The sequence below is a fragment of the Notolepis coatsorum genome (genome assembly GCF_963971535.1).
Source record: "Notolepis coatsorum genome assembly, chromosome: 6".
Lineage (NCBI taxonomy): Eukaryota > Metazoa > Chordata > Actinopteri > Aulopiformes > Paralepididae > Notolepis > Notolepis coatsorum.
Genome location: NC_140170.1, coordinates 86,266,997 through 86,389,391, shown reverse-complemented (window position 1 = coordinate 86,389,391; position 122,395 = coordinate 86,266,997). Strand labels below are relative to the sequence as shown.

Here is a 122,395-nt window from a genome sequence, read left to right as displayed (position 1 = left end):
TTTTCACCCAAGTATGGTAATAAGGTAACTATTAGGATATATATCATATGGATTACTTACTCTTATAACTTATTACTATCTGTGGTAGCTCTAGTCTCCACCTACACAAATTGTTTTTGTGCTGTCCATTGAGCATGTACCTTTACGTGGTAGGCACATTAACTGTAGGTCAAACTCCCCAGACAAACAAGCACACCATTGATTTAATTGCCATATAAATCACATACAAAGCTCTAACATGAATATAAAACAAAAAGGTGATCTATTAACTGTGTAAACCTTATGCAAAATTGATATTTGAATACTTGAAATCTGTATGAACTGAGTAGTTAGTATCAAATGAAATAAGATGGAACATGCATTAATTGAATAAACAACTATTTGCTCATTACCAGTATGGTATTGTTTAAATTGTACAGCTTTTTGCACATCTTTGTCAGGGAATTCCAACAATTCTGGACCTGAATGTACCAGTTAATTGTAATCATCTCTCTCCTTATGTCTAGTCAAGCCAGGTTGTGGAGGAGAGAGACAGGGATGAACAGGCTATAGACTACTTTTCCCATCCTGAGCCTGCTATGATGCAGATGTTTTTACATCACCACCCAAAACAAGATTCAGCCAAGAGCGAGTGAGTACACTGCACTCTTAAAAGAAAATTTATTTTTACGGGACTTTCAATGTATTATTTTACAGATTACTTTTGTTTTTCTACTTTAAGTGTAAATCCCATAAAAATACAGGAAATTCCATAAAAATACAGTAAATAACCTTTAATACAAATATTAACCATTAAATAAAGGTTGTAATCTGTAGATTGATTTAATAAGAAATTATCTTTTTTTTACAGGATTATTCCATTGCTTAATTGTCTTGAATGTTAAATTACATGTAAAACACCTAGAATATACATCATTTTACTGTATGTGAAAATAAGGCAACTTTCTGTTTTTTTGCTGTTAAACTTTAAATGTAATGTTAAATAATGTTAAAAAAGAGAATAATATAATTAAAAAACAGTAAAAACCTTCAGTTATTCTACAGGTAATTCTTTTTAAATACATGTATTTGCTTAATTGTGTTGAATGTTAAATTACATTGAATTGTATGTAAAACACATAAGATACTCATCATTTTACTGAATGTGAAAATAAGGCAACTTTCAGTATTTAAAAAAAATACGATCAAACTCCTTCAATAAAGTGACAGAACTTAAAGTTCAGCAGTGAAACACTGTTATTTCACAGGTTTTTCCTACATTTATGATGAAACACCTTCAATTAAGTGACATAACTAAAAGTTCAGCAGTGAAATACTGTCATTTGACAGTATTTTCCTAAATTATTACGATCAAACTCCTTCAATAAAGTGACAGAACTTAAAGTTCAGCAGTGAAACACTGTTATTTCACAGGTTTTTCCTACATTTATGATGAAACACCTTCAATTAAGTGACATAACTAAAAGTTCAGCAGTGAAATACTGTCATTTGACAGTATTTTCCTAAATTATTACGATCAAACTCCTTCAATTAAGTGACAGAACTTAAAGTTCAGCAGTGAAACACTGTTATTTCACAGGTTTTTCCTACATTTACGATGAAACACCATCAATTAAGTGACATAACTTAAGTTCAGCAGTGAAACACTGTTATTTTACAGGTTTCCCCATAATTATTACAATCAAACTCCTTCAATTAAGTGACAGAACTTCGTTCAGCAGTGAAACGCTGTTATTTGGCAGGTTTTTCCTACATTTATGATAAAACACCTTCAATTAAGTGACATAACTAAAAGTTCAGCAGTGAAATACTGTCATTTGACAGTATTTTCCTAAATTATTACGATCAAACTCCTTCAATTAAGTGACAGAACTTAAAGTTCAGCAGTGAAACACTGTTATTTCACAGGTTTTTCCTACATTTACGATGAAACACCTTCAATTAAGTGACATAACTTAAGTTCAGCAGTGAAACACTGTTATTTTACAGGTTTCCCCATAATTATTACAATCAAACTCCTTCAATTAAGTGACAGAACTTCGTTCAGCAGTGAAACGCTGTTATTTGGCAGGTTTTTCCTACATTTATGATGAAACACCTTCAATTAAGTGACAGAACTTAAAGTTCAGCAGTGAAATACTGTCATTTGACAGTATTTTCCTAAATTATTACGATCAAACTCCTTCAATTAAGTGACAGAACTTAAAGTTCAGCAGTGAAACACTGTTATTTCACAGGTTTTTCCTACATTTACGATGAAACACCTTCAATTAAGTGACATAACTTAAGTTCAGCAGTGAAACACTGTTATTTTACAGGTTTCCCCATAATTATTACAATCAAACTCCTTCAATTAAGTGACAGAACTTCGTTCAGCAGTGAAACGCTGTTATTTGGCAGGTTTTTCCTACATTTATGATGAAACACCTTCAATTAAGTGACAGAACTTAAAGTTCAGCAGTGAAATACTGTCATTTGACAGTATTTTCCTAAATTATTACGATCAAACTCCTTCAATTAAGTGACAGAACTTAAAGTTCAGCAGTGAAACACTGTTATTTCACAGGTTTTTCCTACATTTACGATGAAACACCTTCAATTAAGTGACATAACTTAAGTTCAGCAGTGAAACACTGTTATTTTACAGGTTTCCCCATAATTATTACAATCAAACTCCTTCAATTAAGTGACAGAACTTCGTTCAGCAGTGAAACGCTGTTATTTGGCAGGTTTTTCCTACATTTATGATGAAACACCTTCAATTAAGTGACAGAACTTAAAGTTCAGCAGTGAAATACTGTCATTTGACAGTATTTTCCTAAATTATTACGATCAAACTCCTTCAATTAAGTGACAGAACTTAAAGTTCAGCAGTGAAACACTGTTATTTCACAGGTTTTTCCTACATTTACGATGAAACACCTTCAATTAAGTGACATAACTTAAGTTCAGCAATGAAACACTGTTATTTTACAGGTTTCCCCATAATTATTACAATCAAACTCATTCAATTAAGTGACAGAACTTCGTTCAGCAGTGAAACGCTGTTATTTGGCAGGTTTTTCCTACATTTATGATGAAACACCTTCAATTAAGTGACAGAACTTAAAGTTCAGCAGTGAAATACTGTCATTTGACAGTATTTTCCTAAATTATTACGATCAAACTCCTTCAATTAAGTGACAGAACTTAAAGTTCAGCAGTGAAACACTGTTATTTCACAGGTTTTTCCTACATTTACGATGAAACACCTTCAATTAAGTGACATAACTTAAGTTCAGCAGTGAAACACTGTTATTTTACAGGTTTCCCCATAATTATTACAATCAAACTCATTCAATTAAGTGACAGAACTTCGTTCAGCAGTGAAACACTGTTATTCTACAGGTTTTTCCAAAATGATTACAATCAAACTCCTTCAATTAAGTGACAGAACTTAAAGTTCAGCAGTGAAACACTGTTATTTCACAGGTTTTTCCTACATTTACGATGAAACACCTTCAATTAAGTGACATAACTTAAGTTCAGCAGTGAAACACTGTTATTTTACAGGTTTCCCTATAATTATTACAATCAAACTCATTCAATTAAGTGACAGAACTTCGTTCAGCAGTGAAACACTGTTATTCTACAGGTTTTTCCAAAATGATTACAATCAAACTCCTTCAATTAAGTGACAGAACACAAAGTTCAGCAGTGAATTTTTTTTACAGATATTTGCTATATATTCTCTGTATTTTTACAGCCCAACTGCTGTATACAAATTCAAAATTACATTCAAATTACCTATTATTTGAAATCCCTTTAAAAGTATCTGGACAAGACATTTTTCTTTTTTAAATGTCAATGCACATTAGGGAAAATGAATGATGTTCAAATAAAAGCCCAAGTTCTAATCTATCGGTTTTCATTTCATGTTTCAATCTGCTCCAGAGGCTGATATAAAAGGTTTTATTAACTGACAATTCTGAAAATCTTTCCAAAAAACCCTAATTGCATAGGTTTTAATAGGAGTTTTTAGCAGGCGTTTTATGTCTAAATGGGTTAAGTATTCATTTTGCATGGTCTCAGCTGCACTCCAGTTCAACAACCCACAAGCAAGCACTCTTCTCAGTATATTTGGAGTACATACAGTTGATATATACAGTTGATATACCTTGTAAAAGTCAGTACAGTTAATGTGTCAAAAGTAGAAATAAGCATTTAAAAGCTCTATTCTCCAATGTGGATGATAATCTGCCAATGGTGAAAAGGAAACGACTATATCTAGCATAATATTGTATAGTGCTGAGAGATGAGTCGGCGGTGGTGTCTCGAAGGAGAGCGGTATTTATTAGCACAACATTTTATATGGAAATCACAACATTTATATGGAATGTCACTGTAAACCAGTGTTCATTTTGGCAGCTATTTTCATTTTAGTTTTAGTCTTAGTAATGTGTCAAGTGCTCCTTTTTCGTTTATCATATTTAGTCATTTTCATTTATTTTTTTCGTTTAGTCAGTTTTAGTCAACTAAAATATCTGAGCATTTTAGTAAACGGATGACATTTTTGTCTATTTTTAGTCAATGGAAAAAAACTTGGCAGAAGTCAGAAATAGTCAACATGGAACATATTCTGATTTAAATTGCGTATTTATTTTTTAACCTAGGGGAATCTGAGTCGGCGGCACAAGTAATAAACAGGAAGGGTGCAGCACTCACTGTCGATCTGTGAATGGAGAAATAACTTAATAAGACAGTCACATTATGTCTGGCCTTGCTCACCTGGCAGCGATTTATTTGAAAATATTAAATAACAGTAACAGCAGCCAGTGTAACAGTGTCAACAACACTAACAGGATACTGTGTTTTGTAAACAAACAAACAAACACAGTAGTAGTTGAACTTGAGTAGATAATAGTACAGTACAATAGTGTATAGTACACACAGTAGCAATCTGATTGCAATCTGCTTGCATAAACATAAAATGATAAATCACATTTTGAGGTTGTTGTGGTGATGGAAGGTCTGGTTAGGGGTTAGATTTAGAGGTGGTCTAGGTTTGGTTAGGGGTTAGAGTTAGAGATGGTCTAGAGGTCTGGTTATGGCCTCTATTAACCAGACCTAGACCACCTCTGACTCTAACCCCTAACCAGACCAAGACCACCTCTCTGACTCTAACCCCTAACCAGACCTAGACCACCTATCCACTTGCACTGGTACACTTGTCCATGGCACTTACTACCCAGCTTTGTAGTGGTTTGGGGGAATAGTAGGTACGCATATTTAAGGCAAGGATGGTGTACTGGTGGGTGGTGTCCGACCAATTATGGTGGGCCGGTCTGGGCCAAAAATGCCAGGGCCGATGTTTGGTCCCAGTCCATCCCTGCTCGCATACACATACGCATTCCCAGAATGAGTAGAGGGCATTGTGTTCTGTATTCATAGTGTATTCTGTGAGCAAACAATCTATTCAAACTATTAGTTTGTTCGTTGTTTATACATTATATTGTTTATACATGCATTGTTTAACCTGCATTACCTCTTGTTGGAGCATTATGTTGCTCACTGGACTGAAATGACTGTAAGCCTACACTGCCATCTAGCTTCATGTGGCTGTGTTGCAAAACTGAGTAGCCTACTAGAAAAGGGACTCCCTATTTTCACTCCATTTCGCCCCCGGTTGGCATGGGTTTGCCAGTAGCACAAACCTCTAGTTTGAGGTTAGGATGAGGCATGAGGTCTCCAGCTAGAGGTTAGGATGCGGCATGAGGTCTCCAGCTAGAGGTTAGGATGAGGCATGAGGTCTCCAGCTAGCTTAATAAATAATAAGAAATCTCACTCTGGGTCACTCGGTCTCTCTTGTATTTGTAGAAAAAGGTGTTTTGCTACAGAGTAAAATGAGCTCACAACCAGCTCTGTACATATCGCCAGGCCGGAGAATCAGCTTTACAGCAAAAAAAGTGCGGGCATCAGACAACGCTAGTCAGAGGTTGTCACTCCTACCAAACACACACAAGCAGTGGAGGGGGTGAGCATTTGCTTCAGGTTACTGCCAGTGGTGCAGTGGTGGTCCCACGCGGTACCACGCCGACCCAGCAGTTTTCTGAGCAGAAGTATGCGCACGGACAAAAATGCGTTCACAACTTTCACTCGACTCGTTGCTCCGTGCGCCAAGTACCCAGCACTTATCGATCACCTAGTCTTTGCATAATAATAGGATACCAATAGCATAACAAAGAAAGAGAAGTGCAAAACCAAAATACAAGCCCTGTACCAATTGGTGGGGGTTTGCTTGAGCTGTGGAACCAAATGGTCCCGACTGGAAGTATGAGACATTTCGTTGTGCTTCAGAAGGAAACTGTAAACTGTAAGTTACATTGTTAATTTAGTTTGTATTTACTTTTCTAGTTTAAGTTAATTCAATTAAAGAAATTGTAACTACAATATTGTATCTACAATTACATTTAAAACATTGTTTGTTTTTCAACCATATCTGTTGACAATATAATTTCTTTATATATTGAAGGCTACATCCTGCTACCTTTTTCAGCTTCTCTATTTCAAGGCAATATTTACAAAAACTAAACTAAAACTAGTAATTTCCTATACTAACATGTTTCCTACTATTTCTGCATAATAATCATTTGTTCTGTGCGCACGCGAGGGAACATGTGTGTGCATGCGCGCACGTGCACGTGGCGTCATTTAAACAGCGTACAGGCAGTTCTGATATTACGACTGCACCCCTGGTTACTGCTTTACCTGGCGTGAGGGAGTGGGAGAGCTGATCAAGAGAGATGGTCGAGGTGATACCAAATTCATGTGAAATGACTCCAATGACTCAATGATGACTCATTGTAGTTTTTCCAAATTGAGTGAGGGTGAAGCCATCGCTATGATGTCTGGCTCTACCAAATTAGCACCTTTGGACAGCGACTCCTACAGGTCGGTTGGTGCGCCTGCGCAGTAGAATCAGGAAGTGTCGGGGGCAGCGTGAGCCTCCCACGCGTTACTCCTTGCCACTGAGAGATCGAGCTGCGCAGGTGAAAAGATGCGACTGCTGTTACCTCAAGTACCGGAGGGGACTTGTGCTATGTATGACTTAGTCCACATTGCAGCCGGCTTGTGGGAGGCAAGAAACGGCGTTCATGACAGGGGAGGGTTGAATTGGATGATACGAAATTGGGATGGGAGGAAATATAGAAAAAAAAATGGGAGAAAAAGTGGATAAAAAAAAAGATGTATACAGCATAACTGTGCTAAACCATAAATAATTATTATAATAATAAACTTGATTTGTATACTGTAGCACCTTTCATACAAGAATTGCAGCCCAAAGTGCTTCACAGCAGTGATGTGGACACAAAATAGACATATAGGCATAAAATGAGCATAAAATTGGCATAGCCTAATTATAGACAGGCATAAAGTGAGCAGAGAATTTATATTAAAATCCCCCTTTGTGTTGGAAATGGATTATTGAATTAAGGTCTCTGAGGTCTGCTGACCAGTCCCTCATTGTTGTCCCTAAATCCAGGCTAAAAAACAGGGGGGGCCGTGCATTTGCGGTTGCAGCCCCCAAACTGTGGAACAAGTTGCCCCCCCACATTAGGCTGGCCCCAACGCTCCCAATGTTTAAGTCCCATCTTAAAACACATTTGTTCTCCTAGCTTTTAAACAAATGTAGTCTGCTGCTGTAATTTTGTTTGTAGTTTTGTGTACTTTGTATTGTGTTTATGTGTTTTTTACTATATTATGGTTTTTACTGTGAAGCACTTTGGTCAACCATGTTGTTTTTAAATGTGCTATACAAATAAAGTTGGATTGGATTGTATATTGCTGTTGCACTTTACTGCTACATTTGCACTCTGGCTGGATGCCAAACTTATTTTTGTTGTACTGTACTTGTGCTGTATGATGAGAATGCATTTGAATGTAATGTAATGTAATCTAATAATATCACTGCTGTCTGTCAATTTTTTTTTTATCTCCAACCAGTGTCGGCACTCAACCCAGTTATAATGCCAGTACCTTGATAAAGGGACCATTGACCAAGGTACTGGCATTACAACTTGAGTTGGAGTTGGTATTGGCATTACAACTGGAGCTGGTCCCTTGACCAAGGTACTGGCATAGTGGCATTACAACTGGAGTTTGTCCCTTGACCAAGGTACTGGCATTACAACTGGAGTTGGTCCATTGACCAAGGTACTGACATTACAACTGGAGTTGGTCCCTTGACCAAGGTACTGACATTACAACTGGAGTTGGTCCCTTGACAAAGGTACTGGCATTACAACTGGAGTTGGTCCCTTGACCAAGGTACTGGCATTACAACTGGAGTTGGTCCCTTGACCAAGGTACTGGCATTACAACTGGAGTTGGTCCCTTGACCAAGTTACTGGCATTACAACTGGAGTTTGTCCCTTGACCAAGGTGCAGCTGCCCCACTGCTCCTAAATAACTATGATGAGTCAAATGCAGATGGCACATTTCCCCAAGGGGATTAATAAAAGTATAACTTAACTTAGAAAACAATGACCACACAAACTGTGGATCTCCTCATTACACTAATTCTAACTAGATCTAATTCTTACTCTCTCAGGGAAGAACCCCTAGTAGGCTACACATCTCCCTCCAGAGTAAGCCAGGTCCGATTGGAAGGTATGAGTACTGTAGTGTAGAGGCAGTATGCCCTAATGGTATTGGACCTGGGGTAATACTGGGCTCTCTGTATCTGATAATTTCACCAATACTAGCATATGATATCATGGATCAAGACCAAGAGCCATGTGTAGCATGTCAGAAATCAAAGCAATGCAACTTGATTTTATGTGTGTACAGATAATTTCTATAATGGATAAAGGGGATTATATCAATCAAATGTTGCCAAATTACCCAAAACTAATGGTATAATTATATGCTTCTTAGTAGATGTATTAGATCAGTTCAGTACTCTGTACTCATGATTTAAATAGACCTACCTAATGCTTGCAGATGGCTGGTTCCACTGTAACACAAAAGATGAGGGCTAAGCTATTTGATATAAAGGAAGATGACCTGTGCCTTAATGGGCTATAATGGATGCTATGAGATGGACTCACACACAATAGTTATGTGTCTGATAAGGGGTGATGGCTCATGTTATGCCTAGGTTATGTTACTGATGGTAGTCAGTAGATGCATTGAAACTTTTGAAAGACATGGTTAGTTGAAAAAGATAGGCAGAGGATGAGGTGATCGGATAGATCAAACAATATGGATAACAGCTGCGTGTCTCAAGGAAATACTATATGCAAAATTAATTGTTTTGGGGGTTTATTCATCATTTTCAGCAGACGTATTAATGGCAACAGACATTTCAAGCTGATCCATTGTTTCATATTGCAAAATATCATAGTCTCCATACTGTTTGTAAACATTGATGATGGATGAAGGATGCATAGACTCCAGGACAGTCTGGATGAAACCATGCAATGTCATATGACCTGTCCACGTCAATACTTTAGGCAACCAACTTGCGTTCAGCGTTTCTGATTGGCCACGTGCGGAAATAGGCTACATTCTATTGCCATGCTCTGCGACAAACTCTAACCTTACCCAACTCCGAAAGAATGCCTAAACTTAACCCTAACCTTAACCAACTCCGAAAGAATGCCTAAACTTAACCTTAACCAACTCCGAAAGAATGCCTAAACTTAACCCTAACCTTAACCAACTCCGAAAGAATGCCTAAACTTAACCGGCGAAAGAATGCACGTTTATATAGAGAGATGATAAATTAATTAAACGTAAAAAGAAAAAAAAAGAAAAAAAATTGAAGTGATTAGAACTTGTCACCAACGCACCGCAGGCTCCACAGCAAGGCGACGAACGAGTTGAGCTAACCGTCGATGTTAAAACTGGGGGGACGTCTGCCGTGTCGCCGCGGGGGCGTGGCTAGGCGCAAGTTGGTTGCCTGAAGTAATGAAGCGACCTGTCCATGCAGTCCCCAAAAGATGCGGTCAACTGACATTGCTAGCATTATCTTTTTTTTGTATCCACTTTTTCTCCTCTTTTTCTATTTTTTCTCCCATCCCAATTCCATTGTGCCAATTCTCCCCTCCCCTGTCTTGAACGTTGCTCGCATATGCCCCCCACTGGCCGGTTGTATGGAGGATAGAAGCCTTGCATCACGTGTCCCCTCCGCTTCTATACTTTAAGCAAGTGGCTTGTCCTTCCGCGTTCCCGTTTTGCGCTCTGATTGGCCACGCACGTTTCTGGTCATGTGACATGTGCGCCAATCATGGGACGGCAAGTTTTTGGACGGTTAAGCTTAGGCGCTCTTTCGAAGTTGGTTAGAGTTTGTCTTAGAGCATGGCGATAGAACGCCTGCCCTGATTCCAAACTCTAACCTTAACCAACTGCGAAAGAGTCGCCTAAGCTTAACCAGTGATTAACTAGGCGTTAGGTAGTTTGCAGGCTGTTAGACCCGGCGCAGAACTTGCCGTCCCACGATTGGCGCACATGTCACATGACCAGAAACGTGCATGGCCAATCAGAGCGCAAAACGGGAACGCGGAAGGACAAGCTTAAAGTATAGACGCGTCCCCTCCGGTACACGAGGAGGCAGCCTGTCACATCTTTTCACCTGCCAGCGCGAACTCTCATTGGTGAGGTGTAACGTGTGGGAGGCTCACACTACCCCCGCCATTTCCTGTCTCTGCTGTGCAGGCGTCCCCAACCGACCTGTAGGAGTCGCTGTCCACAACGTCCAGATTACCACCCATCGACTTCCACCTGCTAATTCTGCCAATTGAATTAGTATGAAGACTGGCCCAAGCCGGAGGCAACCCCGACCCCGGTGTCTCTTGCGTTGGTGACAAGCACAATGTCCGCTGCGCCACCCAGCCGCCCATTGCTAGCATTATCTGTAGCATTAGCTAGCTTGTTAGATCATTTAGCTAGCCTTTTGCATAGAGTTCAGCATTTGCATAGCATAGGCTACAATCAATCCCACGGATGAGGTTAAGATCTGTTTCTTTCACTTTCTCGTTTCCAGGGGAAAAAGCAGTGTCTCTTGCAGCGTGCATTGAACTATTAATCCATGGTTTCTGGTTGGGGAATACCTGGATTGTTTTTGTGGGGACCACGTCATTTATAGACTTTTTAATAAATCTCATGATTCCCTTTGTGTACTCATTGAAGTTTTCTCAAAGAGGCTGGGTATATGGTTATATATGGATGGATATGTCTGGTTCCTTCCCAGCTCTGTATTTATGACGCTTCCCGGAAGAGAGTGCCTGTTGTCCTTCATCAAATATTCTGTAGTCTACTATCAGGAGTTGATCAAGATTTGTTACATGGTTATTTTAATTGTTGTATTTATGGTCTGTATATCATAATTTTACTATGTTCTAATCTATGCTATAAATTATCTCATTATAATGACTAACTTGTGGATCCCATATTTTATTTTGATTTCATTGCAAATTGTAAATGGTGCATTTATATACTGTAGGGCTTTTATCCAAAGCGCTTTACAATTTGTTCCTCACATTTTACCCATTCACTCACACATTCACACACTGACGGCGGAGGCAACCATGCCAACCTGCTCATCAGGAGCAATTAGTCTTGCTCAAGGACACTTCAACACGCTGCCCGGGAGGAGCTGGAATCGAGCCGGGAACCTCTCCGGATTACCAGAAGACTGCTCTACCCCCTGACCCACTGTCGCCCCCTCATTGTTTTAAAGCGTACAGATTTCTATCATGATAGTTAGTAGGGGTGTAACGGTACACAAAAACCACCACCTCTCTTATAGTAGAGGTGGTGTGCCCCCTAGTGTTCAAACACAAATACAACACCATAAATAATACAACTTATCGACAATATGTCGTTTTTGGCTTCTACAGTTAGCAAAGACATTGCTTCTTCTCCCTTCTGAATCTATTGAACTCACTAGTCCTGTGCTGCCAGCATAATATACAGTGATCAAGTAAATTCAACAGCAATTGTTTTAATTAGACAAAGGACAGTAAGCTATAGGCTATACAAGGCAGTGGTTAGCAGAGACATACTGGTGTGGTGTGCCTTGAAATGTTGGTCAAATGTAAAGAAAGTCATTGTCAAACTAAAATATGAATTGTTCTTTTAAATATAATGGAATCAGCCTATAATAATACATCCCCCAATCGAAGTTATACGTTACAGTAATACATTTCTTCCCTCACCCAGCATCTGCGGAGAACTAATGGCGTCAAAATTACCAGGAATGTCTGACTCTTACCACCTAACCTGCACGGACTACAACGTATACAATGCCAATTAGTGTACCTTGTGTATACTGCACCTGTGTAGGCTATACTGTGACCCTACTTTACTCATAGTAGCTATATATTCCGATTCTAATGATTTATTGCCCATATTTATTGTAACATATAATATAACTGATAGGGCATACAGACCCTCATCTGCACCTTTGATTACACTGCTACTTTCTCATATTCAGAATTAATTAGATTGTTTACACTGTTTTTTTTCTCATATTTTTTTTTAATGTTCAGATCAAATTTGATTGCCTATATTTATGTCTTTCTACTATTACCATTCCCATACCTGTACTCCCCCATGCTGCTATATTGGCCGAGGTTTTCTGGCACAATGCCAGATAGTGTACAGAGCCCATGAGCCTCCTCGTTTTCAGTCTGAGGATTCACGTGTTGCTCTGAGTCTAATCCTATCTCTGTTGGAGGGACCCGCCCTCGATTGGGCTGTTCCACTCATACGGGCTCAGGCTCAGGGTGTAACTTGCGGGGGGGTCCCCGGAAAATGTCCCCCGCATGATTTCAGAATGCAGTATTTGTCCCCCCCATGTTTTTACCCCCAAACCCTGTGCAACTGCGCGGCCTGGCGGCCAGCACTGTGACTCGCTAGTCGCTACTACACAGTGCCGGCACTGCAGATTTACCCTACTCTTGGAATTCATTGCCAGATCCTCAAAGTCATACATAGGGGCGCTGTCTCGATAATGCAGTGTTATTAAAGCAGCGTGTAGCCGACGCATGAACCAGTTGGAAGCGTCAACGCGGAACTGGAAATCCGTTGGTAAAGAAATAGCGGCCTGGAATCATTTTTGGGACGCTCTCAATTCGCAGTAAAGAAATATATCTGCGGTTTCCCTGGCGGATGGCAAACAAGCCAGCCGATTCTACTATGAGTCATGACATTTGACATAGTCTATGACATCATACTTAACTTAAACTTGAACACGGAGGCAGTTACAAGAACTATCCGAGCCCCCGGGAGGGTGGTCGAATACCTTTTGCGATGTATGCAGGGAACGAATTGCAGAGTGAAGTGGAGAGCTGCCTGTCGCCCATTCTAACGCAGGAGTCCTGGACCCCCGACAGGTAAGGTAAGCGATTTTAGATGTATCACTTTAAGTGTGCGGCTGTTGTCCGAATACTAGTGAATATTGAAAAATAAAGGCATGACATTTAGAGACGTCCCCGTCGTAGCGTTCTGGTGCGGGGATATGGGTCTCTCTCTGCGGTGGCGCAACAGCAACAGGTGGGGTAGGCTGGGCAGAGATGTATGCATCAAAACGATTACATTGTTTGTCTCGCATACATTCGATTTATAATGCGAGCACCTGCATTACAATCAAATGACTGATCTGTTATGTGTTATGGTCGGACCCGAGTCTCGAGAGGCACTTTATAATAGAAAAAAGACAGTGCAAACATGTATATGTCGCTTACAGTTTATTATGCCTATGCAGCTCGTTTATTTTGACAGAGTTAAAAAAAAATTCACTAGTATCATTATATTAAATTAGCGGACGTGCAGCTGGACAAGCCCTGGCTCCACGATGACCACTTCTTACAAGAGGCGCCACCGCCTAGGAAAATGCGTATTGCACACCTGGTATTAGAAGAAAAAAAAATTGGAAGGGGGGGTGTGTCCCCCTACCCCCCCCCCCTGCGACGTCACTGACCACGCCCCCTAATATGTCCCCCCCCCCCCACCGCTAGGAACAAAGTTCCGCGCCTGCTCAGGCTCCAGTGTTAAATGACTCACAGAGACTCATGAATGAAATGGAGATAGTTTTTGATCATGAACTCTATGATAAAGAGGTCGCCATGAGACTGACGCGCATGCGCCAGGGCACCAGAAGTGTAGCTGAGTTTTCCATTGCTTTCAGAACACTGGCTGGGGCTACAGGCTGGCCGGAGGGACCACTCATTACTTTGTTCACCAATGCGTTATCTGATCAGGTTAAAGATGCATTGGCGGTTGTGGGATCTCCAGACAGTTTTGACACATTGGTCACTACTGCCATACGCATCGATAACCGGATCAGAGAACGTGAGCGTGAGAGGCGGGACCGATATACTCGTGCCCCGCTGAGGGAAGTTCCCCCGCACCCTTCAGTAGACAGCTGGAGCTGTGTGTGTCTGTGCATGACTCCAGAGAGACTGGTTATCGTGTGGACTGGTGCCGGTACTGCAGGGAAAAGGGCCATGCGAGGGTGGAGTGTCCTAAACTGAGGGGAAATGGTCAGTCTCGCTAGTGGGCTGAAAGACACTAGCGAGACATCATGTCACTCCCTTTTTTTTTTATATCAATTTTTTTTATTATTATTCACATGAAACAAGACAACACATTAAACACAATCACAATACATAGAACTTCACAAGAAAATAACAAAAACAATAATAATACAGAATAACAATTTATACAGACAAAGAGAAAAGAAAACAGAGTTCAACCTTCTAAATTTTAAATCCAAGGGGTACTATCCAATAAATGGTATTTCCCAGTGTTCAGCCCCGATTCCCGGCCGTGTGACCCTATATTAATAAAACGTACATCTCCAATTCACCACAAGAACCACTTTTTGAGAACACGACCCGAAAACAGAGCAATGAACCTTCATGACAAAACAAAAACCTGTAGAGGTGTTCCATAGACTCACAGAGACCGTGTAAAAGTGACCAAACAGTGAAGAAATAGTTAAATAGCTGCCCCCCCATAAAATCCCCAGCTAAACTCAAGAGGACAAGACAAAAGACAAGACAGACAAAACATTTCCTCCTCCCCCTCCCAAGAGACCCCCGGACTCACCCGAACACGCACCTCAACCCCGCTCAGCCGCACACACGGCGGTCCTGACCTTTTCGGCTGCTGCAAACCACAGGTCAATACCTGCCTGTCCCACCCCAATCACCCGCGCCGTGGATATCTCAAGATAAATCACATCCAATAGTGTTAGGGACCAGTTAATCACTGTAAGCTTCTCAGGCTCCTTCCATCTCATTGCTATTAGCTTCTTCGCTGCTGTGACACCCGCTAGGACAACCCTTTTTAGTTGAACGGACGCAGGTAGTGTCGTTATATCGTTCAAGAGTAGCGTAACAGCTGTGAATGGGATAGTTAAGCCACACAGATCTGAAAGTTTGTCCGTTATTGACCTCCAGAAGCGGGCCACTGGTGGGCAATCCCAATACATATGCATATAAGTGCCAGTGGCCTTTTGAGAGCACAAAGTGCACCGAGAGTCGGTTATCAGTCCCATAGCAAATAGCTTCCTAGGTGTAAGATAGGTCCTATGAATATAATACAAATTTATTTTCTGGTGATTGGGGTTGCGGGAAGATAATGCCACATTTGCCCAAACATCATCCCAGTCAAACTCGGGGTCCAACTCCGGGATATCCACACGCCAGATTGTATCCAATGATAGATTTTTATACGTGGATTGAATTAAGAGCGTATAAAAGTCTGAGACAAACCCTCTGGAGGTTGTCCTGTCCACTATGAGCCTGAGGAAGGGGTGTGGGTGCAAAGCTTGAGCCCACGGCACGCCATGCGCCCTCAGCGCTGACCTTAGTGGAAGGTAAAGAAAAAAGGACTTGCCGGGAAGATCATAAAATTCTCTTAAGTCCTGAAACGCACGGAGGCCGTTCTTATCATAAATATCCTCCAGAGTATGAACTCCCCTCCTCTGCCATTGAGGAATATTAACCGGCTTGTGCCCAACAACTTGGAGAGTCCAGGTGCCATGGGCATTTAACCCCACACGACCTCTGTACATTACGCCACGTTTGGATCACGTGAGTTATGATCGGTCCATACCTCAGCCGGCATTTCGAAATAGAGACAGTGGAGTACACCACATCCTGCAATCTTAGCGGTGAGACCGCCGCCGCTTCCAAGGGGCGCCAAGATACAGCATCTACAGGGTCTAGCCAGCACATCAGAGGTCTCAGTGAGAAGGACCAGAAATAAAGCTTAAAATCAGGGATTGCGAGGCCCCCATCTTGTTTCCTACGTTGAGTAGTAGCTCTTTTGATTCTCGGGCGTTTGTTATTACAGATCAATTTAGATACCATCGATTGTACCTTGCGCCAGTGGTCTATTGGAGGGGGCAGGGGGAGCATTGAGCTAACAAAATTTATCCTAGGCAGAACGTTCATTTTATTTATGGAAGCTCGGGCTTGTAGGGAGTTAGGAAGGGACGACCATCTGTCTAGATCCTGGCGTATTTTATCATAAGTACCCGTGAAGTTGTACTTAGTAGTTTGACTCAGCGTGGGGAATATCTCTATACCTAAGTATTTAAAATGTTCCACTATGGGGATATCAGCTGGTAGTCGCACCGCCTTGGCCAGCTCATTAAGAGGTAGGCAGGCTGATTTGTTCCAGTTAATCTTAAAGCCTGACAATTTACCAAAGTCGTCGATTATTTCCAATAATTTTGTGGCCGACCGGGAAGGGTCATCCATAAAAATCAGTAGGTCATCCGCATAGAGAGCAATTTTGTGTGGTGTATTATTGATCATTATGGGGACGATGTCCCTGATTGCCTAATAAATTGGGCCAATGGTTTGAGGGAAAGCGCGAATAGTCCCGGGCTCAGAGGACAACCCTGTCTAGAAGATCTGGAGACTGGGAAAAGTGTGGAACAGTTTTTGCCTGTCAGTATCATTGCCGACGGCGAGGCATACAGGACTTTAATCATATGAATAAAATTCTTTCCCAGACCCATGACCTCAAGTACCTTCCACAGGTATGACCATTCTAGTCTGTCAAACGCCTTCATGGCATCCAAAGACAGAACAGTGGACGGAGCTGTATTGTCTTTACTGTTATCGACTACATGCAACAGCCTCCTAAGATTATCTGCAGCCAGGCGCCCCGGGATAAAACCAGTTTGATCGCAGTGTACCAATACCGTCATAAATCTCTGCAGGCGGCGGGCCAGCACCTTGGCAAACACTTTTAAATCGGCCCGAGAAGACTCAAGGGCCTATAGCTACCACAATCATTGGGATCTTTGTCCTTCTTGAGAAGTAAAGAAATCAGCGCCATGTTGACATCTCTTGAGAACTCCCCCTGTTCGATAGCGTAATTGATCATATCGAGCATCAATGGGCCCAGTTGGTCCCAGAAAGCTAAATACACCTCGGGTGGAATACCATCCCAGCCTGGTGCCTTACCCCTCTGCATTTCAGCGATCGTCTCCCTTAGTTCCATAAGGGTGATCGGTTTCCCCAGTTCCTTAGCCTCTTCCTCAGAAATGTGGGGTATCTCAAGCCCGCCAATGAACGATTCAAATTTAGAGTCGTCGAGATTAACCTCTGAGCTATATAACTGTGAGTAAAACTCTTTAAAAGTGTCGTTGATCTTTTTCGAATCAGTAGTGATTGTACCCTGTCGCGTCTTGATTGAGGGGATATCCGAGAAATGATCATTCGATCGTATTTTCATTGCCAATAGATGGCTAGGCCTGGAGCCGTGAAAGTAGTAATTTTGCCTTGTCCTATGTATCAAGAACTCAGACTGTTGTTTAAGTATGGAGTTTATTTCCTTCTTGACTATCTTACGTTGTGTGTTTAGTCGTTCACTATAGTTAGTTTGCAAAGATGCATATAGATCCGCATATAATGTTTCCAGTCCTTCTAGTTTTTTTGATCGGGATTTACGTAAGTTGGAGGAGAAAAGTGTGCCATGACCCCTGATAAATCCTTTCAATGCGTTCCATAGGACCCTGGGGTCATCGACCGTGCCAACATTGATCTGCAAGAATTCAGCTAGTTTACTCCCGAACTCAGAGCAGAAATCATCGTTCTTTAATAAGGTTGAGTTAAAACGCCACCTGGGAGCTCTCGTGGAGAGCCTGCCAAAGGTTGCCACAAGGAAAATCCCCTTGTGGTCCGAGAGAGCCAGGGGAACCAATGAGACGTTGAAACTATCAAACAAATTAGGGGATGCGAATGCATAGTCTATTCGAGAGAAGGTTTTGTGTCTGGCAGACAGGTGAGAGTAATCCTTGAGGGTGGGATTGGATAAGCGCCATAGGTCTGCAAGCCCAGTGTCCTGGGCCCACATCCTGAGGGCCTTAGAGGACCGTTTTTGGTCACTTGTTTCAGAGGATCCGGACCTATCCATCTCCGCATCCCAGCACGCATTAAAATCGCCACCCACAATGAAAGCGTATCCAGTAAGTTCCAACATATTCTTCGTGATTGTATTATAGAACGCTGAATCAAATGTGTTAGGGGCATACAATGCTATTATTGCCATCTTCCTATGAGAGAACTCAACTTTTGCTATAGTAATCCTTCCCTCCGTGTCCGACCACACATCCAGGACTTTGATATCAAGGTTACGTCTTGTAACTATGACGACTCCTTTCGTCTTATCATCGGCTGAGGATGAGGAGATAACGTGATATTGTCGATTTGCTAGCCTTGACAAGGAATCTCTTCAATCATGTTAGTGAGTTCACATTCTTCCTCATCAGTTATTGGGTTTTCTGGTGGTTCCCTATTCAGTACTTCCTTGAAGTGTTCTGTCCACCTTGCCTGCACTGCATCTTTTCCGCTGATGAGGTTGCCATTCTTGTCCAGTACTGCTGTGCTCTGTCTAGGTCTCTCGTTGCACAGTGCCTTCGTAAGACCGCAGTGTCTTCATTTGTTGTTTCCTTGCAGCTTCTTCTGCTTCACTTGCAATGTTCTCCATCCATTTCTTTTTGTCTGTCTTTATACTTCTCTTTGTTTCTCTATCCTTCTCTGTGTACTTTTCTTTTAGCTGTTTCTTTTTTGTATCCACTTTTTCTCCTCTTTTTCAATTTTTCTCCCATCCCAATTTGTCGTGCCAATTCTCGCCTCCCCTGTCTTGAACGTTGCTCGCATATGCCCCCCACAGGCCGGTCATAGGGAGGATAGAAGCCTTGCATCACTTGTCCCCTCCGATACATGTGGAGGCAGACTGTCACATCTTTTCACCTGTCAGCGCGGACTCTCATTGGCGAGGTGTAACGTGTGGGAGGCTCACACTACCCCAGCCATTTCCTGTCTCTGCTGTGCAGGCGTCCCCCAACCGACCTGTAGGGGTCGCTGTCCACAACGTCCAGATTACCACCCATCGACTTCCACCCGCTAACTCTTGCCAATTGAGTTAGTATGACGGCCGGCCCAAGCCGGAGGCAACGCCGACAGCCGGAGTCGAACCCGGTGTCTCTTGCGTTGGTGACGAGCGCAATGTCCGCTGCGCCACCCAGTCGCCTGTTCTTTTGGCTGTTTCTTGATTCTTTCTGAGTGTGTGTTTATTGTTTCCCGCTGGTGAATGAATGAATGAATGAAAACTTTATTTAACAGATTGCAGAATGGGTACAATACAGTACGGCTCAATACACACAATTGTTAAGGGGATGCAGACCAGAGAAAGACATTTGTCTTGTTTACACCAGGGTCCACCATTTTCAATTCATAGTTTTGTCTACGTACTTGACTTCTATTTTATACTTGCTATACTTATTTTATTATCTATTTTTTTTTAAGTGATAAATCTGTAATAAACATTGTGTTTTGATTTTGCGCCTATTTCTATTTTGAATGCTTAAGGGTGATCGAAGCATATGATGGCCATTCTGAAGCTCAATTATGTGTAATTGTCATAATCACGGCGAGAGCCTTCTTCACTCCTCCTCATCCTCCCCCAGATTCACAGCGGAAGCCTCACTCACCCCTTATCCTCTCACACCCTTATATGGGCAGCATCCGTTCCCCGGTGCCAGCTCATCAATCAACACGGCTGTGACTCATCCCCTCATCAACGAGATGGTACTTCAACCTGCAGATCCTGTCCTACCCTCGTCGGAGTGTTAAACTAGCTTCCTAGGACCTCCGCTCTAGTACACCTCCTACCTGGACATCCCGTGCTGCACAAGGAGTGCTCCTGCTCTCGCCCACGACACATTCCTGTGTCTACTGCCCCGTGCTGCACAAGGAGTGCACCTGTCCTCACCCCAAGAACATTCTTGTACCCGTCTGTCGCACATTCCTGTTGTGAAACTGTATGCTTGGGGAAACAATATTAAAACACCCTAAAACGCTCCATTCTCTCTCCTCCTGTGTTCTGCTATTGGGCTCCGCCAAACCCCGTCCTCACAGTAATAGATTGTTGCACAATCTATTTTTGAGTTAGTTATGGTAATGCTCATAGATATGTCATTAGTTACACAGATTTGGTGCAAAGCCGCACCACATTTTCGATGATTGGATGATGAGCTCTTTATTCTGAAAATGGCTAAGAATACCCTTTGTGTCAATATACCTAGGCAAGCGATACATTCTTTGAATGGCCTAGGTCTCTATAGTTTCTGGTTGTAGATTTTAACAAGGCTGTGATTATTATTATTTGACCCTGCATGGGACGAGCATCAATTAGACATGGCTGTAAAGGTGAGACTGGTATGGTTCCACTGAACCCATTGATACCTTGAGGTGAAAGGTCAAGTGAATATGGCCATGCCAAAATTGCCAATTCTTCACCTCAAAAGCTTGCTTAACTTTGGAGCGATATTTAGTTTAATATGATACTATCTTCACTCTAGCTTTAAAACTGAGCCCACTACAGCCTCTGAAACACAGTAACGACTGTTGGCTGATGGGTCACATGTTAATGCTAAAAGCTGTTGTGAGACATGATGCAATGATCTTTTAGCTGGTTGTGGTTGGCTTTTTTCAAGAACAGCTTGTTTTATACACTACTTCAAATGTGATATTGAAATATTTATGTTATGAAGGATGTAGCAGGTGCATTGGTCAGCAGGTCATTTTAACCATAAAGGTTACAATTATATATATATATAATTGTATTTTTTTGTGTGTATTTCCCTTTTCCGGATTGCCAAACGACTGCTCTACCTCCTGAGCCACTGTCGCCCCCAGCTTGTCTGTGATGAGAGTGTTTTCTGTCTTTATGTTTATGTTTGTAAATCTGGTTTTTAGTTTTTTGCTGCAGCCTAGTTTGGTTGTTGAGTAATTTCCAAAGTCAATGATCAATGACTTTGATGAGCGTGTATATTTTCCCTAACGGAGTTGCACTTCCGCGTTCGGTTTGCGCGATCTGATTGGCCACTGACGTTTTTTTCAGTGCCAATCGCGTTACTCCTAACAAACTGGTTAAGCTTGGCGACTCTTTCGAAGTCGCTCTCTTTCGAAGTTGGTTAAGGTTAGGGTTAGTTGGTTAAGGTTAGGGTTAAGGTTATGGTTAGTTGGTTAAGGTTAGGGTTAAGGTTAGGGTTAAGGTTAGGGTTAGTTGGTTAAGGTTAGGGTAACAGCCTGCTGGCGCGATTGTTAGGAGTAACGCGATTGGTGCTGAAAAAAAACGTCAGTGGCCAATCAGATCGTGCAAACCGAACGCGGAAGTGCAACTCCGTTAGGGAAAATATACACGCTTCCCGGTTCCATTCCCGCTCCTCCTGGGCAGTGTGTCGATGTGTCCTTGAGCAAGACACTTAACCCCTAATTGCTCCCGATGAGCAGGTTGGCACCTTGCATGGTTGCCTCCGCCGTCAGTGTGTGAGTGAATGGGTAAAATGTGAGTAACAAATTGTAAAGCGCTTTGGATAAAAGTGCTATATAAAAAAGCAGCCAGCCAGACAAGCTGCAGGGACGTGCACAGGACTTTAGAGGGGCAGGTGCTCAAAGGTTGAAAAGTGTTTGTTAAAACCGAGCGTGCGAAGCGTGCAAGCCTGATATTTGGGGGCCCTTTTTGGGCGGGGGGCCCCATTTTTATGCTTTTTGGGGTGTTTTGGTGATCAAAAATTGAATATTGAACTATAATAATCAGTGCAGGAGCTCACTTATCCTTTTATCGCTGACTTAAAAGGCCCATACATCTCCATAAATATTCAGGGGGGAGGGAATAAGTGCTTACCCTACAGACCCCAAGAAGTGCTGTATAGTCTGTATTGTTTAATATAAATGCATTTTTTATTCCAATCCCGATTTGTATTTGAGATTCCCAAATCCCATCGGACTTGACTTCTTCATGTCCCTCAGTGAGTGTAATACCAGCATTCAACTGTATGCGCCACAGCGGTTTCTATCATCATTATCATCACCACCCACACTATGCATAAAATATATAGGTCCGCGGAGAGGCACACTGAGGAGGCCGTGCAAACTGCAATGGAATACGGGGCATCTCTCTCTTTACCTAATATTTAGATTCTATCCTGACATTTTTCAGTTGGAAGGGCAGTCTATATGCGCAACGGTAAAAAAAAACAATTTTTTTAAGGGCACTTTTTTTACGAGGCTCAAACGGGCAGGTGCTCGAGCACCCCTTGGGCTCTATGTGTGCACGTGCCTGACAAGCTGTATGTGGCCAAATACAAACATTTTCTTTACAAACATAGCCACAACACTGGTTAATAAACTACCCTCCCACTCAGGGCATTTTGGGGTAGAACACATCCTAGCCTACTACAAAAACCTAGGGGTCCGCAAAGACGACTTCAAACTTGAAATGGTAACTGTAGAAGCCAAAACCGACTTGGTGGATGTATTATTGTTAGAATATTAGAATTTACATTGTTTAAACACTAGGGGGCACTCTACCTCCATTATAGCCCCACCTCTATAAGTAACCTAGCTGATTACTGCCATTGCATGCACCTGTGAGGATTCACTCTTAAACCTGCTTTCACTGTTGGAACTGCTTATCTGTAACAAACAATTGACAACTGTTCTGTTCAACTTCATCATCATTCATCTTTCCTTTGGACAATAAAACCCTGCAAAATACATCGGCTGCAACTTGGACATTCAACTCATTCATCATCCACAACTTTGATTGCTGAGTATAGGAAATATCTGGTGGGTGCATCGTGACGCTTGTCGATTCATTGGGGAGCGACAAGCGGCCACTACAAAGTTTGAGAATTCCCTCATGAAACATGATGAACAAAGGATGTGAGTATAAAGTATAGGACAACTTTCCTCACGAAAGAAAGCGAGAGGTAAGAAGATTTGAAACCTCTGTTATTGGATTACCTGAAATTGCAATGGATAGTAGCGTGAAGAGCTGTAAAAGCCTTCCGTGAAGATGAAATAGTTTGGACGCTATGCTGTAATTGCAAATGGAAAAGTGAGTCGGGACATTGTCACATTGCTACATTGTTGCGGTTCTGTGCGAATGCCATGAGGAGGATCCTAACGTCAGACTAATTAATTGTGATATTGTGGATTATGGAACGGACTGGAAGCCGTATTAAATGGAACGGATTGGATGCCGTATTATGTTGAACCATCGCAATTAATGTCGTCTGGACGTGTGGAAACGAAATTGTTCGCTTGAACATTGCGGAAGTGTGGCAATAAATTCCCAGTTCCATATAGGCCTACATCGGTGAAAAATTTAAGTTTCTTTTTATTGTATTATATTACGTTACTGCATTCATAAGCAGAAAGAAAAGGAAACCCACACACCAAGTGAATGCAACGTTCAAACTACAAAGGATAAATAAAAAGAATAAACAAAATGCCTGAAGCCAAGAGGCAAACCAGCAAATATATGCTAAGAGAGGCTGAAGCTGAAAAGGCAAGCTTAATGGTACGCCTTGCCAATTTAAAGAAAAAGCAAGAGCTTGAGAAACGACAAAGAGATTTGAAATATGAAACTGTCCTTGCCAATTTAAAGAAAAAACAAGGGCTTGAGAAACAACAAATATATTTGAAATATGAAACATTGGAATTGGAAAACAGACAAGCCAAGCAAGCAGCCAAGCAAGCATCATCGATAAGAGTCTTGACTGAGAGGCGTAGCATTGAACCGGCCAATGAATATTATAATAATGTTTTTATTAATCACTGTGTTGATTTCAGATCCAAGGAGTGCGAGCAGAAAATACGTAAACTTCCCCCTTGAACTTCGCAAGTCATGGTCGGAGTCCAGAGGAAAGGACAGCGATGAACCAGAGGACAATGGTGATGGGGGTGGTGAGGAAGAGGACGGCGTCGATGATTACGTCGATGATGAAGAAGAGGACGACAAAGTGATCGCACCTCATGTCCCCTCCAGGGAGTGGATGATGAAGAGCCACCTGCTGGATCCTTCCCAGAGGGTTCCTCAGAATGAAGACAAAGAGGAGGACGGTGATGAGGCGGATGAAGAAGAGGATGACGATTTGATCGCATTTTATGTCCCCTCCAGTGAGATAGATAATTGCATCTTAAAGTCTGATGTAATCATTGATAAAACAGAAAGTGCCCAAGATGACAGCCTGTTGACCCAAAATGCAGTTCTGACTGTGCCTCAAGAGGACATCGAAGATGATGATGAGGACGACGACGATGAAGATGGGGACAACGATGACTATTCGATCCTATTTTATGTTCCCTCCAGGGAGTGGTTGATAAATAATTGCATCTTAAAGTCTGATGTAATCATTGATAAAACAGAAAGTTCCCAAGATGACAGCCTGTTGACCCAAAATGCAGTTCTGACTGTGCCTCAAGAGGACATCGAAAATGATGATGAGGACGATGAAGATGGGGACGACGATGACGATTTAATCCCACTTTATGTTCCCTCCAGGGAGTGGTTGATGGGGAGTGGCCTGCTGGGTCCATCCCGGAGAGTTCCTCAGAATGAACCAGAGGATGAGGATGATGAGGATGAAGAAAGTAAGAGCGACCATCCGATGGATATGTTGGATTCTTTCCAGGTCTTGGACAGTGTTGAAGACTTGACTGAAGTGGATGCAGAGGACAACCAACCAGTCAGCGATGACAAAGAAATGGAAAAGCAACTACCTGAAGAAGCTTATCAAGTGATACACATTTCTTAAAGACATGGGAGGCAAAGATGAGGAGATGCCTAAAGAAGATAATTTCAATTATAAAGATCAATTATATAATCTATCTGATGAAGATGAAGAAGAGGATGAAGGACAAAAGACGGTTGAAGCAAGTATGACAATCGGCAGTGGAATGGTTTCTATGGAATCCCATGGTGTTACCGGGGCCGGTGATGGCCAAACACTTTCGATTATGCCAGTTTCCAAGAGAAAAAACTATAAGAGGAGACGAAGCAGGGAAACCTGGGAAAGAATGGCTGAAACCTCCTTACCGCCGACAGTCCTGATGACCCTGATGGACAGTCACAACCAGTAGACATTGGCTGTATGCCTATCAGAGCTAAGGCTCTTTTTGAAATATGGAAAGTATTATTTTTGACTGCTGAAACCTAACATTTGCTCTTCCCATTCACAGGGACAAGTGGAGGCCAGGACCCAGTCAAGTTTATTTATGTTTAGAAAACGAATATGAAATTGGTTGTCGGTAGCTTCTTTTATATATCTATATTTTGTAATTGTGTTTAGTTTAAAGTAGAAGCCAGAACCGACTTGGAGGATTTAGATTGTTAGAATATTAGAATTTACATTGTTTAAACACTAGAGGGCACTCCACCTCCATTATAGTCCCACCTCTATAAGTAACCTAGCTGATTACTGCCATTGCATGCACCTGCGAGGATTCATTCTCAAACCTGCTTTCACTGTTGGAACTGCTTATCTGTAACAAACTATTGACAACTGTTCTGTTCAACTTCATCATCATTCATCTTTCCTTTGGACAATAAAACCCTGCAAAATACATCAGCTGCAACTTGGACATTCAACTCATTCATCATCCACAACTTTGATTGCTGAGTATAGGAAATATCTGGTGGGTGCATCGTGACGCTTGTCGATTCATTGGGGAGCGACAAGCGGCCACTACAGTAACAACAGTTGAGGTACTCAAAAAACTGAGCACCCTCCAACCTAACAAGGCCACTGGCCATGACAATATCCCCTCCAAATTCCTCAGAGACTCAGCAGCCGCCATCACACACATAATAAACCTCTCCATAAAACAGGGACACGTCCCCAAAGACTTAAAAATGGCTAGAGTGACCCCCCTGCACAACAAAGGCAGCAAATTAAACCCAGGCAACTACCGCCCTGTTTCTATTCTTACCTCCATCTCGAAAGTCATGGACATTTTTTTCTACGAACAGGTCGAAAAGTACTTCACGGAAAAAAATCTAATCTACGAATTCCAATCTGGCTTCAGAACATCCCACTCCACTGACACATGCCTTCTCTATTTGAACGACCACATCAAACAAGAGGCATGGTCATGCTGGACCTCCAAAAGGCTTTCAACACTGTCAATCACTCCATTCTGATTGACAAGCTAAAAGCAATTGGTTTTGATAGCTTATTAATGAGCTGGATGCAATCCTACCTGTAGGGGAGAGAACAGATGGTGGAGGTAAACAGTACACTACCCCCCCCCCTCCCAGTGAGCTGTGGTGTTCCACAAGGAAGCATACTAGGACCGTTACTGTTCCTAATTTATGCAAATGTCATGTCACAGCTTGTGACTGCAACTTGTTCCTGTTCGCGGACGACTCAGCCCTGCTGGTCTCTGACAGGAACAAGTTGCAGGTTGAAAAAGCCCTCAGCTCTGAATTCGACAGAATCTGCACCTAGCTGGCTCGCTGATAACAAACTATCATTACACCTGGGTAAACAGAGTCCATTCTCTTCGGATCAAATAACAAACTCAGCAGGTGACAATACAGGTGACAAGGAAAGATGAAATAAATTACATACCTGGGTTCCATCCTAGAGGCAAATCTTTCCTGTGACAAAATGGCAACCAATGTAATCAAAAGTCAACCAACGAACAAGATTATTGTACCGGATCTCCTCTCTGGTAAACAAGAATACCCTGAAGACTCTAACAGGAGCACTCATTCAAGGGTACTACGACTATGCTTGCATCTCATGGTACCAAAGCACCTCAAAGGCACTAAAAACAAGATTACAAACATCACAAAACAAACTGTTATATAGCGTACTGGCCAATCGCGTCTCGCTCTTCGCCATACTGAGATATACCCCTATCTCCAGTACCTACTGTACTTCATTAACGAAAACAATGCACCCATGCACTTGACCAGGCCCCGCCCCAGTCTCCCCCTATAAGACACCGGACATGGTCATACTCGCCCTTCCTCTTTTTTTCATTTCCATCATGGACGTTGCAGTGAACTCCATGTAACTAGTTGTTATGAAATGCAGAGAGAACAATGTTGGGTTTTCGCCGGGGGTTTTCGCCTGAGATTTTCCAGCCCCTGGAATCTTCTCTGCACGTTCTGACAGCGCATCGGGCCTGTCCTGGGGTTTCCTCGTCTTCTGACAGCGGATCGAGGGACGTCGCGCGGCGGTTAGCTGTCGTGGCTAGGTCGCGCCCAAGTAGGGCTTGCGCCACTAGGCATAACAATGCTGGCGTTAGTGATACTGCTCGTTGTCCCGTGAGACAACCGAGTTGTGTATTGGCGCAAGGGGCAGGATATCTGGGTAAACGTTGTCGTTTTCCCGGCTATCCTGGAGCATGCGGCTAATACTATGATGCTGGGTTACTGTTCTTTTGATTCCCCGCTGAGGGCTGTCTTTTTAAAAAGGTCTTCCCTCCTCTTAACCATTCATGCTGACGGTCAATCGGTGTCTACTGTTGGGAGTTTTGACGGGGGCTTGTTTACCTTTTTCTTGGGTGAATGGGCTGAGGCCTAGGGCTGGTGTGCTTTTTGTGAATCTATGAATGGTGTGCGGGACTGGTGTTTCTCTGGTCTGCATCCCTTTGACATTGTGTGTATGGGCTAGCCCATTCTGCAGTGTGTTGGTGAAGTTTTAGTTCATTTATTCATTTACCCCTTCATGGGTGCACACCACAGTGGAGGTTGCTGGTTGCAACCACCACTGGTGCTCCGTGCTTGTGAAGCAGGTGGCATCAGTCCTTTGCCTCTGGCATGTTGGAACAGTGCCCCGCCCAGCCGACGCCATGAGGTGAGTCGGCCCGGCGGGTGGCTGGTGGGCTGTTAAGCCTATACCGCCACGGTATAGAATTAGCAGCGATTAGTAACATTGTTCGAATTGCTGTTTTTTCTGTCAAATGGTGTCGGGTGGCGGGGCCTTGAAGGCCAGCCGATGTCGAAACATCGCGCGAGGTTTTGATGTTATTAGCTTTGACCTAGCCGCAAGCTATAACCGCAGGGAGGGCTAGGATGCTGTCAACGCTTGTTTACAGACATCTTGGTTGGATCAGTCTCCCTTTGAGGGGGTGAGAAGTTTTTCCCTCCTCAGGGCTCCCCTCTCCGCAGAGGGACTTTGGTCTTTCCGCAGGAGCGCAGGCGGTATTTGACCTAGGCCCCACACCGCCTCACGCCGCGCAGCCAGAGGTGAGAGCACGGCCTCGCCAGCGGCTGTGGTGAGGCCCTCAACCAGCGGCCATGTTTCCCCCGCCTGAGGTACCCTGGGCACAACGTCAACAGGTGACCGCAAGGCTGACAGCCTTGGCGGCCGAGGGATCGGCTACATTAGATGAGCACGCCCTAAAAAAACGTCACCGTCTAGCTGTGTGCAGCTCGCTCTCCGGTCACTCCCCCCCCCAACACCAGCGGGATAAGGGCTCTGATTTGTTTCCTTTGGTTGCGGGTCGCGTGTCTTCAATGAAACGCAAGCGGCCCCACGTTTCGCTTCTCATGGGGACAGGGGCTGACACCCAGTTGATGGCTGAAACTGGGTCTGTCCGTGAGAATGTTGTGCTGTCAAGCGGCTCCCACGCCACACGTTCTGCGTCTGTTTGGTTGAGCCTGGTGTTACGTCTGTCAACTACAAAGGTTGTCAGCAGGGGGGCTCGAGACCTCTTGAGGCAAACAGTGCGGGTTCCCCCGACCTCGCCTTCGCCAGGCCGGGTATCACGTTAGTGCCTCCCACTCCCGGAAGACCGGCAGTGGTCTGGCAGGAGTGCGTGATTTGGGTGGTAGTAATATCACTGCAGGGCTACGGTGTGTAGGAACTAGGGATGCACCGAAAATATAATACCGAAACAGAAACAACCTAACAACCTCGCGTGTTGTTGTGATGATGTCGCGCTGTCGGGAGTCGCGCTGCCCCTATGTAAACTCTGCGCGCAACTCGTCCAACATATGCGTCCCCAACATGCTTCCATATCCTCATTCACTATTATGCCCGTCGCGGTAGGAGTGATCTAATATGCATATCATTCGCGTGTTGTTGTGATGATGTTGCGCTGTCTGTCTGTCGCGCGTCTACTGTGCCGAGTCAAGCGAGCACATTCAGCTGGGGACTAGAAAGGTGCGCTCAGTAGAGCACAGATGTCCGCTGCGGCAGCCAGAGAAAAGATGGAATTAATGTACTGTATGCATTCAGAAGTGCTGAATAAATGTTTTATGGACCCATAATAGTGATTATTTATTATTTAAGTTAAGTTTTGCCATAATCATATATTTTTCCATAATCATAATGTTCCACAACATTGGTAAAAAAATCTATTCTATGAATCATTTTCGGCCTTTCGGCTTTCGGCCAACCGTTTTCTATTTTCTGTATCGGTTTCGGCCAAGAATTTCCAATTCGGTGCATCCCTAGTAGGAACCCACCCTATCGGGCAGTGTGGGGGCCTCACACCTTGCATGTCCAGCTGTAGAACAACTCCTCAGCTGTCCATGCTGGAGGGGTGTTCAGTGGGGGAGCTTTTGTCACCTAGTATGATGTCAGCTTCTCCCGTATCAAACCGGCCCTTTCTGTCGGGGTCCCCCCTTGGGTGCGATTGCCTCGTGGGTAGTGTCAGGATCCGATGTCCCGACTCCACGAACGCTCTGCTCGCGTGGTTAGCGGGTCCAGGGTTGGCTACGCACAGCGGGCGGGACCGGGCCGCCTATCTACGGTTTCTGGCAGACCAGCGCCAAGTGGCGGCGGGTGCGCTTGGGATTATCATCACATATGGCTACAGCAGTGCCATATGTCGAGGTGGATGGAGAGAACGCTGAGGCGGGGACTTGTGTTTACACAACCCCACCCGTTTTCAGGTTTGGTACAGACCCTATTGTCAGGGTCACCAGCAGTGACAGCTCTGGCCAACGAGATCCAATCTCTGTGGGCGAAGCAAGCCATCATCGTGGTCCCAAAGGAGGACGCGATGCGTGGCGTTTCCTCCCGGTATTCTCTGGTGCCCGAGAAATCGGGAGGGGGGGTGTCAGACCCATGCTGTCCCATGGAAGGTTCAGCATTTTGGACCGTCTCCCATCTGTTGAACGCTGTCAGGTGGGGGCCTGGTTCTCCTCCATAGACCTGTAGGATGCGTATTCGCATCCCCGATCTTCCATCCTAGGGCTTACCTACGCTTCCTTTGCAGGGTTTAGCGTATGAGTACCAGAGGCTGCCGTTCGGCTATTCTCTGGCTCCCCGCATCTTCACCAAGTGCGTGGAGACCGCACTGGGGCCTCTGTGTCGTCGGGGGTTACGAAGTGTATTCTGCCCTGGACGACGTTCTGGTCCTTGGCGGTCATGGTAGATCGTCAGGTCTCATACCAGGCAGGTGGTGGAATTCCTCATCCAGCCTGGGTTTTGCTGTAGACTGGAAGTAGAGTACTCCTCTTCCCAGTCAACGGGTGGAGTACTTGGGCTTATTCTAAGCTCAAGGTCTATATGGGCATCCCTCTCGGAGCGGCGGCGAGTGGGTGTTCTCGGCACGCTCGGGAGGTTCCGTCCTAGGACGGTTACGGCGCTGTCCGTGATGCGCCTGCTCGGTATGATGGCATCTGCTCATTCCGTGGTCCCTCTTGGCCTCCTCTTCACCTCATGAGGGGGATACAGAGGTGGTTTTCCAGTATGGAAATAGACCCGGTGAGAGGCAAGTGGAAGCAGCTAAGGTTCCCATGTCAGTACTGGGGGACCTCGCCCTCTGGGGAGGGCCTGGGGCCCTCACCAGCGGGGTCCCCATGGGCAGCAGGCTGTCACACGTCACGGTCTTCACCGACGCCTCCCTCACTGAGGGGGGGGGGGGGGGGGGGGCGTCGGGCCAACACAGTAGGGGGCAGCTGGCAAGACCATGCTGCCCGGTCTGCGCTACATTCAATGTGTTGGAATTGAAGGCAGTCCTTCTGGTCCTCAAACGGTGTTTTGATCAGGACGGACAACACGACGTCAGCGTCGTATGTCGACAGACAGACAGGAGTACGCTCCCCCCGTCTGCACCGGGCGGCGGTCGGCTGGCTATGGGCGTTCTCCATCTGCGCAGCCTGAGGGCTCTCCACATCCCCGGCAGGGTGAATGTGGGTGCAGGTGTGATGTCGCGGGGCGGTCCTCACCCTGACGAGTGGGGATTACGTCCGGACATAGTCGGGCAGGTCTGGGACCAATTCCGTGGCCGTCCGGGATTCGGTACGCTTTCCCCCCCTTACACTTGATAGCTCAGCTGTTGGGGCGGGTACGTCGGGAGCGCGGGACTTGGTCCTGGTCGTGCCGGGGCTCAGCTGTTTGGTCCCCGGCCCTGATTCAGCTCTGTGTGGCCCCGCCGTGGCCTGTTCCGTGGTCACCGCGGGCCCTCTCTCAGGCACGCAGAACTCTGTTCTGCCTTCCTGTTCTGGGGCAGCCTCTAGGCTTGGCTGCTGTCAGTGTGAATTGGTGGGGATGCGTCTTGGCTATTCTGTGGTTAACGCTATCCGGCACGTGCACGCTCCGTCCTCTACCACGGCTTACGCGGGTAGGTGGCGTATTTTCCAAGAGTGGTGTAGAGTGGGGGGCTTGGACCCGGTGTCCTGCCCCCTGGACGCTGTCCTTTCCTTCCTTCAGTCTATTTTGGATAGACTGTCGGCTTCGACGGTGAGGGTATATGCCGCGGCTATATCCTCTTGCCATGTGGGGTTTGAGGGCGTTATGTTGTTCAGCCACCCTCTTGTGAAGCGTTTCCTGCTTGGCGCTCGGCGTCTTACGCCGGTGGAACGTTCTCTGTCTCCGAGTAGGGACCTCCAACTGGTCTTCAGCCGGTTGTCTGAGGTCCCGTTTGAGCCTCTTGAGCAGGCGTCTTTGGAACAGCTGTCTTCAAGACTGCATTCCTGCCGGCCATCACCTCCGCTAAGCGCGTGGGTGAGCTGTGTGCTCTCTCGGTGCGGCCTGAGTGCTTGTCTATTCAATAGCGGTGCGACTCTGAGGCCTAATCCAGTCTTCGTGCCAAAAAATATCCGGAGCCCTTTTCGCTCCAGGGATATTGTGGTTCAGGCGTTTCATCCGCCTCCTCACGCTGGTGAGTTAGAGACGAGCCTTCACCTGTCGTGTCCCGTCCGGGTTTACCTCAGTCGGACTCAGGACTTCAGGGCTACCGATCAGCTCTTTGTTTGTTACGCTGGCTCTCGCGCTGGTAAGGCACTGTCCAAACAGCGCCTGTCACATTGGTTGTGCGAGGGCATTGCCCTTTGCTACACGTTGGCTGGACTGGCCTCCCTGGGGGTGTCAGGGCGCACTCCACTCGTGGAGTGGCGGCCTCTGCCGCCTTGTTAGGGGGGGCCTCGTGGAGGACATCTGTGCTGCGGCCTCCTGGTCCTCCCCGGGTCCCTTCGTTAGATTTTACCTCATGGACATGACTGGGGGTTCTGTCTCCCAGGCGGTTCTGAGGTCTGGGACCTCCCCTGCGTCCCGCCCTTCGGTGGGTTAGCAGGGGGGTGTGGGTGTGTGCCACGGGGTGATGTGTCACGCGTGGTCCCGCCTGTGCTGTGCGTTTTTAGGGGTCTCTAGTTCCCTCTTTTTCGCACATTGGTGGAGTTGACTGCCGCTGCGGTAGGGCTTGCGGGTCCTCAGGGGGTACATTTGTCAGGCCACGTGTCTGCTCTGCCCCATATCTCAGTAGGGCGAAGAGCGAGACGCGATTGGCCAGTACGCTATATAACGAAAGGTTATGACTATAACCTAGTTATATGAGTACTGGCTGAGCGTCTCGCTCTTAGCACGCCCTGAGGTCCCTTGGTTGGGTTTTCTATGATGGAAACTTTTTCCTGAGGAAGGGCGAGTATGACCATGTCCGGTGTCTTATAGGGGGACACTGGGGCGGGGCCTGGTCAAGTGCATGGGTGCATTGTTTTCGTTAATGAAGTACAGTAGGTACTGGATAGGGGTATATCTCAGTATGGCGAAGAGCGAGACGCTCAGCCAGTACTCATATAACTAGGTTATAGTCATAACCTTTCGGTCAGACTACTGCTTGACCTTACTCCTAAAACCCACCTCACCCCTGCCCATTTTGACAACCTAGGATGGCTTAGAGTAGACGACAGAGTACTGCCACTTGCAATGGGCCTGGTCTACAAGATGCACTACACCACTAAGGTACCCATGTACATGTCGAAATACTTCCTAATGGTCAGTGAATACCACGACCACAACACCAGAGGGAGTTCCACAAATCATGCTCAACCCAGATTCGGCTCAAACAAGGGACTAAACACGTTTAGCAATTATGCCACATCAATGTGGAACGCCCTACCCACAGCCGTAAAAAAAAATGTAATCCCTATACCCACCTTCAAAACCGCTCTCAAAGAGCACCTACGCAGCTGCAATTCGAAACTGGCCCCTGTAAACATCCAACCCCCCCCCCTACCCAACCCCCTCCAATGTACAGTTTCTTCCCCCTCAAATATATATACTCTCTTTTAGAAACTGTCTCTTAAACAGTACTGTATATTTGTATATCTTGTATGTCATAAATGTCTGGATGTAACAGTAGTGTTTATCTGTATGTCATACATGTTACGATGAATTGAAAATGGAGGACCCTGATGTAAACAAGACGAAAGTCTTTCTCTGGTCTGCATCCCCTTAACAATTGTGTGTATTGAGCCGTAGCCTACTGTATTGTACCAATTCTGCAATCTGTTAATACAGTTTTCAATCAATCAATAGATGATACAAACATATTTGTGATATGTGACTTGCAGCAGTCTTTTTGCTCACAGCAGACAGTCGGGCTACTGCTGCTAAAGTGAATCAGCAATAGGCCTAATAATTATGCTAGAGAGAAAAAAAATTACATGTGGCCCTTGAGAACCTAATGTAGGCCAAATTGACATAATTACCATGCTCATTACAATCGGTATTTAAAACTTGCTGGATTGTTGAACCAGATTCAGAAACCTACTGACACATATTCAAACAAGCGCACTTTCCCAAATCAAGTCAGAGAACACACAGGCAACGTAGGCAATCTGTTAGAATGTTATATTAGAATATAACAATTTTTTTCAGTGAACTTAATGGGCCTATGTAAGAAAGCAGAGTCTGTTTGAAAAGAAAGCTGTACTTGCACTTCGTTTATTGATTGATTGAAAACTTGATTAACAGATTGCAGAATGGGTACAGTACAGTACAGCTCAATACATACAATTGTTAAGGGGATGCAGACCAGAGAAAGACTTTCGTCTTGTTTACATCAGGGTGCCCCATTTTCAATTCATAACATGACACTAAGCTATGAGTTCATTACAAACATATGGTACACACACACACTCCCGACTAGTGAGAGAGGATCAAAGTGATGCTTTCGGGCGCACAATAATTGACATCTTCATTATTATTTTGACACACGAGACGTTCGACCGTCCTCGCTCTCGACACCGCTGGTGCAACGTGGGGTTTCCCAGAGCTGACTGCAGGGTTACCGCGCCCATCTTATCGTTCCATGGCCGCACGTCGAGAGTTACTACTACTACGGAAAGGACTAAAGAAGGGGGTTGCTGTTGATGAGTGCGAGGAAGGAGAGAGACAGTAGGATATCTTGTTGAATTAAGTATACAAGAAATAAGCGACTTTCTGGTTTTTACAGTATTTTTGTACTCTCATGATCCTCCGAGGCCGTGTTCATAGTACACAGCTTGTGGGTGTGATCCCCTCCTCCTCCCCTCTCCGGTTGGTTGACTGTGAGGTTGTCAGGCTGAAGGGCTGCTCCTCAGAACACTATAGCTGGGTAGCTTAGCTAGTTTGTAAGCTAGCTGTTTGGGTGTTCGTTGATGCGTGGATTTGAGGGATACGCCGTTTTCTTTTCCAATCAATGCCAAAAACATAAAAACAAACGCAAACCGAGAAACAGGTAAGGACATATGCACACCACAACAATGCTAATTTTCCCATATGGCAAGAGAATAATAGCTGTGTAATTCTGTCAGATTAGTAAACGTTACTACCCGGGGGTGGGGTAACGAGAGCTATAGCTTGTCAGTGAGTTTGGTTGCCGAGCTGTTTGACTTATCCCGCAAGTAAAGACAACTGTGTGGGGTGTGTTGGTTGCTGGAAATGAGAGGATTTGCAATGGATAGTGACCCCCCCCCCCTATGTTTTAAAATGGGTCGTTTGGAGTGTATTAAATATTAATTAAAGCCTAAACTGATGATGGGTAGCAAACGTTACTGTCTGGTCTTGAAGAGCGTATAGTCTCAGCAGAGGTGCTTTCTTGGCCTAAATCGCTTGAACTAAGCGAATCATATTTCCGATCAGATGGTAAAGAAGCGAAACTGTGCAACGTTAGATAAAGTTAACATGGTTAATAATGTTAAGGATCATTTTGTATACATGTTGTAACCGTAGGTACCCATGTATCTAGCTACTAGTGTTAGCAAAAATAGAAATGCCCCTGAGTGTGTAGCCTGGCTGCTGATGACAGCCCCTTGCCTGCTGGCTGGAGAGCATTGAACGTCCCATGGGCACATTGGAACAAACGATAGCTGCCACTGATGATGGCGAATACCATGCCGACTACCTAACTTTCCCCATAGGAAATCAAATGAATGCGTTGACTTGCGATGTTGTCGTACCTCACCATCATAATAGTAAAGTGTTATTATTAGCATTTAGCCACCTCGTCTTTCTCCGGCCGACCCGGCTGCGTTGACACTTGTAGGGTTGGTCATATATTCAATTAGCCAGCTAGCTAACATGCTAACTAACTAACACTGGTCAATGGCTAGCTATAAATGTAAGCCCGGGCTTGAAGGATACAAATGGCTTGCTATTCACAAACCTGACATTTAAGATCGAGACATATGCATTTTTTTGCAAAGGAAAGTAGCCCCCTGCACCCGACCTTGCATGTGCCAGGCTTGTTGTGTGCAGCTGTCGGCTCACTACTACGACCCGACGAGATATACTTCGTAATCGAATCAAATGGGCACCGTTGGCCTTAACGAGATTGTTAGTATCCAAGTAATTGGATTTCAATGGCCAAGTAAACGCACACGGCTCAGAAGAGGTAGTTATCCAACGTTAAAGGCCACCTAGCAGCCGATACATTTGCGGAAGAGCAGCAGAGATGGATTCTTCCAAATGTTAGCGACGCTAACAGCTAAATTAACACTAGGTTCGTTTAGTAGGGCCCTGAAATATCACGGCTCATATCGGTCTAAGCAAATGGCTTTCATTTAAATTCATTCTTGATTCTGAATTCAAAAGCGGCACTAGTCGTCGTTAGTGAAAGTGACATGGGCCTGCTATAGCTTCGATACTAGCTCAACTCTGCCCACAGGCCTCTACACTGACTGAAGCTTTGCTCGAAAGCTAACTAGCGGGCAGCAGTTTACAAGATGGCGTTGAGCTGCATCTTCTCGGATTTCCATCATTGCAAGTCGGATAGTATACCCTTAACATTGGTTGAAAGCTTTCAAAACCTTTTAGAACTCTGTCTTTAAGATATTAACAAAACCCAAACGATTCATCTCGTGGCATTATTACCAGTCCTGACTGTTCTGAACCTTCTTACCTAATAGAGTAACAAACTGACCGACTGCTGCTTCTGTTCCCCCCCCCCCACAGCATATTCAAATATAATGCAAACCATGCTACTGCTGTAGGCAAATCACAATGCCATTACTGTTTTCCTGCCTGTGCACCATGTATAGTGGTAGAGAAACATGAGCTCAGTTTAATCGACTTACTATAATAGTATATCATGTAACGTGGTTGTATATGTAAAATGAGATAATTCATTAGGTTGTAGATTCATGTATTTAAGTTGCAGCTGACGATACATTTGAATGTGTAATTTGTGTATAGATTCACTCTTAATTTGTTCAGACAATGAGGTCACTGATACTTAAAAAATAAAATTGGAGAAGATGAAGCAAATCCTGTTAGGCTAGTGATGGTGCTAGAGTTGGGAGGAAAAAAATCCAGGCACTTGCTTTAAGCATGCGTGTAAAATAATTAAGATTAAACCCATCCCTTATTTTATGAGTGGGAAAACATATTTCTGAGTTCTGAGCTGGCAAATGCCAGCTGTTTTCGTTAGTGGAAGTGGACATGGATAGGATTAGAGATTTACTGTCTGGATTTTCGCTTTTAGGATTATGGGGCTTGGTTAGTGATAGTGCTGGTTATTGCCTTTTCTATGATCCAGCTTTAGACCAGTGATGCTACATTATCACGATACTGTTTATGTCTAGCAGTCTCTAAAGAATGCTTGAACTAAGCTAATCATCAGCTCTTTGCATTGTAGATGTTGGATAGGAGTAGAGTACTAGACACACTATTATTGTCATCCAGACATCCAATATTGGTTAGCTCTACTATTGATTGACTGACTTGTTTTTTTGATAAAATGAATTAATCCCCCGAGAGGGACACTTAACTCAATGGACGCCACATCGATATGCGTGATGTGTTGTTAAAAGGCAGACGCTCTAAAATATAGGAATATGTGGCAGTGTTTGCAGGGCTATAACTATATTCTATATTATAGCTATGGATACAATACTATGGCCCATTTGACATCGACTATCGATCATCCATACATTCTAGGGGTGTAACGATGCAACCTCACAACTAGAGATGTTCCGATACCATTTTTTCCTTTCCGATCCGATTCCGGGTATCGGCCGATACCGATACTTATCCGATACCAGTGCATACATAAAAAAAAAAAAAAAACGATATTATATACATTTTTTATAACTATAATTTTTTTTTTAACAAATACTGTGTTATATATACTGTTTTTTTGTAATAACTAGAAAGTAATGGTATTTATTCAACAACAGGTGATTGTATAGATTTGTATTAGTATCATTAATCAATGAGTATGGGGCTTCAGCACTGCAGATATACCCTACTCCAATGATCCACACGGACATTATACGTTGCTGCACTCGCTACCCACTGGCTCTGCAGATATACCCTACTCAGTCTGTCTACAAGGCTCCGTTTCAGTAGCAGTCGATCTGTTGTGATTTTTGCACAATAAATATTCAACATTCTCTTTTGAGACTCCGCCTCAGACTCTTATCATTTGGCACTAAAAGCTAAACATTGTCACCGATATGGCTGTCCGCAACATGTCATTAATTGTGTACGCGAGGTGGTCTCAATGACGACACCAACGTGAGCTAAGTTAGCATAGCATGAGCTGTCGGTATATGAAAAGACTGTAACGTTACTGGTGACATTGTGATTTAACGAATACTCCTTTGCCAACTTGCTGTACTTTGCTTGCAGGTCTGCAGCCATTATTGCTGGATTATATGAATAGCCCCAACTTTAGCCAAGGTAATGTTAAAGCTAGCTTTCGGTTAGCTGTTCAATGCTAATAACACCAGCCACCAAGCGAACCCATGAGCTCCCCGTCAACACCGCTCTGTCGGGACGATGACATTTAAGAAAGTATCTGCTGTTAAAATGACAAATGGCATTGACACTTTAATCGATTAAGCACACGTTTGTTTTATAATGCTTACTCAACAGACCACAGTGTTGTTGATAAATTACGTCATATGGTATCGGAGCGCAGCATTAGAGGGTACTCGCCGATACCGATACCAGCATTTTAGCCAGTATCGGCGGCTTTTCCGATACTGGTATCGGTATCGGAACAACTCTACTCACAACGATTCGATTACGATTATTCAGGCAACGATTCAATGCATCATGAAATCTCTTCATTTGACCACGATTCGATTAGATTAATCTTCTATCAGTTAATTCCCCAAAAAATGTTTAATACACAAATGCATCGATTCTAACGCATTAGAATCGATGCATTTCGATTAATCGATGCATTGTTACACCCCTAATACATTCCTGTTTTATACCGTGGTGAATATGACTATAGTTAGACTATAGTATAGAGTAATCCTGTCTAATCCCAGAAAACGACGCTATGCAGCAATACGTGCAATTCACTAGAAATGTTGCCGTTTCTCGCCTGTACACGCTACTATTTCGAAATCACATCTATATTATCCAGGGCTGTACACTGCAACGAGATGGTCGCGAATTGCCCCTTTAATTGGCCGTTGCGATTGGTAAATATTATCTGGGGGCGGGCTTGCGAGTAGTGCTTTCAAGCCTTGCATTCGCATTTCACTCCTAAATTATCCAAGGCGTGTGATGACGCCACTCACGCGAGCTGAGCAGTGAGCACTCAGCAGGTATGATCCGCGGGAACAATCGACTGAGCACTCACTCTGATATATTAATACTCTTCTCACTTGATTCGATACTCGGTAGTACCGACGTGTTTCGGTTCGGTACCTCAAAAGTACCGAATTCGGTACCCATCCCTAACGGTCGCATCGCAGTGAATGGATTCTTGGATCAACGCAAGATTGATACCATATAGCCCTTACCTTGACTAGGATGTACTCTAAAAAGAATATTCCAATTATCTGATCGCCATTCCAAGTATTGATGTTGATCGTGTTGCCAACATAATCCACCAAAGAACATGAACCGGGAGTGCTTGATTCTCCTCAATCCATGCGTTGTAAACGCTTGTCCTGCCCGACAAGGAAAACCCGGACCGGACTTTTTAGATCTACGCACAGCCCAAGCCAGAGAGTTTCAAAGGATGTGCAATACCGGGCGGCAGGCGACGGTATTGGACGTTTGTGATCTCAGACCCATTCCCAATGATAACATCAGGCTCCCTGGATGGATAATCAATGGAAATAGCGAATAAAAGATATAACGACCAAAACCCCACTATACTCGCCGAACGTTCGGCGTGTTAACCCTAGAGATGTTCCGATACCATTTTTTCCTTCCCGATCAGATTGGGTATCGGCTGATACTGATCCGATACCAGTGCATACATTAAAAAAAAATTATTAAAATTATATAAATTATATATAAAAAAAATATATACAGCTACTGTTTTATATATACTGTTTTTTTTTAGTAATAACTATAAAGTAATGGTATTTATTCAACAACAGGTGATCGTATAGATTAGTATCAGTAATTGAAAACTATCTCAATGAGTTCACCCACGGAAAGGTTGTTGGCACATTAGTTCCACACGGACATTATTCGTTGCTGCACTTGCTTCCACAATGCTCCGTGTAGGTTAACTACTGTAGTACCAGAGGCTCTGTTGTGGATTTTTGCACAATAAATATTCAACATTATCTTGACTCTGCCTCAGACTCTTATCATTTGGCACTAAAAGCTAAACATTGTCACCGATATGGCTGTCCGCAACATGTCATTAATTGTGTACGCGAGGTGGTCGATCAGTGACAACGTTAACGTGAGCTAGGTTAGCTAGCATGAGCTACCGGTAGATCGAAAGACTAACGTTACTGGTGAAAATGTGATTTAACTTGGAATACTCCTTTGCCAACTTGCTGTACTTTGCTTGCAGGTCTGCAGCCATTATTGCTGGATTATGAATAGCCCCAACTTTAGCCAAGGTAACGTTAAAGCTAAAACTTTAACGCTAGCTTTCGGTTAGCTGTTCAATGCTAATAACACCACCAAGCGAACCCATCAGAGCTCCCCGTCAACAGCGCTCTGTCGGGACGATGGCAAAGTATCTTCTGTTAAAATGGCATTGACACTTTAATTCACGGTCGGTTAAAAACACGTTTGTTTTATAATGCTCACTCAGCAGACCGCAGTGTTGTTGATAAATTACGTCATGGTATCGGAGCGCAGAATTAGAGGGTACTCGCCGATACCGATACCAGCATTTTAGGCAGTATCGGCGGCATTTCCGATACTGGTATCGGTATCGGAACAACTCTAGTTAACCCGACTATACTCTGGTCCGGCGCTGAAAGTGTTAACAGGAATACAGTAAAGGTATAGGCCTACTGCAATTGTTTAACAGTTTTAAAAAAAACTGGTGACTTTACTCCAAAGACGTAAGAACAACACCTCTTCAGTTGGAAATGTAGGAAACACCTTGTTCTCCAGGGAGCAGCAGGCACAGACTGCCCCCAAGAGACCTGAGAGTTGCCAGTAAGCCGCACAACTCTCTGGGCTGTTTGCCACAACTCATTGTTTATCATGCAGTCAGTCAGCTGACTCTGATCAGGCGCTTGGAAAGGAGAAGTGATGAGGCAGAGGAACTCCATCCTGTAAGCATCTGCAGGGGTTAATATAACCAATAACAGAGCTTTGAAAGTGGAACATCGGAAAGTTAAAACACAAATTTGTGTTTCTCTATTTTTGCTACTTTGGTTGTCACCCCTTTGCTTTTTAGGGTGTGTCTCAAGATATTGGGTACTAGAGGTGGATTTCTTAAAAAGACAAGAATGCCTTTACCTCTCTGAAGTCTAATTTAGTTTAACTGATTATTTGGGTATTGTTTAGCCAAATTTCAATTGGTTATTTTAGTTAAGAATAACCTCATCTACTACCACTACACTACTGTGCTATATATTTTTATTACTGTGGACTGCAATTTCTTGTAAAATGGAAATTATACTATCTTCCCCTTGAGTGGTATCTTTCTTTTTTTATGATGCAGAGGCAATAAAACATTATTGTATGTATTTGGGCAACTGGTTGTAGCAAATCATCATAACTGATTGCACCAAATGGAAGAGGCTCCTTAACCTTTTAAACAAGAAATGTGCAAAAGAAAAACGGCATAATACATTAACTCATTCCGGGCCAACAGCGCCCTCTGCTGATGGCCCTTTCCGTGCCAGTGTTTTAGTCAATGGGAGGACAGGGATAATTGCGAACGCTTAAACCAGTGGTTCTCAAACTTTTTACACAAAGTACCACCTGAGAACGTAGCTGGCTCTCCAAGTACCACCATACAGGGTACAAAATAGTTACACGCCCAGCGCCACTGGCTTGTAGATTTATTCTTTGGCGATTAGAATTTAAGGTCTGCCCGCCACCTGGCGGCTAACAATACACTGCATCTACCGCTTCTCCTCCGCTCCAATCCACACCCTCCAGGCCGCTCACAGTGGTTTAACACTGATGTAATATACATGTAGTACAATGCCAAAGCAACAGATGGCGATGTACAAACATGAAGGCCATTTTCAACCAATGAGAAGGGTGAACCTGTGATATCCTGTTCAGGCTTTGTCACTCACATCCTGTTTTGATGCCATTGTTGTTGTCGTTAGCTTACATGCTAACATTAATGGCAGCGACTATAGCATTGTGGCTAGGCTAGCTATCATCGCTTAATAGAGCTAGTGAATGGATAAACAACGTTATTTAACATTGCAGAATGGGTACAATTACAATGCGGCTCAATACAAACAATTGTTAAGGGGCCCAGGGGGTGTAGACTGTTGTAGTTTGAGCTCATTTACACCATGCTCCAAAAAAAGAAAAAAAATCTGCCGAGCGATGTGACGCGGGGAGCGCTCGATTCAAGGTGAGCGAGCGGAGAGCGACTTGGGGGCGGGGTCAACATGAGCGATTAGCGGAGCAATTCGTTTCCTTATATCGCTTCCTCCAGGGTTCCAACTTGTGTTGACAAAATGCAACCCTGTTCAGCTACGGGGAATCAGTGCTTTCTCTCTAGACTAGAAAGGTGCACTCAGTAGACTATAGTCTAACTATAGTCATATTCACCACTGGTGCAGGAATTTTTTAATTTTTACCCTTTAACACTGAGTGCCACGCCGGGTTTTCCTTTTTACCCCCTGAATGCCACCATCGGTGCCAATGTTAACGTTAATATCGCCTAATCTATGTTTTAAATTATGGCTATGTGTCTAATCTGCCCATCGCATTATCAAAGACTATTTTCCAGTCAGTGCTGTCAAGGCAGATTGTTTTTTTATCGCGTCATTTCCGTTTCAGAGCATTTAGAAAAGCACCCGTTTTCAGATAAAAAAACAGCCCATTCTGGACCATTCTATGAAAATCGTCTTTTACTGGAATATTCCACAACGTTGATATTCGTCTGCCTTTTTATTAATTGTTTTCAAATAAACGCTAGATGATCAATATTATACGTGCACGCAAGCACATTCGGGCCGCGCACGGATAATCGCCGCATTGATTTCCTCTCAGACTTTTACCGAAAGAGGACATTTCACAAAACGGCTTATAACTTCATCAAAATTAGTCTGATTATCCTAACACTGATAACATAGAGTCCTTACCTGACATCAGATGGTATCCAACTGGTATATTCAAATTCCTGATCACCATTCGAAAAAATCGATAAGTGTATAGATCCAACGCGATACAGTAGAACTCCATGATCAGCGGGGCTCAGAGGATCCAGAATGAACTCTGGTAACCCCGGCTGGATCAGTGGACTGGAAAATGTGGAGTACCGGATTTTTTTCCCATCCATTTTCATTGAGTCCATTCCAAAATCCCTTATGTCATCTGAAAGACGATAGGGGGCGCTTTTTTCCACATAGAATCTCCGGCGGTGCTCGTGTATACACGGGTAGGCTTGCGTGATGCAATATGATTTCAGATAGCTAAAAAAACAAATATCTGAGAAATCGCGTGAGTGGCTTTCAACCACATAAAAATAAACCCGAGATATCTCGTGTGTGGCAGTTGAAGTGTTAAATGCCAGTGTTTGTGATGGGCATCACAAATTATTGTAAAAAAGAAAAGAAAACACATATTCAATACATTTTTGAATGTTTACCCTTTAAATGCCAGTTTGTGTGATGGCATCACAAATTATTGTTAAAAAAAACACAAAGTAAAATATTTTCAATATATCAAATGCAAAGTAAATTTTTCTGGGGGGGATTATTACAGGCTAGGCATGTGTCAATGATTAGCAGCAACACAGATTTTGATGGATTTTTTGTAATGTCAGATTTAACACTAACTCTTTTCAGAAAAGTGGGAGTATTTAATTTTTCATCTGACATTACAAAAAATCAAAAAATAAATGGTTTAGACTGCATTACTCTCTGTCACAGTGATCTCCTGGTTGTTCCCCACTTAGGTTATCTAACTATCGCGCCGCCGCAACCAGAAACACTGGCCTGGCCTGCTTCTAAGTTCAGTGGCCTGACTGCAAAAAAATAATAATAATATTTTTTTGTTGCTTTTTTGTAAATGTTTTCAAGTACCACCAGCAGTACCACCAAGTACCACTAGTGGTACGCGTACCACAGTTTGAGAACCACTGGCTTAAACTATATCTTAAATTATGGCTTTGGGTCTAATACACCAGTCTCTTATCAATGCAGGGCTGTACGCTAAGCTTTTTCACTAGGGGCACACTTGCTCCTAAATGAGAAATTTAGGGGCAAAGAATATTTTTTAGGGGCACATTTTTAAATAACTATTTTACCATTATAGTAGGGCTGGGCGATATGGCCTCTAAATGATATCGCGATATTTTTTGGCCATATCACGATACACGATATATATAGATATTTTGACATTTCCTCTAAAGCACTTAAAAATGCTTGATTTAACCCTTTGATGCATAGTCACGCCAATATGATGATTATAATAAGTCCCTGCAACATATGTTTGCATTATTAAACCATGAAGATGCTTTAAAAAATATTTAAATGAAAATGTACTAAGAGTAGTCTACTAATAATTTTTTTTATTTACATCTAAGACCATTTATATAAAAACTCTTGGGTGCCTTTTTTTTTTTGCACAGTACTGTGTTTTCTATCCACTTTAACCAAACACACACATATGTGTGTATGTATATATATATATATATATATATATATATATATATATATATATACACACACTACTGTGAGAAAATAATAATCACACACAAAGGGATAATGGCTTATAGCAGACTTAATGATTTTAGAATATTTCAGATAATAAATGGCTTATAGCAGACTTAATGATTTTAGAATATTTCAGATAATGAAATTAAATTTATGTCAACTATCCAGTTAGTATTTATACTGTCTGTAACGTTTGGCTACTTTAAATCATTGAATGTAGAGAGAGAGCGAGAGAGAGTGAGGGGGCGAGAACGAACGAGAGAGCCAGCCCCCCCCCCCCCCCCTCGGGTTTTGTTCTAGGTTCGCGTTTTGATCGTCTAAGCTGCCGTAGGTGATGACGTCACACTCGAATGTAAACAGGAAGAGTTTAACACACAGAGATGGAAATTGGATGATATACAGAAACGAATAACCAATAAATATGAAGTTATGTTTAAACTTCTGTTGTCAAGCGTTGTCAATATAACCCACCCCCTTTCCTCACGAATTGAACTGATTGATTGATTGATTGAAATGGGTACAATGCAGTACAGCTCAATACACACAATTGTTAAGGGGATGCAGACCAGAGAAAGACTTTCGTCTTGTTTACATCAGGGTCCCCCATTTTCAATTCATCAGGACATATGACATACATGACATACAGATATTCAGTACTGCTAGATCTATACATTTATGACATATCAGATTTGCAAATACAGTACTGTTTGTGATACAGAAGGAGTCAAGAAAAGGGAGTATACATTTGACGTAGAAACTGTACATTGGAGGAGGTTGGGTGGGGTTGTGTGGGGGGGGTTGGGTACATTGGGATATTGTCAACCATACTGGGTAATTTACATTGGAGGTGGTTGGGGGGGGGGGGGGGGGAAACGCTGTATAAACAAGCAAAACTGTACATTGAGGGGGGGGGGGGGACACTGTACAAACAAGCAAAATTGTACATTGGACTATTGACAACCATACTAGGTAAATTACTGTACATTGGAGGGGGTTGGGTTAGGACATTTACAGGGGCCAGTTTTGAATTGCAGTCTCCCGTAGGTGTCCCTTGAGAGTGGTTTTGAAAGTGGGTAGTGATCCACATTCCTTTACAGCTTTGGGTAGGGCGTTCCACATTGATGTGGCATAATTGCGAAACGTGTTTAGTCCCTTATTTGAGCCGAATCTGGGTTTAACATGATTTGTGGCGCTCCCTCTGGTGTTGTGATCGTGGTATTCACTGACCTTTGGGAAGTATTTTGACATGTACATGGGTACCTTGGTAGTGTATCTTGTAGACCAGGCCCATTGCAAGTTGCTGTACTCTGTCGTCTACTCTAAGCCATCCTAGGTTGTCAAAGTGGGCAGGGGTGAGGTGGGTTCTAGGAGTAAGGTCAAGCAGTAGTCTGACCAGTTTGTTTTGAGATGTTTGTAATTTTGTTTTTAGCGCCTTTGAGGTGCTTTGGTACCATGAGGTGCAAGCATAGTCGTAGTACCCTTGAATGAGTGCTCCTGCCAGAGTCTTCAGGGTATTCTTGTTTACCAGAGAGGAGATCCGGTACAAGAATCGAGTTCGTTGGTTGACTTTTTTTATTACATTGGATGCCATTTTGTCACAGGAGAGATTAGCCTCTAGGATGGAACCCAGGTAGGTAATTTCATCTTTCCTTGTGACAATATTGTCACCCACTGTAACTGAGAAGTCGTCTGTCTTGCTGAGTTTGTTATTTGAACCGAAGAGAATGGACTCTGTTTTGCCCATGTGTAATTAGAGCTGCCGCGATTACCGCATTACCGCGGTATCGCTGTTACATCACGGCCACCGCAGAGTAGGCTGAATACCGCGTCACCGCTGTTTTTTATAATAATAATAATAAATTACCCTCCTCTCGTTGGGCTTGCGGCTCTGCAGATATACCCTACTTCTCTATCGAGGTTCCAAGCGACCCTATTGGGTACCAGAAAAGTCACGTGAAACATTGCAGACCACTGATTGGTCAGAAGAGAGACGCGTCACACGTTTTTTACGTCCTGAATGTCAGCTCATCACAACACTGCTAATAACGTTAGCTTTAACTCTCCGCCGGAGTGGACTACCATCGCTCTTCAGGAGTACTAAACGAGACATAATGATTTTACTGTCTGCAACGAATGTTATAATAAAAGCCCTTCGTTCTATACACTTGTCTGATTGAAAACTTTATTAACAGACCGCAGAATGGGACAACTCAGCACGCTCTGAGCAAAGAAAGGAACTGAGATATGAATAGAGTATTGCTTGCCTTGCTATCGTCCGGTAAATACGCTGATGTTATTGAACGTATAACTATATAATGTTAATGCCACAAAACGAATGCCTTTATTATAAAGTAGTAACTTTATAGTAATAATAATAAGAGGGTCGGGGGGGTAACCAGCCCTGCCCGCGACACCGAGTGAACTGCGCACGACCAGAGTTTCACTTTCAATAACTAATGCGTGCTTGCCGAATCCCAAACAATATTCATGGTGCAAAGTCATCCTCTAAAGATAGACATTTAGACTAGAGGCAGGCTATATGCTATAAAGAGTAGACTACTACTAAAAAAAAATGCATTCAAACTTTTTATTTTTTTTTATTTTTGTGCGTGCGGTAATAACCGTGCGGTAGGAAATATTTTGCAAATTTGTGCGGTAAGGAAAACAGCAATACCGCGGCAGCTCTATGTGTAATGATAGTTTGTTATCAGCGAGCCATATGCAGATTTTGCCTAGTTCCGAGCTGAGGGTTTTTTCAACCTGTAACTTGTTCTTGTCAGAGACCAGCAGGGCTGAGTCGTCCGCAAACAGGAACAAGTTGCAGTCACAAGCTGACGACATGTCATTTGCATAAATTAGGAACAGTAGCGGTCCTAGTATGCTTCCTTGTGGAACACCACAGCTCACTGTGAGGGGGGGGGGGGGTAGGGTACCGTTTACCTCCACCATCTGTTCCCTCCCCTCAAGGTAGGATTGCATCCAGCTCACTGATTGACAAGCTAAAAGCAATTGGTTTTGATAATCTATCAGAATGGAGTGATTGACGTGTCGAAGGCCTTTTGTAGGTCCAGCATGACCATGCCGCAGTATTTGCCTGCGTCCACCTCTTGTTTGATGTGGTCATTCAAATAGAGAAGGCATGTGTCAGTGGAGTGGGATGTTCTGAAGCCAGATTGGAATTCGTAGATTAAATTCTTTTCCGCTAGGTACTTTTCGACCTGTTCGTAGACTATTTTTTCCATGACTTTCGAGATGGAGGTGAGAATAGAAACAGGGCGGTAGTTGCCTGGGTCTAATTTGCTGCCCTTTTTGTGCAGAGGGGTCACCCTCGCAATTTTGAAGTCCTTGGGGACGTGTCCCTGTTTTATGGAGAGGTTTATTATGTGTGTGATGACTGGGGTGATGGCGGCTGCTGAGTCTCTGAGGAATTTGGAGGGGATGTTGTGGCCTTGTTAGGTTGGAGGGCGCTCAGTTTATTGAGTACCTCATCTGTTGTTACCATTTCCAGCTTGAAGTCGTCCTTGCGGACCCCTTGGTTTTTGTAGTAAGCTACTATGTGTTCTACCCCATAAAGCCCTGAGTGGGAGAGTAGTTTGTTTACCAGTGTTGTGGCTATGTTTGTGAAGAAAATGTTTAAGTAATTGGCTACATCCAGCTTGTCTGTGATGAGCGTGTTGTCCGTTTTTATGTTTATGTTTGAGAATCTGGTTTTAAGTTTTTTTTACTGCATCCTAGTTGATTATTGAGTAATTTCCAAAGTTCACGTGGTTTGTTTTTGTTTTCCTCAGTTTTGTCATTGATGAAATTCTTTTTTGCAGTTTTGATCATGGAGTTTACGTCGTTTCTTAGTCTGTTTCTTTCTAGTTTGAGTTCAGTCACGTGGGCTTGGAGTTCACTGCTCGTGCTTTTGGTAAGCTTTGACTGACTTTTTCGAAACTCAGAGCATTTTTTGTCTCTGGTTTTCATAGCGGCCAGTATTTCGGAGTGCATCCACGGCTCAGTGCGATTTTTTTACCCTGGTGGTTCTTAGGGGGGCCATGTCGTTTAGTATTGTTGAAAATTTGGTTTTGAAACCAAGCCATGTTTCTTCAACCAGTGTACCATTGAGTTCATCTGACCAGTCCAGACTCTCCAGTTCAAGGTTAAAGGCCTCGCTAGAGTAGGTTTTGAGGTCTCTAGATGTGACTGTTTTGTGGCAGCCTGCCTTTTGTTTTAGCTTTTTGCGAGTACAGAATATCATATAATGATCACTTAACCCGCATGCTATAACCCCTTTATCGGAGATCTTGGACTTGTCGGAGGTCAGAATGAGGTCAATGGTAGTCTGAGTTGATTCACATACACGTGTGGGTTGGGTGATTAGCTGGCTGAGGCCGTGCAGATCACAAAGCCTACTGAATGACTTGAAGACGGGTGCATCTTTTCGTTGCATATCCGTGTTCCAGTCTCCAATAAGAATTTTGTCTACATCCTCAACTCCAGCTAAACACCCGTCAAGTGTATCATAAAAGCCACTATGATCTGGCGGCCTGTAGATTGAGCCAACCAGTAGGGATTTCGCCCTTTCGAATAGGATTTCCACCCATACAGTTTCAATTGATTTATAACTAGTGTTGTGGAGTCCGCTTTGACCGTTTTCCAGGATTAGCAGCTAACGCTAGTTAGCTTAGCATAGTCCTAATGGATACCTTGGTTAGCAGCTAACGTTAGCCCATTGCTTGTGTCAATTAAATTGCATGTTATTAAAGGTCCACGCTGGTCTGTCTAATGAAATGATCCAATTGAAGGGTTGAAATCACTACTCGCAAGCTTGCCCCCAGATATTATTTTTAGGGATGCACGATAATTATCGGGCCGATAATTATCGGGCCGATATCAGCAATTATGATGTCATCCCGATAAACCCGATAACGTTATTAATAGCTCCGATAATATAATATATTTTTTGGTAAAAGAAAATGCTGTGTGGGTGAATTGGAATGAAGTGCGTTTGTTTTGACTGTAGGCTCATCCCGTTTTGCCAGTACTGTGGTACGACTGACAGGGTGTGGTTTAAGAACAGGGCGTTTTACACAAATCGAGCGCTCCCTTTCTTGGCTGTGACGTAGGCACGTAAGTTTCTTAATCAGCGCGGACGTTAAAAACAAATATGGCCGCATCGGAGGAAAAAGATCGCTTGCTATTTGTAATAAATGCAATGGAGAAGTTCCACAAGGAGGGAAAAGGGCAACAACTTGTAATACATCCAGCCTGACGGGTCACCTGCGGCATCACCACCGCTACGATGGTGTGTTATTGTGTTAACTTAGAAGCCTACGATGACGCGAGGAGCTAAGCAAAGCTAGCCCCTTCCATGGCTGTGATGCAACCCTCGGTTGAACGCAGTCACTTATTGCTCCATAGTAGCCAGGTTAATTTGCACCACCAAGGACTGCTTAAAAGCTAGCGGCTTGAGCCCTTGGGTCATTTCTGTCAAACTTCTTTAATTTAGCAAACGACTCGTCAATAGCTGGCTTTGGATTCACAGCAGCTTCTAGCTTCTAGGTTCTAGCTTCTAGCTTGTTGCAGGTGACTTGTTGTGGTGGTGATGTGTCCACTCAAAGCCTTTTTTTCAAGGCTCCGCTTTGAAAAAAGAAGAACAAAAAGCTTCGAGCGTCTTAGGTTGGATGTATTATAAGTTGTTGACGGATTGTGAATTTTCATTTGGAAAATATGGTCACTTTATCAGTCAATACTGTTGTCTTGGCTTTTGTTTCTGTTGTCTGGTTAGGTCACATTTAAGTTGGTGTTAAGTTATTGTCCTGGGAAGTCTTTTTATGTATTATTATTGTATTGTGATATGTTTTGTTTCATGTTGAAAAAAAAATGTGATAAAAAAAATAATATATACATTAAGAAAAAAGATTATAATACAATAAATATCGGTTATCGATATCGGTTATCGGCCTGAGGAGCATAAAGTTATCGGTATCGGTGTCAAAATCAATATCGTGCATCCCTAATTATTTTCCACTCGCACGGACCAAATTAGGGGGCAATTTGCGATCATCTCGTCGCAGTGTACAGCCCTGCAATGACTTGCTTGCAATCAACATGTATGAAACGGATTGTTTTTTCATCGGTACATTTCCGTTTTATACCATTTTTGAATAAGAGCATAGTTTTGGAGATCTTGTAATTCCAGAGAAATCCGTGATAATAGCCCTTTAGTGGAATACACAAAACGCGTTGTAATTTTTTGGCTGATTTATGAATAGTTTTCAAATAAACGCTAGATTATCGATAGTATATGTGTCCTTATGCACACTAGAGAAGCGGGCTGAAAAATCGATTATCCGTGCCTTGGTCAGCGCTAATGGCACACACACACGCGCGCTCTGATGGCGGTGAAAGAAATATCTGATTAACCCAAGACTGGTAAAATAGAGTCCTTACCTCACATCAGATGTTCTGCAAAAAGATTAATCCAATTCCTGATCGCCATTCCAAATATTGATCGCGTTTATTGATCCAACGTTATAGTCCAAAACACATAATCGACGCTGCTCCCAGCCTCCCCAGTCAAACGATACTGCTTGCCCGAGAAGGGAAACCCTGGACCGGAGTTTTTTTGCTGATGCACAGTCTCAGCCAATCCAATCCAATGATGTGCAATCAGGGAGCGAAATTAACTTTTTGACTCACCGGCCAGTGGCGGGTAGATGGGAAGAGTCTACCCGCCAAGCATATTTCTTACCTGCCAAAATCTTTTTGATTAAAAAAAAATATATATATATTTTATATAAAATTTTTTTTTTAAATAAAATATATATTATATAATCATACTTGTAGTTGTATTATCTGCGAGACATCGCCACCACGCAATACGTCAAAATGCTTGCTATCTGCAAACAGCTCCACTGTCTGTGTGTATACTTGAGTAGCCTCCAGCTCCAGCAAGGATTCTCCGGCCCTGCAGCTGGACCCTATATTCAGCTAGACCCTACATTCAGCATGCAAGGATTCTCCGGCGATGCAGCTGGACCCTATTTATAACGTTACGGTTCTATTGTCAAATCACATTCAACATGCCCTCAGCTAGAATACGCATTCAATCAATGTTATAAGACATTGATATCAGGAGCTATCTGTAGCTACTGCTAGCCCGGTAGATAACGTTAAGACAATTTAGTTTACTGGGACAGATGGTGAGCTAGCTAAGCTAGCTAACGAGGGAACGGAGGTATTGTGCACTCGAGTCGACTATTGCTGGAGCATTTGTTGATATCAGCAGCTATCAGTAGCTAGCCAGCTAGATACCGTTAGACAATGCCTCGTCATGTATTAAACTAAAAGTGAATAGTTGACTGGGTCATTGTTTAAACAGTAACGGTAGCTGGCTAGAGCAGACTGCCCGCATACGGCAATGGTGGCGTTTCAGGAAGTAAACAAGCCAAATAAGAGCTTCCGATTGGTCATTTGCTTTTTTTCTCATGAAACCAGTCACGTCACTCTACTGTGATTGGACCGTTGACTTGAGTGCAATGTGGGACTTGTAGTTTTTTAACGATCTCGCGGCGGAGAAAAAAAAGACGAGCGCTGCTATAATATGTACTCGCAGAAGAGTATCATTATGAACTACACGTCTACACGCCACACGGCGGGCAGCCCTCTAAGTGTCAAGCGCCAAAGGTAAAAACAGAGCGCCCCTGGCGGGCGGCGGGCTTTAGTTTCGGTCCCTGTGTGCAATACCATCCGGGAGACGATAGGCGGCAGGTATTTGCCCTTTGCGAGCTCAGACCAATTCCCAATGATAACGTCAGGCTGGATGGATGAAAAATGAATGGATATCGCTAATAAAAGAAATAACGATTAAAACCTGTCTATACTCGTGATTGGCACGGAAGCGATGGCGAGTTAACCCGACTATACTCGCGGTTGGCCCGGAATGAGTTAATCATACACCATGGTTAGGGTCAATTGAGAAGTTAATTGGAATTTCTTTATTTCAATTTGGCAAACAAAGATAATTGTATTCTATATTCCTTCAGGAAGCAGGATATGGATTGAATTGAAGGAAATTTCAAATTTATGCGTGCCTACTTGAGCCATCACTCATTTTCAGAGGCTTTCAAATTGAGAATTCTACTTACTTGGAATAAAAATGTGTTTAATTGAATCAGCCCTGTTGTAGAAGCAAATATATTCCAAGAATGGGCTATCTGGTTTGTTTTGAAGACGGTAAGACTTTCAGATGAGCTTTTATTGAGTTGTGAGTAGGGATGGGAATCGAAAACCGGTTCCGGTTGGGAACCGGTTCCTAATTGGCCGATGCCTGGAACCGTGTGGCTCCCGTGACTTTCGATTCCCTTATCGCTGCCAGGTTTTTCCTAGTTGCGCAATAATGTTAGCGTTAGCATGTAGCCATGGCAGACTCTATTTGATTCATTAAGGGCTCGAAATTGCCTGGGTTTTGATAATATGCTCCCGAAATGCTCCCGCTGTTTGGCTACTTCTATGTGCAGTGAAAACTACTTGAATGCTTTAGAACCTAGTCATTGATTTAGTTTAGGGTGAGCTAAAATTAGCCGCGGAGCTATCGCTAGCTAACGTGAGCTAACGCTATTTAATCAAGCTCACAAAGAGAGATAAACAGCTGACAGCGGATAGTACAGGTACAAATACAATAAAACAGCGGGTGGGGACTGTTGTGTAAACCTTATACTCTTTAGTTCACATATAATAAGAGCCGGAGTGTTTGTTTACTAAGTCTCTACTCTGAGTCTGTCAGACAGGAAGTACCATGGTGTAGGGCTGCACGATTAATCGTTTTTTAATCGAAATCGCGATTTGGAATGATGCAATTATCAAATCGCCAAGCCTGCAATTAAAAAAAAAAAAAAAACAGGAAGTCCCATTGAGATACAAGATCTCCTTTGCAAGGTAGACCTGGCCAAGATGACAGCAATAACATTTGCAATACATCACACGGCAATAAAATGTGCGATACATCACACAAGAACATAATAAATGTGCATGTATACAATACATCACATGTAAACACAAAGCAGAATAGTCTACATGATAGTAAAAGTGTATAATACAGGGTAATACAGTAATTTTGCAGTTGGCACCCGACTACAGAAAGCAGCAACATGCTTCTTGTAAAAAAAAATTAAAATATGTTATAATCGCATCGCAAATCGCAATCGCAATATCTGTCAGAATAATCGCAATTAGATTATTTCCCAAAATCGTGCAGCCCTACCATGGTGCAACATACAAATGTGTCCGTGTAGCAACACAAGCCAATACCTTACAGGACAGGGGCCCGGGGAGGGAGCTCTGTGTGTGTGTGTGTGTGTGTGTGTGAGACAGAAGTCTGAGGAATAACGACCTGTTATTAAATAGATTAAATTAGTTTAAGAATAAAAAAATAAATACATTTTAAGAGAATCTCAAATACATTATTTTATTTAAGTGTAGGCTATAGTTAATGTTTTATTTTTTACAGTTTTTGTATTTTTCTGACATGGTAAATGGCTGCTTTTTTATATAGCGCTTTTATCCAAAGCGCTTTACAATTTGTTCCTTACATTTTACCCAATCACTCACACATTCACACAACGACAGCGGAGGCAACCATGCAAGGTGCCAACCTGCTCATCGGGAGCAGTTAGGGGTTAAGTGTCTTGCTCAAGGACACATCGACACGCTGCCCGGGAGGAGCGTGAATCGAACCGGGAACCTCCGGATTGCCAGACGACTGCTCTACCTCCCGAGCCACTGTCGCCCCTGACATGGGGGCTCAACAATAAATGACAATCAGAAATGTCAAGTTGCATGTTGTTATTCTAACCAGCTTAGTGCTGTTGCATTTCCAATTTATTTATTTAAATTATAAATTGATCAGGTATCGATAAGAGAATCGATAAAGAATCGAATCGATAAGCGGAATCGATAATGGAATCGTATCGATAAAATCCTATCAATTCCCATCCCTAGTTGTGAGTAATTTTGAGAAATTCAGTATATGCTCACGAGATTGTGATTGGAGGATCAACAAAAGAGAGCAGGGTATGCAGGGCTCCAGACTAACTTTTTACATTGGTTGCACCAGTGTGCCTAACTTTTTCATTTAGGTGCACCAGCACATAATTTAGGTGCACCCAAAAATTTCCACTACGCCTTTTGCCGCTGCAATAATACATTTTAAGCGTTACCTTTACCATTACCTTTTTTGTCCGTTTCCATACACATTAGTAATTTCTTAAGATGTTATGTAAATTATTGTAAAAAATAACATTGTATTACAGTTAGCTCGCAAAGTCCAATCCTTCACCTAAAAGTCTATTTTAACACATTCAGCTCAGCTCCAGTTAGAGCTGTCCCAAGCCTGTTTTTGGGATTCGAACATTCGCCAGGGTTTTTCGAACGGATGTTCGAACCATCGTTTTTAATCATGCAAACAATTTGCCCCTAAATAGGGAGGTGTAGTCTGACCGTCTGCGAGGTCCACCGTATAGGGATTTATCTTTGGGGAAATGGATTATCGGCTATTGTAACAATTCTACCTCATGAACATTTGGAAAGCTTTCCATTTTTGCACAAAATGAGTTCCCTTCTATCACTAACATTATTTGTTAAGCATTTTTGGTTGAAATAAAATTCAGCGTTTTTATTTTTTATTTTTTTTACAATTAATTGCAAATATATTCATGTTGAGCTATAGATTGTGGATGAATAAGCACAGAAAGGTACACCATGCAAATGTTGATGCTTTATTTGTTTTAAACGAGACAATTTAGAAATGGGCAATGGGCAAATACATTGTGTTTTCAAGATTATGGACCGGCCGGAAACGGCAATCATGTAACCACTACACCTCTCTATAGACCAGGAAGTAACCACTACACCTCCCTATAGACCAGGAAGTAACCTAACCACTACACCTCCCTATAGACCAGGAAGTAACCACTACACCTCCCTATACTAATAGTCTTTCGGGTATTTTATTTTGAAAAATGGCCACTTCCGCCCGCGCCTCAACCCAGCGTAAGCGTACTGTCGAGTCTTGACTAGCAAAGTTTAAGCACACAGCGCACATTGCTGCGGTTGAGTAGTAGTACTTACTGGTCACGGAAGGCTTGCATAACGTTTGAATGATAATCCATTTTGTGAATCCATTTGTTGAAACAGCTTTGTTGGCCGACGGCTCCTGCTATCTTAATGTTAGCTAAAGCTAAAGGGCTGCAGTCTAACGTTACTAGGGGTGGGAAATGGGAATCACCAGTTTCATCACGATACGATATCGATTCTTTGGACAACGATACGATATATTATTTGCCGATATCACAAAGTCTGCCACGATACGATTCGATTCAGGTGCCTGCGATCGATATGAGGCGATATTATGTGCCCATTTAACACAATCAGTCACATTTAGATCAACTAAAAAAAGGCTACGGAAATATCAATTGATGTTTTTATTTTTGAGCTCTTCCAGACATTTAAATGAAAAACAATCTATTGTTTTTAATACAAATAGTCCTCCTGTTCACTTTTTATATATTGAGCTTTAAACTTTAAGTAAAATGTTTTGGAACTCACAACACACAAGCTAAAACCCCTTCCTCTCCCAAACTTCCTACAATTGTTTTATGTTGCATGATGATCATGAATACATTTATTATGTATTTATGTTTAAATATCAACATTATCTGTCCATCCTCAGTAACGCACACACACACACACACACACAGAATGCCCCTCCCCCAGTCCCCCACAGAAAGATAGAATGCCCCCGCCCCTCCTCCTTCCCTTCTTTGTCTCCTGTTCTCTCACGGTTAGCTGCTTAGTTAGCTTAAGCAGCCAACGTGACGTTCATTTAGATATTTAACGCGACGTGGGCATAAAGGAATGGCGACGATGCAAAGCATGTTAGATGCATTTGACCCGTTGCGGGGAAAAAAACTGCACAGACTTATATCGGGTCGCAAAATAGACGCTCTGTAGCGCTGCTGTGCTGTACAGTTTACACGGAGTTTCACAAGACTGGGCGCCGGCGGATGTGACTCGCGGGATTTTCAAAATAAGAGTATCGCAATATGAATCGATCTTTTTACGTTGCATCGATCCTATTTGATTATTGATAATAGATCGATATATCGATCTGGATCGATGTATCGTCCCACCCCTAAACGTTACATGGCTTAATTAACGTGTATAACATACCTGTGTAACGTTAAGCAGCTTCTGTTCCGCTGGCAAAGCATCACTGCATACACTTTGTTTAATCCAAACGTCCATTCGGAAACGTTGTATTATGAAACCAGTATGAGACGCTGTGTTTTTTTTATCGTTTCAATTCGGAAAGTTGATGTCACATGGCTTTTTTGTTTATCCTGTCATTCAGCAAATAATAATGGCAGGGTGATGATCAGAGCCAATCAGAGCCAGATCGGGGCTGGTCTTTGCATAATGCACGTGTTATAGCCAATCAAAGGCAGAGATTTTTTTTTTTTTTTAAAGAACGCACATGGCCAGTTCCTACTAGGAAAAATCTAATAAAATGGCTTGTCAACTGGGAGTTCCTAGTCGCAAACTGTGGTATGATTTCTCAATCCCCTGTTCTAGAATCGGCGTCATGTGACGTCATTTCAACATGGCCACTCGCATCATATAAACGTTAATATTGTTGTTAGCTGTTTTTAGTACATTTGTAAGTATATTATTTGTAGCTATATGTCATTGTAAACTGTCTTTGTGAGTTCGTTGTAGTTTATGCAAGACAAATTGTAAGAACAAATTTTTTTGCGTGAGCATCCATGGTTTTTCTGACTTGGTAGCTCAAACACACGTAGGTCATAGATGACATGCTTCCAACCTCCGACCATAAACTAATGCAGAATAACATAGATGCACTTCTCTGGGCAGAATTCTACACTGATGGAGCCTGCATTTAAAAAATAAAAATAAAAATACTGCTCTTGCATCATTAACTGCATTCCAATGTTAACCCAATCACAGAGACCCTAAAGCATGAATAGGTCAGGTCTAGCACTGACCCCTTGTGTGACATAGGCCTACTGACCAGGTAAGGTGATTTAATTGTTTGGTGGTTAAGTTGAATTTCACATTTTATTATAGATTTGTTTTCATTGAACTACTAATACACACTGTAGCTTACTGTCAGTTTGTAGTAATTACAAGCCCTGACCTAAACCCATTTCATGCTTCTTGCGGACGACACGGTCAACACGGCGATATTGCGGCCTGCGCCTCTAAACATTTAGTAAAAGTGTTGATGGGGCGCCACACAGACTGCGTTGCAATGATTGTCGTCACTATGGTGACAGAAAGTGCACTGCAAAAGTTCCAACTAGTTTTAGAACTCTGCACCTGTTTTGGTGCAGTAGAATGCTAAATAGGCTAATCTAGCCTACATCATTAAGGTGAGAGCCGATTGCACTAGATTGTGCCTTTTGCCTACACTATTTGTAAAGAAACATGCATATCAAGGGAATGCCTTAGGGTGGAGCTACATTGCAAGACAATTAGACTGACTGGCCCCACGTTGCTGTGCATGTTGTGTATGAAGGAAGTCCAAGAATAAATCTCAACACATTTGACCACAATCCTCAATCTGTAAAGTAGTTTAATTGAGGCATAATCTAGTGTCTATTCATCCATGTGTTATTATTATTATTATTTCTTTTTTTACGAATTTCCTGAATGTAATCGCCTAGTTAAATTAGTGAAAGATTGAAGATTTGCTCTTCCAATGTTATTTGAAGCGCTACTTAGATGCAGCTTAAAGAGGACATGCATTGCTATTCCTTGCACTATTTGGGCAACTTTACACAATTCCTGTGAGTCTATGGAAGACATCTGTAAGGTATAGAGTACTCAAAAGCATAATTTTCCAGCCTCAGGATTTCAGCCTGTTATTGGATGGGCTCTGCCCATAAGCGCTTTCAATGACAGTCACCCACACAGCGTGATACATGCGAGAGAGAGAACGAGCAAGCAAGAGGGAGAGGGAGGAGAGATGCGTCCCCGACACACACGCAGTCAAGTTTGTGTGTAAATGCTCCGACGAGGGAGAGAGGGAGAGGAGAGATGCGTCCCTGACGCGTGTAGCCTTTTTGCAACGTTTCCGGGTTCCCGTTTTGCGCTCTGATTGGCAGCTGACCTACGCTAGTACGCCCCCCTTGCTATGAGCGTAGCAGGAGGACGGACGCTGAAATCGAACAGCTGTTTCCGCGAGTACGCCCGCCTTGCTATGAGCCGCCGTTCTCGAAACCTAACAATGCCCGATCTAAAATGGTTCTCTCCTCTTCAGGGCTGTACGCTAAGCTTTTTCACTAGGGGCACACTTGCTCCTAAATGAGAGATTTAGGGGCAAAGAATATTTTTTTTGGGGCACATTTTTAAATAACTATTTTACCATTATAGTAGGGCTGGGCGATATGGCCTCTAAATGATATCGCGATATTTTTGGCCATATCACGATACACAATATATATCGCGATATTTTGACATTTCCTCCTAAAGCACTTAAAAATGCTTGATTTAACCCTTTGATGCATACAGTCACGCCAATATGATGATTATAATAAGTCCCTGCAACATATGTTTGCATTATTAAACCATGAAGATGCTTTAAAAAATATTTAAATGAAAATGTACTAAGAGTAGTCTACTAATTTTTTTTATTTACATCTAAGACCATTTATATAAAAACTCTTGGGTGCCTTTTTTTTGCACAGTACTGTGTTTTCTATCCACTTTAACCAAACACACACACACATATATGCATGTGTATATATATATATATATATATATATATACACACACACTACTGTGAGAAAATAATAATCACACACAAAGGGATAATGGCTTATAGCAGACTTAATGATTTTAGAATATTTCAGATAATGAAATTAAATTTATATCAACTATCCAGTTAGTATTTATACTGTCTGTAACGTTTGGCTACTTTAAATCATTGAATGTAGAGAGAGAGAGCGAGGGGGCGAGAACGAACGAGAGAGCCAGCCCCCCCCCCCCCCCCCCCCCCTCGGGTTTTGTTCTAGGTTCGCGTTTTGATCGTCTAAGCTGCCGTAGGTGATGACGTCACACTCTAATGTAAACAGGAAGAGTTTAACACACGGAGATGGAAATTAGATGATATACAGAAACGAATAACCAATAAATATGAAGTTATGTTTAAACTTCTGTTGTCAAGCGTTGTCAATATAACCCACCCCCTTTCCCCACGAATGGAACTAGTGTTGTGGAGTCCACTTTGACCGTTTTCCAGGATTAGCAGCTAACGCTAGTTAGCTTAGCATAGTCCTAATGGATACCTTGGTTAGCAGCTAACGTTAGCCCATTGCTCGTGTCAATTAAATTGCATGTTATTAAAGGTCCGCGCTGGTCTGTCTAATGAAATGATCCAATTTGTATGGATTAATTTAGGAGTGAAATGCGAATGAAGGGTTGAAATCACTACTCGCAAGCTTGCCCCCAGATATTATTTTCCACTCTCACGGACCAAATTAGGGGGCAATTTGCGATCATCTCGTCGCAGTGTACAGCCCTGCTCTTTGTATACCTTTGTCCTCACAAGTATTCTGCCAGGGAACTTATGGACACAACAATAGTAGTAGTTATAAGGTGTTGACGGACGCTGATGTTGATACGATAGCCCCATTAGCTGCACTAACGCTGTTGTTAGCTTACATGCTAACGTGACTGGGATCGCCCATAGCATTGCGGCTAGGCTAGCTACCGAAACCTAACAATGCCCGATCTAAACTGGTTCTCTCCTCTTTGTATACCTTTGTCCTCACAAGTATTCTGCCAGGGAACTTATGGACACGACAATAGTAGTAGTTATAAGGTGTTTGAGCAGGACGGACGCTGATGTTGATACGATAGCCCCTTTAGCTGCACTAACGCTGTTAGCTTACATGCTAACGTGAATGGGATCGACCATAGCATTGTGGCTAGGCTAGCTACCGAAACCTAACAATGCCCGATCTAAAATGGTTCTCTCCTCTTTGTATACCCTTGTCCTCACAAGTATTCTGCCAGGGAACTTATGGACACGACAATAGTAGTAGTTATACGACGCTGTTGTTAGCTTACATGCTAACGTGAATGGGCTCGACCATAGCATTGCGGCTAGGCTAGCTACCTAGTACCGCTAGTTGAATGGATAAACGTCATTTAACATTGCAGAATGTTATTACTTATTACTATTGTCGTGTCCATAAGTTCCCTGGCAGAATACTTGTGAGGACAAAGGTATACAAAGAGGAGAGAACCATTTTAGATCGGGCATTGTTAGGTTTCGAACCTATCAAGCTAAGCTACGTTAGCTACTCATGTTGTATACACAATGTACAACATTACAAGCTCAAACACCTTATAACTAACTATTGTCGTGTCTAAGTTCCCTGGCAGAATACTTGTGAGGACAAAGGTATACAAAGAGGAGAGAACCATTTTAGATCGGGCATTGTTCGATTTCAGCGTCCGTCCTCCTGCTACGCTCATAGCAAGGGGGCGTACTAGCGTAGGTCAGCGGCCAATCAGAGCGCAAAGCGAACCCGGAAACGCGGACGCGTTGCAAAAAGGCTACACGCGTCCCCGACACACAGGCAGTCAAGTTTGTGTATGCGTGTGTCCCCGACGAGGGAGAGAGATGGCGCACACACATTTACACACACTTCTGCAGTCCCTCCCGCTATCGCTCTCTCTCCCTCTCGCTCATTCTCTGCCTGTCAAACCCTGTTTGAGGAAGTGTCGGGTTACAATGCGGTCTCTGGTCTCTGCACTATAATGGTTGATGTGGGCGATGGAGGTGGTACAACCAGGGGCGGAGCTATGCAAATCAATGCTATATTAACGTCACGGAAACCGTCAAATCAGAACAGTTTAGTTGAGTGAGGGAGGATCTCGTGAACTCAAGCCTAGACTGATGAGTCAATATGGGAATTAGAGACACAGACCCATTGATACTAACCTGTATTACTTAGGAGTGGGACGATACATCGATCCAGATTGATATATCGATCTATTATCAATAATCAAATAGGATCGATGCAACGTAAAAAGATTCATATTGCGATACTCTTATTTTGAAAATCCCGCGAGTCATATCCGCCGGCGGCGGCGCCCAGTATTGTGAAACTCTGTAGCAGAACGGGCGGAGCTAACAACTCGTTATCACCATACATAACGCTTATATTGAAACACGTTGACATTAGGGCCGTTCTTTCAACCTAAAAGTGCACTTTCTTCAACCTCGAACTAAATTCCTTAGCAACCCGTGTTACCAAGTAAACAAATCACGGAACGTTAGCCAGCACCAGCCAGGTCCCGACGTTAGCTCTCAGAACGTTAGCCATGTTAGTAGCCAGCACCAGCCAGTTCCCGACGTTGGCTCTCAGAACGTTAGCCACGTTAGTTAGCCAGCACCAGCCAGGTCCCGACGTTAGCTCTCAGAACGTTAGCCACGTTAGTTAGCCAGCACCAGCCAGGTCCCGACGTTAGCTCTCAGAACGTTAGCCACGTTAGTTAGTTACTGAGGATGGACAGATAATGTTGATATTTAAACATAAATACATAATAAATGTATTCATGATCATCATACAACATAAAACAATTGTAGGAAGTTTGGGGAGAGGAAGGGGTTTTAGCTTGCATGTTGTGAGTTCCAAAATATTTTACCTAAAGTTTAAAGCTCAATATATAAAAAGTGAACAGGAGGTCTATTTGTATTCAAAACAATAGATTGTTTTTTATTTAAATGTCTGGAAGAGCTCAAAAATAAAAACATCAATTGATATTTCCGTAGCCTTTTTTTAGTTGATCTAAATGTGACTGACTGTGTTAAATGGGCACATAATATCACCTCATATCGATCACAGGCACCTGAATCGAATCGAATCGTATCGTATCGTGGCAGACTTTGTGATATCGACAAATATCGTATCGTTGTCCAAAGAATCTATATCATATTGTGATGAAACTGGTGATTCCCACCCCTAGTGTATTACTATAAAACCATGCTAAACACAGAAAAAAGGCATTTATAATGCATGTCCCCTTTAATGCAATCTACATTTAAGTTATTTGATGCATTACTGCTTGTTTTCGGGTATTTTCTTTCTGGACATGTATGTGTCTTTATACTTTTATCAATTTAAGTGGTTTATCAACTTGGACTTTTGGCTGAAACACTCGTTTACATTTAGTCATTTAGCTGATGCTTTTATCCAAAGCGACTTACAAGTTCTGTACGACAAGTCATCAGGAAGGGCACAACTCTATCAGCTGAGTAACAATGTTCAACAAGTGTTGAGTGGTACAGTGTAGTAGTATATAGGTGTAGTGTAGGTGTATCAAGGATTGAGGTCAACAGGATAATGACTGCTAGAATCATCTGCAAGTCATGTCTTAAGATTTGCCTAGCAAGTCTCAGGATTGTGCCAATGACATGGAGATGAGAGGGCAAGGTTGGACTGTGATCTAACCAGTTATTCATCCAACTGGTTACAGACATGGCAGGAAGACTAGTATGTGACTGGAATGGGGACTCAAAATAGGAGGCAGAATGAAACCGTGTGTCTCCATTGTTTGATTGCCATGTGTGAGTGATGTTCTCTTCCTTCCTCTTTCAGATCAACCAGGGTCCCGGTAGCTGGAGAAAGGCAATTGTAAAAGCTTAGGAAAATGAGTGAACTGGACCAGTTACGCCAAGAGGCAGAGCAGCTCAAAAATCAGATCAGAGTGAGTCTTGTGCTTTTTTTTCCTTCTATACTTTCCTATCTAAAATATATGATCTATAGATAAAATGGTAGTATCACATATGTACTCAAAACAATACCCATAGAGACCCACCATAGACGAATGTTTGTCCTTTTCTTAGGGGGGGGGGGGGGGGGGGGCTGGGGCTCTTTAGGGGGAGATGGCGAGTCAATAGTAACAGTATAAGCTACATAGAAGTGGTGACATCATCTGAAAGCTGGGAACCTGAAGATTTATCTGAGATGCAGCTCAGCACTGTCGAGTCTTTCTAGTCGCAAATCTGTAATATATATATATTTTTTATATACATTTATAAACACATTAATATCATTTTTTTGTTATATGGTTATAATAAAAGCTTTTCTATACATTTGTCTGATTGATTGAAAACTTTATTAACATATTGCAGAATGGGTACAATACAGTACAGCTCAATACAACAACAGTGCTAAGACTGGAGGATGAAGACCAGAAAAATACTTTCGGCTTTTTTACATAAGGGTCCTCTATTTTCAATCATCAAAACATTTAGAGACATACAAATATACAGTAGTTTCATAAAAGTTTCATTTTATTTTTTTTGTCACAAATATCGGTATCGGCCGATTGTGTTAGTTGAAGTATCGGTATCGGCTGCAAATTTTCATATCGGTGCATCCCTAAAAAAACTGGTATCAAAGACATTTGGGGATTTCTGAGATTGGATGACGACCACTTCTTTTCTGGACTCCCTTAAAGGGGAACTATCTTATAAATGGCCTTTTTGAGTGTTTAGCATTGTTTCCTAGCTATGTGAACTTATATTAATATGATCTATGTCTCTAATTCTCATATTGGCGCATTCTTCCAATTCTCCTCTCACAATATTCACCCTCACTGAACTGAGTCATCTGAAAATGTGCTGATTTGTGATGTCAGAGAGACTCAGCTGCATGATAATGTGGCTGTGTGGCATCAGGCTCATGATGAGCTGCACACAGTGGTTGGAGCCCAGGCTCAAAACGGCTTAAGATCTTGAGGTAGAAAAATGCTGTTTTTGAGGACTTGATTAGAAATACAAAACAATGAATAAAAAAATAAAGAATTACAGAGGTGTTCCATAGACTCACAGGAATTGTGTAAAAGTGCCCAAATAGTGAAAGAAATAGTAAAATAGTTCCCCTTTACTTCTCAATATACCTAGGAAAGACTTGAGAATTGAGAGGTCAAGGGACCCTTTTGAAAATGGCCATGCCAAATTTTCCCATACCAAAATTTAGCCTAACTTTGGAGCATTATTTAGCTCCCTTCCTGACAAGCTACATTGTTTGGTACCAGTGGGATTCTAAGATCATCTCGTTTCATATGATGTATGATCTTCACTCTAGCTTTAAAACTGAGGCTGCTATAGCCTCTTAAAGACAGTAATGTCGACCAGGGCACTGACACCCCTGAGGGTCTCTGAGGGTTAAAAACAATATAATCAGATATACTGAGAGAAATTCACCTTAGAGGGTTTTGGTCTATTGTTTTATCATAAGGGGTAAAATAAGCCGTTTCCTGTCCGTTTTATGAATTTGTTTTGTTTCTTAATTTGATGCATTGTTCTATTGTTTTGCAGGATGCCAGGAAAGCATGTGCAGATGCCACACTATCACAGGTAAGATCTAGCCTCGTCATCTAACCTCTGTTGAAAACCAGCATTAATCAGAAATTAAGCAATTCCTTTTGCTTTTTATTTATATATATATTTTTTTCAGATCACAGCCAATATCGACCCCGTTGGCCGAATTCAGATGCGTACAAGACGAACGCTGAGGGGGCATTTGGCTAAAATCTATGCCATGCACTGGGGAACAGATTCCAGGTATACCAAACAAGTAATTGGATAATGAAAACATCCTGTGGTTTGAATTCGTTTTCATGTAGGTTTTCTTTTTGCATTCTTCATAGTGAATTATTAAATGCTAAAGTTATCAAAATGTAAGAGATGTTGTAGTAACTTAATTGTGAGTTGAACGAGGCTTGGTGACTGATGGAATGTTTTTTTCCTTGTTCTTTCCATGGCTTGGACATGGTAATGCCATTGTTGGAGACTTAATGTTTTTTCTCTCCCCCCCCCCCCCCCCTGTCTTTCAGGCTCTTGGTCAGTGCCTCCCAAGATGGCAAACTCATCATTTGGGACAGCTATACCACAAACAAGGTTAAAGTCTTAATAATTGAATTTGCATTAATTTGGGGTAGGGGACATGTATCACACATACTTAACAGAAGATTTAGATATTAAAATAAAACATGCCTATAAACTAGAGCCTAAACCACTGGTAGCCAACCGGAGACCCCAAGGCCTATGCCTTTTTTTTTTTTTTTTTTTTTTTAATCTGGTACCCCATCAATCTCTCATTCAGATACTACCTAATTTAATATGTATTTGATAACATTCAAATCAACTTATCTTTCATTTGACTGTTAAATCGACTTGTGTTGTGTCAGTCGCCTACCCATAACCATGCCCTGTTTTTTTTTCTTTTTTTTTTTTTACCTTGCTGCCTAAACCATGTTATTTCTGGGTTTACTTTGATGTATACAAATGTCACAGAAGACCATATTTCAAACTAAGAATTGGGGCACTGTGTAGTAACCTTGTGAAGGAGGTCATTACATTTTTTAATGGCAAAATATGTTAGATGGCAACTATGAAAATACTTGCTGCAAAACAAACATTATCAATCAAATAGATGGAATCGTGCAGTGAGTGGTTGCCATGATAACTAAGGACTCTGGCAGGTGGGGCATGTGTAGAAGCTGGTCTAGGTGCAGAAAACACTTTTTTATCACAAAGTTGTCTTCATGATTAAATGCAAGAAAAACAAGGATGTGTATGGTTGGTATGGATTACTCCCCAGCAAGGCTTGACATGAGAAAATGCAGGAGCACACAAAGACATTTAGGAGCACCGTAAAAATGGTTCATACTGAAACTTTCAGTAGGATTGTTCATAGTTTGGATTTGATCGATTTCAGTTCTGGTTCTGCTTATCGAATCTCTGTCCCGATTCTAATATTTCTGATTTTTATGAAAAGATTTTATATTCGGAACCAAAACTATTCTACCTTAAATTTTTGGCAGATTTAGGCTATAGTCAGTAAATTGTGAACCATGACATGAAGGTATGTTTTTCTACCTGCTGTAACTTTGTCTTTACTTTTTGCCATCTATTTCTCATTCATCATGACAAGAATATATAAAATAAGCCTTATTCAATTCATTAATATTGCTGTGGATGATGATGCATTTTGCTTATCTATTACCTAAAGGACACAACTGTTGCTAACCAATGTAAGCCTTAAATCACTGCTCAGTGACATTAATTCGCTCTTCCTGTGCTCATCTTTCCTGTGAACTTGCATCTAGGATTATCATTCATTTTGGTACCTCTAATTTAAAAGACGAATGTCAGCTGTCAGTATATTGTTACTCTCGAGTGTCTCGCATAGCCAGACTTGTAACCCGAGTGTAGGCGCCAACATTGCTACGACAAACGGGAGACCGCAACACATCAAATGGTGCACGCATGCTTTGTCATATTGGAGGTGTTTCCTTGCTTGCACAAAATACTCTTGCTGCAGGTATTGTTTTGCTGTATTCCATATTTTTTGTGAAGCTCAACCAAACGTTCAAGCGTTTGTTGCCATTAGCCACTGGCCACTGTTCGCCATGGGCCAGCAAGAGTTAACAAGAGCCTGCTTTGCTGATGCAAGCACGTAACCAGTGAAATGACTTTGGTCCAACCAAGCAACAGGTCTTGGTAGTTGAGTTGATTTTTTTGTACTCTCACAGTGCTCTCAAATCTCATTTGCACACATCTATTTTGTCGCAAATGCGAGTGAAATGCTCACACTGTCTAGCTCTGTTCCATTATCAAGATGGCGGCAGAGTGAACCGACTATCTCGCCTTGTGTACTCACATTTTTCTTCTTTTTTTATCCACTTTTTCCTCTTTTTATTTTTATTTTTCTCCCATCCCAATTCCGCTGTGCCAATTCTACCCTCCCCTGTCTTGAACGTTGCTCGCATATGCCCCCCACTGGCCGGTTGTAGGGAGGATAGACGCCTTGCATCACGTGTCCCCTCCGATACACGAGGAGGCAGCCTGTCACATCTTTTCACCTGCCAGCGCGGACTCTCATTGGCGAGGTGTAACGTGTGGGAGGCTCACACTGCCCCCGCCATTTCCTGTCTCTGCTGTGCAGGCGTCCCCAACCGACCTGTAGGAGTCGCTGTCCACAACGTCCAGATTACCACCCATCGACTTCTACCCGCTAACTCTGCCAATTGAGTTAGTATGACGGCCGGCGACAGCCGGAGTCGAAACCGATGTATCATGCGTTGGTGATGAGCGCAATGTCCGCTGCGCCACCCAGCCGCCCTTGTGTACTCACATTTTTCTGTAGTGGTTGCAATATCCAAAAAAAAGAGATCCGGGTAAACCGTGCACCAAACAAAAATCTCTCCAGAATTCCATTTCCTCGTCCATGGCCATTAATTCGAGATGTTTTTCACTTCTGGTTTTCACTTGTCAACTTTCACCTAGATCCCTTATTCGTACCCCCCCCCCCCCCACGTGGGGTATCATTGGAAAGCTACACTCTCATTTTCGCCATCAGCGGATGATTGGCAGTTCTGGAGTGTCAGGAGTCCGGGGTGGTCATCTGACGCACACGCTCGCCTGACATATCGTCATGTAACTCGAGAACCGAGGCACTGATTTGGTTGAGTGAGGTGGCGTTCGAACAGCAACAAATCGATTGGTCATTTATATGTTCGGCGAAAAATGCAGCCGCTAGACGCTCGCAAAGTGCCGTGACTTTCGTGGCAGGCAGTTGCATGTTAAGAGTTTAACATTGTCCAAGGTCTTGAAGATCCAGTAATTGCAAGGATTGTCGTATGGATTTTAAATATATTTGAGCAAGGGAGACAACAGCGATTGGATCATCAGCGATTGGAGGATCAAGAAAAGAGGGCAGGGCTTGAGGTCAATTGCGTCCACTGCATTACATTAACATTATGTTTTCTCCCTCTCCTTCTCCTTATAGGTTCATGCCATTCCTCTCCGGTCTTCCTGGGTCATGACTTGTGCATATGCACCTTCAGGAAACTACGTGGCCTGTGGAGGTTTAGACAACATCTGCTCCATTTACAACCTGAAAACCCGCGAGGGGAATGTACGCGTGAGCCGAGAGCTCGCTGGACATACAGGTGTGTGATCTACGCTAGTTTTGTAGATTGTATCATCTACAGCTTACGGCAACGTAGAAGTATTGTGGGGTGGCGGCAGTGCTGTCCCAAAATCTTAAAAGAAATGTCTAACTTGTTTGGGCTACTTTCTGTAATGTGCTATTGCTAGAACATGTGCTAAAGCATGTCGGTGATGGTAGTGTTGCTATAAAACAGGCGAAACAGTTGATGTAATGAAACACAAATAAGTACATGCAATAGCAACTCGGGTACATAACATTTAGAAAGATTGAAAATAGAGCCGATGACTGATCCATTTGAGCTATGGGGGCGGCGTAGAGAGTAGGGGTGTAATGATGCGACCTCACAACGATACATTTTTGATTACGATTATTCAGGCAACGATTCAATGCATCATGAAATCTCTTCATTTGACCACGATTCGATACATTTTCATTTTCTATCAGTTAATTCCCCAAAAAAATTTGAATACACAAATGTGGCTGGGGGAACTGATTCACTCAGCATGAATGGACTATAGGTCAATAAAAACAATACACGCACAAAAAAAAACGTAATCGATTCTAACATTTTCAAATCGATGCAGTTGAATCGTCACATTAGAATCGATGCATTTCGATTAATCCATGCATCGTTACACCCCTAGTAGAGAGGGTTACATCCTCCATCTGTCCATCATGGGACGTCCACCACTCCGGTCATCACCATGAGACATCCACTCACAGGGAGACGGGGACAGGCGTTAGACAGTTCGTGTTTTTGTGATGGGCGGACATAGCAATAGATACATGTAGTAAGCAATGCATATATGTGAATAGAATATAAGTACTTAACCCAGCAATGAACCCAACGTCTAAAGCACAGGCATGGTTGTTGTAGGTTGGACAGAAGACGGTATGAAGCTGATCCATGACCTCAGTGGTACACATAACCAATGTGGGGGTAGAACAGTCACTGCAATATTGGCCAACACCCCGAGACATCCACCACCGTGGTCAACACTACGAGACAACCACTCAGGGAGATGGGGACAGGGGTTAGAGAGTTCCCATGTTTGTAGTGGGCGGAGTTGGAGCAATAAATATATGTAGTGAGCATATATATGCTACATGGTGACAGTAGTATCAAAGTATATAAGAAAATTGTGAAATTAAGTAATAGATGGAACTAACTACTGCAAGCATATGTATACAGGATGAGATACAAGACGATGGCTCAGGGCCATTATGCCCCGGGGGCCGGGGGGCAGGAGAAACCACTCAGAATTGGGTCAGGGCAGAGCAGGTAAGGTTCAGCGCTGCATGCCAGACAGAAGGCGGTATGAAGCTGTTCCATGGGTCCGGTTTGGTGCTCATGTCCAGTATGAGGTAGAAGGTCACTGGAATGTCTATATCACAGATAGGCCTTTCACACTGGCCGGGCTCCGTGCCGGTTCCCGATTGTAATCTCGAACCGGCCGGCGCGTTCACACCAGGAATAATTGGTTCGGAACATGAAAAATCGGTGCTCAGTGTTTTCTTAGAGGGCCGAACTAAAGCCTCAGTCATGTTCCAAACCAATTATTCCCGGTGTGAACGTGCCCGTTCGGGAACTGGCTCCGACACGGAGCCCGGCCGGCCGGTGTGAAAGGCCTATCACAGACATGGGAGCAAATGGACATCCTAACTAAACTAGACCGATTAATCGAAGGGTTAGTCCCCGACCAGGTGAGATCAGGTTGGGTTGAAGGAGAGCGATAAAAGATGGGTCTTAAGCAAGGATTTAAAAGCTTCGACAGAGCAGGCGCCCCTGACGGCGGCAGGCAATTTGTTCCACAGGTAGGGAGTGCGGTAGACAAAGGCTCTGTGGCCGCCGGATTTCTTTTTAACCCTAGGAATCGATGGAAGCCCCGCATTTTGTGAGCGCAGAGCACGAGCGGGCGAGTATTGTGAGATGAGATCGGATAGATAGAGTGGTGCGAGCCCATTAAGAATTTTGTAGTTAATCCTGTATTTTGAATGATGTATTGAAAAACACAACCTTAAAAACCCTGGGGAGTCCAGCTACACAAATGTTACTGTTTTTAGAACATCTCTGTGGTGCTGCATGCCGTCTGTATACCTCTTTTTCTGTTGACAACCTTACTTTTGTAGCTTTCCAAAGAGCCATCTGGTGTGATCCTAGCCCTCCAGAAGCTCTGTAATCCAGCTTGGAAGCAGTGTCCTTTTGGAGCCTTAATAAAACTAATATGACTTACATATGACTCATCTTGCCAAAATTTTTATAGTTTTGATCAAATCTTACTTTCTCCCCCCCCCCCCCCCCCGATTCCCAAGACTTGGGAGAATACATTTTGAAGCCAAAGACATGCGTTTTCTTTTAACAAAGTTCCGTGATGTTCAATTTCTATTTAGTTTTTTTATAGTGTGCGTGTATATATAGTGATATAACAAATTTTTAAATTTCATATGACATAACTGTAGCATAGATATTCTGATAGACCAGGTTGTCCTGGGAAAAATACATATGTATATCACTTTATTTCGCATTACAGTGTTGAGGTTATATATGCATTATTACACAATTAAACCAGGCAAACCTGAAATAGGAAGAATGGCTTAGACTACACTGGGTTAATAATGTATTAATTATTATTTATTCTCAATTATCAGGTTACTTGTCCTGTTGTCGTTTTGTTGATGACAACCAGATTGTTACGAGCTCTGGAGATACCACTTGGTAAGTGTAGGGGTTTGCTCCTCTATTTAATTGTATCATTTTGTTTTCAATCATGTTTATTTCTTCTATGTTAATACATTCCATGTTAATAATAAGATAAAAAACTGATTTATGAACAAGGATTATATTTATACATGAACAACAAAAAGTTGGATAATTGAACCATCTCAAACCCTGCCCTCTTCGTGATCCAAATCACAACCGTCTTTTCCCTCGGACAAACCTAGGACGGCAACGGTTGTGATTGGAGGATCAAGAAAAGAGGGTGGGTCGATTAGCAAGAATGTGCATCTGATCATATACCGTTTAATGTATTTGCAGTGCACTTTGGGATATTGAGACTGGCCAGCAGACGACCACGTTCGCTGGACACACGGGTGATGTCATGAGCCTCTCATTGGCTCCGGACACGAGGTTATTCGTTTCTGGTGCTTGCGACGCCTCCGCCAAACTCTGGGACATCCGAGAGGGCATGTGCAGACAGACGTTCACTGGCCACGAGTCAGACATCAATGCCATCTGTGTAAGTGATGCGTGCAGCGACACAATGGGCTCTATATCCATGAACACGAGCACAGACACACTGCACTGAGTCTCTTGCGCATAGCCAACTTAATCTTAGTAATTGGATGACCAGATGCACGAGCACACTGGTGGCGCAGTGCCAACAGTTTTGAATATAATAATTGTATCAGGAGGAACACATTATTGGCACGTGTGGTTCGGCTTCACACCCAATGTTTCAAACCGTTTTCCAGCAGACCCCAGAGGAAGACTCTGGTTTATAGTACAGTTATCCATTGTTGTGCTGGCTTGAAAATGCAACTTTGAATATGGAGAAAATAATGGAGCAGCAGACATCTTTCTATGCATTCATGTTGTTGCTGCTGCTTATGATTGATTGAGAAGACACTGCACCGTCTATTAGATTTGGGCTTTGGGGATGGGGGTAGTTTCATTGGGCTCTGGCAGTTACATGGTACTGCAGTACCTAGGGATGGGTACCGTTCACATTTGAACCGGTACCTGTGAATCGATACCGGTACCCAGCGGTACTTTTTTCCGGTACTTTAGTCTCTAAAAATGTTATCTACCTACCTCAGTTAAATATTCAAAACTTAATATTTAATAAATAAATAATGTATTATTTACATCTTACTGATGTAAAGCACTTTGAACTGCAATCCCCTGTATGAAAGGTGCTATACAAATAGTTATTATTTATTTAGAACAACATATATATACATAGTCACACACATATCTTTAAATAAATGTTATGTTTATTTAAAAAAATATATGTTTAACAAATTAACAAAAAAAGGTACACCTATATATTTAAATACAAAATAAATAAATAAAGGTATTGTACTTTACAAAATAACAAGTATAAAACAAGGGTAAACAAACCACTCTAGCAGCAATTAACTATTCTGCTGATCAAAAAATAGTCGAATACACATCTATATATTTAAATAACAAATAAATGAAGTATTTTACAACTGATTAAACAAACAATCTAGCAGCAATTAACTACTCTGCTGCTGATTGAGTATTCTAGCAGTTTTTTTCACTCCACACTCTGTGTTCCCCGCTTTGGAGAAGTGTTTTGGTCTTACATAACAGCCTGTGGCTTGTTTACCGACGTCACATCTGCTACTATTCTGTCCTCCTGACTGTGCTTGCTAACGTTAGGGAGCTAGCGTTATGTCCGACGATTAGTTAACGTTAGCTTAATAACGTTAAATGGGTTACAAATGTGAAACTATTTGGAAGGAGTAAACCCACCGCGGCAGCGCGAGCACATAACAAAAAGTTTCGAGAGGAGTGGAATTTTGAGAGTTTGAAACATGTATTGTGCCGTTGACATTAACGTGCAGTTTCGTTTTGCGGTAAACAAAACGTGACGTCATCGGATTTTTTTTTTTTTTTCATTACCGACAATTGGATCTCACGTGAATCGATACTCCGTAGTACCGACGTGTTTCGGTAGGTACCTTTTTAAAAGTACCGAATTCTGTACCCATCCCTAGCAGTACCACTGCATGGTACTGCAAAAAACAGAGCCAGGTTCCACAAGAAAGTTGAACTTGTGTCAACTTTTGCCCTAATGCTAGATGCTGCATTGTCGAATTAGGTTAGATAAGGATGAGCCCTTACACTTGAATTCAATAAGTGTAAAGCTTAAATCGTTTGCTGTGATTAACTCATGAAACTGTTGCATTCAGTTAATCACTGCTTGAGGGATTGACTTCAAAGTTGTGTGAAATACGTTACATCCACAAAACCAGTTTGTAGGAATTTGGACACATCTACTGTATGTTTTGTGTGCCTTTGCACAGGCTACTTATGAACATATGGGAGTGCTTGGTTGGCAGAGGCAGATGTGTTTCTATCCCAACATCATTTGATACCAAAATAGCACTGCAGATCTTTATTGATGCACCCCCAGCTGCGCCACCCAACTAATCATGTTCGTTTTAAGCCTTGAAATGACCAAACGGGTGAAAGGAATTTGCTGCATTGTTTTGGCGTGAAAATGGAGCCCAATATGTCAAGCTATATGATTACGCTGTCTTGATTGTGTTTGCTTACAGTTGTGCTGCTAGAAGTAGGGCTGGGTATCGTTTTTCCGATACTGGTGCCAATACTGATACCTAGGATCCGATACTGATACTTAAACGATACTTACTTTGCTGAGTTACCTTATTTTTCCGAGTTATGTTTGTCATGTGTGCTGTTTAAGCCAATCGGAGGCTTTTTGGGTGATTTTGGATTGTGATTGAACAGAAGAAATGTCGATACTACAGCATTTTTCAATACTAGTATTGAAGCAATTAAATCGATACCATAAAATTATAGAATTTCGATACCCAGCCCTAGTTAGAGGTCCATCTGATTTGTCATTTCAGTCCATCCAAAAATCACTTAAAACCATGATTGCTGGTCAGTGGTCATAGAAACCAATGTGACTCGCTCATCCAGTAACTCGCTCACTCGAGGTTACCCACTCTGCCCCTAGTGGGCCACTGTGTGTCCATGTTGAGGTATTGGAAATGGAAAGGAGTTGAATTAATGACATACTTTTTTGAGTTCATGGAAATGTATAGTGTCCTAAGAGTTGACTTAAGCCTTTGCACTCCCTGCGGAGCATAGGCCACTGACTATTTCTTTCCATGTTGCACGGTTTTTGGCCTCCCGAACGATGTTGTGCCATCCCAGTCCAGCCTCTTTCATTTCCCCTTCCCAAGAACAGTGTCCTAAGAGTTGTTAGATTATTCACTGTATGGAACAACTTCAGGATTTGTCTCTTGATGACATCATCACTAGGCTCCTGTCACTCTGGTATTCGGCTTAAAGAGAGACTTGTTCATATTCACAAATCAACGCTGAGCTGTACAGTATTGTAGAAATAATAAATGTGAGGGTGGGTGTTCTAATTCTATAACAAAGGTATTAATTTCATATAACATCCTTGTTATAGTTTATTAATTATTAGTATATTAAAAATTTCCTTTTATCATTTGTAGTTCTTCCCCAACGGCAATGCCTTTGCCACGGGCTCTGACGATGCCACCTGCAGGCTCTTTGATCTGCGTGCAGATCAGGAACTTATGATCTACTCTCATGACAACATCATCTGTGGCATCACCTCTGTTGCATTCTCCAAGAGTGGCCGTCTCCTGCTGGCTGGTTATGATGACTTCAACTGCAATGTGTGGGACACACTAAAGGCTGACCGTGCGGGTTAGTAATGGAAGATTATACCACAGTAATTTTCAGACCTCGCATTGTGATTGGCTGAGCTACAGTATGTTCCGATGAGTGTCAAAATCTCACAATAATGCACTCGTAACCTAGCAATGGCTCATTACTCTGCTTATTTTGTTGATTTGTAACCTAGCAACACCTTTTGTTTACTGCTACAATTTTCCATCCTGCATTTGTGGAAGTACCCACTAGCGGTGCCAAAAGCTCACGGCAGAGCATGCCATCTCACGGCAGAGCATGCCATCTCATGTATTACTGCTTAAAGTTCATGGCAGAGCATGCCATCTCATGTATTACTGCTTAAAGTTCACAGCAGAGCATGCCATCTCATTTATTACTGCTTAAATGACCTCACAAAAGCTCACAGCAGAGCAGCAATCGCATGCATTACTGCTTAAAGCTCACGGCAGAACAGCAATCTCATGTATTATTGCTTAAAGCTCACGGCAGAGCAGCCATCATGTATTTCTGCTTAAATGACCTCACAAAAGCTTACGGCAGAGCATGCCATCTCATGTATTATTGCTTAAAGCTCACAGCAGAGCATGCCATCTCATGTATTATTGCTTAAAGCTCACAGCAGAGCATGCCATCTCATGTATTATTGCTTAAAGCTCACAGCAGAGCATGCCATCTCATGTATTATTGCTTAAAGCTCACAGCAGAGCATGCCATCTCATGTATTATTGCTTAAAGCTCACAGCAGAGCATGCCATCTCATGTATTATTGCTTAAAGCTCACGGCAGAGCATGCCATCTCATGTATTATTGCTTAAAGCTCACGGCAGAGCATGCCATCTCATGTATTATTGCTTAAAGCTCACGGCAGAGCATGCCATCTCATGTATTACTGCTTAAATTACCTTACAAAAGCTCACGGCAGAGCAGCAATCATGTATTATTGCTTAAAGCTCACAGCAGAGCATGCCATCTCATGTATTACTGCTTAAATTACCTCACAAAAGCTCACGGCAGAGCATGCCATCTCATGTATTACTGCTTAAATTACCTCACAAAAGCTTACGGCAGAGCATGCCATCATGTATTATTGCTTAAAGCTCACGGCAGAGCATGCCATCTCATGTATTATTGCTTAAATTACCTCACAAAAACTCAAAGTTTAAGTTTACTTGTCGTGATTTTAAAAATGAAAGTAAAAACACAATTTGAGTAAAGTTTTCAGAGGAACAATGTTTTCAAACTTGATTATCTAAGTCGAGGTTGATTAGTTTCTTGTGATACATCACATTCACCCACTAAGTGATGTTAGATTAACTTCACAACTGCAAATACATGGGCTGTCCAAAAAAATTTAAAAACAGACTTATGGTTCTTCAGTGCAAGGGTTCATGATGCAAAGTGTGTAGCTTAAGAATACTGAGTTGTTAGTGTGGTGTTTCTTCTAGGTGTGTTAGCTGGACATGACAACCGCGTTAGCTGCCTGGGAGTTACTGATGATGGGATGGCAGTCGCAACAGGATCCTGGGACAGTTTTCTGAAGATCTGGAATTGAAGCCTGAAGGTGCCTCTTTCCTTTTACAATAATGTGTTTTCAGACCATCCAGATCACATTGAGCCTGACTAACGGGATCACAATCCAGATCATTAAGCCTGACTAACGGGATCACAATCCAGATCACATTGAGCCTGACTAACGGGATCACAATCCAGATCCCATTGAGCCTGAGTAACTGGTATTTCACACGGGTCCTTCATAATCTGCATTTTACAAAACTGTCTTCATTTGAAGCAACCTCTTTCTCTTCACAATTGCATAGTAACAAAAACATTCTTGCATATGTCCCACAAGCAATCAGTTCATGCTTAGAAAGTGATGTATGTATATATATATGTGTGTGTGTTATTTTACTACCTGTTCCTGAAACATAAATGTAAGGTACAGTTTGGGAAATGGATTCAGATGTGACAGACAAATCCACCCATTTCATTTCCCAATTTACATTTTTACATTTCACATAATCAGAGGTGTATGGACATTATATATTAGTGTTTAGTCACTTCATGTAGATCTAGCACGTATATCATTTTAGGGTGTAGAATTATTGGGGGGATTCCATCAGCTCTCTATTTTAATAAAAAATTATAATAATTAAAATAAAAAAGGCAAGTTTGGTAGATTTGAATTAGATTCTTCTAACAATCACATTTAAAGGAACATGCCAACATTATGGGAAATGCGCTTACCGTCTTCTCTAGAGTCGGACAAGAAGATGGATACCAATTTATCCTCTGCGTTCAGTAGAAGGCTATCCGGCTGCAAGCTAGCCTAGCTTAGCACAAATAAATGGACGTGGATACGGACCAGCTAGCCTAGCCGTTGGCCAAAAACACTGTTTCAAGTTTCTTTATTAGTTGTCATACAAAAATACAGAATACTTTTATATGAAATTACTTATTTTCCGCTTTCATTTGTGCTAAAGTAGGCTAGCATGCAGCTGGATATCTTTCTACTGAATGCACAGAGGAAATTCTCTATCTCTTGTCTGACTCTGAAGAAGAGGGTAAACGCATTTCCCATAATCTCGGTGTGTTCCTTAAACACTTGGACCCAATGTGCCGTCCAGCTGAGCTCAATTCTGACTCTCGTCTGTCTTCATTCCACAGATGTTACTTTAACTCCAAAGTTGACTGGAAGACCATTACAACTTCAGAATGTTCTCTTTCACAGCATCTTCTTCGACACTGTTTAAACTGACTTGGACGCCACAAAAATGAAGGGAAACCAATGCCTTTCCTACACAAAGAAGAGCACAATTGTTTTATCACCTAACGTTAGCTAAAAAAAGAGGATTTCCTGTGGTATCAAATCAGAAACTTGTGCATTCCTTCTTGGACCATTTTTATGTTACCTTGAAAGAGAAAAACAACACTATCATCCCATGCAAATGTATGCGTCTTGAAAGCAAATGTTGGAGTGTAATTGTACAAATTATTTAACTTTTTTTTTTTTTTTGAAGAAGAAGAAGAAGAATTCTATTCTGATGGTTTATGTTAGTTATTTTCTATGGCTTTCTTTTTATGTCATATTTCCCCTCAGTGGTTTTTAGTTATGTTTGAAATTTAAAAGCTCATCTTTCTAATCCAGTTTAATCATGTACGAAAGATGAGAGAAAAAGTAAAAACTTGCAAAAGCTTGATCCGATCACACAAGCGGCTTTCAAAAATGTCCATGATGTATTTATATACTAGCCGTTTCTATTTCATCACAGCTCTTTGCACATGAAGAAGCTTTGCCTCTCCTCTCAACTAATACTATGTTAACTAACCAAGCACATGCTATAAGTTGTGATGAACGCTCATTCCAGTACAAAATGAGTTATTATGAGTAACCTTCTCCAGTTAACCCCCTTAACTCTTGTACATGCCTTTTGACTTTGGGTTGGGAAGGGATCGGGGAGTGAGGTTTTGGTACAGGGATGGTTGGGGCATGGCTGGCTGGGCGGGGTGGGGGTTGTGTTTTAGTATCCACTTTTGAGTGAAATACCTCGCCTGACTAAATAGACAGACACTTTCTTTGCTTGGGACTGCAGTTGCAACTCTGAATGAAATGTACAAATCAATGTCTGAAAATAATGGTTTGAAATTTTTAAGTTAAAACACTCAAGTTTGTCTGCCATGAGTTAATTTAGATGTGCATGCTGTAGACTTGCTTTCAATGGTGCAAAGATCCTAGATCCGTTTTTCTCAAAAGGAGTTAACCTATTGACTATAATTTGAACTCGATAGAAGCCAATTTATTTTTCTTTTGGTTCAACTCTGCATACATCACGTACTAATACTGGTAATGCTATGCACCAGAGTGAGCAAGAATGGAGAAGGGACTTAATATCGACTGCATACTTAGTGTAAATGATGCTTACCAGTTCTAATGATGCCAATTTTTTGTAATAATTATAACAATCATTGTGAGAAAGCTATCCCTCTCGACCAGTCCTCCCTCCCTCAACACTCAATGGAACAAAAAAACATCCTCACATACTGTCCGTATTAAAACTTTTTGTACTCTTTTTTTTTTTTTTTTCTTCCTTGGTCTTAAATGAAAAGTCAGAAAGCATCTGAATGACAGGACATTTCACTGTAAACAGAAGCACTTTTGTTAAAGTTGTGACATATTTTCACCTTTCTTTTTTCTGCAATGATGTACAATAAATGTGATGTATTTGTGTGTTGGCCACAAGTGAAAATGCAATTCAACTGAGATGGATTCCCTTTTCTCTTTCCATTAATATGATAGAGCTCTGCACCCTTATGTACCTTTTCACCTTTTGTATTTTATTTCAGTCTGTTGGTGTTCCACGGTGAGCTGGATGCAAGATAGATACTGTACTAAATTGTACTGTTATTGAACATGTAATAAAAAGCTGTTTGAGATGTATTTTTCTCGTCTACTTTATTTACCAGAAGCATTTTGTATATCTTTAGACTAGTTTAGAGCCTCGGTTGTGCTTGACTTTTAAACGCCATTTCAGTGGACCACTAATTTGTCTTGATGTGTGATCAAAAATAAAAAATAAACATGCTTGGGACAATAAATAGGTATAGGAGTAGGTATATGGATTTTGGCTGGACGTGTTTACACCACGTTTGCAATTATGTATACTATCACGTTTGATAGTATCACAAACAGTACTGCATTTGAAAATCTGGTATGTCACAAATGTAGCCTATAGAATCTGTATGTCGTGTGTGTCATATGATGAATTGAAAATGGGGGACCCTGATGGAAACGAGACTAAAGTCTTTCTCAGGTCTGCATCCGCTTAACAATTGTATGTATTGAGCTGTACTGTACTCATTCTGCAATCTGTTAATAAACTTTTCAATCAATCAATCATGTTCGGTAGGCCCTCGAGATTATTGCCCCTGCTCTACTGAGAACGGCACGTACGAACACTACTGAAGTGAAACTATTTTTCGTTAATTACGTCGCTGGTAAATGCATTGCTTTTCTGCCGTTTTCTAATTCTACTGTATGAGGGCTGGCATGAAATTCGTCCGTCCATCTTATTTCCAGAGAGCAACATACCTAACCTAAACCTAGTGGCTACCGGAAGCAGTTGTATTTTGTGAAGCTGGACTCTTACATTATACCAAGAAATGAGGGGACAAGGTTGAAATTAACTTATTTACAGATTTAAAACAACTTTAATACTTAAGTAAAAGACAATTATATTGTCCTCCATATAAACTGGCCACACTGAGTCGATGCTTAACAAGTTATGATAACAGACTAACCTTAAAGTGAGATCGTCCCATTGGTAGAGTTGGTACGGTCCCAAACTGACGCACATCCGCCATTTATCAGATAATGCCATTTTGATCGCAGCACTGGGTGATCTCATTTTTACACGAGCAAAACAGTCGTCGGTAATCCTAATTTAGAACTTTATTTTTAACACTATTTACACCACACCAGTCCGGGTGTTTTGGGGCCTTGCTGTTGAACGCTAGTAGCATTAGCTTAGCACGCGTGGTCGGCTAACTAGCTAAGCATCTGATCCGTTTTGATTTTGTTCCCGTCCCTCCCAAGTAACGTTCAAACATGACTGAAATGTACATTCGCGTAGCAGAGGAGGAGAATGAAGAGCCGATGGAGATCCCGTCCGAGGACGATGGAACAGTTCTGCTTTCCACCGTGGCGGCTCAGTTTCCAGGGGCGTGCGGCCTGCGTTTCCGGAGCCCCGTGTCTCAGTGTATGAGAGGAGTGCGTCTGGTGGAGGGGGTCCTTCACGCTCCGGAGGCCAGCTGGGGCAACTGGGTGTATATTGTGAACTACCCTAAAGGTAATTAGCAGACTATTGTATTTGGGAATATGCGTATTATCTAACAACGCTAATACTTATTTTGAAGATGCGACCCCCATTGCATGCTTAATTGATAATGCCGAACACGTTGATTTATTAAAATGTGATCCGCATCTGGTCGGATGATTCTAGTCTCGATGTGTAAATTAATGCCCTTTGTCTTGTTTTCCGCGTTGATGTACCCTCAGATAACAAAAGGAAGATGGACGAGATCGACGCCTCCTCAGCTGTGAAGATGAAGAGGGGAGACATGAAAACATCAGACTTGATTGTGTTGGGGTTGCCCTGGAAAACAACAGAGCAGGACCTGAAGGACTACTTCGCTACCTTCGGAGAAGTCATCATGGTCCAGGTAACTATAACATGGACACCAAAACACGGGTTTCTTTATTTGACTTTGGACATGACGTGTAACTTTTAAGTGCCAGAGTGATCAGCTAATTACCCCCAATTCAGGTCAAACGAGATGCTAAGACTGGCAACTCCAAAGGGTTTGGTTTTGTGAGGTTCACAGACTACGAGACCCAAGATAAAGTAGTTGCCCAGCGCCACATGATTGATGGAAGATGGTGTGACTGCAAACTTCCAAACTCAAAGGTACCATACAGTCCATGAGCTTTATTTTCTTAATGCTTTGAGGCCTATGTGACCTGTTTAGGTTTATACTGTATCTATAACATCCATGTAACTGCCTCTGTGTTTAAGTATGATGTCATAGTAGTACCTAGAACATTCTGGAACGTTCGTGATGATATCATAGCGGGACATTCTAGAACCGCTCACATCCCTCTATAAGTGGACGTGTCGGCACAAACAGTCCTTTCGGGTAGAAGAAGAAGAAGAATCTGCTACAGTCCATCTCGTATTGCATGCAGCCAATAAGTTCTCACGGTTCGGATTAAAATCGGTTCGGTTCGGATTGAAATAAATCGAATCAGTAATATCAAGAACGTGTCGTGTCATCATTGCAGTAGAGGGAGTTACAATCCAAACCCCCTCCCTTTGTTATTCCAGCAGGGACCAGATGAGCCTCTGAGGTGCAGGAAGGTGTTTGTCGGCCGCTGCACAGAAGACATGACCACTGATGATCTCCGCCAGTTCTTCGTGCAGTATGGTGAAGTCACAGATGTCTACATCCCTAAGCCATTCCGTGCTTTTTCATTTGTCACCTTTGTGGACGATCAGGTACAGTCTGGAATTTGTCGGGAGTAGTTTGTAAATATACTATGGATGCTCATACCTGGCTCTTACATGCTTTGTGCCCTTTTCTTACAGGTTGCCCAGTCTCTCTGTGGAGAGGACCTGATTGTCAAGGGCGTCAGCGTGCACATTTCAAACGCAGAGCCTAAACACGGCAATAGGCAGATGGATCGTGCATCACGGTTTGGGAATGATAGCAGCCGCAGTGGGATGGGAAGCAGTGCTAATAGCAATCTGGCTAACTTCGGGTCCTATAGCCTGAACCCTGCCATGATGGCCGCAGCTCAGGCTGCTCTGCAGAGTAGTTGGGACATGATGGGTAGTATGTTGGCCAGCCAGCAAGGGCAGACGGGCAGTACCGCCACTGGAACGAGTTAGGGGTGTAACGGTACGCAAATACGTACTGTACCGCCTCAATGTGGTCCTCCGGTACAGTACGTGCTGTGCACCGAACGATTGCAACGGTACGGAACCTTTTTTTGCTGGTCTTAAATCCCCCCGGCCCTAATATAACGTGCACAACTAACCGGATGTTGTTTGTTCATCCCACGCAGCACACAGCTACACTGAACGAGAGCTGTAATTCAGCATAGCATATTAGCCTTAGTATGTCGAGTGCAATACTAACTGACAAGCCAGAGCTAGAAGATGCTCCCACAACATTCAAGTCTCCCGTTTGGGATAATTTCGGATTCCCAGTTAACCACAGTAATGGACAAAGACAGGTGGATCGCACTAAAGCTACGTGCCGGCTAGCCCCTTTCGTGACTGTGATGCACACTTGTGATGCAAGCCTTGCATCACAGTCACGAAAGGGGCTACATGCCGGCATTGTTCAACTTCATTGCAAACTTTATCACGCATTTGAAACGGCATCACCCGAATGTGAATATCACTGGTACACGGAAGAAGCAAACCCAGCTCCCCGTGGCATTCAAGCAGCATCTCGCTATTAATTCAGACCGGGCCAAAGCAATAACAAACGCCATAGGTGTTTTTATAGCAGCAGATCTGCGACCATACTCCGTTGTCGAGAACACTGGGTTTAAGCACATAGAGCATAGAGAGTAATGGAGCCCCGCTACCTAGTTCCCCCTCGTCCGTATTTCAGCCAGCAAGTCATACCACCAGCTCTGTATAAACAAGCCCCTTTCGTGACTGTGATGCAAGCTTGCATCACCGTCATGAAAGGGGCTATGTATAAACAAGCACACGCTACAGTTGTCCACAACTTATCCAAGTGTCTGCTATATAATAATCTTCAGATTTACTTTAAGTGTTATTAGTAGGTTACAGCAGTAAGCATTAGTTTGCTCAGTAAATTATGGCCAATTCGTTTTATATTGTTTAATACAGTTAAATAAATAGATGAAAAGCTATTTCTTTTGTATTTCTTCCTTTCCTAAGCCTTCACTTACATTTCTTCTGCAGTTCACCTCTCTTCCATTTTCCTGGGAGGAAGCTCATTCTTTGGGCGGTGTCAGTATCACTCTCCCTCTTCCCATCTGTAAATGCTATGCCATCAAAGAACGTCTTCACTCCGCATGTTCGAAGAGACGGTGGGTGTTTCATTTTTATCCACATTTTTTATGGAAAGAACTGCGCAACTGACATTTTGAGAACTGATGAGTGCGCTTGATGATGGCTTGTGACGAAGAGTGGAGCGATGAGAGTGAGCGAACGGAGAGAAGCGTGAAAAGGACTGGTTGTGCGATGAAAGGGCTCAATTTGAGTGTGTGAGTGGAAGCTGCGGATGCTACAAGCGCCTTCCCCCCCTAACATGGACATTCTTTAATTAGTACTTCAAGATCTCGTTTTTTTATCTTTGCAATTTTTCCTATCCTTTATATTGATGAAATGCAGACTCTGTATCAAATGTAGTGGAATGTTGTGAATTTTGTCTTGCTTATATAATCTGATCTGGATGGTGTGTGTGGTTTCTTTCCTTGTTATCAAACTGATCTGTAAGTGTGAACTTGATGTGGATGACACCTGCTGAGGACACTGGGGACGTGAGTGTTGGTGTGCGAACGTGGAGTGGTGTGGTTGTCAATGATTCCCAGTAGACCTTGATGTTTTAAGGTGTTAGTCTCTAAAAATGTAATCTACCTACCTCAGTTATAAAAAAATAATTCAAAACTTAATATTTAATAAATAAATAATGTATTATTATTATTTACATCTTAGTGATGTAAAGCACTTTGAACTGCAATCCCCTGTATGAAAGGTGCTATACAAATAGTTATTATTATTTATTTAGAACAACATATATATACATAGTCACACACATATCTTTAAATAAATTATGTTTATTTAAAAAAATATGTTTAACAAATTAACTAAAAAAGGTACACCTATATATTTAAATAAAGGTATTGTACTTGCTGATAAAAAAATAGTCAAATACACATCTATATATTTAAATAACAAATAAATGAAAGTATTTTACAACTGATTAAACAAACAAACAATCTAGCAGCAATGAACTACTCTGCTGCTGATTGAGTATTCTAGCAGTTTTTTTCACTCCACACTCTGTTCCCCGCTTTGGAGAAGTGTTTTGGTCTTACATAACAGCCTGTGGCTTGTTTACCGACGTCACATCCGCTACTATTCTGTCCTCCTGACCGCTTGCTAACGTTAGGGAGCTAGCGCTATGTCCAGGGCTTGACATTAACTTTTTGGCTCACTAGCCACTCAGCATTTTCACCAGCCAAAAATCACCACACAAAATAATTTTTTCATCAATAAGTTCCCATTTTATAGCGTGATGATGAATAGGTTTAAAATCTAAATGCATATGATCGGTATCATGTTCCACCATGAATGCATGAAAGGGGGGGCGGGGGACGTTGTTTCTGATTATTGATTACCAATAACGGCATTCGTTATTGTAGCATCATACACTGATGTGTCATGTATGTTGTGTGTCATAAATGTCACTATAAATTGAAAATGGGGGACCCTGATGTAAACGAGACAAACGTCTTTCTCTGGTCTGCATCCCCTTAACAATTGTGTGTATTGAGCCGTACTCTATTGTACCCATTCTGCAATCTGTTAAATAAAGTTTTCATTCATTCATCGGCTGGTTGGCTATGCTAACAAGGCCTGATCAGCATGAAATCGTTCTTACCTGTGGCCGGTTGGATCCCAAAAAGGATTTCCCAGTTATTGATCGCCATCTGGTAGATCGATATGTCCATTGGCTGATGCTATATTCCTATACTGAATTCGGCGTCGCAAAAGGTATTCCATGCGATCTGATGAAGGCATATCTTCACGCTAACAGAATTTTTTTTACATCTGGTCTGAAAACAAGGAGTACTCCATTCAAGAGACAGCACCACTACCAGGATCTGGCCGGTAATGCACTTTTCCGAATTGTTGTGGGAGTTGTAGTATTATGTAGTATCACTTGGATTGACTTAATTATTGCCGATGCCTTTTGTAGACTACAATGTTTTTTTTTCATAGAAAAAATGTCACCGGCCACTGTGGCCGGTAGAATGACAGTTACCGGCCACAGCCGAATTCTACCAGCATTTGGCCGGTGGTCAGGTGTTAATGTCAAGCCCTGGTTATGTCAGACGATTAGTTAACGTTAGCTTAATAACGTTAAATGTGTTACAAATGTGAAACTATGGAAGGAGTAAACCCACCGCGGCAGCACGAGCACATGAGTCATTCCACAAATCCAGTCCGATTTGGACTTTGGGATTTTAAGAGGTATTACTTTTCTGAACACCCCTCAAGATAAATGACATATTTAACTTCCAGAAAAATATATTTTCCTATCTCAGGCATGAAATCTCTATTATTTTTGGTCATTATTGTATGATATGGACACCATTATTCTTCAACCCCGTTACGGACACTCTGGAAGCTCTCTGAATAAGATTAAAACATGTATTTGTGCTAAAGTCAACATTTCTATAATAATTAGATGTCCTTCACACCATTTCTATAATTGCTCGTCTAAAAATTACGTAAAACCCTACACTTTTGCTATTCTGAACCCTGAAATTTGCCTTTTTTTTGATAGCGGCCGCAAGCTTTTTCATCAGAAATGTGATTTTGACCTCAGATTTTGAACTAAAATCGATATTCTTATGTTTGCTCTAAACGTTTCAGACAAAATTATTCAAAAGTTGAATTTGTTTTTCATAAACAAAGAAATAATTAATAAACATGTAGCTGTAACAGGGTTGAGTAGGGTAAGGGCCCGCGTCCACCTAGCGCATATTTAGGACCGCACGCGTCTGTTTTCAATGTATTACAATGGGGAGGGAGCGCATGCGGCCTCATGCGGCCGCCTCTAGGAAGTGCGCTGCCGTCGGCTTCTTTTTTCAGCGCCTTTATGCGGCCGCACAAGCCAGAGAGTTGAAACTGGCTGAACTTTTCTAGAGCGGTGCGCCGAGCGCATATTCAAACAACCAATCACAGCCAGTCATCTACCACTCTGCTTGTAACCTGACACCGGAGCTGCCTGCCTGTCTGGCTGTCTCCACACAGACCATTGAGATCCGCGACAAAACTAATAATAATAACTACACGAATACACTACTAAAAAGCTAATAAAAAGCAAAGGGCGAACTGTGGTGTCAGGCAATAACTATATATATAATTAATATACAATAAAGTTATTCAAATATGCTATAATATGTGCAAAACCGCGGCATGGCTGTAGATTTCTTTCTGTCATCTACAAGATGCGCGTCAAGCCAGCTCTGCCGGCGCACTCCCAGCATGTTTCACGGAGAAATATGCGCTAGGTGGACGCGGGCCCTAACATGTGAGCACACACACACAGCAACATGCACATTACAATTAATATGTATGTGGCATAAGCATGTTGAAAAAGCTCAATAATTAATTTAACTATTGTATCATTTCAAAATCTGCGTTAAAATCACAACCCTGTTACAATCTCACAACCCCGTTACATTCAAACGTAACGGGGTTGTGATTTTTTGCACAAAATGGTTGCTACTCCACATGTGGTGAATACCAGGAGAGCACAAATGTTTTATAACAAAGATCATATTCACAAGTAATAGTTTGCTATATTTTTTTCAAGTAACGGTGTTGAGTAATTATGCTTGACTACCATAATATTACATGATAAATGACTGAAAACATAGTACAATGAGGTAGCTACTTGCCTGTTTCTGGTGGTGTGTTCTCCAAAAGACTTCAAAGTTGTCACTTCCTGTTTCACATGCTTCTATGGATTGAACCATTATTTTTGTGGGGGGAGAAGCAACGGGGTTGAGGGTTACTGAGGGACAGACTGAATAATGTTATTTTAATGAATAATTATTAATTTATTTTGAAATAAATCATTAACAGCACAGATGGATGTGTATGTTCATGGAAAAAAGTATGGACTTTTTACAAATTTTCTTGGTCATATCCCAAATACATTTTCATGAAATGCCACGAGGGACATGTCAAAATACATGGTGTCAACTGAAATAACAACATAATGCATAATAAAAAAAAATTACATTCATGCAATGTTTTTACACTTTATTAAAGAGGACATCTCAACTGAAATAAATTAGCATTTCAAAGCACATTTTGGTAACTGATTAGATAAAAGACACTTAAAAACATCAGAGGGACTCAAATCGGACCGGATTGGTGGAATGACTCACATAACAAAAAGTTTCGAGAGTGGAAGTTTGGAGATGGTAGTGTTTCAAGAGCAGAGGTGGAAAATGAGCTACACTTTCTAACAACCTGCCCAGTGTGCCCACTGTACCAAGGTATCGGAGACAAGTATACTCCCCATGAATTGCAAACACCCAAAGAGAGTTTGAAACATGTATTGTCGTTGACATTAACACTTTGAATGCCCAACCCGGGTTTTCTCTGGTTTACCCCCCGCGTATTGAATGTAGGGCTGGGTGATAAAACGATAACTATCGCGATAAATTATTTCCTCGAAATAAACATGAAACGTCGCAAAGTTTCGATATATCGATTTTCCAAGCTTTGATATGAGCACACGCACTAACAACCAATCAGTGAAGGAGATGGCCGACAGCGAAGGAGACCCGCGCTGCACCTCTGGGTAGAGAGGTAGGACTCCAGTAGAGAGAGGTAGGACTCCAGTAGTAAACAAGGCTTGCTAGGATAATTAGCTTGCACGCCGCTATTTTATAGTTTACGTGCCGAGTGGGTGTGTCGCGTGAATTCTGAGGCCACGGTTAGAGTAGTGTGGGGTATGCGGTGGACGTCGTTGCAATGTATTGGGGCTGAACGGAGTATTTTAGGGTGATAGTTAGTACATTGTCATGGGATACACCGCTTGCTCTGGCTAACTGCTAACGTGCGCGGACTGATGACGACATCAACTCGAGACATTTGCAGCAGCAAAACAAGTCTATTAATAGCCCGTCCATCGGCGCCGGGCATAAGAAGATAATTAAACTTGACAGAAATTATATCGACGATAATTATCGATATCGAGTTATATGAAAATAATTTTATCGCGATAACGTTTTTGGTCATATCGCCCAGCCCTAGTTGAATCTGTTTTTATTTTTTTATTAGCTATCTGAATTCATATTTCATCAACCGAGTCTACCGTTGGTAAATCAGCCACCCCAGGCGCTCAGATGTGAAAAAAGCGCCCCCTATCGTCTCCCAGATGGTAATTCACCCTTTTGGATTGGACTCGATGAAAATGCATGGGGGGAAAAACCCGGACTCCACATTTTACTTCTCACTCATGTAACCGGGGCCGATCAGCTTCATGCTGGACCCTCAGCACAGCGTGTATACGCTGTTTTACAGTATACGCGTGGGATCAATAAAAGGATTGATTTTTGGAATAAGATAAGATATTCCTTTATTGATCCCCTTGGGGAAATTCCAGTGACACACACATACAGCTCATCGTCTCATTAACGACAACATATCACAATCATACAATTTTTACAGTAACAACGGCACAACATAAATTCAAACATTGACACATGTCGACTACAGAATGCCTGAGACACCATATGTGATAGTCGGCTGCGACAACACCGGGGTGTTGTTGCGCCAGGTGGCGGGAGGGTGGAAAGATTGTCCAGCGGGAGGGGGCAGGGACGGGGGGGATCGGGCTTTGGTGATGAGACAGTCATTTAGGCTCCCCCCCCCCCCTCCAGCGCGCGTACTAGTCGGCTGCCGTCACCATCACGTGGGAGTGGCGCCGGGCGTACACGTACACTTTAAATTTGATTTGAATAGAGTGAAATATAACTATTGATTTGAGTGGAGTGAGTTTTAACAACTCCGTCCAAATGACTGAATGCATTATTAGTCCAAGTGTCTTAATCAGTTCATTTTGGTAGGTCCTGTGCGCGGTAAACAGATCCAAAATCTTATTGCAATCCAAAAGCTTCGATAATCCAAAAATGACCGTCTTCAAGTTGGTAGCCCGATTATGATGTCCCAATAGGCAGAGAGGGTTAGCCTTATTTTGCTTCTTGAAGAAAATATGCAATCCACTGATTGGATCCATTTAGAGTTGATTTGAGTATAGTCCGGCAACCGGCACGAAGCAGAGCATAGCAGCGTCGGGCTCCATGGAGCAGTAGAGGCGGCGGTAGGAACGCCCTTGAGGAGCCTGGGGAGAGGAGAGAAATACGACTGTCTCTGGGAAGGGCTGGCAATCGATTTACAGCTTGCGGCACCAGTGTGCATACGTACACATATACTATTGATAATCTAGCATTTATTTGAAAACGATTCATAAATAGGCCGAACAATGACAACGTTCTAGAATATTACAGTACATCAGCGTTTATCAGGGATTCCTTTTTTTCTTCTTGAAAACGAGGGCTTTTCAAAATGCTATAAAATGGAAATGAACCGACAAAAAAAAAATCAATCCGCTTCGACAATGTTGACTGGAAATGGGTCATTGATAATGCGACGGGCAGATTAGACACATAGCCATAATTTAAAACATAAGATTAGGCGATATTAACGTTAACATTGAAGTGGTTGCTGGGCATTCAAGGGGGTAAAAAGGAAAACACGGCCAGCTCAAAGTGTTAACGTGCGGTTTCGTTTTGCGGTAAACAAAACGTGACGTCATCGGATTTTTTATTTTTTCATTACCGACAATAGGCGCACGTTGGATCTCACGTCAATCGATACTCAGTAGTACCGACGTGTTTCGGTAGGTACCTTTTTAAAAGTACCGAATTCTGTACCCATCCCTAGCAGTACCACTGCATGGTACTGCAAAAAACTGCCAGGTTCCACAAGAAAGTTGAACGTGGGTAAACTTTTGCCCAAATGCTAGATGCTGCATTGTCGAATTAGGTTAGATAAGGATGAGCCCTTACACTTGAATTCAATAAGTGTAAAGCTTAAATAGTTTGCTGTGATTAACTCATGAAACTGTTGCATTCAGTTAATCACCGCTTGAGGGATTGACTTCAAAGTTGTGTGAAATACGTTACATCCACAAAACCAGTTTGTAGGAATTTCGACACGTCTACTGTATGTTTTGTGTGCTTTTGCCCAGGCTACTTATGAACATATGGGAGTGCTTGGTTGGCAGAGGCAGATGTGTTTCTATCCCAACATCATTTGATACCAAAATAGCACTGCAGATCTTTATTGATGCACCCCCAGCTGCGCCACCCAACTAATCATGTTCGTTTTAAGCCTTGAAATGACCAAACGGGTGAAAGGAATTTGCTGCATTGTTTTGGCGTGAAAATGGAGCCCAATATGTCAAGCTATATGATTACACTGTCTTGATTGTGTTTGCTTACAGTTGTGCTGCTAGAAGTAGGGCTGGGTATCGGTTTTGGGTGATTTTGGATTGTGATTGAACAGAAGAAATGTCGATACTACAGCATTTTTCAATACTAGTATTGAAGCAATTAAATCGATATCATAAAATTATAGAATTTCCGATTTTCGATACCCAGCCCTAGTCAGAGGTCCATCTGATTTGTCATTTCAGTCCATCCAAAAATCACTTAAACCATGATTGCTGGTCAGTAGTCATAGAAACCAATGTGACTCGCTCATCCAGTAACTCGCTCACCCGAGTGTGTCCATGTTGAGGTATTGGAAATGGAAAGGAGTTGAATTAATGACATTTTTTTTGAGTTCATGGAAATGTATAGTGTCCTAAGAGTTGTTAGATTATTCACTGTATGGAACAACTTCAGGATTTGTCTCTTGATGACATCATCACTCGGCATAAAGAGAGACTTGTTCATATTCACAAATCAAAGCTGAGCTGTACAGTATTATAGAAATAATAAATGTGAGGGTGGGTGTTCTAATTCTATAACAAAGGTATTAATTTCATATAACATCCTTGTTATAGTTTATTAATTATTAGTATATTAAAAATGTCCTTTTATCATTTGTAGTTCTTCCCCAACGGCAATGCCTTTGCCACGGGCTCTGATGATGCCACCTGCAGGCTCTTTGATCTGCATGCAGATCAGGAACTTATGATCTACTCTCATGACAACATCATCTGTGGCATCACCTCTGTTGCATTCTCCAAGAGTGGCCGTCTCCTGCTGGCTGGTTATGATGACTTCAACTGCAATGTGTGGGACACACTAAAGGCTGACCGTGGGGGTTAGTAATGGAAGATTATATCACAGTAATTTTCAGACCTCGCATTGTGATTGGCTGAGCTACAGTATGTTCCAATGAGTGTGAAAATCTCACAATAATGCACTCGTAACCTAGCAATGGCTCATTACGCTGCTTATTTTGTTGATACATTGCATCAATCACAGTGACATTAATTAATTTGTAACCTAGCAACACCTTTTGTTTACTGCTACATTTTTCCATCCTGCATTTGTGGAAGTGCCCACTGGCGGTGCCAAAAGCTCACGGCAGAGCATGCCATCTCATGTATTACTGCTTAAAGTTCACGGCAGAGCATGCCATCTCATGTATTACTGCTTAAATGACCTCACAAAAGCTCACAGCAGAGCAGCAATCACATGTATTACTGCTTAAAGCTCACGGCAGAACAGCAATCTCATGTATTGCTTAACCTGTTAATCTGTAGACCGTTTTCGCCTAAAGGTACATGCCTAAGTAAATGGAAGATTGCTCCACTTCTGCAAGGTCAATTTGCATGTTCTTGGTATCTAGGGACCTGGGGGTATGTATTTCCAGTGTCAGAAATATTGTGTCTGAAATTGTAAATGAATAAATAAATTATGATTAATTATGATTTTGATGATGATCAAAAATTTATACGGGTAGGAGAAAATGCTCACTGAGCTCATTCACCACCTTATTGAGACCATGTGTACAAAAAATGTAAGCAAATGAACCACGGGAAGATGATTAAACAGAAGGATTTGTAGATACAGTAATTAATGATAATCGACTTTAATTATAAATTCATATTTGACCTTGAACTTGACCTTATTATGGCCAAATCATACATCTATGGATAGGGGAAATGCTCCTCTTTCCAATGGCAGGTTTGAATCTGGATTTAGTAATTTCTTGCGTTTTTTACGATAATTAGCATTTTCCGATACATTTCAGTGTTCCCACGGTACCTGGAAAACATGGAATTCATCTTCCAGGTATGGAAAAGTCATGGAAACTGAGCAAAAGTGAACACTTACATGGAAATAGAAACAGTTGTCCTGGAAAATTGTATTGGATGATGTGTAAAATAGTAATAAAATGAAACTATTGAGCACAAAATTAAGATGAGTTTATAAAAACCCTTTACATGTGAACAGCTTTTATAGAAATGGATGATCCCATGTTGTAGAGCATGCTCTTGGCATCCTATATTGGATGTTGGAATTTGATGCAGGCAACTTGGTGATATGGACTTTAAAAGTATAGTTTTGGATAGGTGGACTTCAGGAATAATAACGTTACTCGCAATCTTAATAGAAGGGTCAAATACATGCATTTCCCAGCCAACACGGGAGCCTTGACATCTAGTGAAACTTCTTATGCAAGTTTATCCTCAAATGTAAGTACTGTAGCTGTGTTTTAACTGTGTGGTAAACCTGGGTTTATCAGTGCAAGCAGTGCAATCTTGCTAACTAGCTAGCAACTTGAGTTTGAGTTTGTTTTGGATTTGGTTAATTATGCAAGCACATGGAGTGCAATCTTGCTAGCCAACATTCAGTTTGCTAACTAACTAGCTACTAGCTAGTGTTGGCTAGCTTGCATTGCTAGCTAACTACCAATACATTTTCACATTAGGCTGTGACATTACTTCTATACTAGTTGACATGCATAGTCTAGTCTTGATACATTTTGTAACATTCATTCAAATCATCTACTTTGAGCTATTTTGTGATTTTTCGTTATTTTTTTCTTAAAAAGAATTATACTACTAAATAGGAACATTTGGGGTGAGACATTTTTGAAAAATCATTGATCATGCCTAGACTGATTCTATACATCTATACTGTTAAGCTAAGCTTACTAGTGGGGTTGCTGTACTGAGGAACCACAGGGGAACCAGCCTTATGTTTTCCCTTTTAGGTTCATTAGTTTGATTTACAAAAGATTTTACAGAGTAAGAGTAGGCATACTACCCCTTCTACGTAAGACTCATAATCTAATGAGACTAATAATAAAGGAAAGAGGGGCGAAGATGAAAGAGGAGGAGGATAAGAGAGTAGAGGATGACAGAGGAAAAGGAGAAGAGTGGAGAGGAGTTGAGAAGACAGGAGCAGACACAAGAGGGGAGGTGTGGAGAGAAGAGGACAGGATGAGATAGGAGAGGAGTGGAAGAGAGAACATATATCCCAGTGCTCATGTGTTTCAAAGTTCCAGTTCAATAAATTGTTGTTAATCTACAGCTTGTTGCATTATTTCATGCATTGATATTATCAATAAGACAATCTCTAAGCATTTACAATGTAGCCTTGACTGGCACATCTTTTAAATCAAGTAAGTAGTCAGGTGTCCTAGGGGGTTGTGTGTGTGAGGGGAGGGGGGGCGGAAAGCTTCAGGGGCCTATAGATCAGCGGTTCTCAACAGGGGTGCCGCAGAGAGCTGCCAGGGGTACCTTGAGATTATTATTATTTTTGTTTATTAAAAAAAATCTTTTATTCTTTTTGGATTACAGAAAATTGTCACTAAAGTGCTATCTGTTGCAGCTGCACTGTTTTCCATGAAAATACCATATTTGGATAAGTTTGACCATTTCTCAAAATCTGAATCATTTAATAAAACACAAAAGGATCACCAAGTTACTCTGGATAAAAAAAAAACTTTACAGACAACATTGAGACAAAGCTTCCTGACACATCTCCATCCAAACTCTTGGAAGAACTCATTAAAATCTCATCTGATACCACCTGGAGAGATAGTTTCAGAGTGTGGTGCTGAGTACCAAGTATCTCATGATGCAGCAGTTAAGGTGTTGATACCATTCAGCACCACATATCTGTGTGAAGCTGGCTTTTCATCCAGCTCTGAAAACAAAATATAGGGCCAAGTTGAGCCTTGTCAAAGATCTCCCCACGTATTGACCGTATTATTAGCCAGCAGCAGCAGACCTCACATTGAGCTAGAAATGTCCACTGACAAATGAGAAATGGTAATTTGGTGATCCTTTTCTGTATTTAAAAAAAATACATAATTTTCTGTTTTTTAGAAATGGTCAAACTTATCCAAATATGCTATTTTTATGGAAAAGTGTGCAGCTGCAACAGATGGCACTTTAGTGATAATTTTCTGTAATTTTATAGAAATATGCTATTTGATTTACTACTACAAGCAGTGTAATGTCAACAGTACTAAGCCATTTAGACCTGAAACACCTGTTAATAATGCATTATATAGCGTGCATATACACACATGTGTTTCCCGGTTTCTTAAATAAACATCATTTTGAAAGCATCATTGTAGCAAAAAAGACAGGACCGGAAAAGTCTTTATCGTATGTAGGGGTGCCCTGGAATATTTTATTGAACACAGGGTTGCCTTGGCAGCAGAAAGGTTGAGAATCCCTGCATAGATCATCACTTAATATGGTACCTGGAAAATCAGGAGGTAGCATGGAAAAAAATGTCAAGGCAAGCGTGGGAACCCTGAATTTGTATTTCCGATAAATCGTATAAAACATCGGTAAAAATGAAAATATACACTTTGACTACTGTTTTTGATAGGGTTGTGGTCTTTACTCTTGGCTACAAAAAAAATATTTAAAAACATTGACCTTAACATCCAAGGGCCCACATGTGGACGATTATTTGCCGACCTCTAGTGGCTCGGGTGTGCATTTCTTTTAATACAATATATAGATAGAATTAATGCCCTATTTGTTGCCTGTCGATTGCCCCTTTCAGGTGACAAAATCCGTTCAGCGGTTCTCGAGTTACATGCCGATATGTGAGGCGTGCCCCAAAGTACGCAAAAGTACACATTACCACCCCCGACTCCCAGGGCTCTAGCTCCGTCAATCATTTGGCGATCTCGAAAATCTTTGCACAGGGTTGTAGCCAATGAGTGTGGCTTTCCAATGATACCCCATGATATGATAATTGGGGATCTAATCTCTATTGATCGATTTATGATAAAGAAAAGCAGCGTCCCCCTATAGGGGGACCTTAAGGCTTAACAGGTTCACGGCAGAGCAGCCATCATGTATTTCTGCTTAAATGACCTCACAAAAGCTTACGGCAGAGCATGCCATCTCATGTATTATTGCTTAAAGCTCACGGCAGAGCAGCCATCGCATGTATTATTGCTTAAAGCTCACAGCAGAGCATGCCATCTCATGTATTATTGCTTAAAGCTCACAGCAGAGCATGCCATCTCATGTATTATTGCTTAAAGCTCACAGCAGAGCATGCCATCTCATGTATTATTGCTTAAAGCTCACGGCAGAGCAGCCATCTCATGTATTATTGCTTAAAGCTCACAGCAGAGCATGCCATCTCATGTATTATTGCTTAAAGCTCACGCCAGAGCATGCCATCTCATGTACCGTACTTTTCGCACTATAAGCCGCACCTGAATATAAGCCGCAGGAGCTAAATTGAATGATGTGTACATATATAAGCCGCACTGGACTATAAGCCGCAGGTGTTTTAAGGTTTAATTACCATAATGTAAGGGTTCGTGCACAGAGATTGTCGGGAAAGAGATGGCTCTTTGAGGAAGCTCCCATTTATTAACATTTTTGTTTAAACAGTAACTGTAGCTAGCTACTAACGATAGCTACTTAGCCAACACTAGGTAGCTACTAACGTTAGCTCACGGAACGATAGAGCCAACACTAGGTAGCAATCGTCCCGGGAGCTAACGTCGGTACCTGGCTGGTTGCTGGCTAACTAACATGGCTAATCGTCCCGGGAGCTAACGTCTCTGCCTGGCTGGTTGCTGGCTAACTACCGTGGCTATTCGTCCCGGGAGCAAACGGCGCTGCCTGGCTGGTCGCTGGCTAACTAACATGGCTACTCGTCCCGGGAGCTAACGTCTCTGCCTGGCTGGTTGCTGGCTAACTAACGTGGATACTCGTCCCGGGAGCTAACGTCTCTGCCTGGCTGGTTGCTGGCTAACTAACGTGGCTACTCGTCCCGGGAGCTAACGTCTCTGCCTGGCTGGTTGCTGGCTACCTAACGTGGATACTCGTCCCGGGAGCTAACGTCTCTGCCTGGCTGGTTGCTGGTTAACTAACGTGGCTACTCGTCCCGGGAGCTAACGTCTCTGCCTGGCTGGTTGCTGGTTACTGGTTAACTAACGTGGCTACTCGTCCCGGGAGCTAACGTCTCTGCCTGGCTGGTTGCTGGCTACCTAACGTGGCTACTTGTCCCGGGAGCTAACGTCGGTACCTGGCAGGTTGCTGGCTAACTAACATGGCTACTTGTCCCGGGAGCTAACGTCTCTGCCTGGCTGGTTGCTGGCAAACTAACGTGGCTAATCGTCCCGGGAGCTAACGTCTGGCTGGTTGCTGGCTATGCACTCGACTGTGAGGGGGAGGAGGAGGGCTCGACTGTGAGGCGGAGGAGGAGGGGCAAGGCGTGCACTGCTGCAGCAGATTTACGAGTCTGATCGGACGGTCACAGAGCTGAGGGAGCGAGCCCAGTTAGCTGTAAAAATCCATAGATTATCCGCACCGTTATATAAGCCGCAGGGTCGAAAAGTACGGTATTATTGCTTAAAGCTCACAGCAGTGCATGCCATCTCAAGTATTATTGCTTAAAGCTCACGGCAGAGCATGTCATCTCATGTATTATTGCTTAAAGCTCACGGCAGAGCATGCCATCTCATGTATTACTGCTTAAATTACCTCACAAGCTCACGGCAGAGCATGCCATCTCATGTATTACTGATTTAAATTACCTCACAAAAGCTTACGGCAGAGCATGCCATCATGTATTATTGCTTAAAGCTCACGGCAGAGCATGCCATTTCATGTATTATTGCTTAAATTACCTCACAAAAACTCAAGTTTACTTGTCGTGATTTAAAAAATGAAAGTAAAAACACAATTTGAGTTAGGTTTTCAGAGGAACAATGTTTTCAAACTTGATTATCTAAGTCGAGGTTGAGTAGTTTCTTGTGATATATCACATTCACCCACTAAGTGATGTTAGATTAACTACACAACTGCAAATACATGGGCTGTCCAATTTTTTTTAAACAGACTTATGGTTCTTCAGTGCAAGGGTTCATGATTCAAAGTGTGTAGCTTAAGAATCAGTGATGGGCAAGCTACTTGGAAAATGTAGCAAGCTACACTACAAGTTACTCTCGATTAAATATAGCTCAACTACAATGGAAGCTATCCCCAGAGAAATGTAGCAAGCTACACTACAAGAACATGGCAAAAATAGCTAGCTACATTGGCACTACGTTTTTTTTTTTTTTTTTTACTTCGTGACCAAGTTTCCACCAAACAAATAGGCAGGACAAAAATTCTCAGTTTGATTGTTTATTATAAAACTGAAACAAGCCCTCGTCTGGCTTTTTGTGTCATCCTTTTAACATGAACTTGTATTACACACTTCTTCAATATCTGAATTGTTTTACTTCATTTTACTAGTATTATGCTACCATGTATATACTACTACCAACTATGCTAATATGTCTATACTACTACAGTATGTACTCGGAGTATAACACTCAAGCTTGACACTGACAAACAATACTACTTATCCTTGGCTGCTAGATATGTACCACTCCTACTGACTTGTTGTACACAATTTGTAAGTTGCTTTGAATGAAAGTGTCAGCTAAATGACCAAATGTATTTAAATATGTAACTCACAAAACATTCCATGGCCCCAAAATCATGTGGGGACCCCCCCTGGGGGTCCTGTCCCACAGGTTGAGAACCACTGCTTTTCCCTCCTTTTTTTCCTTTTCTCCACCCCAATAATATTGTTCATTTTCTGCCTACAGTGAAACATCATGATAGCAGCTATCTTAGTTAAAGCTGTTGACAAAGTGTACTGACTTGTGTGCTGTTTGGGAACAGTTGATTTTCATCAGCTCACCTGAATGTGTCCTCAAGTTAGTGCTGGACGTGTTGAGAGAGCAGCATATGTTTTAGCCGTTTTTTCAGTCAAACTCATAAATGTGTCTCAGATAGGGCCATGGAGAGTCATTGTTGTTATTGACATCATCATCTTCATCAATGCCATCGAACCCCTCTGCCATTTCGCGCAGACTGGTTCATGTAATCCGTTAAATTGCATTCATTCAATACGTCTGTGTTTTGATTTTCACTTCCTGCTTTGCGGCTGGAGTCCCGCCCTATCCTGCCTCTGATTGGCCTACCCGTAATGTTTTGGCCTACCATACCCAATCGTGAGTCGTCACTCATATCTAAACAAACCAACCAATCATAGTGGGTTTTTTACGTGGAGTTTTTTTTTCTCCTCGCAGATCTTCTAGTCTAGACTGTTTCTCCCGAAAGTAGCGTGTAACGTTTCTCGTCGCTACGTTACTACTTCGTTCTATAAATAGCTCCGCTACAGAGATCGCTACCCTGGTTAAAAAGTAGCGAGCTACCAGCACGCTACTGAGAATTGTAGTTAAGCTATGTAGCGTCGCTACTTGTAGCTAGCTACTGCCCATCACTGTTAAAGAATACTGAGTTGTTAGTGTGGTGTTTCTTCTAGGTGTGTTAGCTGGACATGACAACCGCGTTAGCTGCCTGGGAGTTACTGATGATGGGATGGCAGTCGCAACAGGATCCTGGGACAGTTTTCTGAAGATCTAGAATTGAAGCCTGACGGTGCCTCTTTCCTTTTACAATAATGTGTTTTCAGACCATCCAGATCACATTGAGCCTGACTAACGGGATCACAATCCAGATCACATTGAGCCTGAGTAACTGGTATTTCACACGGGTCCTTCATAATCTGCATTTGACAAAACTGTCTTCATTTGAAGCAACCTCTTTCTCTTCACAATTGCATTCTTGCATATGTCCCACAATCAATCAGTTCATGCTTAGAAAGTGATGTATGTATATATATATATGTGTGTTATTTTACTACCTGTTCCTGATACCAGGGTTAGAAATTAACATTTCTTTTCAAGGGCTTTTTTTGCCCCCCTTAATTGATTTTCGGGGGCTTTTTTTTGTATTTCGGGGGCACTGAATTTTTATGATAAACGGTAGGGGTGGGACGGTTCACAAAATGGACGGTTTGGTTCGTATCACGATTTTGGGGTCACGGTTTTCAGTTCGATATACGTTAATTTTTATTAAAAAAAAATGTAACACTCAAATCTAAACATGCTTCTCATTTATTAAAAATAAAATAAAAGGTTTACAGTGTTTACAGCCTTAAATAATGTTTGGCACACAAAGACCGAACTGACTGAAAAATATATTGTCAAAGTATTAACTTAGTGCAAACAAACAATATGCTCAGCTAGCACTAGACTTTCCTTTCTTTAATATAAACACACAAAAACAATGTCAACCATGTTTAAATTCCCTGATTGTCAGTTCTTAATGGAAAGATTCGTTTTCTGCTTGAAATTATTATGTTTCTGTCTACATTTATTTAGACTAACATTATTTAAATATTGAGTGCAACTGTGGTGGATTACGTAATTCGGTGAGTTGGAACTATCTATGGGTTGGCGCGGGTCCCCACGGACATTTTAGCGTGTGGCACCTTCAGCTCCGGTAACGTTAGGAGGAGTTCATAACATCAACATGCAGTGGGACAGCGGTAATAGTCCCGGTTGGAGTTAGTAAAACACAGTTGTATGTTAGCCTTCTTGGATGTTGAATAAAATCCTATCATTGTCTTTAAACACCCCGCCTCTCAGACTCCCATTTCCTCCTCTGCTACAGTAGCTAGTAGTAGCTACGGTGACATTTCATTGACTGTACAGTATTAGCTTGCGGGCTGCGTTGGGCTACCATAGTTTAAACGTGCGTTGTTTTGTACAAACTGCTAACGCTATGGCAAGATGTGTGTATGCTTATGTAATAATGGCTATGTTTTTAAAGTCGTAATGAAGATTGATTTATATTGTGCGTGCCATTTTTACACAAACTGACTAGCACCTGGCTGCAGCTGGACCCTATTGGGCTGCAGTGCTGCTGCTGCTGCTGCCTGCAGCCAGTGCAGAACACCGGCTCCGCCAAATGATTTTTTTTTATTTGCGCGTCATCTGAACCGTACGATACACAGACGCTCCATTACCGGATAAATATATATATATAATTAGTAAACTGTCTGGGGCATTAAGTGCCCCCCTTAACTGATTTTCGAGGGCATTTTGTCCATTTTCAAGGGCATTATGCCCCAAGCCCCCGTTAATTTCGAACCCTGCCTGATACATAAATGTAAGGTACGGTTTGGAAATGGATTCAGATGTGACAGGCAAATCCACCCATTTCATTTCCCAATTTACATTTTTACTTTTCACATAATCCGAGGTGTATGGACATTATATATTAGTGTTTAGTCACTTCATGTAGATCTAGCACGTATATCATTTTAGGGAGTAAAATTATTGGGGGGATTCCATCAGCTCCATTTTAATAAAAAATAATAATAAAAATAAAAAAGGCAAGTTTGGTAGATTTGAATTAGATTCTTCTGCCAATCACAAACCTGTTAAGCCTATAGGGGGACCCTGCTTTTCTTTATCATAAATCGATCAATAGAGACCGTATTAGATCCCCAATTATCATATCATGGGGTATCATTGGAAAGCCACACTCATTGGCTTCAACCCTTTGCAAAGATTTTCGAGATCGCCAAATGATTGACGGAGCTAGAGCCCCGGGAGTCGGGGGTGGTAATGTGTACTTTTGCGTACTTTGGGGCACGCCTCACATATCGGCATGTAACTCGAGAACCGCTGAGCGGATTTTGTCACCTGAAAGGGCAATCGACAGGCAACAAATAGGGCTTTATTTCTATCTATATATTGTATTAAAAGAAATGCACACCCGAGCCACTAGAGGTCGGCAAAGAATCGTCCACATGTGGGCCCTTGGATGTTGACCCTTTAATCGCCAAGGACGACTTTAGACGTCATTGCTCGCCATGCTTAATCTGCCAATGACGTCGTACAGCGTCTTTGAGATCAATATTTCAAAAATCTGTCATGGCAATCATATTTCACCCACGGAGACTTGAGACTTGCTGTTGATCTCCTCTCAACTCTCCAACGGTTCAAGACCGCCATCTGGTGGCCGATCGGCGAATCGCCAAAACCGGAAGTGAGTGGTCGGAAGTGGTGCTCGCCCATATTTCGTCCGGCCACTCGCTATCGCTAGCGGGACTCCAGCTTGATACACTGGATAGCGATCCGTTGCCAATAACTCGGTAAACAACATGATTTGGACGTATATAGTATTATACAACCTGGAACTGGACCAACTAGATCGACATCCCATAATAGCGAACTTTCTGCTCCACGCCGATCACCCAACGCTACGAGGAAGCTGCGGTGAGTTTCAGCGTGTTTGATTATTATTATACATACACACTGCTCCGATCAACATATCACCCATACTAAATAAATGATTTAACGTCGGCCACAGACTTATAAACCCCCCCCCCCCTCCGGTCACCAGCAGATGATGAGGCATGACGTGTAGGACCTTGTACAATTGAAATTTTTAATCTGACGTCAATTGGTATCAAACTACATTTGATGATCTAATATATGTATTTAGGGCTATAACTCACGTTCTGCAGAATGCTGCTGAAAACGATAAAAACATATTTATACTTTAGACCGTATTTTAGTATGAATATGTGAATGAAAAAGTAGAACGTTGCTACATGCTAAACGATAGATACTTGACGTTGAATGGGCCATAGTAATGTCAATTTAGCAATACAATTAAAAAAGTTATAGCCCTGCAAAGAAGGGGAACATCTCCATAGACAAATAGAGCTGGCAGAGGATGGTATAAGGATGGATATAAGCGTGGCAGAGAAAGGGTTAAGAGGTCAATGTTTTTAAATGTTTTTTTTGTAGCCAAGAGTAAAGACCATAACCCTATCAAAAACAGTAGTCAAGGTGTACATTTTCATTTTTACCGATGTTTTATACGATTTATCGGAAATACAAATTTATCTGAAAATGCTAATTATATTAAAAACCGCAAGGAAATGACTAAATCCAGATTCAACCCTGCCATTGGAAAGAGGAGCATTTTCCCTATCCATAGATGTATGATTTGGCCATAATAAGGTCAAGGTCAAATATGAATTTATGATTAAAATCGATTATCATTAATTACTGTATCTACAAATCCTTCTGTTTAATCATCTTCCCGCGGTTCATTTGCTTAGATTTTTTGTACACATGATCTCAATAAGGTGGTGAATGAGCTCAGTGAGCATTTTCTCATACCCGTAGCAATTTTTGATCAAAGATGCAAAAATCACAAATCATAATTTACCGTACTTTTCGCACTATAAGCCGCACCTGAATATAAGCCGCAGCAGCTAAATTGAATGATGTGTACATGTATAAGCCACACTGACACTGGACTATAAGCCGCAGGTGTTTTAATGTTTAATTACCATAATGTAAGGATTTGTGCACAGAGGGGATTGTCGGGAAAGAGATGGCTGTTTGAGGAAGCTCCCATTTATTAACATTTTTGTTTAAACGGTAACGGTAGCTAGCTACTAACGATAGCTACTTAGCCAACACTAGGTAGCTACTAACGTTAGCTCACGGAACGATAGAGCCAACACTAGGTAGCAATCATCCCGGGAGCTAACGTCGGTACCTGGCTGGTTGCTGGCTAACTAACGTGGCTAATCGTCCCGGGAGCTAACGTCGCTGCCTGGCTGGTTGCTGGCTAACTACCGTGGCTATTCGTCCCGGGAGCAAACAGCGCTGGTTGCTGGCTAACTAACATGGCTACTCGTCCCGGGAGCTAACGTCTGCCTGGCTGGTTGCTGGCTAACTAACGTGGCTAATCGTCCCGGGAGCTAACGTCTCTGCCTGGCTGGTTGCTGGCTAACTACCGTGGCTATTCGTCCCGGGAGCTAACGTCTCTGCCTGGCTGGTTGCTGGCTAACTAACGTGGCTACTCGTCCCAGGAGCTAACGTCGCTGCCTGGCTGGTTGCTGGCTAACTAACGTGGCTAATCGTCCCGGGAGCTAACGTCTCTGCCTGGCTGGTTGCTGGCTAACTACCGTGGCTATTTGTCCCGGGAGCTAACGTCTCTGCCTGGCTGGTTGCTGGCTAACTAACGTGGCTACTCGTCCCGTGAGCTAATGTCTCTGCCTGGCTGGTTGCTGGCTAACTACCGTGGCTATTCGTCCCGGGAGCAAACGGCGCTGGTTGCTGGCTAACTAACATGGCTACTCGTCCCGGGAGCTAACGTCTGCCTGGCTGGTTGCTGGCTAACTAACGTGGCTAATCGTCCCGGGAGCTAACGTCTCTGCCTGGCTGGTTGCTGGCTAACTACCGTGGCTATTCGTCCCGGGAGCTAACGTCTCTGCCTGGCTGGTTGCTGGCTAACTAACGTGGCTACTCGTCCCAGGAGCTAACGTCTCTGCCTGGCTGGTTGCTGGCTAACTAACATGGCTACTCGTCCCGGGAGCTAACGTCTCTGCCTGGCTGGTTGCTGGCTAACTACCGTGGCTATTTGTCCCGGGAGCTAACGTCTCTGCCTGGCTGGTTGCTGGCTAACTACCGTGGCTACTCGTCCCGGGAGCTAACGTCTGCCTGGCTGGTTGCTGGCTAACTAACGTGGCTAATCGTCCCGGGAGCTAACGTCTCTGCCTGGCTGGTTGCTGGCTAACTAACGTGGCTACTCGTCCCAGGAGTAAACAGCGCTGGTTGCTGGCTAACTAACATGGCTACTCGTCCCGGGAGCTAACGTCTCTGCCTGGCTGGTTGCTGGCTAACTACCGTGGCTATTCGTCCCGGGAGCTAACGTCTCTGCCTGGCTGGTTGCTGGCTAACTACCGTGGCTATTCGTCCCGGGAGCTAACGTCTCTCCCTGGCTGGTTGCTGGTTAACTAACGTGGCTACTCGTCCCGGGAGCTAACGTCTCTGCCTGGCTGGTTGCTGGCTACCTAACGTGGCTAATCGTCCCGGGAGCTAACGTCGGTACCTGGCTGGTTGCTGGCTAACTAACGTGGCTACTCGTCCCCGGAGCTAACGTCTCTGCCTGGCTGGTTGCTGGCTAACTAACGTGGCTAATCGTCCCGGGAGCTAATGTCTGGCTGGTTGCTGGCTATGCACTCGACTGTGAGGGGGAGGAGGAGGGCTCGACTGAGGCGGAGGAGGAGGGGCAAGGCGTGCACTGCTGCAGCAGATTTACGAGTGATCTGACGGTCACAGAGCTGAGGGAGCGAGCCCAGTTAGCTGTAAAAATCCATAGATTACCCGCACCGTTATATAAGCCGCAGGGTCGAAAAATGGGGGGAAAAGCCGCGGCTTATAGTCCGAAAAGTACGGTATATTCTAATTTTCTTCATTACAATTTACTCAAGCCTAGTAACGGACACAATATTTCTGACACTGGAAATGCATACCCCCAGGTCCCTAGATGTTCCTAGATACAAAGAACATGCAAATTGACCTTGCAGAAGTGGAGCAATCTTCCATTGACTTAGTCATGTACCTTTAGGCGAAATACGGCTTACAACTTATCAGGTTAAAGGAACATGCCAACATTATGGGAAATGCGCTTACCGTCTTCTCTTAGAGTCGGACAAGAAGATGGATACCAATTTATCATCTGCGTTCAGTAGAAGGCTATCCGGCTGCAAGCTAGCCTAGCTTAGCACAAATAAATGGAAGCGGATACGGACCAGCTAGCCTAGCTGTTGGCCAAAAACACGGTGTTTCAAGTTTCTTTATTAGTTGTCATACAAAAATACAGAATACTTTTATATTAAATGCTTTTTCCTGTTCTGCTCCAGAGTGTGCTAGATAAAAGAATTAAAGATAAGTAAAAAATAGAACTTCTATTTTTTACTTATCTTTTTACTTATCTTCCGCTTTCATTTGTGCTAAAGTAGGCTAGCATGCAGCTGGATAACTTTCTACTGAATGCACAGAGGAAATTCTCTATCTCTTGTCTGACTCTGAAGAAGAGGGTAAACACATTTCCCATAATCTCTGTGTGTTCCTTAAACACTTGACCCAATGTGCCGTCCAGCTGAGCTCAATTCTGACTCTCGTCTGTCTTCATTCCACAGATGTTACTTTAACTCCAAAGTTGACTGGAAGACCATTACAACTTCAGAATGTTCTCTTTCACAGCATCTTCTTAGACACTGTTTAAACTGACTTGGACGCCACAAAAATGAAGGGAAACCAATGCCTTTCATACACAAAGAAGAGCACAATTGTTTTATCACCTAACGTTAGCTAAAAAAGAGGATTTCCTGTGGTATCAAATCAGAAACTTGTGCATTCCTTCTTGGACCATTTTTATGTTACCTTGAAAGATAAAAAACACTATCATCCCATGCAAATGTATGCGTCTTGAAAGCAAATGTTGGAGTGTAATTGTACAAATTATTAAACTTTTTTTTTTTTTTTGAAGAAGAATTCTATTCTGATGGTTTATGTTAGTTATTTTCCATGGCTTCCTTTTTATGTCATATTTCCCCTCAGTGGTTTTTAGTCATGTTTGAAATTTAAAAGCTCATCTTTCTAATCCAGTTTAATCATGTACGAAAGATGAGAGAAAAAGTAAAAACTTGCAGAAGCAAAAGCTTGATCCGATCACACAACAAGCGGCTTTCAAAAATGTCCATGATGTATTTATATACTAGCTGTTTCTATTTCATCACAGCTCTTTGCACATGAAGAAGCTTTGCCTCTCCTCTCAACTAATACTATGTTAACTAACCAAGCACATGCTATAAGTTGTGATGAATGCTCATTCCAGTACAAAATGAGTTATGAGTAACCTTCTCCAGGTAACCCCCTTAACTCTTGTACATGCCTTTGACTTTGGGTTGGGAAGGGATCGGGGAGTGAGGTTTTGGTACATGGATGGTTGGGGCATGGCTGGCTGGGCAGGGTGGGGGTTGTGTTTTAGTATCCACTTTTGAGTGAAATACCTCGCCTGACTAAATAGACAGACACTTTCTTTGCTTGGGACTGCAGTTGCAACTCTGAATGAAATGTACAAATCAATGTCTGAAAATAATGGTTTGAAATTTTTAAGTTAAAACACTCAGTTTGTCTGCCATGAGTTAATTTAGATGTGCATGCTGTAGACTTGCTTTCAATGGTGCAAAGATCCTAGATCCATTTTTCTCAAAAGGAGAGTTAACCTATTGACTATAATTTGAACTCGATAGAAGCCAATTTATTTTTCTTTTGGTTTGATTGATTGATTGAAAACTTTATTAACAGATTGCAGAATGGGTACAATACAGTACAGCTCAATACACACAATTGTTAAGGGGATGCAGACCAGAGAAAGACTTTCGTCTTGTTTACATCAGGGTCCCCCATTTTCAACTCTGCATACATCACATACTAATACTGGTAATGCTATGCACCAGAGTGAGCAAGAATGGAGAAGGGACTTAATATCGACTGCATACTTAGTGTAAATGATGCTTACCAGTTCTAATGATGCCAATTTTTTTGTAATAATTATAACAATCATTGTGAGAAAGCTATCCCTCTCGACCAGTCCTCCCTCCCTCAACACTCTAACACACTAATAAAAAAAAGTCAACCAACGAACTAGATTCTTGTACCGGATCTCCTCTCTGGTAAACAAGAATACCCTGAAGACTCTGGCAGGAGCACTCATTCAAGGGTACTATGACTATGCGTGCACCTCATGGTACCAAAGCACCTCAAAGGCGCTTAAAACAAAATTACAAACATCACAAAACAAACTGGTCAGACTACTACTTGACCTGAACCCCAGAACCCACCTCACCCCTGCCCACTTTGCCAACCTAGGATTGCTTAGAGTAGACGACGGAGTACAGCAACTTGCAATGGGCCTGGTCTACAAGATACACTATACGACCGGGGTGCCCATGTACATGTCAAAATACTTCCCAAAGGTCAGTGAATACCACAACCACTACACCAGAGGAAGCTCAACAAATCATGTTAAACCCAGATTCGGCTCAAACAAGGGACTAAACACGTTTCGCAATTATGCCACAACAATGTGGAACGCCCTATCCAAAGCTGTAAAGGAATGTGAATCCCTGCCCACATTCAAAACCGCTCTTAAAGAGCACCTACGGGAGGCTGCAATTCGAAACTGGCCACCGTAAATGCCCAAAACCCCCACCACCTCCTAATAGACAGTCTCCTCACCACCGCATGTATATATTCCCTCCCCGCCGTATGTATATTTCCCTCCCACCCACCCACCCCCTCCTAATGTACAGTCCCCTCCCCATCATATGTATATACTCTGTCAGGATCTAGGGGTAACAGTACTGTATATTTGAATACCGTTATGTCACAAATGTATCGGTACTAAATACCTATATGTCCCTATGCCATAAATGTCATGTATGTTGTGTATGTCAGTATAACAAAGCAGGGTAGCCGGACCAGCACTCACAGGTTCAATGTTTTTTTAATTGGCAGCCTGAATCAAAGCAGACATGTTTCGGACTAATGTCCTTCTTCAGTGGTATGGCTAGCCTGCTTTGTTATACTGAACTTTATGGGATTACAGCACCCAGTGTGAGTACTTGTGAGCGCGGTCTAACTTGACTATGTTGTGTATGTCATAAATGTCTATATGAATTGAAAATGGGGGACCCTGATGGAAACAAGACAAACGTCTTTCTCAGGTCTGCATCCCCTTAACAATTGTATGTATTGAGCCGTACTGTATTGTACCCATTCTGCAATCTGTTAAATAAAGTTTTCATTAATTCATTCATTCACTCAATGGAACAAAAAAACATCCTCACATACTGTCCATATTAAAACTTTTTGTACTTTTTTTTTTCTTCCTTGGTCTTAAATGAAGTCAGAAAGCATCTGAATGACAGGACATTTCACTGTAAACAGAAGCACTCTTGTTAAAGTTGTGACATATTTTCACCTTTCTTTTTTCTGCAATGATGTACAATAAATGTGACGTATTTGTCTGTTGGCCACAAGTGAAAATACAATTCAACTGAGATGGATCCCATTTTCTCTTTCCATTAATATGATAGAGCTCTGCACCCTTATGTACCTTTTCACCTTTTGTATTTTATTTCAGTCTGTTGGTGTTCCACGGTGAGCTGGATGCAAGATAGATACTGTACTAAATTGTACTGTTATTGAACATGTAATAAAAAGCTGTTTGAGATGTCTTTTTCTCGTCTACTTTATTTACCAGAAGCATCTTTAGACTAGTTTAGAGCCTCGGTTGTGCTTGACTTTTAAACGCCATTTCAGTGGACCACTCATTTGTCTTGGTGTGATCAAATAAACATGCTTGGGGCAGTAAATTAGTAGGTATATGGATTTTAGCTGGACGTGTTTACACCACGTTTGCATGTTCGGTAGGCCCTCGAGATTATTGCCCCTGCTCTACTGAGAACGGCACGTACGAACACCACTGAAGTGAAACTTTTTCGTTAATTACGTCGCTGGTAAATGCATTGTTTTTCTGCCGTTTTCTAATTCTACTGTATGAGGGCTGGCATGCAATTCGCCCGTCCATTTTATGTTTATTTCCAGAGAGCAACATACCTAACCTAAACCTAGTGGCTACCGGAAGCAGTTAGATTTTGTGAAGCTGGACTCTTACATTATACCAAGAAATGAGGGGACAATGTCGTGGACTCGATAGTGAATAATAAAGATCTGAGGTTGAAATTAATTTATTTACAGATTTAAAACAACTTTTAATAGTTAAGTAAAAGACAATTATATTTTCCTCCATATAAACTGGCCACACTGAGTCGATGCTTAAATGAACGAGTTATGATACAACAGACGAACCTTAAAGTGAGATCGTCCCATTGGTAGAGTTGGTACGGTCCCAAACTGTGACGCACATCCGCCATTTCTCAGATAATGCCATTTTGATCGCAGCACTGGGTGATCTCATTTTTACACGAGCAAAACAGTCGTCGGTAATCCTAATTTCTATCGTCTAGTGGAGAACAAATCAACCGCGTTTGAATTATTTGCGTCTATAACAACATTTTACTCGTTTCTGAACAACAGTTAGTTGGTCCTACAAAAGGACCAAATACGCAGTTTGCGAGGTCGTCCTCTGGTGTTGATGACACACACTTCGTCAAACCGCCGAACAAAGGAACAGCGAGCGAGGCCGACGCGTCGAGACTAGTAACTTAGTGTAACGTTGACCAACGCAACATTTCACACCGCAAGTAAACCGCGTCTGTCCGGAGAGGCACTATAGTTTGATTTTGTTGGTACCCCCTCCCCAAGTGAGAACTTTCTTTTTTAACACTATTTACACCACACCAGTCCGGGTGTTTTGGGGCCTTGCTGTTGAACGCTAGTAGCATTAGCTTAGCACGCGTGGTCGGCTAACTAGCTAAACATCTGTGCCGGTTTGTTTTTGTTCCCGTCCCTCCCAAGTAACGTTAAAACATGACTGAAATGTACATTCGCGTAGCGGAGGAGGAGAATGAAGAGCCGATGGAGATCCCGTCCGAGGACGATGGAACAGTTCTGCTTTCCACCGTGGCGGCTCAGTTTCCAGGGGCGTGCGGCCTGCGGTTCCGGAGCCCCGTGTCTCAGTGTATGAGAGGAGTGCGTCTGGTGGAGGGGGTCCTTCACGCTCCGGAGGCCAGCTGGGGCAACTTGGTGTATATTGTGAACTACCCTAAAGGTAAATGGCAGACTATTGTATTTGGGAATATGCGTATTATCTAACAACGCTAATACTTATTTTGAAGATGCGACCCCCATTGCATGCTTAATTGATAATGCCGAACACGTTGATTTATTAAAATGTGATACGCATCTGGTCGGATGATTCTAGTCTCGACGTGTAAATTAATGCCATTTTGTCTTGTTTTTCGCGTTGATATACCCTCAGATAACAAAAGGAAGATGGACGAGATTGACGCCTCCTCAGCTGTGAAGATGAAGAGGGGAGACATGAAAACATCAGACTTGATTGTGTTGGGGTTGCCCTGGAAAACAACAGAGCAGGACCTGAAGGACTACTTCGCTACCTTCGGAGAAGTCATCATGGTCCAGGTAACTAACATGGACACCAAAACACGGGTTTCTTTATTTGACTTTAGACATGACGTGTAACTTTTTTAAGTGCCAGAGTGATCAGCTAATTACCCCCAATTCAGGTCAAACGAGATGCTAAGACTGGCAACTCCAAAGGGTTTGGTTTTGTGAGGTTCACAGACTACGAGACCCAAGATAAAGTAGTTGCCCAGCGCCACATGATTGATGGAAGATGGTGTGACTGCAAACTTCCAAACTCAAAGGTACCATACAGTCCATGAGCTTTATTTTCTTAATGCTTTGAGGCCTATGTGACCTGTTTAGGTTTATACTGTATCTATAACATCCATGTAACTGCCTCTGTGTTTAAGTTTAAGTATGATGTCATAGTAGGACCGGCTAGAACATTCTGGAACGTTCATGATGTCATAGCGGAACATTCTAGAACCGCTCACATCCCTCTATATAAGTGGACGTGTCGGCACAAACAGTCCTTTCGGGTAGAAGAAGAAGAATCTGCTACAGTCCATAATTTCGTATTGCATGCAGCCAATAAGTTCTCACGGTTCGGATTTAAATCTGTTCAGTTCGGATTGAAATAAATCCAATCGGTAATATCAAGAACGTGTCGCTGTCATCATTGCAGTAGAGGAAGTTACAATCCAAACCACCTCCCTTTGTTATTCTAGCAGGGACCAGATGAGCCTCTGAGGTGCAGGAAGGTGTTTGTCGGCCGCTGCACAGAAGACATGACCACTGATGATCTCCGCCAGTTCTTCGTGCAGTATGGTGAAGTCACAGATGTCTTCATCCCTAAGCCATTCCGTGCTTTTTCATTTGTCACCTTTGCGGACGATCAGGTACAGTCTGGAATTTGTCGGGAGTAGTTTGTAAATATACTATGGATGCTCATACCTGGCTCTTACATGCTTTGTGCCCTTTTCTTACAGGTTGCCCAGTCTCTCTGTGGAGAGGACCTGATTGTCAAGGGCGTCAGCGTGCACATTTCAAACGCAGAGCCTAAACACGGCAATAGGCAGATGGATCGTGCATCACGGTTTGGGAATGGTGGTTTCGGGGCTCAAGGCGGGTTTGGTAGCAGCCGTAGTGGGATGGGAAGCAGTGCTAATGGCAATCTGGCTAACTTCGGGTCCTTTAGCCTGAACCCTGCCATGATGGCCGCAGCTCAGGCTGCTCTGCAGAGTAGTTGGGGCATGATGGGTAGTATGTTGGCCAGCCAGCAAGGGCAGACAGGCAGTACCGCAGGCAGTACCGCCACTGGAACAAGTGGTGGTAGTAGTAGGGACCAGAGTCAGTCTTTCAGTGCAGCTAACAGCAACTATGGCACCAACTCAGCCAGTCTAGGCTGGGGCACTGGGTCAAACTCTACAACCAGCGGTAGTGGGTTTAGTTCAGGATTTGGGTCCAGTATGGAGTCAAAGTCGTCTGGGTGGGGTATGTAAGTTAAATGATTTGTATGGTAAGTATTGTGAGAAAGAAGAGTCTTTTCCAAATTTATTTCTGGTGTTTGATGCGTATCTGAGAAACTGAACGCTTTGTGAAACATGTTTTGTACATTTGGAAAAATGCTAAAGATTTAATTTAGAAAGTGTTGAAGTGAATTATTTGTTTACCAGGATGTCCAATTTAAGTGCTATTTTGATGTCTCATTTGTTAAGTTTGTATTATGATTGATTTCAACTGGATTCTCTAATGCATGTATTGTGTGAAATGGTCTTTCTGATATTGCATGAGTGCTGTTTGTGGCTCACCGTCATCCAACTGTTACTTTGAATGCAATCTTGCATTGGAAAGAATCTGGTTGAAATGTGTGTTTTTTTTTTTTAAGTGCAACTTTTATTTGCAGTCAAGTTCTATGGAAAAGCCTTCACTTACATCTCTTCTGCAGTTCACCTCTCTTCCATTTTCCTGGGAGGAAGCTCATTCTTTGGGCGGTGTCAGTATCACTCTCCCTCTTCCCATCTGTAAATGCTATGCCATCAAAGAACGGCTTCACTCCGCATGTTCGAAGAGACGGTGGGTGTTTCATTTTTATCCAAATTTTTTATGGAAAGAACTGCGCAACTGACATTTTGAGAACTGATGAGTGCGCTTGATGATGGCTTGTGACGAAGAGTGGAGCGATGAGAGTGAGCGAACGGAGAGAAGCGTGAAAAGGACTGGTTGTGCGATGAAAGGGCCCAATTTGACTGCTTTTGAGTGTGTGAGTGGAAGCTGCGGATGCTACAAGCGCCTTCCCCCCCCTAACATGGACATTCTTTAATTAGTACTTCAAGATCTCGTTTTTTTATCTTTGCAATTTTTCCTATCCTTTATATTGATCAAATGCAGACTCAGTATCAAATGTAGTGGAATGTTGTGAATTTTGTCTTGCTTATATAATCTGATCTGGATGCTGTATGGTGTGTGTGGTTTCTTTCCTTGTTATCAAACTGATCTGTAAGTGTGAACTTGATGTGGATGACACCTGCTGAGGACACTGGGGACGTGAGTGTTGGTGTGCGAACGTGGAGTGGTGTGGTTGTCAATGATTCCCAGTAGACCTTGATGTTTTAAGGTGTTTTAAAGACCTGTCAAATGAAGGGAGTTGTCTAAATAAAGCTCATTTGAATAGATATTAGTTGATATTATTTTGGGTCAGTTGGTTTGTCCACATAAATCTAATTCAATTCACATATCTAGGGACCTTGGACTCTGCTGGTCGAGGTCTCCGTCTTAACCCTGACTGAAGTCACTGTTCTGAAGGACGAAGACGGAAGTTCCAACACTTTCATTGTGTGGCCCTCTCAGACATGACATGGGGTAGTACCTCTTTTTGCTGCTTTTGGTAGTTATCAGAAGGTTGCCCCCTTTGACCCCTCAACATCCCCTCTGTGGTTTGGAAGGGAATGTTAGGGGTTAAAGTCTTGGGTATCGCAGGTTAGACTCAGCAATGTGGCAAACTCCTTAAACACTGTTTGCTCGTATCAAGCTACTGGAGGGAGATGCTTTGAATTTGGAGTGTGTCACAATGCTGAGCCTTTAAAATAGTCATGATTTAGACATGTACTTTGTTTGGATGGTGAAATCAGTGTAAAATGACTATTTGAATTTCTTCAATTTATTAACAAATAATTGAATAATCTGGAGAAAAGGTTGCAGATGGAACCCCCTCCTCCCACATTCACATAACCTACAGTCACGTTGGCATACATACATGTTCTACAACATTATGCCATACATGCATGTTCTACAACATTATGCCAGAGTTCCGTAGTATTTTCTGCAATATTTTATCCTCATCACATGTGGATTTCTTTGATTTATTAACAAATAATTGAATAATCTGGAGTAAAGGTTGCATATGGAACCCCCTCCCACATTCACATAACCTACAGTCACGTTGGCATACATACATGTTCTACAACATTATGCCAGAGTTCTGTAGTATTTTCTGCAATATTTTATCATCACGTGGATTAAGCTTGAACTGATGAGACAATATTGCAGTTGCTGTTGTCCTCATTCCCCAACCTCCTCTTCAGTGTCTCTGCTCTTCCTCTTCCCACCACCTTTCTTCCTTATGTCCCTCTGCTCCTGGTTGCTATTGGCAAGCTCTTCACTCTTTCTCTGTATGAAGTTGTACTGGAAAATAATAAAAGAAAATCAAACATCCAATCTGCTTTACAATACTGTGTTAATATATTTTGCATTTATGAATGAAATGATAAAACTGTTGTGATTTGAGTGCATCTACCGCCCATGCTTGTATAAAATGTTTAATTCTGACCTGGTGGCAAAAAAATATTGATAAGGATTGCTGAGAAATCCCACATATGCTAGACATGTATGTGCCATGTAATGGAAGGAAAGCTGCTCACCAATGCAGTGCTTCGATGAGCTACAAGCTTCACATCCTCTGTAGATACTGTGGTTCTTTTGGCATGTCTCCAATGCAAACACATTAAAGGGACATTTCATCCACCGTAAACATTGCTATTCCTCCCAGGTGTCAGGTGCCCGATTCATTTTGAGGACCAAGTGTAAATATACTCCTAAAGCTAAACAAACTGCTGCATCAAAGGTAATGCTTTTGTTTTAGCATTTCAGTCTACAGGTGCTTTGAAGTATCCAAACTCAGTTAGTGCTATGTATTTTTGTCCTGTGGAGTGGTTACCTTACCTACGTAGCTATATTACCAATACCAATAAATGACTACCCATGCCATGTTTGTGATGCCTTGCTGGAAGATTCCAAACATCCGGTGACAAGTTGGTCCAGAGTTGTTTATTACCCGAGTTTGGACAGGGGTGGGGGGGGTCAAAAATAGTTCTAGAGTGTCAGTGACTCAGTCAAATAGCTGTTATGACTCACTGTGCTAAACATAACATGGCGCCCATAATATACAACCTGGTCAAACTGGTAATAAATGGCTCTTGAGTCAAACTTTAAATATAGAAATAGTTAATTTACTGATAATTTGAAAATGGCACCAGTAGCTCAAATAAACGAATACTTTGGGAACAACAATATATTACACAAGAATTGCTGTATATTTTATTTATACTTCACAAGTATATTTAGACATGACCCTCGAAATGAGTGAATGAGGAACCAGACACCTGTGGATTGTGGAGGAATGGTGTTGACAACAGACGGGGACAGCAGTCACTTGCTTACTTGTAGATTCAGATAGAGGTGATACTGATGTCTGACAATACATCACTGTATTCACTACAATACACATTAACTAACGTTAGCCATTACGGAGCTCAAATCTCAAAATCGTGTAGCTATGTTTTAATGGACAAAGAAATGGAAAATAGTATTAGCAAGACTTATTTACCTCGAAAAGGCCTCCAAGTCTTTTGCAAATACATCTGGGAAATAAACAAGTATTAGGGGCGGGCTGTAACGTTACTTGCATAAAGTAATACACACCAGATTTCTATGATATTTTTTTACGTTTTAACTGGAGCTAATCATGTGTCCGTCAACCGTCTTGAGACTACAAACGTACTAGGGAGGGAGTATTGATCGATTGATTGAAAATTGTATTAACAGATTGCAGAATGGGTACAATACACTACAGTACGGCTCAATACACAATTGATACAATCTGTTAATAAAGTTTAAGTTTTCAATCAATCAAATGATGATTTGGTAATGTTAGATGGATCAAATCTACGTCAAATGTATACTCTTTTTTAGACTATCACAAACGGTACTGTATTTGCAAATCTGGTATGTCAAATGTATAGATGTAGCAGTACTGTATCTGTATGTCGTGTGAATGAATGAACACTTTATTTAACAGATTGCAGAATGGGTACAATACAGTACGGCTCAATACACACAATTGTTATGGGGATGCTGACCAGATAAAGACGTTTGTCTTGTTTACATCAGGGTCCCCCATTTGTATGTGTATGTCATGTTATGATGAATTGAAAATGGGGGACCCTGATGTAAACAAGACGAAATTCTTTCTCTGGTCTGCATTCCCTTAACAATTGTGTATTGTACTGTAGCCATTCTGCAATCTGTTAATAAAGTTTTCAATCAATCAATAGACCACCGCAACACTTCCGGTATTTTGAGCTCAAAGGAGAGAGCGGGGGAAGGGAGCGCGTGGTTGTACCTACTATCTATGGTACCTACGGACAGTCCCATTTATCCCCCTCACGAGCTCCGTGTAACGCGGAAGTGCAATGGCCTATAAATAGGATTTGGTGAGTGACGCCATGAGTTCGACTATCGCTACTCACCACATTGTCTGAAGGTTGTTTCAGCGATTGCGGCTATGACTTGTCGGCTGAATGCCCTGTTATGATCTTCTCCAATGCTATGGCACAGGCGGCCTACCGTGTAATGCACTGCTGCCTTGAGTCTCTGAAATGTGGAATCTAAAATCAAATCCAAGAAAACAGCAACGTAGAAAGCAGTGTTTTGGCTGACACGAGTATGAGTACGAGTTAGCGAGATTTCATACCTGCTGGGTCGCCTCTTTGTCGTCTGACATTTTTCCCTACGAAATTTTGACCGACGCCGCTCAAGAAAACACAAGATTACAACCGCAAAACGTAACGTTAAACGGACAATTGAGCGCTAGCAACAGACTGTGATAGTAAGTTATACAGGGGAACGGAGGACAGGACAGAAAACAGCTTGAAAAGTTGCGCGGCACAAATCTTTTTTTTCTTTATTATCTTTTTAAAACATCAACCCAGTATTACAGCACCATCTACTGGGTTGGAGTATTACAGCATTTCACTCAATGTGAAAAATCTTCTATTAGAAATATACCTTACATGTAAATATAGCCCATACAGACCGATTGCGCTACTATGTTAAGTCTAGCTAGGTGAATGAATGAAAACTTTATTTAACAGATTGCCGAATGGGTACAATACAGTACGGCTCAATACATACAATTGTTAAGGGGATGCAGACCTGAGAAAGACGTTTGTCTTGTTTCCATCAGGGTCCCCCATTTTCAATTCATATAGGTCTTGTCTGATCATGTCAAGTAAAAACATTATAGCCCTCAAAGTGAAATCAATCAAGCAGTCTTTTTATACGTTTGCCTGCAGACTTTATTCTCACAAGTGAGTTCCTGAAAATAGAGGGAAAAAACAAGTAGAGTTAAAATTCGACACAAAAAAGTATCTGAAATTGCACCTATCTATACTTTAACTTATAGTGACAGGAGGATGATACTTTATGTAGACAACATAACACTCAGAAGTCAACTACATGTCCCATACTGTGTTTGAGGATTCTGATGGAGAATACACTACAATTAAAATCCCTTCAAATATATAGAGGGACATTTTCTTAGCAGGGAAGACATAACTATTTTATGAATGACCAGTTAAAAGTCACAGACTTCAGGATTTGCAACCAAATATAAAATATTATGACTTTATTTAAATGTTTGTTTATTTATCCAATTACTCTTGGTCCCCTAAATTGGGGGGACTATGAATACAAATGCCTACATGGTTCACCCAATATGAATGTAAACATCCTCAAATTAAAGCTGAACGTATGCACTTTACCTCATAGTCATTGGTGCATTTCAAATCTGGAGTACAGAGCCAAAATAAGTAAGGGATAATGTATGGCTACGAGGTCATTGTCGCAAAATAATTGACCGACACGGAGTTTAAAATACCGAGGCGCCGCGCCGAGGTGTTTTAAACGTAGTGAAGGTCAATTATTTTGCGACAATGACCGAGTAGGCTATACATTATCCCGCTTATTACATGGCTAACTTACTAATATACCTAATTCATTTGACAAATCGCAGTTGTTCTGTGGCTCTGTCAGCCCAAATAAAGTGATTATTATTATCGCGGGCAGCCTCTGTTCTGGGCTGGCTCCGCTGTCAGTGCAGCCGCGGCAGGTGTTCTCTGATTTGCTGCACTGATGTGGGACATTATCCCGCTTATTACATGGCTAACTTACTAACAATATACCTAATTCATTTTACATCGACTCGCAACACTGGTTCAATCTGGCTGCGTTCTGGCTCCGCTCGTCGCTCCGCCCCCTGTCATCGCCGGCAGAACACCGGCAGTGTCTAATTGCACTGAAACAGTGTGTGTCAGTGGGCTTGATTGCGAACAGCTGCGCTGCGAAAAATAATGACCGCAGTCGGGGGGCTGTTGACCAATCACAAGCAAGCATTTCGGCGAATGTGAAAACGCCATGTAATAAATGTTGTTATTCTCACTGGACGCAGACTTAGGAACTGCACAGTATACCAGCATAGAAATATGAATAAATAATGGAAAAGGTGGCTTTGATAGTACCGGTACTTATTATTAATTATTTTCTGGTTTGCTAGTCTACTGATATCAATAGTTTAATATAAAGCTAATTTGAGTGTTAACCCCCCCCCCCCCAGTCAATCTTTCATCCATTGTAGCTATATGGAGCAGTTCCAGACTGTGATTACTTACTTACGTCTACTGGCTAGCGGTTTACTACTTTCAGAGAGAGGTGTTTATGTTCACATAATACTGATTAGACTGTCCCAGGTCATAAGAATAAAATACAATAAATAAAATATCTATACCCTTTAAGGATAAAGTCCTACCAGATAAAGTATGTCTCCTTGTATCCAGTGGCTCCAGCCTCTGTTCTTCTTTTCTCCTCTCTGGATACACACCAGCTTATCATTGTCCCAGCTGACCAGCGTCTGACATGAAATAATCAATACAAATAAACTTTGATCTGACACGGTCAACCCATACTGTACTGCTACAGTTTTAAGCTGCAGGTATCCATGTGTCTGGATTGATTAAAAACTGAAATTAGTTTGTTACCGTAAATATGTGTACATTTCCCACATTTACTGTAACATACATCTTCTTGACAGCATGTGATACAAGGGTATACATAGAGACTTAGGGAGATGATTGTGCAAATCTTCACCTGGCACGTTCTGTTGTCCATCCCTTTGGTCACCTCCTCATACTCCTCTCCAATTCGAAATGAACACAAGTAGTTTTTGAAAGTGGTGTTCGTTTTAATGATGAAATAATCTCCATCTTGCTCAATCACCTTCTGTGGCTTCAGCATGTTGGCCATCTTCCGAGTTGCAAAATCGATGCCTGTAATGGTGAGAAGGATGTGTTAATAATAACCATTTTTCACTCCCCTTAGAAAACTCTTGAATTGACCTTGTTCCATATGTTCATGTACACGTTACAGCGTGCGTGACAACAAATGCCTGAACATTTCTACTGTACATTTGAACTCCCTTCATCTCACTGTTAGAGCAACACCCATTGGCCGGGTGGTCCATTCCGAGCCAATGTCCTCCTTCGAAAAATGATTAGTCCATACTCAATTCTGAATTAATGTAAGCATTTTTTTTTTTTTAAATAACACAACTTTCAAAAAATTTATTTTTCAAAGGGCTGCTCGCATGGCCTATAGTATAACAAGACTTCACCATTTCACACAAAAGCTAATAAGTAAGGATTTCCTCAACATCATTAAAGTGCTTTTATAGACTTGAATATCTTCATGCTATACTGTATATGTAACAAGAACTAAGACACTTACCAAGAACAATCATGTATGGTTCGAAGTTCTCACTACTGATCATGTCCCACGTCCCACTGTAGTCGACAGGCATCTTGGCTATTTGTGGCTCTCTTGAAAGCTCATTTGATATGAATGCTAAAACACAGCACAGCACAAATTTAAAGTGTCTCCAGTGGAATGTGCCGTAATGTGGTAATATAGGGCAAGGGGTAACGTATTGCCTGCTGCTGCTATTTTGGACACATACAATGGAGGAACACTTGGGGGCGGAACATGACTTTTTACCCATTAATAGAAGGGAAATTATGCTTTTGTCTAGAGACAATAGTCTCTCAGTAGGACATGATTCATAAAACATATGTATTATTAGCAACCTTTGATAATATTACCTACAGAAGCCAGCCTATTTCACAGACATTCAGATAATAGTCTATAAACCAAAATGAAATGAATGTGTAATAATTAAGAGCTTTCAGCAAACACTCCCAGAGCTGCGAGTAATGCATTCTAAATGACTTGGGGTAGAGAAACATGATCCTTCCACTTGGTACAGTTCGGAGCAGTTGGTCGGTTCCTCATTTGAACAGGGCCAGTTGTCTGCACTGGAGTTACTGTACTCGTGACTGAATGGATGAGACCCATGTTTCATTACATCCTAGTATACGTGGCATACCATAGTAGCAGATGGATACCAAGGAATCAAAGGTTAAAATTGTAAGTGTGGTGATTGTTTTCATAATTATAAGAAGCAAGTGATTTGATCTAAAATTTTCAGAACTGTTTTTAATATTACACTTGTTTTATTATCATTCTGCTGACTTTTTATTTTATTTTCTGTCCTATTTGCAGCCAAATTATCAACGCAATATTCATAGTGCTGGTTATATTCCCTCAGTTATATGTCTTGGCAAGGTAACTACAGACAGGTAATTGCATCGTGTCACCAAAATCTTCATCTGTACCATATTTATGCTGCTAATCTTGGCGTTATTATTGCTGTGTGTTTTAATCCAAGGCCCAAATCCTCCCGGTACTGCAGACAGCCCCTTCTGAACAACCTCTCGGCCTCCACGGCCTTATCCTTCATAGCATCAGGTATGGCTATATCCCGTCGTCTACGATCTCCAAACACAATACTGCATTTCAGATTAACCTTCGGGGACAGGGCTTTTAGTGTCGCTGACCCCCACCCTTTGGAACTCCCTCCCCATGGACATCCGAGAAGCTAATTCTCTTGTCCACTTTAAAAACCTGCTGAAGACCCACCTCTTCACCCAGGCCTATGGTCTCTGATGCTCCTGACTGAGCATCCTATTTCATTCGTATTGTTCTATTTTGTTTTGTTCGGTTCTGTTTTTGTATTTTGTTTCTTAGTTTAGGTCACCGTTATCCTCTCCCATCCCCCTTTTTATTGTAAAGTGCCTTGGGTACGTAAAAGGCACTATATAAATTCAATCCATTATTATTATGAAATGCTCGACACACATCAAAAGAGAATAGGTTGGACCTGGACATAAATATACAAAACTGACCCCTCTCCTCTATTCCCCAACTCTTCCACAACTCTAGGTTTTGCGGTAATATTCACATTGATGGACCCGGTTCCCCAGAGCCTCAGGGCTGCCTACCACGTGTTTGGACTGGCGTCGTTTGGCCAAGGATTCCTCACCACTGTCCTTACTGTGACATCAGCAACATGCGTGAGATGAGGCCGCCTTTTACACACAGATATGCCATTCTATCAGGCTGATAATTCAATCAGTGGAACGACAATAGTGCTTCTGTTATCAGTACTGTATGCTACATATAGTGTAGAAAAACGACAGCCACTATGAAATGCTAATGTCCTCGCAGGCGAAAACGACTCCAGAGCTGTACTACATGTCCCTTGTTCTGACACTGGCTTGCATCTCCAGTACAGGTAAACCAACGTTCTTGTGTGTCCAGTACTATCTTGAAAAGCAGTTAATTTGTTACTGATAAGTAACACACAGTGGGCCTCCTTTATAAAACAGGTTCTTACACATATTTTGTGCTTTCAACAAAATCCAAGCCAAAGTTGTGATTTGATGTCAAAA

General features: G+C 42.3%; 5 protein-coding genes across 5 annotated transcripts; 3 read left to right on the top strand and 2 right to left on the bottom strand.

Annotated features, from left to right (window-relative positions):
• The first annotated feature begins 34,833 nt into the window (after nucleotides 1-34,833).
• LOC311230643 (guanine nucleotide-binding protein G(I)/G(S)/G(T) subunit beta-1) lies at nucleotides 34,834-80,020 on the top strand. Its single transcript, XM_084316990.1, has 11 exons — nucleotides 34,834-35,264; nucleotides 63,774-63,882; nucleotides 65,501-65,539; nucleotides 65,640-65,746; nucleotides 66,019-66,082; nucleotides 68,976-69,138; nucleotides 71,790-71,856; nucleotides 72,178-72,379; nucleotides 75,384-75,600; nucleotides 77,031-77,146; nucleotides 78,250-80,020. The coding sequence occupies exons 2-10, from the start codon at nucleotides 63,826-63,828 to the stop codon at nucleotides 77,135-77,137; spliced, it is 1,023 nt and encodes a 340-aa protein (XP_084173116.1). The 5' UTR covers nucleotides 34,834-35,264; nucleotides 63,774-63,825; the 3' UTR covers nucleotides 77,138-77,146; nucleotides 78,250-80,020.
• A 953-nt stretch (nucleotides 80,021-80,973) lies between these two features.
• Nucleotides 80,974-109,401, top strand: LOC311230642 (TAR DNA-binding protein 43-like). Its single transcript, XM_084316989.1, has 7 exons — nucleotides 80,974-81,428; nucleotides 81,638-81,801; nucleotides 81,906-82,046; nucleotides 82,464-82,634; nucleotides 82,725-84,661; nucleotides 92,048-92,264; nucleotides 106,301-109,401. The coding sequence occupies exons 1-5, from the start codon at nucleotides 81,188-81,190 to the stop codon at nucleotides 83,025-83,027; spliced, it is 1,020 nt and encodes a 339-aa protein (XP_084173115.1). The 5' UTR covers nucleotides 80,974-81,187; the 3' UTR covers nucleotides 83,028-84,661; nucleotides 92,048-92,264; nucleotides 106,301-109,401.
• A 728-nt stretch (nucleotides 109,402-110,129) lies between these two features.
• On the top strand, nucleotides 110,130-113,893 carry tardbpb (TAR DNA binding protein b). The gene is made up of 5 exons (XM_084316988.1): nucleotides 110,130-110,901; nucleotides 111,112-111,275; nucleotides 111,380-111,520; nucleotides 111,947-112,117; nucleotides 112,208-113,893. The coding sequence occupies exons 1-5, from the start codon at nucleotides 110,661-110,663 to the stop codon at nucleotides 112,718-112,720; spliced, it is 1,230 nt and encodes a 409-aa protein (XP_084173114.1). The 5' UTR covers nucleotides 110,130-110,660; the 3' UTR covers nucleotides 112,721-113,893.
• A 673-nt stretch (nucleotides 113,894-114,566) lies between these two features.
• On the bottom strand, nucleotides 114,567-117,447 carry cenps (centromere protein S). Its single transcript, XM_084316997.1, has 5 exons — nucleotides 117,250-117,447; nucleotides 117,026-117,149; nucleotides 116,104-116,137; nucleotides 115,139-115,205; nucleotides 114,567-114,902 (listed from the first exon to the last, which is right to left on the bottom strand). Exons 1-5 carry the CDS (start codon nucleotides 117,277-117,279, stop codon nucleotides 114,780-114,782), a joined length of 378 nt encoding a protein of 125 aa, XP_084173123.1. The 5' UTR covers nucleotides 117,280-117,447; the 3' UTR covers nucleotides 114,567-114,779.
• On the bottom strand, nucleotides 117,443-120,452 carry rbp7b (retinol binding protein 7b, cellular). Its single transcript, XM_084316996.1, has 4 exons — nucleotides 120,336-120,452; nucleotides 119,700-119,878; nucleotides 119,362-119,463; nucleotides 117,443-117,873 (listed from the first exon to the last, which is right to left on the bottom strand). The coding sequence occupies exons 1-4, from the start codon at nucleotides 120,406-120,408 to the stop codon at nucleotides 117,820-117,822; spliced, it is 408 nt and encodes a 135-aa protein (XP_084173122.1). The 5' UTR covers nucleotides 120,409-120,452; the 3' UTR covers nucleotides 117,443-117,819.
• Nucleotides 120,453-122,395: the final 1,943 nt, after the last annotated feature.

Excerpts from the sequence above, each read along its gene's own strand:
- LOC311230643 (XM_084316990.1), top strand. The coding sequence starts at position 63,826 with ATGAGTGAACTGGACCAGTTACGCCAAGAGGCAGAGCAGCTCAAAAAT. Across the intron at positions 66,083-68,975 it reads ACAGCTATACCACAAACAAG|GTTCATGCCATTCCTCTCCG; the intron begins GTTAAAGTCTTA and ends TTCTCCTTATAG. Across the intron at positions 69,139-71,789 it reads AGAGCTCGCTGGACATACAG|GTTACTTGTCCTGTTGTCGT; the intron begins GTGTGTGATCTA and ends CTCAATTATCAG.
- LOC311230642 (XM_084316989.1), top strand. The coding sequence starts at position 81,188 with ATGACTGAAATGTACATTCGCGTAGCAGAGGAGGAGAATGAAGAGCCG. Across the intron at positions 81,802-81,905 it reads GAGAAGTCATCATGGTCCAG|GTCAAACGAGATGCTAAGAC; the intron begins GTAACTATAACA and ends CCCCCAATTCAG. Across the intron at positions 82,635-82,724 it reads TCACCTTTGTGGACGATCAG|GTTGCCCAGTCTCTCTGTGG; the intron begins GTACAGTCTGGA and ends CTTTTCTTACAG.
- tardbpb (XM_084316988.1), top strand. The coding sequence starts at position 110,661 with ATGACTGAAATGTACATTCGCGTAGCGGAGGAGGAGAATGAAGAGCCG. Across the intron at positions 111,276-111,379 it reads GAGAAGTCATCATGGTCCAG|GTCAAACGAGATGCTAAGAC; the intron begins GTAACTAACATG and ends CCCCCAATTCAG. Across the intron at positions 111,521-111,946 it reads GCAAACTTCCAAACTCAAAG|CAGGGACCAGATGAGCCTCT; the intron begins GTACCATACAGT and ends TTGTTATTCTAG.
- cenps (XM_084316997.1), bottom strand. The coding sequence starts at position 117,279 with ATGTCAGACGACAAAGAGGCGACCCAGCAG. Across the intron at positions 117,150-117,249 it reads ACAAAGAGGCGACCCAGCAG|AGACTCAAGGCAGCAGTGCA; the intron begins GTATGAAATCTC and ends TCCACATTTCAG. Across the intron at positions 116,138-117,025 it reads AACAACCTTCAGACAATGTG|ATGTATTTGCAAAAGACTTG; the intron begins GTGAGTAGCGAT and ends TTTATTTCCCAG.
- rbp7b (XM_084316996.1), bottom strand. The coding sequence starts at position 120,408 with ATGCCTGTCGACTACAGTGGGACGTGGGACATGATCAGTAGTGAGAAC. Across the intron at positions 119,464-119,699 it reads TGGACAACAGAACGTGCCAG|ACGCTGGTCAGCTGGGACAA; the intron begins GTGAAGATTTGC and ends ATTTCATGTCAG. Across the intron at positions 117,874-119,361 it reads AAGGAGACATACTTTATCTG|GAACTCACTTGTGAGAATAA; the intron begins GTAGGACTTTAT and ends CTCTATTTTCAG.